This window comes from Mustela putorius, unplaced genomic scaffold (genome assembly GCF_011764305.1).
Source record: "Mustela putorius furo isolate JIRA1106 unplaced genomic scaffold, ASM1176430v1.1 tig00000127_pilon_pilon_pilon, whole genome shotgun sequence".
In the NCBI taxonomy this organism is placed as follows: domain Eukaryota; kingdom Metazoa; phylum Chordata; class Mammalia; order Carnivora; family Mustelidae; genus Mustela; species Mustela putorius.
In genome coordinates this window covers 6,359,256-6,502,171 of record NW_025421288.1, presented here as the reverse complement: position 1 = coordinate 6,502,171, position 142,916 = coordinate 6,359,256, and the positions used below count along the sequence as shown (strand labels likewise).

At 40.3% G+C, this 142,916-nt stretch overlaps 4 protein-coding genes across 8 annotated transcripts; all 4 read right to left on the bottom strand.

The window, feature by feature from the left end:
* Positions 1–23,583: 23,583 nt before the first annotated feature.
* LOC101694281 (B-lymphocyte antigen CD20) lies at positions 23,584–36,966 on the bottom strand. 4 transcript variants are annotated; one of them, XM_013044696.2, is made up of 7 exons: positions 36,782–36,966; positions 30,938–31,112; positions 30,375–30,494; positions 28,315–28,371; positions 27,344–27,580; positions 26,254–26,316; positions 23,584–25,400 (listed from the first exon to the last, which is right to left on the bottom strand). In XM_013044696.2, exons 2-7 carry the CDS (start codon positions 31,094–31,096, stop codon positions 25,182–25,184), a joined length of 855 nt encoding a protein of 284 aa, XP_012900150.1. In that variant the 5' UTR covers positions 31,097–31,112; positions 36,782–36,966; the 3' UTR covers positions 23,584–25,181. The 4 variants fall into 4 exon arrangements, with proteins under 4 accessions (XP_012900150.1, XP_004770462.1, XP_044919023.1 ...); XM_004770405.3 differs by having other exon boundaries at positions 26,254–26,355; positions 36,782–36,965; XM_045063088.1 differs by having other exon boundaries at positions 26,254–26,355; positions 27,515–27,580; positions 36,782–36,965.
* Positions 36,967–41,410: 4,444 nt separating this feature from the next.
* LOC101694579 (membrane-spanning 4-domains subfamily A member 5) lies at positions 41,411–63,024 on the bottom strand. The gene is made up of 5 exons (XM_004770406.2): positions 62,738–63,024; positions 57,344–57,472; positions 54,785–54,841; positions 53,678–53,830; positions 41,411–41,698 (listed from the first exon to the last, which is right to left on the bottom strand). The coding sequence occupies exons 1-5, from the start codon at positions 62,888–62,890 to the stop codon at positions 41,603–41,605; spliced, it is 588 nt and encodes a 195-aa protein (XP_004770463.2). The 5' UTR covers positions 62,891–63,024; the 3' UTR covers positions 41,411–41,602.
* A 9,234-nt stretch (positions 63,025–72,258) lies between these two features.
* MS4A14 (membrane spanning 4-domains A14) lies at positions 72,259–102,688 on the bottom strand. Its single transcript, XM_004770408.3, has 6 exons — positions 102,424–102,688; positions 100,453–100,581; positions 97,968–98,021; positions 95,212–95,361; positions 92,362–92,460; positions 72,259–74,497 (listed from the first exon to the last, which is right to left on the bottom strand). Exons 1-6 carry the CDS (start codon positions 102,559–102,561, stop codon positions 72,440–72,442), a joined length of 2,628 nt encoding a protein of 875 aa, XP_004770465.1. The 5' UTR covers positions 102,562–102,688; the 3' UTR covers positions 72,259–72,439.
* A 4,934-nt stretch (positions 102,689–107,622) lies between these two features.
* Positions 107,623–126,831, bottom strand: MS4A7 (membrane spanning 4-domains A7). 2 transcript variants are annotated; one of them, XM_004770410.3, is made up of 7 exons: positions 126,689–126,831; positions 122,195–122,354; positions 116,957–117,091; positions 115,297–115,353; positions 113,360–113,566; positions 110,249–110,350; positions 107,623–108,836 (listed from the first exon to the last, which is right to left on the bottom strand). In XM_004770410.3, the coding sequence occupies exons 2-7, from the start codon at positions 122,339–122,341 to the stop codon at positions 108,774–108,776; spliced, it is 711 nt and encodes a 236-aa protein (XP_004770467.1). In that variant the 5' UTR covers positions 122,342–122,354; positions 126,689–126,831; the 3' UTR covers positions 107,623–108,773. The 2 variants fall into 2 exon arrangements, with proteins under 2 accessions (XP_004770467.1, XP_004770468.1); XM_004770411.3 differs by lacking the exon at positions 110,249–110,350.
* Positions 126,832–142,916: the final 16,085 nt, after the last annotated feature.

Genomic DNA, 142,916 nt, shown 5'->3' with positions numbered 1-142,916 from the left:
CCGCAGGAGGAATGATAAGACTACAGCCCGTCAGCTTTGGTGGTGAAGAGAGACCCAGGGCTGGAACTGAAACTCTAAGTATAGTGAGGCAGAGGGGGACAGAAACACAAGTATGCAACCAGAAGGGGCGTTACTGCGTTACTTTCATTGTGGCACATGAAGAGAAGGTTGTTTTCACAGGACAGGAAGATACCTGGCGGCGGGGGGGGTTGCAGTAAAGTAGAGGAGCTGTGAAATTCTGGCAGCCCAGGTTTGGGGCCTTGGTGCAGCCAGGGAGGAAGAAAGCATGTTAGATTATTAGCTGAAAGCAGCGGGGCTAAGTTTTGTACAGGGCCAAAACTCACAGGGCTTGTATTATTGGGCAACGGCTGGTTAGGAGGGATGGGGATGCTGAAGAAAGCTGATCAAGCCAAGGGGAGACAGACCCAGCAGATGGAACCAGTAGGGGAATGGGTCAAGTTGAGCCATAAGTGGTAGGAGGTGTTTTAAGAGCTGGCAAGTATAGTTTTGATTGGTTGGCCCCGGAGTAGTGGGCTTTATAGAAGAGAACCTGGGCGGTGGAGGGTGTCTGTCCCAGCAGAGAGTGAAAAGTTGTTCCAGAGTCCTTCCTGGGAACATACAGATGCAGTCCCTGGCGTCATGGCCAGTCCCACTAGGAGCCTCCACAGTTCTGTGAGGGTAATTGTGAGTGTTTGGTTGGCCTGGGACATGTAAACCGGGGAGACTCGAAGCTTGCCTGATGTCACCCATGGGGCTATGGTCTCACCACCCCATTGGTCACAAAAGATTTTCCCGCATTTTTCTAACCCCTGGTCTGGGCAAAGGTATATCTGGTGTCCCTGTTCTTTACATGGCCTCCCTTCAAGCACTAGTTCCTTGTATGGAATTGACATAGAGATATCTGGAAGGTGGTACACTCGCCAGTGGTTTGGTTATGAAGGACTTTGTCCTGGCCTTCCAAAGTCTGGGTTAATTTTCAGTTGTATGTTGTTGGGTTAGTGGGGGTCCCTGGTTGGCCGAGGCAGAGGAAACTTAGTAGCCATAACATGAGGCTCCAGCTGGGTTGAGAAAGGAAAGGATGTACTTTAGAGTTTAGGGGCCCTTCTTTAGAGTGATCTTCAGAGGGTTTGATGGCGACAGATGTGGGATCCAGGTAGCTTGGTCTGGGTTTGCCATTTTCACTCATGAATGGTGGATCCATGGTGTGATATTGGTAACCTTGAGGACAGTGGGAGTTACGAGAATTACTGTATGTGGGCCAGTCCAGATTTGGTGAGGGGGTTCCTGTCTTTTACCCAGGCCTCATCTCCAGGGTGGAAGGAATGGACATGGAGTCCTAGGGATATAGGGGCCCTCTCTAATATGTGGGTGTGTAATTCTGCGATGATTTTTCCTAGGGATAACAGTTGGTCTTGGAGGCACATGTCTCCTAAGATGTTAAGAGTGCCTGGAAAAGAAGACAATAGGCAGGGGTGGCCTGCCATAGAATATTTCAAATGGCCCTGAGGGGTATAGCAGGAGCAGAGTACTGCTAAGGAAAGTAGATCTGTCCACCCTAAGGAGGTCTCAGCATGTAATTTGGATAGGGTTTCCTTGAGGGTATGGTTCATATGCTCTGCTTTCCCTGAGCTCTGAGGCTGGTAGGCTGTGTGGAGTTTCCAGATGTTGAGGGCTGAAGTTAGCTCTCATAGAACTTCAAAGATAAAGGCTGGGCCATTGTCACTATGTAGGGTAAGCAGATCCTGCACCAAGGCACGATCTGCCAGAGGAGTACTGTGGTGACTTCTCTGGCCTTCTCAGTATGGGTTGGATATGCCTCCACCTATCCTGAGAAGGTGCAGACCAGAACTGGCAGATATTTTATACCTCAGTAAGGAGTCATCTTTCTGAAGTCCACTTTCAGGTCTTCGAAGGGAGCTGTCGTTGTGTGCTGTACTCCAGGGGGCCGGGAAAGTCCAGTTTTGGGTTGGGTCTAGCACAAGTGACACACCGATCTGTGACCAACTTGCATAAGGTTGCAAGTCTGGTGATGTAGAAATGTTCTGCCAGCAGTTTTTCAAGCCCTGTTTTTCCCAAATGTGAAGTTGAATGTTGTTCAGTGACGGCATAGGGGGTGAAGTTTGCTGGAATGAATAAGCGCCCATCTGGGAGGATTCACCACCCTTGGGGATGGTGAATGGCTCCCTCGGTTTTGGCCCAGTCATCTTCAGCTGCTGTACAAGTAGGTTTTCGTAAGAAGGGGGTAACAGATGCTATAATGGCAGGTTGTCCATCTTGGGCAGCTTCCTTGGCTGCCTGGTCAGATAAGTGGTTCCCTATAGCTGGCATGGCATCTCCTTTTTGGTGTCCCAACAGTGGATGATGACTAAGCTCCGGGGCACCCATATGGCTTCTGACAACTGAAGGATCTCATTTTTGTTCTTGATGGTTTTTCCATCGGATGCGAGGAGTCCTCTTTGTAGATTGCCCTTGTATATGAAGAGTGATGGAGGCATATCTTGAGTCAGTATATATGTTGACATTTTTGTCCTTAGTAAGAGTGCTTGGATGAGGGCCCAGAGTTCAGCTCTCTGAGCTGACCATCCCGCAGGGAGTGCTTTAGCTTCTAGGACTTCTGTAGCCATGGTAATGATGTAACTCACTTTTCTTAGGCCATTGCTTAGGAAGCTGCTACCATCAGTGTACAGGGTAAGGTCAGCGTTTGTCAGAGGTGAGTCCTGCAGGTCCAGCTGGGTGGTGTAGACTTCAGTTATGATTTCCAGACAGTTATGTTCTGGTTCCCCTTCTGCTGTTGGGAGGTAAGTGGCTGGGTTGAGGGCCTGCACAGTCTGTAGGTTTATGTGAGGGTTTTCTAGAAGTAGCCCTTGATATTGAGTGAGCCTGGCATTTGATACCCATTTCTGACTCTGACTGCTCAGAAGAGTGATCACTGAGTGGGGAAATTTTACTGTGAGCTGTTGTCCTAAAGTGAGCTTGTCAGCCTCCTTGATGAGAAGTGTGGTGGCTGCCAAGGCCCGTAGGCAAGGGGCCTTATGGAGGCAACAGGGTCTAATTTCTTTGAAAGATATGCAGTGGGCTTTTCACAAAGGCCTATTGGTTAGGTTAGAAGTCTTAAGGCAATTTTGTTCTTTTCATGAATGCTCAGGCAGGAGGGTTTCCCAGTATCAGGTAGGCCTAGGGCTGGGGCCCTTCCAAGTAAGTCCTTGAGTTCCTTGAAAGCTTTTTCTTGTCTATCTTCCCATTGTAGAGGCTGATTATCTGGTCCCATTAGTGAATCATACAGGGGCCTGGCTATGACTGAGAACCCTGGTATCCAGATTCTACAGAATCCTGCAGCCCCCAGGAACTCACACAAAGCTCGTTTGGTGGTGGGCCGTGGAAGGTTAGTTATCACAGCCTTTTGTTCAGTGCTGAGGGCCCGTCTTCTTGAGTTATCATGCATCCTAAGTATTTGACCTCTTGTCTACATAATTGAGCCTTCTCCCAGGATGCTTGATATCCTCTTTTTGATAAGTGATGTAGGATGTTGAGTGTTGCTCGGTGGCAGGTTTCCTTAGTTGGGCTGGCGATGAGAAGGTCGTCAACATATTGGAGTACTGTGCAGCTAGTTCATTCCCTGGGGAAGTCAGCCAAGTCAGAGGCCAGGGCTTCACTAAATATTGTTGGTGAGTTTTTAAACCCCTGTGGATGTCTGGTCCAGGTGAGTTGCATCTGGCATCCCAAGCTGACATCAGTCCATTCAAAGGCAAAGAGAGGTTGACTTAAGGGGGCTAGGCAAATACAGAAAAAGCCTCGATCCTTTAGTTTGAGGCAGGTAAACCAGGCAATGTCCGGCGGTATCTGACTTACGAGGGTATAGCGGTTTGGCACCACTGGGTTGTAGAGTCTGAGCAACCTGGTGTATGGCACACAAATCCTAGATGGATTGGTAGTCACCGTCGGGCTTTTTGACTGGGAGCAAGGGAGTGTTCCAGGGAGACTGGCATTTGACTAGAATGCCTGCTTCTTTTAGTCGCTCTAGGTGGGCCTATATGCCTATTTTGGGCTTTCTGTGAGATTGGATACTGCCTTTGCTGTTGCGGCTATGTTCCAGCCTTTAGTTCTATAATGAGTGGATCTCGCCAGATGGCAAGTCTTGGGAAGGTTATCATCTGCCCATACATTGGGGACTGCAGTCTGGTAGGTCTTGGGGTTTGTCTCTAGGTATTCTTGTTCGAACAGTCTCCATTTTTTGTCTTGGGGTGTATTGAGGGACAAGATGAGTCAAGGTCCGGCGGGGTTTAGACTCCTGGTGTCCTGTCCAGAAGATTCAAAGGAGATTTGTGCTCCTAATTTTGAAAGCTGATCTCATCCCAGTAAAGGGAGTGGGCAGTCTGGAACATATAGAAATTCATGGGACACAATGTGTCTGCCTAGCTTACAAGTTCGGGATTGGCAAAAGGATTGGCTTGTGGCTCGATCCCCTGTGGCACCATGATGGTTACAGTTCGTTCTGTAAGGGGTGCCACTGGTGTAGTTACTACCGAGTGTTCTGCCCTGATGTTCACCATGAAAGTGATTTTCTGGCCCCCCACATTTACATCAACCATGGGCTCTTGGGGGCCTAATGTTAATGAGCCCAGTCCCCATCAGTCAGAGTCTTCGTTGGCTAGTCCAGTAAAGTCTGGTCGGGTGGAGGATTTGCATGGTTTTGGCCTTTAATTTGGGCATTCGTTCTTCCAGTGCCTCATTTCATTGCAATGTGTGCACTGGTCCTTTTTGAGGGTTCTACCTTGTTGAGGCTGTCCTCAACAGGGCTAGGGGTCCCCGGGTTCCTATTGTTGGTCCAGCAGGGCAGAGGTGAGCGATGGCTGTCCAGGAGAACCCAGCTTTGGGTCCACCAAGATCAGCAGGGCACGCCTAAACCCTAGGGTAGTACGCCATTGTCCTCCGAGACCCGTCTCCAGTCCCACACCAGTGGCACGATGGGCCAGTGCAGTTGGGTTTCCTGGTCGGGGACTTAATGTTGCAGAAAATCTGAAGCAACTGAGGAAACTCAAGTGCACATGGAAATTTGGGAGAACTCAGCTTTATTATTGCTGGTGGGCTCAGTGGTATGGTTCCCAAAGGCTGAGCACTGGACAGGGCTAGGGGTGAGTTTTTATGGTTATGGATGATGGGGGATAGTAATGGGATGTTTTCAAGGTCTCTCAGGGCTGATTGGCCCCCTTTATGTGGAAGTATAATCTATGCAGAGGCATCTCAAGAGAGTGCTAAATCATCCCTGGGGCCTTGTTTTTTTTCTTTTCTTAACCAAACAGGATGGTCATTTGGTCTTTTATTCCACCTCAATAGGAGTAATGGAGAGCAGGAGGCAGGAAGGGGCTGGGGCCCTGGGATGTCTATCCTCCTCGAGAACTCAACTGTATACCCAGAGACCTGTTACTATAATTTAAGTACAATGAAAACACTTCTCTAGTTAGCTTTTCTATTACTTTAGAAAATATCAAGTCTGGGGAAATTGTGAAGCTGGATTCCTAAGAAAGGAATCAACAGTCCAGTTTTAGATAAGATCCAGAGAGGCGTGGACTGAAGTTGATTTTGTGTGGGTATGAGGCTCCCATGGGTTCCGCAGGTGGGGTGGAGTAACAGGACCACTGGCCAGGGACACAGCCCTCTACCTCAGTGCTTCACAAACTAGCTCTGAAAAAAAAAACCATTAAATTTTTTTTCTTTCAATCCATTGAGAGCTAACAATTTTGGAAAATATGAAAAAAATGATTTACTAGGAAAAAACAGAAAAAGGAACAATTCAATTCAAGCACAGTTCTTTTGTTAGAGTCAGTTGGCATAAAATTATAATAAATTTAGTCTAAACATAGGAAAATTAAAAAAAGTCACAAACTTGAAAGCTTTGATTCATAGACAATTAATATTACATTGTACATAACTTTGTGTCTTTTCAAAATTGTAGCCAAGGGTTGGATGCTCAACCCACTATGCCATCCAGGTGCCCCTGGTGGGATATAGATAGGATCAGAAGGTGACTGGTTGTGGCTTTTTGCAGATATGTTAATATCAAAATCATCCACCATTTCCTTGCTAGCTGTTGTTAAATTAGATTACCTGCCATCACTGTTTGTGATCTCTGTGTTTTTCTAAATTTCTGACATTTCCTTTTGCCCTTTCATCTTTTTATTGAAAAACATCTTGCAGCCCTTTTGGCATAGAAATACTCAGATTATTCCCTGTGTTTGTCTGAGTCTCAGGTCCTTAGGAGCCAACCAGGATGAGGGCAGTTAGTCAGAGGCAGAGTGTGTTCTTGAATGGAGGCATGGGGCTTCCAGGGTTGCAGCTTATTATAAGGCTTAGAAGCTGGGTTTGGGTGGTTTCTGAGCCCAAGCGTGGCCTCAAGGGACAAGTGCAGTATGAAGTAATTTGACATAATGGTGACAGATTTCACCATCAGATATCCTTCGTGGTTATTATTATTATTTTTTTTCATTTCACTTTTAATTCTTTCTGGAATATCAGGAAATTAGTTAGCTTGGAACCTTGGGAGGCAAGAAAAAAATCTCTTTGTCATGCAGTTTTGGAGTATAGTTGAGGTTCAGTGAGGTGGAGTCGGGAGCCAAAGATCAAGAAAACTCTTGAGATGTCTTTGGTGCAAAATGGTGGTTTATTAAAGTGCAGGGAAAAGACCGGTGGGCGGGAGTGGTGGTTAATTATATACTATGGGGTTGGGGGACTAATGAAAAAGGGAGGTTTCTAAAAGAACCTTCATATGCTAACAAAGACTTACAGGATACTAGAGGCCTTGTCATTGTCAAGTTAAGGTTGTTTACCCCTCTGGCATTAACATTAAGATAGTTGGGAACTTCCTGGAGGAACTTTACACTCTGCCCCTTCAAGTATCTGTCAATGGGCTGCAGAGTATAAGGACATTTAATTGTACCTACATTTCCTTCTGGAAGCTAGGTTATTGATAGAAATGCTTTGTTCTTGTAGATTGCTAAGACATTTGTAAATTGAAGGAGACTCTTATTTTGCAGGATTGTGTTCTCTATAAGTTTAACTATTTGTTTTTCCTTTCCTTAGCTTTAGGACAGCCAGGAGTACAAGGGGAATGCCACATATGTCCCATCTGGGAGAGGGGGTCGTAGGGGTTCAGCTTCTGCTTTGTCCTCAGCTTGTTTTCTGTTCACTCATCACTTGTGCTTCTCCCCTGACATTGTGTGATCCTACAAAGTGATGAACACTTGGGAGTCTTATAGCAGTGCTTGCTCTGTATGTCTCCTTGGGTCAAATTTCTTGATCCTAAAGAAAGTATTTGTCTACTAAAGGCCTTGATTTCTACTAGGAATGGATTAATTGCTTTTGTGATGCTAGTCAACTAGGAAAGTACTGAAGAACAGAGCATGTTTTAGAATACACTAGGGGTTCACTGAGGGCCAATTCAGCACCAGATACTGCCTCATGTTCTGAGAGAACAGGACAGACAGTACTTTCACACCCTTAGGGGCTGCGTCTTTTAGGGGCTCCTCTTTCTCCTGTTCTGCATGAAATCTTCAACTGAGCTGGCAGGCCCAAGTTTCCTAGGAGAGTATCTTCTCATCAGAACCTTCTGGTTCATGGCATAAGTAAGGGCAAAGGCTACAGACATTATCAGATACTTATATCCTGTTCATGTAAGGGTGGAGGATGTTTCTGAAATATTAGTACCTTCCATTTCACCAGTGGACACTGATTTCTAACATGCCACTGACATAGTTTGTGGATGTTGCTGAGAAAGAATTCCTGAGATCTCTTTGGTGCAAAAAGGTGATTTTATTGAAGCATAGGAATGAAAGCTGGGGCTCTGGCTTGTGAGGAATGGCTGATTAGATACTTGGGAGTTGGAGGAGGTAAGGAAAAAGTGAGGTGTCCAAAAGACTTTCTTATGCTAAAAAGCCCCTTCTAGTTACTGGAGGCCTGACTATTATCAAGCTAAGGTTGTTTTTTCCTCTAGCAAAGCATTAACATTAAGGTAATTAGAAGTTTCCTGGAGGAATGTCATACAGATCCCACCAGGGAGTTGTGCTAGGAGCTTGCAGCTTTGTCAGCCCGTGCTTTGTCCCCAGCTTGCCTTCTGCTCCCTCAACACCAGTGCTATGATTTTCAAGAAAAATTATGACATTTATTGCTGTAATTAGCATAGTGTCTAATGTCAATCACTACAACTAATTGCCTCTGAAGAATGGATTTCATAATTATAAATGCCCTTTAGCTATCACCATTTCTAATTTAAATGGTAGCTACGTTGGTTTCTAGCTTAATGCAGCTAAAAAGTAACCATTATTACATCGCACTGTAGTGTTTGAGTTATGGATAATGTAATCCTAGACCTTACCCACAGACACTCAGATTGAATGGATCTGAAATGGGGTTCAGAATTTTTATTTTATTATTTATTTCTTACTTTTTTTAAGATTTTATTTATTTATTTGACAGAAAGACAGCAAGAGAGGAAACACAAGCAGGGGGAGTGGGAGAGGGAGAAGCAGGTTTCCTGCCAAGCAAGGAGCCCAATGCAGGACTGGATCCCAGGACCCTGGGATTATGACCTGGGCCGAAGGCAGACATTTAACGACTGAGCTATCCAGGCGCCCTGGGGTTCAGAATTTTTTAATAACCATTCCAGTTGAAGGGAACCACCATATTTTGAGAATCACTGGATTATTATAGAAGAAGAAGCACAGAAAACTAGAAAAAGCTATAGCATCAGGTAAGCAAAGTAAATAGTTTTCATTCCGTGAATACTATTTAGTAATAAAGAATAATAAACTGTTGGTGCATACAACTGACGAATCTCTGGGGTTTTATGTTGAGTGAAAAAAGCCAATCTCAGAAGGTTATATACTGTGTAATTCTGATGAGGGAACAGAAGGCTGGCTGAGGACAAAGCAAAAGCTGACACCCTGCAATCTTCCCCCACCCCCCTCCTGGGTGGGACAAATGCGACATTCTTTAGGAATCTCCCAACTATCTTAATAGCTTGTTAAAAAGGGAAAAACAATTTTGACAATGGCAAGGCCTCTGGTATCTGATATCTTGTAGGTCCTCTTTAGCATATGAAAGTTCTGTTGAAACCTCCCTTTTCCTTCCCCCACCCCCATGGTATATAACCTGCCACCCCTCACAACGCTGACCCAGCAGCTCTTTCTGTCCATGGGTCCTGTCCTCATGCTTTACTAAACCACCATTTTGCACCAAAGATGTCTCAAGAATTCCTTCTTGATCATCAGCTCTGGACCTCACCCCACCCAACCTCACTTCTATTCTAAAACTTCATCATTTGGCGCCCAATGTGGGGCTGAGTCTTTACATTTAGACTCTAAGCTTCAGTGCAAAATTGGTGAGTACTTTGTCTCGTCTTTTTTTAGTCTCATTTCAGGGGCTTTTCAAGGAGTATGGTCTTACTGGAACACTTGCATGTTGATTTCTCAGGCTGTAATCCTCTAGCCTGTGGCTACTCTACAGGGAGGAGAACATCTGCCTTTTGGTTGTTAGTACCCTGGCCAGAATTGCAATAAGACCCAGAAACTTGATGCCCTCTCTCTGTTCCTGTTCTTATACGGAATTGCCTGTCTTGGGCATGAGACAGCCACCTAAGTCACCAGGACAGCTGCCAATCGTAAGACTCCTGTGTGAGGTTTCCTCCTGATTGATCTATTGTGATCCCCTCCACATCCCTGGTCTAGCCACTTCTGGCTATAGGACCTCTGCAGGGAGCCGGCTGAAACCAGTACCCAATTGAATTAAAACCTAACTGGTGATCGTTTCCTAGGGAAGTTGGCTGTAAGGACCACATGTGTTGGAATGTTGCTCAGACCGTGATGGATTTCAGTCTTTATTGTTTCTGGTTAGTGTCCTCTACTAACTACTTAGAGCTACGAAATTGGGTAATTCCCCCTTGCCAAGTTTGTCTAGTATTTTCATGGGTTAAAATGGCAAAGAAGTATGCAACCTTCACGACAGACGATGGCAAGGCATGGTATTTTAGTCCATTCACCAGGCACCCATTGGCAGCTTAGGATGTGATGGGGTAGGGTAGGGGAGCCGGCACCCCTCCAGGGCCTTTTACAGCAGGTATGCCTTTATGGGGAGGCAGGATCATGATCAATAGTGATGTCTTGTTGAGGGACGCCTTTGGTCACTTTTGCACATAGCAACCTCTGCATGGGATACCACTCAGGAGTTGGGGGGGATTTGATAATGGACGTTCTTTACTTTTCTGGGAGCATGGCTCCTTCAGTTCCCAAGGACTCTACTTTGGAGTGCCTTTTAACCCACTGGAAATAATTCAGATTGCAAAACTTAGGAAAGGACTGAACTCCTGGAACACTGCATGGCCTCAGTGGGATCTGTCAGGATCTGTCAGGATCTGTTTCCTCCTCTGCAGGAAACAGGGCAAATGAACCTAGGATACCTTCATTGCTCATACCTAGGCCTTCATTGCTCTACACCAGGACCCCAACCTAAGGGCCTCTTGCAGAATGTGTTTGCCCAAATGGGTCAGCTCATTAACTCCCTCCTGACATACTGGATGATAATGAGCTAAATAAGCTGTCTCCTAGTAAACACAGGTTGCTGGAGGTTATACAGGTCATCACTAGCAAAGGGGACTCTGACTTTATCTCTGTTTCTCCTAATAGATGTGGGGGCTTCTCCCTCACTTACCTCTCATATTAATGGCTATAACTGGAGCCAACTGGGGTTCGTCTAACTTGAGACGGAGACTTTAAGGAATATTCCCAAGCAGCTGCTGCAACTCCCTTTGTTTTGGGAAAATTCCCTGTCTTCTCTGGCCCAATGTGGACTGTCTAACCCCTCCCACCCTTGTTGGAGGGAGAGCATGGGATCTGGAGCTGATGACCTCTAAAACTTCAAATCCTTTCTCTGCATTCTGGCAGCACTTTGTTTCTTCTATCTCCCCCTTCTCCTATTTCTGCACCAACTTGGGTGAGGCCTGGGCAACTGGCCTGCATACCATCCTTGGTGTCTCCTGCACTACGGATCCTTCTCTCTTCACTGTCCAGGAGCAAAAAGAGCACCCCTGGACCTAACACCTCCCATTCCAAATTTCCTCACCTGTGTCTCAGGGAAACATTGAAAGTAGGGTGGGCCCAGGTGGAGTGTGAATCAGTATTTGAACTAAGTTAAGTTTGTTGGTTTAATTAAGACGGACATGTCTTTTAATTTATCAGCAGTAGACATGAAACTTTTATTCTGTCAAGGTTTACTGATGGTCAAATATGCTCATATTATCTCTGTTGCAATTTGTTAGCAAAAAGATGACTAAACTGATGGTTAATTGTTTCAAAGTTTTCATGGGTAATTGTTAACCTTTTACAGAGTCTCTGGTAACCTGAAAGTTTAAAGTTTTGCTTGGATGACAAATGGAATTAAATTTGTTGGACTTCTAGGTCTTTTCAAATAGGATAAAATGCTAAGTCATTAATTACTTTATGTAGGTTTGTGCTTTTGACTTCTTACTGCAAAGAAACTAAGAATATTTAAATCTGTTGGTAAACATGTTTTGTACTTAACTGATTCATAAATTTGCCATCTAGAGAATTCTGGTGTAATAGTTCACAATTGGTTAATAACTGACTAGAGACAAAGGTGTTTCTAAGAGCACAAAATTCTGTTAACTGTAAGATTGATGGGAATAAGGGAAACAACTCTATGTGGAAAAGTAGGAGATATGTAAGAAAGATTCAAGGAATGGAAATGATTTTTGTTGAAGGTAAAAGGTAATTTGTCCTAAATGAGATGGTTGTTTGGAAGGAAATGGCTTGAGACAAAACCTGAATGCAAAGGAAAGTTAGTAGGAGGTTTGTGAAGGGAAAACTTCAGAAAGAGAGTTTTGGGTGTGGTCAGGACAGACTAGGTTTAAAACAAATGGGTTTTAAAGTGCATGGATATAAGATTGAAATACTCTCTGTTCAAAAAGACCAAGTTTTCTTAAATTAGTTGATCTGCTGTTAAGAAGAAAATGTAAACAGTTGTTTCCTCTTTGTCCAGAAAAACCATTTTCCACATTTTGCCTATATCAGGTTTTTAACATCCCTAATTATATTTAGTCATGTGCCTAAATGATCCTTCTCTGATTTTATAGGATACCTGCCCCCCCCCAACCTTAGCTTTTTCATTATTAATAAAATATTTTTTTGTGGGTGTAGTCTCTCACAAAATGTTCATGTTTTTTAGACAATCAAAGCAAAGGAGCTTCTGTAGAAACTGATTTCTGCCAATTATTGGAATATAGAATATTTCAGAGATAAGAGTCATCATTTAAGTGTAAAGAACATAGTCAAACAAAGAAGTCAACTCTTAGAAATTTTCTATTGCACACATTTGCATCCATCTAAGAGTGAATATCTAAATCTAAACTTTTTTTATTTTTAAAAATACCTCCAGAACCTCTGTTAAGAACCACTCATATATCTAATTTCACTGAATATGTCACATCATTGTTGGTAGGATGCACCGTTTTTTAATAAAACACTAAGGAAATAAAGTGATGTCACTTAACCTGTAACTCTGCGAGATTTCAAAGAAGTTACAATGTGAAAAAAAGGTGAATTATAGATGGATAGAAGATGGTACATCCTTAGAAGGCAGACAGATTTTCCTTTTTAGCCTTAGGACAGACAGTAGGAGAAGTTTATTGTCACACTGATTTGTGAATCCCAGAGGCTCTCTTACTAGCCCTGTGACTTTGAGAAGTGACATTTCTTTAAACTCCATTTCTTCATCTGAAAATGGAATCACACCCACTGTAGTTGGGTGGCGGCGAGGAATAAATAATTTACTGGTTGTAATGCTTCTGCCCTAATGCCTGTTACATGGTGTATATTTAACAAAAGGCAGTTTCTCTTCTCCTTATTTTAACCAATATATTTCTTGTATTAATTTAAATCCATTTCCTCCTTTCGGTCCTGTCATGTGCTGGCATAGTTCCAGCAAAGCTCTTTTTTTTTTTTTTTTTTGCCATTGCTGTTCCTTTGCTCTTTGTCCTCATTCCTGACCTGCTGGTTGAAATGTAGACTTCAGTGATTCATTACCTGACTGATTCATTATGGACTTCGATGATTCGTTACCTGACTGAATTATTACCTGAACTGCTCTGCATCTAGACATAAGCAAGATGAGCTCATTTTTTTCTGGATGTCTCATCTAGTCCTTGGTTTTACCTCCTCTTAAGATACCTTTTGCTACCATCATAATCTCTTATTGACTGTAAAATCTCTTGCAGCACCTCATTCTCTGCTGAATATCCAAAAAGAGCAATTCTCATTTCTTCTATGATGGATAGTAGCTTAGCTCAGCAAGGTTATCCCCGCCTCATTCAGCGTCTCCCTCTTTCTTAGGTAATGCTGTAGAATGCTGTTAAATATTGGCTTCCCGTTTTCTCTTTTTTCTCTGATAACATTCTACTCCTGTCTTCTTTAACTCATTGTATCTTTCCTGTCACCTGCTCTATTCTCTTTTAAAATGATTTCTTTCTTATCTCTCTTATTTCATTTATGCACATATTATAGCATCCTTTAAAGGTGCCCCCTCCAAAAAAAAAAAAAGAAAAAAGAAAAACAAAGAAGAAAAAAGAAGAAAAGAAAAAGAGAAGTGGAGAGGGGGAGAAAAAGGAATATAACTTTATTCCACACTATTTGAGTCTTGTGGTTTGTTACGTCTTGCTTTTCCACTATGCTTTAAATATTTGATATTATTAATTTACTAAAAGCATAAACAAAGGTAAAAAACATTTTAGGCAAATAAAATAAAAAGGGGAAATTCAATTAATATACTAGAATGCTATTTCATTTCACTAACAATAAGAAATTATCAAGATGACATACTGTTTTTTACTTAATGAATTAATAAGGAAGAGGGTGTGAAAGAGTGCGGTGACTCATTACAGTTATTATACATGTCTCTTTTAGGGCAGCAGTACATCTTATCTACAAACTATAGAACAAATTGTCACACATGAAAAGTATTGAAATACCTTTGATTCAATATTTCACTGACTTCTAATGCAAGTTTCTTTAATAAATGGGTAAAAGAAGAATAAAATTGAACATATTTTAGTAGTTCAGTGAGAAAACACATACCTAGATATATAGACAGCTAGGTAGAGTGTAGAGCTACAGTCATTTGTAATGCTCACCAACGGGATAGTTGGGTAAAATAATTTTGGCATTTCTTGTGATGGACTATTATGTAGCCATTAAAATAAGTATATGGAAAGATAAAAATATATACATGAAACCCATTATAGAGGTACCTGGGTGGCTCAATCTGTTAAACCTCTGCCTTCAGCTCAGGTTATAATCTCAGGGTCCTGAGATTGAGTCCTGCCCTAGGCTCCTTGCTCAGTAGGGAGTCTGCTTCCCCTTTCCCTTTGCTGCTCCCCCTGCTCATGCTCTCTCTCTCAAATAAAATCTTTTTTTTTAATAAAGAAATCCATTACAAATATTATATAGAGATAAGCATATGTCTTTTGATTGATATGAATATAAGTAACCATATAAGGAACTGCTTTTCAGCCATCATTATTTAATAGATGTTTGAGGACCTTCTCTGTAGCACACACTCTACATTCTGGAGGTTCAGTGATGAACACTGCAGTCAAGTCCCAGCTCTCAGGCATTTGTGTTCTCAGAAGGAGAAATGAACAAATAAAGGCATATCAGATTGTGGCAAACCAGTGCCAGGCAGAGAATTACAACGAAGTGGAAGTGTCTAGAGAACAAGGTGAAAGTTGGAAGGTCAGAAAAGACCTTTAGATTTTATGTTGTCTTTTTTCCCCATCATATCTTCAAAATTCTTGAAATAATGTCTTTCTGATGAAAAGGGTATTTTAGAAATGGCTTAAAGTGATAAGAAGTTACCTAAGTTCTTTTAATTACTTGGGTTCCACAGAAGGGATATAGATCAGTGGTCCTCAAACCAAAGCACCTTAAAATCACGTGAGAGTTTTTAAAATTTCAACTTTAAATAAAATGCATGTGTCTGCTTCATGTAATAAGTTTTAATAAAATTTTCTTGTGAAAATCTTGTGACTTGGATTGTTCCTGCCATAAACTTAGACTCACTGCAGCTGTTTCCTGCAAACGTAAAAGCGTAACTTTTAACAAGTTTCATTTCCCACGAAGGTGAAAGCACCGAGTGGTGGCTGGATCTCTCGGCAGCTCTTTTACTGAAGAAGCCGTCGAAATAGTGCCAGAGTTATGTACACGATGAGAGCTTCTAGGCCCCGCGACTTCTCTATTCCTTCATCTCACCTGGTTGGCCCAGAGAACGGTTGCTCTTGCCACCCCACCGATGCTGCAGCCCACGGATTTGTTTCTGACCGTGCTGCATGTTGGTTGTTCCTATCAAAGCCGAGAGCACACTGGTTTGATCAGGGACACCGTGAAAACCACCCACAAGTGTAAGTCGTCAGAACGTGAGCTGGAAGTGATACAGCGGAGCCCCGGCTGTTAAGTGAACGCAAGTGTCCACACTTGGCTACATCCTCTTCTCCACTCACTGGTGGCGGCAGGTGAATGCGTCTGAATGACGTGAACCTCACAAGCGCAGGGATTTTTGTCTGTGTTAGTCACTGCTTTCAGCCTCGTCACTTAGAACGGTACAAAGCACATAGTAGGCACGCAATAAATACTTGAATTTGTTAAATGAATGTAACCTCATACTTGTCTGTGCCTGCAGGTTTTAAGCTGCCTCGCATTCTGGGTCATTGTCTCCCTGCTTCTCTTACCACTGAATCATCTCTTTCCTTAACGACTAAAGATCCCAACGCAGATGCATTTATGATTTAAATGTTTTCCTGCCACATTCACTTTTCAGTGAATTGTAGTGTGTCTTCTTTCCTGAATACCCCTCTATGATTGTTTCTCCTAATGCTGCCAGTGACCTCCTGATTCCTGAACCTGGTGGCCTCTACTCAGTCCTCATGTTTTCAGACTTCTCAGCAACACTGCTCTGCAGCTTCTTTGCCCTTTGAGACATAAGTCCCTCCTCAGCTTCCGAGACAGGACGCTCTCTTAAGTCCCTCTCCTACTTTTCTGGACATCCTCAATTTCATCTTTTACTATTTTCACTTTCTCTGGCAGCAGCTACACATAGGCATTCCTTAAAGTGTCACCCTTCCCCTGGGAACTCCCCTTCATTAACTCTATCCGTTTTGTTTTTTTAAGATTTTATTTATTTATTTGACAGAGAGAGAGAGAGAGAGAGAGATCACAAGTAGGCAGATAGGCGGGGAAGTGGGGGAAGACTCCCCGCCGAGCAGAGAGCCTGCTGCAGGGCTCGATCCCAGGACCCTGAGATCATGACCCAAGCTGAAGGCAGAGGCTTAGCCCACTGAGCCACCCAGGCGCCCCTCAACTCTATCAGTTTTAAGTGACTCCTTCTTGCAGTTCCATGTTCAGGACTGTTCTTTCCTCTGATTTTCAAACTTGGAGTGGCAGGTGGGTGTTTGCATATCAGAAGGAATCTTTCTTTAGTCCATAGTGTAAAATTCCAGAACCAGTGCAGTCTGCGCTCATGATCCAATATCTGGGCCTGCAGTTTTTCAGCTTGCCCCCCCTCTCCGTCAGCATCAGCCCCGTCTCGTGTCCTCCCTACTCCTGTCATCCAAAGTCAAAGTTGAGAGAGATCTTTGATTTCTTCCCTTTTGTAGCTAATAAAGTCCTTCACATCCATTAAGTTCTGTATACTCCAGAATATCTTTAAATATACTCACCCCTTTTTCTAATTTTTAACTCAGATCTACTTTCTTATTTATTCCTCTGGTCTCACTTATTTTCTGAACTACTCATTGTAACTTCTTGCTTCCTGCCTCAAACATGGCCAGTGATTCCCTAATGCTTAAGAATCCAAGTCCAGATGTGGTGGGCCTTGATGATTCCGCATACTGTGGTCCCAGCCTTTCTCTATTGCCGTGGGTCTAATGACTCACTAATTTAGCCAAAACCCGTTTGAGTGATTCTGATATTGCCCCTGAGCACAAGTAGAATGTTTCTGTTTTCATCCTGTATAGGCATTGCCCCATCTACCTGGAATATTTTTTCCTTATTCTCTTACTATAGAATTTCTTCCTATGCTCAATTCAACTCAAACCCCTCCTATTCCATGAGATTTTCTTGTGATACTCTAAGCCCTCATAGAGCTCACACAGTTTGTTAACAGTGTTGAGCAACTATTTTGTGCTATGCACTATGCATTTTACATTGTTTCGTCCTTCCCAGCCATCTTCTCTTCCAAAATTATTTTTATTGGGGGGTACCTGGGTGGCTCAGTGGGCTAAAGCTGCTGCCTTCAGCTCAGGTCATGATCCAGGGTGTGGGATCAAGCCCCACATCAGGCTCTCTGCTCAGTGGGGAGCCTGCTTCCTCTTCTCTCTGCTACTTGTGATCTCTGTCTGTCAAATAAATAAAAATATTAAAAATATATTTTTATTGGAATATATTTAGACACCATAAAACCCACCCATTTTAAGTGTTTTTAAATATGTTCACAAGGTTTTGTAACCATCACACTATACATTCCAGAATATTTTTATCGCCTCCCAAGGAAACCTGAATTAGTAGTCACTGTCCCTTTTCCCCTGTTCCCAGCCTCTGGGAACAACTGACTTTGGCTCTGTTTCTGTCAGTTTTCCTGTGACAGTCATTTTGTATAACTAGAATCATAAAGTTGTGACTTTTTGTTTCTGGCTTCCTGTGCTTAAGGAGGTGTTTGCAAGGTTCATCCATGTTGTGAGATGTACCAGAATTTTTTTTTCTTTTGATGGCTGAATACTGTTTTATTATATGGATATACCACATTTTCTTTACTCATCAGTTAATAGACACTTGGGCTGTTTCTGCTTTTTGATTACAAGCGTACTTGGGTAGAAGTTTCTGTGTGATCTTATGTTTTCAGTTCTTTTGAGAATATACCTCTCAGTGGACTACTGGATTTTTTAGTAACTTTACATTTAGCTTTGTGAAGAACTGCCATATATATTTTTCAAGGAGTTACACCATTTTATATTATCACTAGTGGTATTATATGAGGGTTCCAATTTCTTCAAATACTCACCAATTCTTGTTACTTTCTTTTTGATTATAGCCATCCCCATGGGGGTGATGTAATTTCTCATTGTGGTTTCAATTTGCATTTCCCTAGTGACTAATGATGCTGGGCGTCTTTTCAGGTGCTTATTGGTAAGTTGGAGAAATATGTATTCAAATCCTTTGTCACGTTTTAAATTGGGTATTTGACTTTTTAATTGTTGAGCTGTAAGCTTTCCCTTTATATATTTTGGATACTAGACTCTTACCAGATACATGATTTACAAATATTTTCTCTCCTTTGGCAGGTTGTAGTTTCACTTTCTTTATTGTGTTGTTTGAAGCACAAAAGGCTTTCTTTTTTTTTTTGAAGCACAAAAATTTTTTATTTCTATGATGTCCAATTTATTTTTTGTTTGCTTGTGCTTCTGATGCCATTCCTAAAAAACCGTTGCTTAATCCAACATTGTGAAGTTTTCACTTATGTTTTCTTCTAAGAGTTTTCTAGTTTGAGCTCTTATGTTTAGGCCTCTGCTCCATTTTGGGCTAATTTTGTTTGTGGTGTGAAGTAGGTGTCCAATTTCATTTTCATGTTATTAGCTTTTCCACCACAACTTATTGAAAAGATTGTTCTTTTCCCATTGAATTTTCCTGAACCTCCACTGGTTTCTTTTTATTTTCCACATCAAATAAATTTTTATTGTATGTTTTTATTGAAGTAAAATTGACATACAATATCCTATTAGTTTCAGGTGTATGTATAATGATTTGGTATTTTTATGCATTATGAAATGACCTAAAATTAGTGACCATTAGTCACCACATAAAGTTATTACAATATTATTGACTGTATTCCAATTCTTATTCTATACACTACATCACCATGACTTATTTATTTTATACCTGAAAGTTTATGCCTCTTAACCCTCTTCACTGATTTTGCTCCTCCCCCTCAATGCCTCCCCTCTCTGGTAACCAACAGTTTGTTTCCTGTATCTGTGAGTCTGTTTCTGTTTTGTTTATTTGTTCATTTTGTCTTTTAGATTTCACATGTGAGTGAAACCATTTGGTATTTGTCTTTCTTAGTCTGACTTATGCATGTAGCATAATACTTTATATGTGCATCCATATTGTATCAAATGGCAAGTTTTCATTATTTTTCATGGCTGAGTAATATTACACACACACACACACACACACACACACACACACACACACACACCCCTCCCACACTTCACATCTTTCTCCATTCACATGGATATTTAGGTTGCTTCCATATCTTGGCTATTATAAATAATTGTTCATTGAACATAGAGTTGTTTATATCTCTTTGAATTGGTGTTTTTATTTTCTTTGGATACTCAAAAGTGGAATTGCTAGATTGTATTGTAGTTCTATATTTTATTTTATTTTATTTTAACAGTGTGGGGCTTGAACTCATGACCTGCAGATCAAGACCTGAGCTGAGATCAAGAGGCAGTTGCTGAACTGAGCCACCTTTGTGCCCCTGTAGTTCTGTTTTTAGTTTTTGAGGAACCCCTATACTGTTTTCCATAGTGGCTGTACCAGTTTACATTCCCACCGATAGTGTTTGAGGATTCCCTTTTCTCCACCCTCATAAACACTTTTTTCCCCCCTTTTTTGTAATAACCAGTCCAGGGGTACCTGGGTGGCTCAGTCATTAAGCAACCGCCTTTGGCTCTCATCATGACCCCAGGGTCCTGGGATGGAGCCCCACATCGGGCTCCCTGCTCAGCAGAAAGCCTGCTTCTCCCTTTCCCAACCCCCCTGCTTGTGTTCCCTCTCTCACTGTATCCCTCTCTGTCAAATAAATAAATAAAATCTTTAAAAAAGTAAGAGATAATAGCCAGTGTGACTTATGTGAAGTGATATCTCATGTGGTTTTTGCATTTGCATTTCCCTGATCATTAGTGATGCTAAGCATATTTTTGTGTGCCAATTTTTCACCTGTATGTTTTCTTCAGAAAAGCATCTGTTCAGGTCCTCTGCCCATTTTTTATTTGGGTTTTTTAAAATATGAAATTGTCTAAGTTCTTTATATACTTTGGGTATTAAACCCTTATTGGATATATGAGTTGCAGATATTTTCTCCCATTTAGTAGTCTGCCTTTCTGTTTCATTGTTGGTTTTCTTTGCTGTACAAAAGCTTCTTAGTTTCATATAATTCCATTTGTGTATTTTAAGCTTTTATTGTGTTTTCCTAGGGACACCGGTACCAAAAAAGAAAGTATTGCTAAGGTTGATATCAAAGAGCTTACTGCCAGGGTGCCGACGTGGCTCAGTGGGTTAAAGCCTCTGCCTTCGGCTCAGGTCATGATCCCGGGGCCTGGGATTGAGCCCCACATTGGGCTCTCTGCTCAGTGGGGAGCCTGTTTCCTCTTCTTTCTCTTTGCCTGCCTCTCTGCCTACTTATGATCTCTGCCTACTTATGATCTCTGTCAAATAAAATCTTTAAAAAAAAAAAAAAAGCTTATTGCCTGTGTTTTCTTGTAGTTTTGTGGTTTCAGGTCTTACACTTAAGTCTTTAATCCATTTTGAATTTATTTTTGTATATGGTGTAAGATAGTGGCCCAGTTTTATTCTTTTGAGTATTAGCTGTCCAGTTTACCCAGTTCCATTTATTGAAGGGGTTGTCTTTTCCCCATTGTACATTCTTGCCCCCGTTACCATAGATTAAGTGACTATGTAAGTGTGGGTTTATTTCTGGGCTTTCTATTCTATTCCATTGATGTTGTGTGTCTGTTTTAGTGCCAGGACCCTACTGTTTTGATTACTATAGCTTTGTATTAGACTTTGAAGTTAAGGAGTGTGATAACCTCCAGTTTTGTTTTTATTTCTCAGCATTTCTTTGGCTGTTTTGGTTTTTTGTGTGGTTCCATACAAATTTTAGGATTCTCTGTTCCAGTTCTGTGAAAAATGCTTTTGATACTTTGATGGGGATTGCATTGTATCTGTAGATTACTTTGGATAATTTGGACATTTTAACAATATTACTTCTTCCAGTTCATGAGCACAGTCTGTCTTTTCATTTATTTGTGTCACTTCAGTTTCTTTCATGTCATGAAATTTCAGCATCTTCCAGTTTTCAGAGTACAGATTTTTTATTTTCTTGCTTAAATTTATTCCTAGGTACTTTATTCTTTTGTATGCAATTACAAATGGGATTGTTTTCTTAATTTCTCTTTCTGATAGCTCATTATTAGTGTATAAAAATGCAACTGATCTTTGTATGTTAAATTTGCATCCTGTGACTTTGCTTATTTCATTTTTTAGCTCTAGAGGTTTTGGTGGAGTTTTTAGGTTTTTTTTTTTTTTTTTAAATATCTAGTATCACGTCGTCTGTAAAAAGTGATAGTTTTACTTCTTTCTTTCCAGCTTGGGTGTCTTTATTTCTTTTTCTTGCCTAATTTCTGTGGTCTGGAGTTCCAATACCATGTTGAATAAAAGTGGCTAGACAGGCATCCTTATTCCTGATCCTAGAGGAGAAGCTTTCATTTTTTCATTGTTGAGTATGATTTTAGCTGTGGGTTTGTCATATATGACCTTTATTATGTTGAGGTACATGTTTTCTTACTAACTTTTTTGCTTATCTTTTAATATGTACATTTTTAAATCACCTCTAAAATTTTTGAGGGCTGGGGGCTTCTCTTATCTTTATGTATACCCCTCTGTACTTAATAGTATACCTTACCCATTGTAGGTGCCTGGTGGATGTTTGCTAGTGTCTCTTTCTCCAACCAGACAGTAAGCTCTAAGAGGAGAGATCTCTGCTTATTTTTGCTCAGCAGTAGACTGAGATCACCAGATATTTTTGGATGTATGAATGAATGATTTCTCAGTGATGAGTTTGTGTCTTACTTTAAGATTTTTGTTCTTTCTTGCAGCAGAATGCATACTAGGTAAGAGTAATTTTCTCATAGTAAGTCACCAAGAGAAGAAGTGAGTAAAAGGTAAACATAACTCCAGAGGAAAAGTCTTAAGTTAGCTTTGATTTTGCCACCATATGTTCCTACCATATTCAGTTTATATTGCGTGGTCCTCTTCAGTTCAGAACACACAACAAGTTTTGAATTAAAGGAAACCCCTTTAAGAACTGTAGACTTGGGTTGTTGGGCTGTCTTGGTCAGAAGAGCACACAATTCTTGATATCAAGGTTGTGAGTTTGAGCTCCACATTGGTTGTAGAGATTATTTAAATAAATTTAAAAAAAGAATTTTAGATTTAGGAAAATTTCCAATTTAAACCTTCCCCATCAATGTTTTAGATTTTGCATCAAGAATTTAAAGTATATTGCATCTGTGCATGAACTCATGCTAAGTCAGTGTGAGACTGCCATTTCTATTTATTGAATTGTTGACTGTTCTCTTGTCAAAGTGTAAAATTAATTTCCTGGCTTGATGTCATTATTTCCTATGGGCAGACTTGGACAATGCTTGAAGTGTAAAGCCATATTTTGAATAATAAGAGGAAGAAATCTGTATCTTGCTCATGTCTTCTGCAGCTCCAAACATGATTTCAAAAAATAAAAAAATTTTAAAAGGCCCTTAGTACCCAATTATAGAGGAATATTCAATTATTCCATATGGACTCAATGAAGTACTAAGTTGCAACTAAAAATAACTTATGAAAATTATATAACAATAAGAAAAAATATGTATAATATAATACTAAGTATAAAAAGCAGATTTTATAGTGATTGCAACTAGGTACAATTATGTATTACTGTGAACTGGGGTGACCAGCCTGGTTTGCTCTGGGTTTTAGCACTGAGTTCTGCATCTCAGGAAGTCCTTCAGTCCCACACTGGGATGGTCAGTCATCCCATTAGGAACAAATTGCCAAAAGGGATAAATGGGGAGAAATTCTAGCAATTACTTTCATTCTTCTTTAACAATAGATGTTAGTGTTGTCTCACAAGAAGTTACAGGAAGTCAGTAAAAAATAATTATTTGGGATTATAAAAATGAATAAATAGCTATTATGTAACACAATATGCTAATAATTATACTTGAATAAAATATATATATATAACAAAATTCTTAAAGACATAATGGATTTGGAGAGGGATTCTCATATATATATTTCAGAAGTGTGGAAAATAAGATAGAGGTGAGATCTTGTCTTCTTTGAAGGTTTCCACATTAATTGTTTTCCTCTGGGCTGCCACTGCTCTTGTCCATTTCTTCTAGTTTAAGGCGAGAGTGCCTGCCTCATATGTTAGCGGCATTCTGGAGTGCTGAGTGGGAGAAATCTGTTACTCAGTTATTAAATTTTCCATGAAAATTTTCCTCAGGAATATGTGTGTGTAAAAATACCCTGGCATCAATAGTTGATGTCCTGACATCACATACTTCAAACTCAGATTGAGTTTATGTGAATATGAATTTAAAGCTATAGGAGCTTCGCTCATGGGCTGACGTCACAAGAATGGAAAAGACTGGGTAAACACCGTGTTGGAATCACCGGTTTCAGACAAGAATACTTACATAGTTTTATTTATTTAAAGCTAATTTTGAGGACTTTCCATAGACAGAGAAATGTCTCCTCTCTTTTTTTCCTAATCACAGTAAATACCTTCTAACGGTGGTCCCTAAAAAAAAAAGTAGAAATATCACAAGGAGTGGAAATTACTTTGTCTATGTATCTGCCAGAATCTGGCAGTGATTAACATACAGAAAATGCTCAAATGTAAGTGATAGATTATAGTAACATTCTTTCTATGTAGGGCACTAGTATGTCTGAATATAAACAGGAATTGAGAAGTGGGGCAGCTATTGCCCAAGATTTGGCATCATAACTGATTATATTATTTTCAAGCATGATCTTCTTTTTTGAGAATGTCCATAGCACTTAGTGTCTGCATTACGTAAGATTACTTACTAACAGCTAAGTATATATTAATGATGTAAGTAGTTTCCCAAATATTGTGAATGTCTAAGTCTTTTTATCCCCAAGGAGTAAGCCTGGATTCCTGACTCTGTATCTCTCTCAACACCTATTTCATGCTGGTTAGAGAGCAGGTGCTCATTAAAACCTGTTGACTTTGCTCAAGTAGTTTATGCAGGCAGTTTGCTTATTTCAAACATCGTAGGATTTGAGTGAGAAGATCTGAGTGTGAAAGAAGGCTCTCAAAACTAGCTGTGACCATGACAAATTACTTTTGCCTTTTTATAAATTAGCCTTTTTGAATTATTTATAAAATATGGATAGGGCCTTTTTTCCCTTGATTATGGAATATCAAATGTAATTATTTGATAACCTACTTTGTGAACTAGAAATTACTTTAGAAATACAACTGTTGATTATCATTTAAGATTGGGGTACTCGTTATGGCATTTTCTTTGATTCTTTCTTTTCTCGCCTATAGACTGAAGGTAGTGCAACCAAGAGCCTAGAACAGGTAGGTAGACAGTGCAACCATGAGCCTAGAACAGGAGTTAGGAAAAGTTAAGACAGATACAGACACGTCCATTTATAAGCTGTGTTGTTTGTACAAAGAAGGGGTTGGGTTTTGGCCACTTAGAGCTTCCCTGATGGGGTGTAGACATTCTAAGAGCAGTGGACACAGTGTCAGCCCCATAGAAAGAATAGATCCTTAATGCCCTTCATTATTACTATTTTTTACTTTCCTTAAGAGTAAAAGAGACTTCACAAAATAGGTAGATGTGGAAGGAACTAAAAATAGTTTCAGGATGGCCTGGAGCCCACATTTATCTTTCTCATTAGGGGCAGAGATGGAATTACCACACTGACCACTACTACAAAGCCTTATCCAAGGAAAAGGTTAGTGAGAAATCATGTGGTATATAACACCTAGCCTGCCTTATTCCAATGTAAGTAAGCTGCCCCAAACAGGAAATGTGCCAGCACAGTCACCTGAAATGGCTGTATTCTCTGCATGAGAGAGAGAGAGAGTACGAGTGTGAGTGAGCTGTGGTCATTCCATGCAAAGGCCAGAGAGACAGCTGGAGGATACTTGCAGAAGGCCTCAGGAAATAGGGGTGGATATGTCTCTTGGAAGCTATGAACACTAGTTTCTAATGCTAAGAAAAGCAAACAGAAAGAAAAAAAAATCATTTAAGGAATGCTGTCATTTTCTATTGGTGAAGGTTCCTGGTCCTGGGGAAATTCTTGAAAGTTTATTTCCATTTCCTCTTCTTCTTCTTGGACAGGAATAATTTCAATCTCTTCTTCATTCTTTGGCTGGGAAGATACTTCGGTCAGCTCCACCATGTCTTCTGTTGTTTCAATTGGCTGTTCTTTTTTTTCTTCAGCAGCTAACAGGACAACTACATCCTAGGACACAAAATTAAACAAATGTTTCTTGACCTTTACCATTGGCACATTTGTCAACAAACTCTAGGAACATTTATCAAATACTTCCTGGTTTTTATGCTGTTTGTGTTATTTCCTATATGCCTCCAAATACCAGGATTGACTTCCCAGGGGATCAAAGCTCATCTTCAAGGTCGGGAGATATTTGTCACTTTGTCTAGAATGATCACACAGCATTTGGGAAAGAACACTGCAGGAATGGAGAAATTTAGATTCTAGATTTGATTTGCCTTTATTAGCTATAACCTTGGGAAGGTTGTTTTCTCTAGAATCTGTTTTTCTCATCTGTAAAATGAAGGAACTGTGCTTTCTAAATTTTAATCTGATGTTCTGTGGTTCGAAGCAGTTGATCAGTCTGTCACTGGGATATTCACCTCTCCCAATTGTGGAGCCTCTTTCAACCTATTGTTTTGGAAATGGGATTTGATGAAAAGGTGCAGGTGCAGGGGAGGGAATACTGAGAAATTAAGTGGAAGAACCAGTGCTTTTATCAGCCTTCAACCTTGAGCTATCCCACTTTTACACATTAAGTGTGGAATCATTAAGTCAAGATGGGCGCGTGGAGTGAAGCCGAACTCAGGATTAGTAAGTGAACGTATTAGAGGACTGTATCCTCTGTCTAACCTTTAGACTTATTTCGAATTTCAAGACACTTCTGCCTCATCAGGTGTTTTCTACTTTCCAGAAATCTGCCAAGACCATTTTTCATGAAGCTTCTAGTCTCAAAGTTATATGAGGTTACATTCTCCATAAATCATTTTTTGTAGACATGATTTCCTAGAGAGTGTTAGTGGATGGGGTGGCTACTACTTACAGATTTAGGTTTGGAGCACAGGTTTTTCCATTCATTCTCAACAATGCCAGCTGTCACAAGTTTCTGGAAGAAGGTAAAAATCATCATCACGGCAAAAATGCCCTGAAGAATGACAGAAAAAACGAGAGCAGAAATATAATAATGAAATAAGGAATATGATTGGTGCTCAATTACTGTTTGCTAAAATTAAATGATTAAAAGGTCAGTTCGTTAGGTGAGTAATGAGCGACCTTGAGAACTACTAGTATCTTTATAACCCTAACCCATTAGCACAACAGCTGGCATGCCACAGATCGCTAATGCATGTTGCTGATAGAAAATAAGGCAGCGGTAATTAGTTGAATCCGTTTTATGTAGGAAAAATTAATCACTGAATCCCAGATTAAGTTGTATCCAGCTTTAGGTGGTATCACGGCGAAGGAAACCTGTCTATACTTGGAAAACGCATTTTCCCCCTTCAAATTCTACACTAAAAACTCATGGAGGCAAAAGATGTTCATAGTAACTTAGGTACTTCTTCAGTGTTCATCTTAATCATCTTAATAATTATTAACCAGTAATAATAATAATAATTAATGTTAGAGTAAACACATAGCACTTTCTGTGTCCCAATTTTAAGGGTTTTGTGTATGTTAACTTATTACTCAAAACTACCCTACTGTTTTACCGTTAATTTCCCCATATTACAGCTGAAGAAACTGAGGCAGAATGTGGTTAAAATTCTTGCCCAAAAGCTGTATAGACAATAAGTAGCAGATATCTTGATCCAGAGTTGACACTTGTAATAAAAAGACTAAACTTCTTCCTTGAAACCTGATTTCTGGGGCACATGGGTGGCTCAGTTGGTTAAGAACTGCCTTCTGCTCTGGTCATGATCCCAGGGTCCTGGATTGAGCCCCATGTCAGGCTCCTTGCTCAGCAAGGAGCCTGCTTCTCCCTCTCCCTCTGCCTGCTACTCTGCCTGCTAGTACTCTCTCTTTCTCTTTCTCTCTCTGTCAAATAAATAAATAAAATTAAAACAAACAAACAAAAAACCCACTTAGCACACTAAAAAAAAAAAAAAAAGAAAGAAACCCGATTTCATACTTACCAAGAAAACAGATCGTATGCTGTCACAATATTGTATAGACAGAGAATTTTTGTCAGCGGGATTAGCTGGCTCACAGTTGTGTATGTTAATATATGGCATGGAAACTTTAGCAAGATTCAAATTCTCCATTTTAAAAAAGTGGGAAATGGTAATATTAAATATATCCATTACCAAAAAGATTATTCCAGAAATAGCAGCAAAGAGGCTCAATGAGTTCATTATCATTTTCCCTTTGGCCTGAAATGGAGACATGAAAATTTGTTAATGGGGTTTGATTTCATTTGGGCTGTCAAATCTAGGAAGGAATTCTAGATCTCATCCCTCTGACTCAGAAAGGCAGTACACTTAAATCCTACTAAACCACACTTATCTCAGTGGTTTTAGTGTCCTTGTCACTGCAATGTGACAACCTTCCATCTCTAACTTGTGTTCCTTCCTTGGACTTCCCCATCTCAATTTACCCCTTCACATCCAATTAGTTTATGAGAGAAAATTCTAGGATTCATCCTAAATTCTTTTATTTTGTACCTTTGAACTTCCTTTCACTGCCACTGCCACTGCCAACATCCTGGTAGGCATTCAGTAAATATCGGTTAAGTAAGTGAATATAAGTAGTATTCAGATTATATCTGTCTGCATAGGATGGTAGAGGGAAGGAGGGAACCATCACATGAAGTGAGGTGGTTCTGTGAATGTAGGGAGGGAAGGAGCAGATAGAGCCCTCTGGGTCTGTACCAACAAGTGGAAACCAACAGTGGCAAGAACACTGCCACCAACTCCCTGCTGACACAGGTTGTGTAGGTCTCATTTCCAGGTTTATCATGAATAACATCACAGCCGCTTTCTTTTGCTTTTGGGGACTGAGAACGCAGTACTACTTTGATCCCAAAGGTCTTTAAGGGTTTTTTGTTTTCCATTGAGAAAGTAGGTATTTCTCTGATGTGGGGAAAGAAGGACATAGGATTACTTGCCAAACTCTGCCTGGAGTTTTTGTCCACTGCAGCCAGGAGTGATCCAGAAATGATATACTGTGAAAAAAGAGATGGTGGGTGGGGAAGGCATGGGCAACATGGGAGAAGAGGGAGAGAGGCAGAGAGGGAGGTCACTTTTCACAATGAGAACTGGTTGTAAAAAAGCTATCCGCATTTCCAACCACCTTCATTAAACTGTCAAGCCATTTTTGTAGTGTTCATTCATTTTTCAGCAGTCACATTTCTCCTTTATTCATGCTCAACTATGTTCATTCTATGCCTTTTATTCAACTAACTGGGGGAGCTGTGATAGGAATAAAGTAAGACCAGAGGCAAAACGCATGCTTTCAGGTCAGTGAATACTAACAACTGTGAATTTGGTAGTTTTATTTTTATTTTTAGCTCTTTTTTCCCCCCCAAATTTGTGGAATTTCTCCTTGGAGTTTACAGTGATTTAAGTGACTTTGATGCCAATGAAGAGTGAATCAGTATGGAAGGAAAGACTTGGCCTGAAGGCCATAGGCACTCCGTGAAAATGTTGGCTGCTACTGGAAGTGATGGCAATTATTTCTCATCCTTCTGTCTACCGTGCAGGCCATAAAATGGAGGAAACTCTTGTTTTAATTGATCTCTCTTTGTTCTGAAACTTTCAATTCTGGGCATATCTTTATAGTAGCAACTATGGAAGTGTAATGATGTTATAAACATGGCTGCCCCATACCACACCCAGACAAGGTTAGAAGCTTGGAAAACATGTACATGAAATGGCCATAAGAATTGCTGCTCTGGAAGATATGAATAGAAACTTCTCCAATGAAGACATACAAATGGCTATCAGACACATGAAAAAATGTTCATCATCACTAGCCATCAGGGAGATTCAAATTAAAACCGCATTGAGATACCACCTTATACCACTTAGAATGGCCAAAATTAGCAAGACAGGAAACAACATGTGTTGGAGGGGATGTGGAGAAAGGGGAACCCTCTTCCACTGTTGGTGGGAATGCAGCCACTTTGGAGAACAGTATGGAGATTCCTCAAGAAATTAAAAATAGAGCTTCCCTATGACCCTGCCATTGCACTGCTGGGTATTTACCCCAAAGATACAGATGGAGTGAAAAGAAGGGCCATCTGTACCCCAATGTTTATAGCAGCAATGGCCGCGGTCGCCAAACTGTGGAAAGAACCAAGATGCCCTTCAACGGATGAATGGATAAGGAAGATGTGGTCCATATACACTATGGAGTATTATGCCTCCATCAGAAAGGATGAATACCCAACTTTTGTAGCAACATGGACGGGACTGGAAGAGATTATGCTGAGTGAAATAAGTCAAGCAGAGAGAGTCAATTATCATATGGTTTCACTTATTTGTGGAGCATAACAAATGACATGGAGGACAAGGGGTGTTAGAGAGGAGAAGGGAGTTGAGGGAAATTGGAAGGGGAGATGAACCATGAGAGACTCTGGACTCTGAAAAACAATCTGTGGGTTTTGAAGGGGCGGGGGTGGGAGGTTGGGGGAATCAGGTGGTGGGTATTAGAGAGGGCACGTCTTGTATGGAGCACTGGGTATGGTGCAAAAACAATGAATACTGTTATGCTGAAAATAAATTAAAAAAAAAATTGCTGCTCTGCTGTTAAGCCAGAGGAGATTCATCTGGGATGGGACTAATTTTACCATCTATGATGATAACTACACAGAATTGTAGGAGGAAGGACCAGGTGGGAGGGAATGGAATGTCCCCATGTTTTCCTGCTTTCTGAAACACCCAACTGTACAGTTCAAATGTTTAGTGCCTTCTCCCCCATCTCCATATTGATTTTGGAGAGGTCCAACTTTGGACAATCTTCCTTCCCTGTGTAGATCCTGGTAGGGCATCTCTCTCTGAATTTCCTTGAAGTGTGACCACTGACTTCCAATGGGATTTATGCTCAGTTTAGTCAACCTCTCTTTCCACTAAATTACTTTAGCTTCATAACCTATTTCCCAGCCATATACTTTCCTTAACCTTTTTGTCTGCATCACTTCCTAAATGTTTTTTAGTTTTTACTCACCATAACGCCTCCCCAGAAAGGATACCACAGAGTTATACAGATAGGTGCATAGACATCTGTGTGAATCATCAGGAGACCGCCTAGGGCAAGGTGGAAGAGCCCATTCATAATCTGGACAGCCTGGAGAGAGAGAGAATGGGGGCACTGATGATGAACTGAAGTCATCACCAAGTCGGAAAACAAAGGTAAGGCAGGAAGCCCTGGCTCCTGACTTGGGGTTGCATAAAGTGTCTAAAGGAAGTGGCGAAGGTGCCAAAACCCTTTGTAGTTTAGATCCATTTTACCCACCACCTGGGTCATTTCCAAGGAGAATATGTCTGAGATGCTGGTGACACACTTGGGTGGGAAACCCCTAAATATGCAAACCACAAAGTCAAAAGGAGATAGATCACTGTGGTAACTTCTCTGCACATCCCTGATTTGGCATATTGTGTCAGATATAAAGAACACCTTGGGTTAGATCAAATACTTTTAGTTGGGTTGCATTCTCTACCTGGCCTATAGCATCTGTTTTTGTGGGCCAGAGAGTCTCTGGGATACAGAATGGAGTGCAGTTGACTTACCCCCATTGTTTTTGATTCCCTCATGAAGAAGTTTTGTGTAGGGCCCACCACTGAAGTCATCCTTTTGGGAATTATTTTTTGAATAGGATGCATGGCAGTAGGGCCTTTCATAGGATCTGCTTGAAAAATTCCACTCATTGAATTTCTGGATGTTGTCATTTCACCCTCAGAATTCCTAAAAATAAAACAAATAATAAAATGGGGGGGAGAGAGAGAGAAAATAGGATTTTTAGCGTCTTTGAACTTGTCTCATGCACCTGAATACTTTTCTCCATATTTTTTCCATGAGTCTCATGTAAAGCACACCTTCCCAGTGGCTTTGGGTCTGAGGCAAAGCCCACTATTATGTTTGAAGACAGGATCTGAAGGGCATCTCAGGCAAGGACCTGTGGGCCCAGGGATCCCTGCCAGGATTCTTGACAATGATGTTTGGGGCACACTTTGTCACTGTAGAGAAATCCATGCTCATCTGTCTGCATGTCCTGTATGTTTCACATGTCTGGAAGCTTTTCTTACACCCTCATATTGGAAAATGTGTTTCGTCAGTGACTTGTCCTTGTCCTTTTGCTTATCTGCTTTTGTCCATTGGCATCATGAAGGAGTATACTAAGGACTGTCCTTAGGGTCCGTAGAAGCTGATTCTAGTCTTCCTCTGCCACCAACTCTGAAACCTCAAGTTAATCACTTTAAGGAGGCTCTCTAAGGTTGTATATTAAGACTGTAGCCTCCTGAGATGGGTTGCTGAGGTTGAAATTGTGATTATGCTATTTGCTGTGAAACTACAGGTAAGTTCTTTGAATTCTCTGGGCCTCAGGTTTTTCAACTATAAAATGGGCATAATAATTCTTGTCTTATAGAATAGGGTTTCTGTAATACTTAGACTGATGGTCTGTGCATGAATAATGTCTTCTCTTTCAGGTGTAGCTCAAATGTCAACTCCTCAGAAGACCTTACTCGAATTCTCAGTCCATAGTGATCTTGCACAGCATCCCAGTTTTTTGCTTCTTGGCACTTACCACTATGGGGAATCCCCTCGATTGTTTGCTTGCTTGTTTATTGGCAGTCTCTCCCCACTAGAATATAAATCCCATCAAAGCAGAGACCTTATCCCTCTTGTTATGTGGATTGAATAGTTCTTAACACAGTGGAGGAAATAAATGTGTATAAAGCACCCAAGTCTGAATAATTACTACCTCTTTTGTTGCTCTGCTAGTGCTTAGTATTACTGCCTTCAGGAGCATTAGTTTCTGTTTTTCCCATTGGAAAAATGAGACCCAATACCCTTGTCACAGACACGTTGTGAGAAATAAGGAAGTCCGCATATGAAAGTGCCTCGTACAGGCGAAGAGAGTAGGAAGTGCGGTCTGTTCTTAGAATTCATTGTTATTCATTTCTGAAGTTAGTGATTATTACCAAGACTCTTTCCAGTTCTCATGTTGTAAGACTGTTCAACTTTTTTCATCTTGTGCTTCCCTTTGGCATTTATTTGTTTATGTCAATTACTTACATGAATTCTATTGGGTCTTTCCTGGGCCCTAGGAATCTCTCTTTAGGGACATATCTTTGGTGTCATCTTTGTCAGCTCTAAGTCATGTAAGGGGCCTTGGAGACCAAGGCTGTCCTTCCTGCCTGCTTATTCTGTTGAAGTCACACCCAGCTGGCTGCCTGCAGATGTGCTGTGGGACAGGGGCCTGGGAGTCGCCCAGCCCTCATGTTTGCACGCACTCTATAATGACAAAGATTTCATATCTGGAGTTCATTTAAGCCTCACAGAGTGGACAAGGAACGAATTTCTACAAAATCCTATTTTGTAGAAAAGATGACATGGACATGGAATAGTTAGGCCACTTGTTCCCAGTTACATGACTCCTGGAGACTGAGACTGAGGGCTTGGACCTATCTAACGAGGTATCTGCGGCTGCTTTGGACCCTGTGCAGAACACAGGTTCAGCCCTTCACTTAGGAGCCTCTCCCCTCTTCAGATGGATGTGTTATTTGGATGCCTAGAAAGCAATTGAAAATAGAATGTTAGTCAGGACCATGGGATGAAGGGAAGAGAGGGGTCTTTGACTGGGTGCTTTGCACTTGCTTTTGCTTCACCTCTCAATTATCAAGTGTCATGTGGTCTTGGAGGTTTGGTGCTTTGCACCACAAACCACCCAACGAGATCACTGACGAAAAGGAATGTATTAATATAGCCCATGAAGGAGTTTACAGACTGATTCTTATCACCAGGCAGAGTTTTTGGAGCTGGTTAGAACCTCAGAAACCATTCTGTTCATTTGACAAATGAGGAAGCTGCCGCCCAGGGATGGGCTGTGGTTTGTTGCCGACTTTGCACTCAGAGACAGCTGAACCAGGAGGCAGTCATCGTGGCCCTGAGGCTGTGCTCTTTCTGCTGCCTTGTGGCCAGACTGCGTAGTTCAGCAGTTGACTGAGCATGCTCTGCATACCTGGGATGTCTTGCATCTAGTGCCAGGCCACCCAACGCCTGCCTTACTCAGGAGGCATTTGTCTTTTCTGCAGATGGGGAGGTGCAGGCCCAGAGAGGTTAATTTTCCCATGGGTAGGAAGGGAATAAGCTGGAATCCCCACTCTCCTCTCCAGAGGGCTCTTTTTAAGTGATGACAACTTCAAGAGCAAAGGTCATCAATTCTCTGGACAGAAGGATATAACTGGGGGCGCCTGGGTGGCTCAGTGGGTTAAGCCGCTGCCTTCGGCTCAGGTCATGATCTCAGAGTCCTGGGATCGAGTCCCGCATCGGGCTCTCTGCTCAGCAGAGAGCCTGCTTTCCTCTCTCTCTCTGCCTGCCTCTCCATCTACTTGTGATTTCTCTCTGTCAAATAAATAAATAAAATCTTTAAAAAAAGAAAAAAGAAGTATATAACTGGATTAGTGTTGTTTTAATTTCTCCTTATTTTTCAACTGTCGGATGCTATGTCTGTATTATTGGTGAGATAAACCTCCTATAAAAGCAGGTCCTACTGGGGTGTGTCTGCAGTGGCTAGTGGCAGAAATGACCATAGGGGAGAAATATTTTATTTCGCTGTTAAAATTGATGTCTCACTACGGCAACTCTATTTCCACGAGGGCTTCGACACATATTACTGTAAAATATTTTATAAACAAAAACATACCCATTTTGATATGCTACTTCATTTTTTATGGAAATCATCTCCTAAAATATACACATATTTTTGTGCCAGGGCATTGTAGACTAGGTAATAAAATTTTTACTATATGGGAATATATAAAGTTAGAGCATGTACTCCTGAGGATATCATAGATTCCTGCAACTTTGCCCTATCATTATTTTTTACTGTTCACCATGACTTGAACAATGCCCAACACGCAGTTGAGCTTGAAGCCTAGTTGGTACCAGGCACATTGGTCAAAATGTGATCACAGTCAGGTTTTGTTTTCACTGAGCTATATTACCATCCGGGTTCCGCTGATCAGGCACTGCCCCATTTTATCACAGTGACTTCTGCAAATCTTTTTTTTTTTTTTTGGTTTTTAAAAGGCACCACTATTTCTGTGTGCATCCGCTGCTGAAAATCTCACAGCCTTTATGGGTTTTGGTTCAAATAATGACTTTTAGGTCCACTAATTACATCATTTAATGAGAAGTTCAAAGCTGCATAGATTTTGTCACCTCAACTTCCTCCTTTGTCACTCAAAATAGTTCTGCATTTTTATCCTTTCTGGCCTCATGCATGCATTCTCTCTGAGGAAGCATGTTCTGACTTCCTTTCCCTCTGCCTGTGCTCCTCAGCCCAGCTCCTTCTGCCGGGACGTCAGTCCCTCAGAGAAAGTGGTTCTTGTATCTTCAGTCTTTATTTGTGGTCCTGTACCACAGAAAGTGCTCGTCCCGGCGCTGTTGCTCGCCGCTTTTGTCATCTCACTATTCAAAGGATGCTTGAGAACATGAGATGTTTGCAATTTATAATGTACTAAACAAACAATAATGATTATTATTGGAAACCTGTGGACGATTAAAATGTGCTGCAGTGTCCCCATTCCCAAAACCTCTTCCTTCAATCTGGCGATGTCCCCAGCCCCTGCCTAGTGCCTGCCTTACCTAAGCCTGCTTCTTCCAAGCTCCTCATTCTACTCTGTTCCTCTACTTCCTCACCACCCACTTGCTCTCCGGGCTTCACTGCTGGCTGCTGCCAGAGCCACTCCCCTGAGGCCGCTCTGTCCGAGGCCTGTGCTGCAGAGTCTGTGGTCCTCCCTCTGGCATGACCGCTCAGATGACTTTACTTCTGTTCCCCTGTCCCCTAACTTAAAAAAGCAGGAGCCATGTTTCTCTCCAGCTCCTTCATCTCTGTGTTCAGTCAGTGGCCAAGTCCTGCCACTTCTTCCTCTGTAGAGTATCTTATCTTGTGTGCGGACCTTGTCTAGGTCCAACGTCACCTGATGAGTTTGAGTCTCATTTCCTTTCCCGGTTTAGCCCCCAAATCCTACTCTTCTGCCTTTGGTCTTTCTCTTGTCTGATTCATCTTCTGTAGGGATGCTAGATCCGGCCCTGAATCACCACTTGAAGGCCTGCTCATCCTGAGCTTGAACTCTTTGTCTGGGCTGTGACTGCCTCCTGGGGAAACCCATATATGGCCCCCCATGGCCTTCATAGTGCAGCTCTACAACCCTTCTGGAGCTGCCCCTCATCGCTCCCTGCTGGAACCACTGATCTGGACACATCTCCTGCTTTCTTCTTGGAACCCTGTCCACATTGAAATGATCCCCTCCAGCCCCTCCATGGCCAAACTCCCGATTAGACACATCACCTAAGACTGCCAGGCATGACTTCTGCAAAGCCCCCAGCTCTCTGCATTCTTTCCTTGTTACCAACTGTTTTCTTTCTCATGAGCTAATACTGTAACTCCTCTAATGGGGTGTACATTTCTTAACATATGTCCTGCTAGGGTTAGATAGAGAACCTGTTTCCTGTGTGTACTGTGAGCTCAATAAATGTTAAACTGAGCTTCTTCCTCAGGGAAGATTTACATATAAATCCTCAGATGCTGGACCAAAAGGTGATCATTTCATCTTACTTGATGATCTGCGAGATCAAGCCATTTTTTGGGAAATAGGAAAGGCAATCACATTATATACTGGTTTTAAGAAACAATAATGACGTGGCTAAAACTCATCTTGGTGGCCCTTCTTTAAGTCTTCCTCATCTGCCGTGCCCACTCTCACTGTAGACTTCTGTGATAGATTTGAGGTAGGATTTTTGTGTTGAGTTTGATGGCCTCCCAGTGCCCTCCAGAAAATGTTACCCTGTGGTGTTTAAGAACATCTCAGAGTATTCACATCTAGCAGGGTATCTTTGGAGACAAAGGCATTCAAAACAAGAGAAGTTGAAATATTTTCATGGTAGCCATGGCTGATTATGTTCTTCTTTAGAACCAGGTAGTTCTAAGAGCTTTAGGATTTTAGCTCATGTAATCTTATATAAAGCAGTGGGTAGTACCATTGCTCCCATCTTACAGGTGAGCAAACCAAGATAGGTAGAGGTTTGTAACTTGCTATAGGCTTATAGGTGGTGGAGCTCCGGTTTGAGCCCAGGAGCTCAGTAACCACGCTCTTGTCTACATGCTGCAATCTGCTGTTTTTGTAGACTAGTTCATTGACCAGGCTTTCTCTTGAGAGAGGGAGTGGTTAAGGGAGTGGGTGGGCAGCAAGCTCTGGTACCCCTCCTCAGATTGTGACAACCAGAAAATCCTGACCAGGGAAACCCATGAGTGAAAGCCGAGCATCTCTAGTCTCCAAAACCATCCAACGCTTTACCCATCACTCCCTCCCTTTCAGTCGCTTAAACAAAGAAAACTGGTTCCTTACCTGAGTGTCCAAGGCCTTAGGCGTGTGGCTGATTCAGATGCTTGCTGCTGAGTTCACTTCCACTGCTGGTGTCTCACGTACACAGGGGTGAGTGACATAAGGCAGGTCTGGGGCCTCTCATAGATACCAGGTGACAGGAAATCAGTGGCTTCTGCTACCTTAGCCTTTGCCCCAATCACTTTGGTTTAATGCACACTGACCAGAGCCAAAGGATATACAAAAAAGTTTCTGCCTTACCAGGAGGTTTCACTTCTTGAAAAGGACCCCCGGGGACTGCCTGGTGTACTTTACGCTACCTTAATTAGAAGAACTTTGCAGTCTCCACCCTGTAAGCAGGTGTGGATGATGGGTCCCCAAGGGCAAGAAGAGCCCTAGAAATTCTCTAAAGATGGGCTGTTAGGACTTTTACCTTTTTACTTCACTTTTAGGAGTGAGTAGGTGGGAAGAAGGCGTCTAAGCAGAGAGATTCAGGAATCACTAAGCCCGGACGTTTGGGAGCATTGTAGGTAATATTGTCCATGTTTACCCACACTTAAGGTTCTAGTGGGGACATGTATGTCTTGTGTGGGATTTACTGGAAATGACCTAAAAGTATGCCTTAGTGCTGTAGAATATATCCTCAGAAGCTCGAGGCAAGAATTCCATGTTTTGGGATGCAAACTGAAGGAGCCCTTCTACTTACAACACCTGCCCTTTCCTTCCATCTGTCTAGTTTCCTTGTGTCCCCTCTCTTTCCAGTCTGGCCTGGAGCTATGCCACTGCTAGATCAAGTGAGGGAATGGAGGAAGCCAGTAGCCAGGAAAGCGTAAATATGTGGGAAAGGAATCAAAGTAAGTTTTGCCCAGAGATATTGTTTTCCCTGCCCCCACTATATACAACTACTGTGTTCATATGTTGGATTTTTCATTGCTTTTAATTTCCTTGTCCTTTATTTCATTAGAGACCCAAGGCTGTAATTAGGTAATTGTTTGCCTGATCCAAAAAGCTGCTTTCCCATCTCCCTCCCTCCTTCTATCCCTCTCTCTTCCCAGCTTTTCTCTCCCCCACCTCCTTACTCTGCTCCTCTCTGCAGTGGTTTGGATTAGAGGGTTAGAGCCAATGACTTGCTGTCATCAAGGATCCATGGTCAAAAGGCATGCGGTCACCTCTCGTAAATTTTAAAGAAGAGTGGAAACACGAGATCTGCCATCTGTTGAAGCTTCAGTTCATCTGCTAGAGTCCTTGAATGTTGGTGCCAGGGGTCATAATTGCAGGAGATCTGAGCTCTGGGTGATTGTGAGGCTTGAAGTTGGGAGTCCAGGATGATGGGTGCTCACGGGAATGTAGTTGGCATGGAAATTTGGCACATGCCTGGCTGGCATCAGTGAGGCTTGGACTGGGCTCACACAACCTGAGTTTTCATATCCTTTTCTCTGTGTAAGCCCTGTTTTTCCAAGTCTCCCTCAGAGTATTTGCTACTCTGTTTTTTGTGCCAGTGAGATTAGTTAGATAGCTCTTGGGTGATTCCTCCTGAATAAACTTGAATTTGAATCTATATAAACAAACAAACTTTCACTCTGTCTTTGCTGGTTTGGATTGACTGTGTTGAAACCCCCATTGTAGTCTGGATTTGTCAGTTAGCACTCCCTGTGTTCCATATTTTTTTTTTCTCTGTAACATTTGAGGATATTAGGTAAAACATTTACACATTTAAAATTCCTCTCCCCTCTTGTCATTACCCTGTGGCCCTGTTGCTTGTAGACGATGATCTCTTAGAGTGTACACAAAAGTTTATTAACTGAACTTTTAGTTCATATTTACCTTCCTTTTATTCCCCTTAGCTCCTAACACTCCTTTTGTTGTTGTTGTTGTTTTGTTGTTTTGGTGTATTCATTATTTTTGCACCACACCCAGTGCTCCATGCAATACGTGCCCTCTTTAATACCCACCACCTGGTTCCCCCAACCTCCCACCGCCCCCCGCCACTTCAAACCCCTCAGATTGTTTTTCAGAGTCCATAGTCTCTCATGGTTCACCTCCCCTTCCAATTTCTCCCAACTCCCTTCTCCTCTCTAACTCCCCATGTCCTCCATGCTATTTGTTATGCTCCACAAATAAGTGAAACCATAGGCAAATAAAATGAGCCAAGCACTTACTTCTGTGCCAAGCACTTTCCATTTAATACCTATAGCATCAATTCCATTTTGTAATCGTGGGCACTAGTGATCAGGAAACGAGGGAAACTGGCTGCAGAAATGATAAAGTGATGTTTAGAAAGCAAGAAAACCTCAGCTTTACATTTATAAGAAAACATACCATTCACTGTGTGATTTTTAAGTTCCAGGCACTGATTAAGATAGTTCACGTTTCATTTAAGGTTCATGGCAAACCCATTAGGTAGGTATTATTGCATTTTAGTCTAAGAATTTAAAGCTCACAAAAGTTAAATAACTTGCAAAGCCACTAAACTTTCAGTTGCAAAACTAACATTTAGACCTAGGTCTAACTTAAAAGCCCTTACCGTTAGGTGATGGGGATTCTCACCCTTAAATATCCCCACACTTCTCAGCCTCACTCAGGTGCCAGATATTTTTCATCAGAATATAATTCCACTGGAAAAATTTTTTAAAATAGATATTTTTCATTAGAATCTCACTCCCCTGCCTCCTACCCTCACATGTGTACCCATAGGCCTTTCTCCTTCCAGCTTACGGCAGAAATGAAAACCTGATAGTTTATCTCTTTGCATATGCTAAGTGTTTTCTATGCCAAAAGAAGCACAGGATAATGAGATTTGGAGTTAAGCATGTTGACTCAAATCCTGGTTCTAAATCCCTACTTCCTTTTGTGGTCTCAGAAAGATCGACCACTTTGAGCTTGAGTTTTCATGTCTGTGACACAGGCTGGATGTACCTGCCTCAGAGGGCAGTCATGACAGCTGGGATGACAGAAGGAAGATCCCTAATACTTAGCAGGTGGTTCAGTCAGCAGAAGGAAACGTACTGTAAGGTAGCCATCTCCCTGTGCGGCCTGGGAATCTCCCAGAGTCCGTGAGGCTCTCTTAGGGTGTCTGTGACCTCAAAACAGCTCTTATAATAATACCAGAACTTTAGTTCCCCTTTCCACAAGTTTACAGCAGTCATCTCCACAGGCTACAGAACACGAGCTGTCACATCAGACTGAATGCAAAAGCAGTTACCAGAATCTTGTGGCTTCTGTTACACTAGAGAGAAGCTCTGCATTGGAATCCCCTAGAGATCTTTAAAAACTATTGATGCCAGGCTCTCACCACGTTCTTTTTTAAAATTTATTTTTATGTTTTTATTATGTTCAATTAACCAGCATATAGTAAGTACATCATAAGTTTTTTGTTGTAGTGTTTAACGATTTATTTTGCATGTAACACCCAGTGCTCATCCCAGAACGTTTCCTCCTTAATACCCATCACCCGGTTACCCCATCGCTCCACTCTTCTGTAACTCTCACCACATTCTGATTTAACTGCTGTAGGGTGGTATCTGGTACATTTGGGGGTGGGGGGGTGGGTTATTAAATTTCCTCCGGTGATTTGAATGTGCAGTAAAGTTAAATTGGCCTTTGCTTTTCAATGGGTATAAAGTTTTTGTTATGCAAGATGAGTAAGTTCTAGAGATCTACTGTACAACAGAGTACTTAGTTACTACTACAGAATTGTACACTTTAAAATATGTTAAGAAGATAGATCTCATTTAAGTGTTCTCATGAAAAAACAAAAAAGCAAAATCCCACAAAAGAGCACAAGAAAATTTTGGAGCTGATGGATATGCTCAGTTATGGTGCTGGCCATCAGGGGAGTATATATACATTAAATGTGTGCGTTTGTTTGTAAAGAAACCATAATTAAAAACAACTAAAAATAAAAAGAATGTTAAGCAAGCTACAAAAAGAGATTTATAAAACCATGTATCAGTGCCACTCTTCACACTCATATTTTTTTATTTTGGAAAATAACTGTTATGTTAATAAAAGGTTACTTGTATTAATGTGTAATGAAACTTCAATAATTTTTTTGTGTGTAAAGGGGTTCTGAGACCAAGAGTCTAAGAGACATTGGTATGCTATTGTAGGGATTAAGACCCTGGACTCTAGAGCCAGACTTGCCTGTTGACATCATGGCTCTGCCATTGTAGGCTTTGTCACCTGGGGCACTTTGCTTACCTTCTCTAGGCTTCAGCTTCCTTGTCCATGAACTGTGTATAGTAATAAAATTTACCTCTTAGACTTTTTGTGAGGTTCGGTGAGTCACACACAAAAAACACTTAACACAGTACCTGGAACGTTATAGTGGCTTTAACCAATATATGCCCTCCTTGTTACTATTTTAGTTGTTATGAGTAACTCACATTGATGATTTTGCAGTAACAGTGCAAAATCTGTAGGCCAAGCCATTCTTCCAGCCAACTGATTTTTGCCCACAACCATGGTATAGGAGCCACTGGGTAGTGTCTTGAAGAAATCAGCAGGAGATGTCACTCCACACTGTGCTCTTTGGTTCATCACTCTGTATAGTGGCAACACTGCATTGCTGCCCTTCAGTTCAGAGCATGAATGACTAAGAGAGGAGGTGACACCAAGATGACGATGTGACTTGGGGAGAGGAAGAGATGGCATTGCAAAGAGGCAGGATTTATTTTATCAGCCAAAATGTTCCCAGATTCCCCCCTCTCTTAAGTCACTCCCCTTGGCTTCCCACAGTTGCCAGCCTTAAGATTTTATGTTCCTTCTGACTTTTTCTCACAAACATAGTTCACCTCTTGATGATATTATAGCACATCTTTATTCCCACGGTGATATTCAGCACCATTAGTCACAACAATAAAAAGGTCTCCTCATAACTGAGAAAGACAGAGAGATGAATAATTCAGTAATGCTGAAGGCCATCAACATAATCAAAATTCCCTGTAACAGAAGAAGAAGGAAAAAGAAGAATCATGATATTAGCACAATAATGGTTTTTCTGAAGCCAATGAGGTAAAAATTCCCGGTTAAGAAAAGCTTTCTCCTGCATGTCTCAGGTATATCTGACTCTTGTAAAGGATCACGAGAGCATACAGCTGTTGCAGCACAGGAGAGCACAGCACAGCTCAGGACAGCACATTATTTTCTTAGAGAAAGTCAGGCAACGCAATCCACTTTCTATATCATATGCCGGAAATGCCCCATTTCATGAATATATACAATACAAAGAAATAATTCCAAAAAGTGGTCTGTTCAAACCATAAGAGACTCTTAATCTCACAAAACAAACTGAGGGTTTCTGGGGAAGGGAGGTAGGGAGAGGGTGGTGGGGTTATGGACATTGGGGAGGGTATGTGCTATGGTGAGTGCTGTGAAGTGTGTAAACCTGGTGATTCACAGACCTGTACCCCTGGGGATAAAAATATATTATATGTTAATAAAAAAAATTAAAAGATTTTTACAAATTGGTCTGTTAAAGGAGAAAGAGATTAAGAAATAGGAAAAAAAAATAGAAGCAGAACTGAAAAGGAAAGGAAAAGAGGGGAAAAACCCTACAGGTACAGGCAAAAGAGGAACATGTAGAAAAAGACACAGAAAGAAGCATAGGCGAATAGTACCATCTTCTGTTCTTTTTATCATGGCTAGAGGCCGTTTTCAAATGCTTTCAGCTTGGCAACAGGGAGTGTGAATAGGATACACACCTTGTTAGGAGCCCAGAGGCTGGACACACAAGTGTTTTGCCAGTGAATGTTTGTGAAAGTTTGTGAAGGTCCATATGGTTAATATTCTGTCCTGCAACTGTATCTATGTTTTGAGTATACATTGAAATATTGTTTATTTTAGGGTCACATTGTTTTTAATGGCCGCATAATATCTCATGGTATAGTTGCCATAGTTCATTTATTCTTTAGTGACTGGAAATTATTTCCTTTTCCTCCTCTTCTGTTGTGTTTGTTCATTAATGCTCTGAATGGTGCTGCAATAAACGTTCTTGTTCATATGCTTTTATATGTAGGTGTTTAATCGCTATGGAGACAGCTACTTGGATATCTTTCATATAAGTAAACACCTCCTTGCTTTCCAAAATGGTAGTAACATTTCAGATTTCTGCCACCGACACACAGAACATCATTGTCACAATTTCCCTACGTGTGAAAATTTTTATAGCTTTAATTTTTACCAATCTAATGAATGTATCTTTGTCCACTATTAATTTAACTGGCATTTCCCTGACTACCAGTGAATTCGAGCCTCACTCTGAGTCTATTTGGCCACCACGTTTGCATTTTTGTAAATTCCTTCCTCATAATCTCGTCCATTTTTTAAATTGTGTTCTTGACTTTTTGTCAGTTATATTCCTTCTTTGTATGTAAAAGCATCGAAACTGCTATTATCTGCTTTACAAATATTTTCCACTTTTTAAAAAATATATATGTATTTTACCCTTTTTTGATTTCCAGATCAACATATATTATACATTCCCATCACCCCAGTAAGTTTGCTTGTGTCGCTTCCCAGTCAGTGCCCCTCCCCATTCAGAGGCAACCACTATTCTGATTTCTAACACCATTTAATAACTTTCCCTGTTCATTTTTGTATCTGAATTTGTTCATTCAGTTTAGTGGACTGAGGTTCATCCATGCTCTTGCATGTATCAGTAGTCTGTTTTCTTTCTTGTTGCTCAGTAATATTCCGTTGTTTGAATAATCAGTTCCTGTAGCCACTCTGTTGTTGATAGACATTTGAATTATTCCTAGTTTTTAACTGTTACAAATAGGTTTTCTGTGAACATTTTTGTATATATTGCTAAGACATAAAATGGGCCTTTAGCTGATAAAAACTATGAAATAGTTTTCCAAGGTGGTGGAGCTATTTTACATTCCTGTCAAAAAGGTGTAAGAAGGGGCGCCTGGGTGGCTCAGTTGGTTGGACGACTGCCTTCGGCTCAGGTCATGATCCCAGAGTCCCGGGATCGAGTCCCACATCGGGCTCCCAGCTCCATGGGGAGTCTGTTTCTCCCTCTGACCTTCTCCTCGCTTATGTTCTCACTGTCTCTCTCTCAAATAAATAAAATCTTAAAAAAAAAAAAAAAGGTGTAAGAATTTCATTTGTTTCACATTCCTGCCAACGTTGGGTTTTGACAGTCCTTTTCATTGAAGCCATTCAGGTGTTCATACAAACATTGTCATTTTGAATTTGCATTCCTCTGGTAACTAATAATGTTGAGCACATTTTTACATGCTTCCTGGCTGTTGGCATATCTTTTATTGTGAAGTGTTTCTTCAAGTCCTACTAATTTTTTTGGTCTTTTTATTATTGATACTCAGGAGTGCTTAATATATTCTGGTTATGAGTCTCCAGTCAGATATATGTATTGAGGAGATTATCTCCCATTCTGTGCCTTTCCTTTTCCTTTTTTTTAAAAAAATTGAAATGTAATTGGCATGTAACATTGTGTAAGTTTAAGGCATGCAGTCTGTTGATTCAAGCATTTTATGTGGCAGTATGATTATCATCGTGGCATTAGCTAACACCTCTCTCATGTCATGTGATTATCATTCCACTTTCTATGATAGGAAAAATTTAAGATCTCATTTCTTTGTAACATTGAATAGTACAGTATCGTTAGCAACAAGCACAATGCTGTGCATTAGAGCTCTGGAACATTTTCATCTTCCAATTGGAAGTTTGTATTCTTTGACAAACATCTGTCCCAATTCTCCACCCGAAAGTCCCTAGTAACCACTATTCCACTCTGTTTTTATGAATGTGGCTTTTTAAGATTCCACATATAAGTGATAATTGTACAGTATTTGTTTTCCTCCATCTAGCCAGGTGGAGATCTCATTTAGCATAATATCTTCAAAGTTCATTCACATTGCTGCAAATGGTAGGACCTCCTTCTTTCTTGAATAGCATTCTGAATAACATTCCATTGTAAATGTACCACATATACACCCATTGATGCTTAGCTTGTTCCCATGTTTTCATTGTTATAAATAATGCTCCAATGAATATGAAGATGTTCCTATCTCTTTGAGTTAGTGTTTTCTCTTCTTTCTGATAAATACTCAGAAGCAGAATTGCTGGATTTTATAGTAGTTTTATTTTTAATTTTTTGAGGAGAGGGTCCTCAACATATGGAAGCATATTGTTTTCCATAGTGGCTGTGCCAATTCTCATTCTCAACACTAGTGCACAAGGGTTCCCTTTCCTTCACAACCTTTCCAACACTAGTTATTTCTTGTCTTTTTGATAATGGCCTTCGAACAGATGTGATATTTCATTGTGGTTGTGATTTGCATTTTCCTGATGACTCATGATACTGAGCATCTTTTCGTGTACCTGTTAACCATCTGTTACGCCTTCTTCAGAAAAAATGTATATTCAGATCCTCTGCTTATTTTTTATTCGTTTTTTTTTTTGCTCTTGAGTTGTACAAACTCTTTATGTATTTTGTTTAGTAGATATATGATTTGTAAATATTTTTTTCCTATTCTGTAGGCTGCATTTTCATTTTATTGGTGATTTCCTTTGTTGTACAGAGCTTTTTAGTTTGATGTAGCCCCACTTGTTTATTTTGCTTTTATTGCTTTTACTTTGGGTGTCAAATCCAAAAAAATAATTGCCAGGATGGATATCAAATAGTTTACTACCTGTGTTTTCTTCCAGGAGTTTTATGGTTTTAGGTCTTACATTCAAGTCTTTAATATATTTTTAATTCACTTTTGTATCCGGTGTAAGATAGTGGTCTAGTTCCCTTTCTTTGTGTGTGGCTGTTTAATTTTCCTAATACCATTTATTGAAGAGACTAAATTGTATATTGATTTTTATATCCTGCAATCTAGTTCTAATAGCTTTTTTTTTGGTAGAGTCTTTAGGGTTTTCTAGGTATAATATGTCCTCTGCAAACAGATATTTTTACTTTTTTCCATTCTGATTTGGATGCTTTTTCTTTGTTTTCTTCCCTTCCCCTTCCTTTTTTCTTTCTTTCTTCCCTCAATTGCTCTGTACTCCGTGCTCTTGTACTATGTTGAACAGAAATTAGGAGACTAGGCATCTTTGTTTTGTTCCTGATTTTAGAGGGAAATCTTTTGGCTTTACACTGTTTAGTATCGTGTTAGCTGTGGAGTTGTCATATATGTCCTTTATAATGAGGTATGCTTTTTCTCTCAGTGTGTTGAGAATTTAAATTTTTTCAGGTTGAATTTTGTTAGATTCTTTTTCTGCATCTATTGAGATGGTCATATGATTTTCATCCTTCATTGTGTTGATGTGGCATATCACATTTATTGATTTTTGTATGTTGAACCATCCTTGCATTCCTCGAATAAATACCACTTGATAAGTGTATGAGACTTTTGGGGTACCTGGGTGGCTCAGTTGTTAAGCATCTGCCTTTGGCTCAGGTCATGATCTCAGGGTCCTGTGATCAAGCCCTGCATCGGGCTCCCTGCTCAGCAGGGACCCTGCTTCTCCCTCTCCCAGTCCCCCTGATTATGTTCCCTCTCTCACTGTCTCTCTCTTTCTATCAAATAAATAAATACATTCTTTAAAGAAATAGTGTATGAGACTTTTAATATATTATTGAATTCAGTTTGCTAACAAATGTGTACAGGATTTTTGTGTATATGTTCATCAGGGATATCGTCCTACAATTTTCTTTTCTTGTAGTGTAGTTGTCTGGTTTTGGTGTGGGTAGTCCTGGGCTTATACAATGAATTTGGATCCTTCTTTTCTATTTTTTTTTTTTTTTTGAAGAGTTTAAGGATTGGAATTAATTCTTCTTTAAATTTCTCGTAGAATTCACCAGTGAAGCCATCTGGTTCTGGACTTTTCTCTTTTAGGAGGTGTTTTTTTTTTCCCCCTAAAGATTTTATTTATTTATTTGACAGAGAGCTCACAAGTAGGCAGAGAGGCAGGCAGAGAGAGAGAGGGAAGCAGGCTCCCTGCTGAGCAGAGAGCTCTATGCGGGGCTCCATCCCAGGACCCTGGGATCAGGACCTGAGCCGAAGGCAGAGGCTTAACCCACTGAGCCACCCAGGTGTCCCTAGCAGGTTTTGATTACTGATTCGGTATTCTATGTTCAGGACTAGTAATTACTGTGTTGAGGACTAATTTTCCAATACCAATTGGTTTCAGTTTTTGTTAGTCTGCTATCTTTACTTCAACTTTACTTTTAAAAAACATTTTCACTGGACATAGAATTCTGGATTGACAGTATTTTATTTCGTCAGTTTAAAATGTCATTCCACTGTTTTCTGGCCCCTGTCAGTTCACCTGTGTCCCTTTGATTGTGTTTACCCCCACCCCAGCTTCTTTTTACGTTTTGCTCTTTATATACTTTCCCCCCCAGAAATCTGAATATCGTGTGCTGTATGTAGTTTTCCTTGTATTTTCCTGTTTGTGGTTCATGTCCTGTCTTTGATTCCTTTACAAAATCATTAGCCATTCTCTCTGTGAGCATTGGCCTGTGCTACATTTTCATTTTCTCTTTTGTAGTTCTTCAGTTGCATATAGGGCACATTTTTTCCATTCTTCTCCATATGTCCCTTATGTTTGTTCTTTCTAATGTTTTATATCATTTTTTTTCTCTTTAGGGATTAGTCTTTGTATTTTATGCTGATTCTCTCCCTGTGTGTTTCTGAAGTGTCTAATACATGGTTTGCCCTATCCGCTGAGGGCTTAGTTTCAGTTCTATAAATTCCAATGACTTCTTTCTAATGGGTGTCAGTCTCCCATAATATTCTTCGACTTGTTCTCTTCTCTGTTAGAAATAACAGCCATGTTTATTGTCAAGTTTATATCTGATGACCCTATCATCTGGGTCACCTCTGAGTGGTTTCTATCACTGATTTATTTTTTTAAATATTTATTTATTTATCTTAAAATGAGAGAGAGAGTGCGGGAAGGGGCAGAGAGAGAGAGAGAATTCTGAAGCAGACTCCCCGCTGACCACAAAGCCTGAAGTGGGCCTCAATCCCAGGATCCTGAGATCATGACCTGAGCCGAAACCAAGAGTCAAACACTTAACCTACTGAGCCATCCACATGCCCTGATTATTTTGTTTTTGTTTTTCAGTTGTTCAGTCCTATTTTCTGGTATGACTAGTTTGTTATGTTTTGTTTTATACTTAATTATAAATGTAATATGCAAAAAAATGGTAGAAATCCTAAATTATGTTATCTTCCTCTGGGGATGAATTAATTTTCTTCCATTAGACAGATTAGGAGAAGGTTACCATGATCAAAATAACTCATGGATGAATTTCAGTTTCGTGAGGCTGGTCTGTTTCCTTTGTCCTTAGTTCTAGGGTGTAGTCTTTCTTCAGAAGTGAAATTTGTGGATGTTTACCAGACTCCTCTCCTCCTCTTGGTAGACTCTGGACAATGTGTGTGTATCTGCAATTCTCTTCTTGGCTGCCAAAAATCTCTTCTTGGTCTCTTAGCCTCTTAGCTTCCTATATACTTAGCGTCTGATCTTTTTATCCTGCACATCTTAGGTGTCAGCAAATAACTCGTGGAGGAGAATTTTGGGTTTAGTTCAACATGTACAATTCTTACAGGATCCTTGCACTTTAAATCCTGGCTGCCCTGGTTTCTTTTGTTTGTATTCAAACAGTTGGAAATTTTTTGTTATTTTAATAAGCTTTAAATAAAAGTGATTTTTACTAGAGAGCTGCTCTAAGTTACTCTGTCATAACCAGAAAAAAAGGATTTGTATATTTTACTATTCCTATAAATGCTCTTTGCTAGTATTTTCAGTAAACCAATCATTGGCTATTTTGAATCTTTCTAATGTGTACATGATTTATTTATTTATTTATTTATTTCTGCTCTCATTGTTATATATTCCTTTGTTCTTCTTTCTTTGGGCTAATTTTCTCTCCTTTAATCCCTGAGATTAATATTTGGGCCATTATTTTTCAAAGTATCATATTTTATAGTTTCTGCATTTTTGAACAATGAATTGCCTTAAAACTATTGCTTTACCTTCTGCCCTCAAGTTTTTGAGGGACTTTGTATTGTGATTTCTTCCCTAATTCAATAATTACTTTGAAGCCTACTTCTTAATATTCAACCACACAGGCTGAAATTATTTTTATCATTGTTTATTGTTTTATTGCATAGGATATGCACTAGGACTTCAGCCTTTGGTATTCTGGAATTGTCTTGTTTACCAATATATAGTCATCTTCTGTTGGCATGTGTTACAAAATGTGTATTCTTCATTGTTGGGTATAATAGACTAAATATCTCTCTTAGTTCTAGTTTTTTTACTTTTGATGATACCATTAATTATTAAAACATATTAGGGCGCCTGGGTGGCTCAGTGGGTTAAGCCACTGCCTTCGGCTCAGGTCATGATCTCAGGGTCCTGGGATCGAGCCCCACATCGGGCTCTTTGCTCTGCGGGGAGCCTGCTTCCTGCTCTCTCTCTGCCTGCCTCTCTGCCTGCTTGTGATCTCTCCCTGTCAAATAAATAAATAAAATCTTTAAAAAAAAAAACATATTGAAGTCTAAAATCCTTCAAACCTTCACTCTCTTCTCAGGGAAACTCAGGTCCTTAGCAAAGACAAATAACAAAAGTAAGTACCATTTGCTCCCTTCTCTACTTATAGGTATTTTAAGTACTTTATTTTTAATCTCAATATATATTATCGGTACTGCATTACACAAGCAGTATTCACTTGTATTTGTCCACATGTTTATCTCATTCTTTGTTCTTCATTCCTTGCATCTCATTGTGCTATCAGTTTCTTTCTACCTGGAGTTCATTCTTTATTCCATTAATTCTAGTCTGCAGGAGGCAAGCTCAGTATTTGTATCTCTAAAATTTCTTAATTTCACTTCATTCTTTTTTTTTAAAAGATTTTTTTATTTATTTGACAGACAGAGATCACAAGTAGGCAGAGAGGCAGGCAGAGAGAGAGATAGACGGAAGCAGGCTCCCTGCTGAGCAGAGAGCTCGATGCGGGGCTCGATCCCAGGACCCTGAGATCATGACCTGAGCCGAAGGCAGCGGCTTAACCCACTGAGCGCCCCTCACTTCATTCTTGTAAGATTTTTTTTTCTTCTCTTTTTTCTGTTTCAAGTTTTTATTTAAATTCTAGTTAACACATAGTGTAATATTGGTTTTAGCAGTAGATTCATCACTTACACATCACACCCAGTGCTCATCACAAGTGTCCTCCTTAATTCCCATCCCCCATTTAGTCCATCCCCCACCCACTTCCCTCCAGCAACCCTCAGTTTTTTCTCTGTAGTTAGAAGACTGTTTCCTGGTTTGACTCTCTCTTTATTTTCCCTCCTTCATTCATCTGTTTTGTGTCTTAAGTTCCACATATGAATGAAATCATATGGTATTTGTCTTTCTCTGACTTATTTTGCTTAGCGTAGTACACTCTAACTTCACCCATGTCATTGCAAATGACAAGATTTCGTTCTTTTTTGTGGTTGAGTAATATTCCATTGTGTGTTTGTGTGTATGTGTATATATATATACACATCGCAATAATGGGTAGTGAATAATAGAGGCTATTGGTTGGTAGTTATTTTTTTTTTTCAGGACACTGAAGATATTGTTCAGTCTTCTGGCTTTTATTATTGCTTTTGAGAAGTTAGGTATCAGTCCAGTTGCTTCTACTTTTTCTATTGGTGATTTTCATAGTTTTTGTTTGTTTGTTTGTTTGTTTCAGTTTTAGTTAAGATTACTGAGAATTGATAGTGAAAAGAAACCATGATTTGAAAAATAACTGCACTTTGAGTCAGCAAATTGGTAAAGTGTACCAAAGCATGATATGCAAAACCAAATATCTAAGTTCAAGGTTTTAACATAAGATGTTTCAGAGCTTTATGTTCAAAATAAGGCCACAGAGAGATGTTTTTATGCTAATTCCATGTGAATTCATGTTTTCAAGAAATTAGATCATTGATTCTGCAACTCATCTAGTTCACAAATCTAACCAATTTCCTTCCAGACTACTGTTACTCTCCCCCAAAGTTACCTTATGACTCCTCCAACTGAAGAAATCTTATAAATGCCCTTTTCCATTTCCCCCTATTGTGTCTGAGACCCTATGTTCACCCTTGATTGCCAATTTAATTAATTCAGCTTTTAACTGCAATGGTGGCCCACCAAAGTTCCACCATTCCTGGTGGTCTTTGAAGGTGCTAAACAGTCACAGAGGCCCCAGAGAGGTCTAGTTAGACTCCTCATAATTATGGTTCTGGTCTGTTGACTCATTTAGTGCCTATTCCATTGAATGCCTGTGAGCAACCCTGTCCAGGGTTTGCAGATCTATGTTGATGAGGCAAGTCTAGCACTTTTAGATAGGGTCATTTTATTTGTCCTAGGAATCAGGTTTCCCAGGACTTTTTCATTATCCTTTCATATCTATTCTTGTTTATTTTCCCCTTGGTAGGGTAGGGGTGAAGGAAAAGATGGTCTGCCAAAGCTTTGCCACTAACCATCCTGTCTATCTGCCTTTTCTCTATATTTTTGTGTATCTATAAAAATAAATCCTGGGAAAGGAGTTATGTCTTGTTAGCCAGCCACCAGGACTAATAAGTGTCTCTTTGACCAATATCCTTTCTAGAACCATTATCTTGGATTACTTATTAAAATCTTTTTTTAAAAACTATTGTATTTTTTATTTTTATTTTTTAAATTTTTTATTTTTTCAGCGTAACAGTATTCATTATTTTTGCACCACACCCAGTGCTTCATGCAATCTGTGCCCTCTCCAATATCCACTGCCTGGATCCCCCAACCTCCCACCCCCCGCCCCTTCAAAGCCCTCAGATTGTTTTTCAGAGTCCATAGTCTCTCATGGTTCACCTCCCCTTCCAATTTCCCTCACTAATTAAAATCTTTTAAGAAACTTTTCCAGTCTTGTCTATATGTAGGAAATTGGCTGTGGGAGAGACTTCTCTTCACATATTCTACCTGTCGGAGGCTGCTGATTTCTTGTGTCAGCAGGCAGGGGTGGGTTTTCCAAGGCCTTCACTGTCCCTGTTACCTTCTTACTTCCTGGTAATCACTGACTAAATTCTCCAAAATTCTGTATTATATCTCAGCAAATGATTTGACTTTTGTTCTGATAACTCTGATTATATAATAAATTTGGCAGTTTTTTCCACTAGCAGATGTGGATTACTTTTCCTTGCCAGCCATCTACTTAATCATTTTTTGTGACCTCAGGTAGGTGATTGGTTATTTTGGAGATGTCATCAGGGAAAGAATGCACTTGAGCCTTGCTGGAGATCTTACTAAAATCAGCACCACCATCACCACCATTACCTCACTTATTACAGACATTAAGCTGCTGTCCTCTAGAAACTTTACAAAAGTAAATGGTCCAAAATATAGGACTATCTAATACATATGTGGCCCAAACTTCTCAGAATTAGGAACTAGAACACTTCCACTCAAGGTGACTGGAACAAAACTAACTCCCTCATAATGACCAATGCCATTGATGATGATGGGCTTATACTCTTAGCTATTTTATCTCCTCTATGCTAATTCAAGGTTCTGGATTATTGGTAGACAATTCTACTAACACATCACTACAAGGACAGCCTTCTTGAAAATCTGTATTATCATTTTCCTTCATTCACTTAAGCTGACAGTAAGAGACAAAAACTCCTGAAACTGATCCAAGAATAAATAGAAAAACTAAATAAACTAATAACAGGTAATTAAAAAAAAAAAGAAGACAACTTCCCAGAAAGAAAAGCCCAGACCTAGGAGACTTTACCAGTGAAGACTTCTAGATGTTTACGGAAAATTCAACATAATTTTTCTCAAACTTTACGAAAAAGTATAAAAGGAAGCAATAATTTCCAACTCCTGCTATAATGCCGATATTAACCAGACACAAAAAACCAAAGATATCACAAGAAAAGATGAGTATAGACCAATATCCCTTATAAAGATGCAAAAATCTTTAACAAAGTACCATAAAAATGAATGCAACAACATATTAAAAGAATTATACAGCATGACTGAGTGGGATTTATCCCAGGAATGTAAGGTTTATTTAAGATAAAAAGGTCAGTCAGTGCAAATGCATCATAACAATAGAATAAGGAACAAAAATGACATGATCATCTCAGTTGATACAGAAAAAGCATTTCACTAAATTCAACACACTTGGAAAATATGTTCAACAAGCTAGAAAGAGAAAAAACTTCATCAGCCTGATCAAATCCATCTAAAAGACCCTCAGCCACCATCATACTTTATGATGAAAGACAAGATGTTTTCCTTCTAAGTACAGGAAAAAGATGAGGAAGGGATATCTGCTCTTGCAACTGGGATATTTTACTTCTACGAATACTCCCTTTTCCTTAAGTGATTGATAACATTCCAACTTTCCTGACAAATCTTGATGGATCTTGATGACTAATTTTTCTCTCCATGTAGATTTACATCTTTTACATTCCCTTAAACTAATCATAGTGGTGTTATGGAAAGAACAGAAATAAATGCCTGTTTTCAGTATATACTATGTTTTATCAGAAGCCCAGTCTAAATATTCAAGCCAAAACTAAAACCATAAAAACATTCCACTTACGACTCTAACATATATCTGGGACTATGAATTGCTACCATACTGCGGTACCTGCATTTTTCTTCCTGTATCACTCTACCTTTTATATTATACTCATTGTTGTACATGTTTTATCTTCTCTACTCATCTGTGAACTCCTGAAGTTGGGAGTTGTAAGGTGTTTATTTTTCTATTTCACAATGCCTGATACAACCTATCAGATATTATGATTTCTATAAATGTTTGTAAGCAAAAAGAAAACACGTGTGTCAGCAACAGTGTTTGTATTTTACTGATTAGATGCTAATAAATCTTTATGATTATACCCATTACTCCTCGCCATAAAATTGCAGCATACTCACAATGAATAGAGTAGCAACAGCCTCACACTGAGTAGCTGTCCCAGCATAGCCACAAAAGAAGTGTTGATCTAGAATGAGACCAAATGTGATGAGAATGACTCCAGCTAATGCTCCCAGGGCACTGAGAAAATTCATTAGTCGGCTCAGTTTCACCTGAAAGAGATGAAGACCATAACACTGAGTCTACAGACAAGAAGCAATGGTGGGGGAGGTTGGAGAGAGGATTTTAGGCACAGCATTGCAATGCCACAAAGCAACTGTGTGATCATATATGAGACACTTCACCTCTTCTGGCTTCAGGCTGTCAGCCAGAGAATGAGGGAATCCATTGAACCTTCAATAACCCTTCCATCCCCCACAATCTATACCTAAGTTAACTCCCATTTAGTTGTGGGGAGAGATGCACTCTTAGGCATAGCCACATTGCACTGCACTTTGATGCTCTGGTAAAAGTCATGACCTATTTACATTTTTGTTTTATGACTCTGTTTAACTAAACATTGTATTTCTTTGCAATTTTATTTCTTCCTTAAATTTCAAAACTGCAGGAGAACTCCTGTGTTGGAAATAATTTATTGGCTTATTAATATCTCACATTTTTGATTCCTTGAGAGAAGTAAAAATATTCTACTTATAATTTACCTGTAAGTGTACCTTCTGCATTCATTAACACTGTATTATTTATTTTGAACTTCTGCTTAAAAGGTTTATTTCATTAAATAAATTATTTTTAATGAGGTTGTCTTCACAGTGTACCCATCATGCAAGTCAAACTAGTGCTTTTCAAAGCGATTGACAACACAGAAAGAATGAATGAATGAGTTACTGGAATACTGAGACCCATTTTACCATTTGGCTTAGGAACTTGGCTTTTATTCTGTGCCTCAGTGTTTTTACATATAAAATAAGAAACTGGATGACCTGGAAAGCTCTTCTGGAACTGGTGTTTTATGATCCTATGGACAAAAGACCAATGCTGTTGATTGGTATCAGTACTTGATAGTTTGTGGAATTATAGTGAGTTAATGATATTCCAAATTCATTTCAATGCTAGAATTAATTACTTCAAAGTTAAAAATTTTTAGTGAAGGGGAAAATGTAACTCACCAGAGTTTTTGTGGTTTTTCTTTCCAATGCGACTAGGAAGGCTCCAGAATTAATGAACTATTAAAAAGAATAAACATTTTAGTAATGGGTTTAAGTGCTGTTGAAGTGTTATCAGAGAATAAACTTCTATGTGTTTCATTAACATACCTTCCTTCCTAGTTCACATGATCCTCAGAGCAGTGAGCGGGGTGACATGCCTGGTAAAATTGTCCGCAAATGAGTAGTGGACAAAACATTGAACTAGAAATTAGCTTTAGCCTTAAAGGTCTGTTTGAACATGAGATTTTTCTTTTCTTTTTTTTTTTTTTAGCTTTATTGGGCTTGTTTTCTCATCTACCTTCCTTTTATAGCTGTTATGGACTGAGCTTTGATATCATTCCACACCGGTGTCAAATCAATTCATAACCAATAAAATCAGATTCTATCATTCTTATAAGAAACATCCTTCATACCCATTTGCAATCCAGTGTGTCCTGCCAGCTAATATTCTGGGCATTCTAGAAAAAAAAAATCCCAAGAATTTTCATGGAGATGAGTCTCATGTGGTAGCATCATTATCAGGTAGAATTTCCAAACTGGACTACAGCACATGCATTTTTATGTTTCCAGTCCCACTGCCTGGTATTTCTTCAGCCTCACTCTTATAGTCCTCAGGATAGAAAGTGTTCTCCCATACCTTGAGACTTTTGTTCATGGTTCTCCGTTGGCATGCAGCAAGATATCCCTATCCCTTGTGCCCAGCCATTTCCTGCTCTCTACCATTCCCTACCACCCTTGCTCTGTGTGTGCCCTCCTCCTGATTAACTACCCATCCTTTAAAACTCAGCCAAGCTGGAGTGTCTCTGGGCATCTCCCCTCCTTTTTGTAGGTGCCTTTCCTACATTGGCAATTCCTGTGTCTGTCACTGCTCTGATCACACCCTGTGGTGATGATCTGACTCTCTACTTGAGAGACCTTGAGACCAAGAACTGCCTTTTCCCCGAATTCCCACACATAGTCCATTCTGTGGCGCTAAACCAGGTGCTTAAATAATGTTTATTGAATGAAATTAAATAAATGCCTCTGTGTAGCTCAAAGGTACATCTGAGAAGCCCTCCTTGTTTCTTTACTTCTCCAAAGAGAAAACGGATCTTTCATCTCTCCTTACACGAGCACTTTCTACACCTGTGTGAGGTCATTTATCACATTACCTTTAAATCGCCTGTTTACCTGTTTTCTTGCTGAACCTAGAGCCCTCTGAAGGAAGGGCTCATATATTATTATTTTTGTTTATTTTTTCACGAGTTTTACTGAGATGTAATTGACATACAGTACTGTATAAGCTTAGGGCAGATGCATAATAATTTGATCTACATATATTGTGAAATGATTATAACATGTTTACTTCACATCAATTATTTCATATAGCTACAACCCTCTACTCCTAAAAGAAAGAGAAAGAAAGAAAAAGAGTATTTTTCTTTGTGATGAGACTCTTTTAAAATTGACTCTCTTAAAAAATGTTCAAATATATCATACAGCAGCATTATCTGAAGTCATCCTATTGTACATTGTATCCCTAGTACTTATTTATCTTATTACTAGAAGCTTGTTCCTTTTGATCACCACCCTCCATTCCCTCTCTCCTCACTCTCCGCCCATGGTAACCTTAAATCTGAGCTTTTTTTCTTTGAATTTTTTAGAATTCTAAATATCAGTGAGATCATGCAGTATTTGTCTTTCCCTGTCTGACTTATTTCACTTGCATAATGCCCTTAAGGTCTAAGCATGTTGTTGCAAGTGGCAGGATTTCTTTGTTTTATTTTTTTTTATGACTGTGTATTACATACACACACACACACACACACACACGCATTCACATATATATATATATATATATATATAGAAAGTGTTTAATAATAAATTCTATATGTAGAATTTAACTCTTTATATATATACACATATCATGTATGTATCATATATGTATGTATACATATATGTATACACATATGTATATGTGTACGTACACATATGTGCACATGTACATATGTGTGCACACACTTCTTTATCATCCATTCATCTTTTGATGGACACTTAGTTTGTTTACATGCCTTGACTTTTGTGACTAATACTGCTATGGGCATGGTCGTCCAGATACAGGGTTTTCATTGTCTTTGGATTTATTCCGAAAGGGGAATTGCTGGATCATATGGTCATTTTAATTTTTTGAGGAAACTTCATACTGTCTTTCATAGTGAGGGTCCATGTATTATTAACCTTTGGATCCTCATTGCCTTCCTCTATGTATCTGACTTATAATAGATAGCAACTCATTTTTGAATGAATGAATGGACAAATGATATCAAGACCATGGGCATATCCCCAAAGGCACCTCAGAACCCAATGATGGAACATCAGTAACTCTGATGAACTAATGGGGAAGTGATTTCAACAAAGTTGATTTTTATTTTATCTTTTCAAAACCTATCCTAAAACTGAATGCAGCTCATTTGGTATTTAAGAATTCCCTAGTATCCCTGTTGTCATGGCTTCAAATTGAACTCAGTTGACTATACTCACCAAAACAGAGCTCCAGAATGGATATCCTGAAACAAATATAAAAGGGAACCTTGGGTACGGATTTTCAAGGGTGAAAAGGAAAACAACTCCAAAAGAAAAGTTCATCACTCCAAACAGGATCTGCATAGCCTATAAATAGAGGGATAAGTCATGGTAAGGAAAAAGCAAAGTGGTAGGTTTCCTTTTCAAAAATATACAGAATCTTCTTTGGGTTAAAAGGATTTGGTGATTACCTTCTTTTATAAATAGGGGAAGGATAGTAGAAGCCCCTTTATGATGCTCCCAAGTGTTTTCTTGATTCCTTTATCTGATATTTGGTAACAGGTAAAATGATCTAAATTAGTGCTCTGGAAAATGTAGCCCATGGATTGGCAACATTAGGATCACCTGAGAATTAGAGATACAGACTTTCAGCCTCTAAAACCTATATCCTCTGCTTACTGAATAGAATCCCCAGGTTAGACCATGTCAAACTCTCCAAGCAGCAGGGAAATGCAAAGCAAAATCACAAAACAATAGAACCTCACTTCTGTTAAAATGACTATCATCAGAAAGACAAGATAGCAAATGCTGGTGAGAATGTGGTGCATTGTTGGTGGAGATGTTTCATTATGGAAAAGAGTATGGAGATTCCTCAAAAAATTAAAAATAAAACAAATAATGAAAAAAAAAGTAGAACAGTGGTTTGACGATTGCTAGGGAAGACTGGTGAGAATGACATAGAGAAAGGAAGATACGCCATGTGTGAGTGTTTGTTCTCTGCCTCCTACTCTCCACCTGCCTTCTCTGAGTCCTCTCATTTACTCCCATAGCAACGATGACTTTTAAGTAGGTGAGTTTTGAAGAATATCCTTTTCTTCAAGTCCATTTGAGTAAGTTCAACTCAAGAGTCATTATCCATTAATCTAAACTATTAAAATTGTTTTCTAACTGGCTTTTCTGCACCAGCTTCCTTTCTCTCTATTCCAGTGTTATGTCAGTGCTGAAGTAAGATCACAAAACAGAACCAATCTGGTTACTCCTCTCAGTTTGTTTGAAATAATGCTCCCGAATCTGGTGCTTATCAAATTCAGAGAAACGTTTACAAAATACAGATTTCAACAACTCCCGCCCCGCCAACTCCCTCAAAGCTCCTATTCAGTAGCTCCGGAACAAGGCCTGGAGACTTGGTATACACATTTTATGAAGCTCCTTAGGTGTATTGTTGATTTCACAGATTGGAAGGTACTTGTCAATATTATAAAGTCTAAGTAAGGATGGATATAAGATTCTTGGCAGTTAGGGCTCCAGATTACCTTCCTGGTTGTTTCCTTTTCTACCCCAAATATTATTTTTCACATTTAAAACAAATGTTGGTAAAATATCCATAACAAAATTTACCGTACATATGTACCATTTTACTTAAATTAATAGGTTTTATTTTAATTTATTTTTTTAAAGACTTTATTTATTTATTTGACAGAGAGAGAGCACAAGCAGGGGGGCTGGAGGGGGAGAAGCAGGCTCACTGATCTTTTTGTCTTTATATTTTGGCCTTTCCAGAATGCCACATGGTTGAAATATAGTTGAAATCATAAAGTTTGTTGTCTTTACAGGCTGACTTCTTTCATTAGAAATGTGTATTTTATTAAAGCTTGAAATCAGGTAACGTGATGCCGCCAGTTTTACTTTTGTTTTTCAACATTTCCTTAGTGATTCAGGGTCTCTTCTGATTCCATACAAATTTTAGGATTATTTGCTCCAGCTCTTTGAAAAATACTGGTGGAATTTTGATTGGAATGGCATTAAAAGTATAGATTGCTCTAGGCAGTATAGTTTATATATAAACTATATATATATATACTATTTATATATATATAAACTATAGTTTATAGTTTATTCTTCTGATATATATAAACTATATATATATACTATTTATATATATATATAAACTATAGTTTATAGTTTATTCTTCCGATCCAAGAGCATGGAATGGTCTTCCATCTTTCTGTGTCTTCAATTTCTTTCATGAGTGTTCTGTAGTTCTTCGAGTACAGATCCTTTACCTCTTTGGTTAGGTTTATTCCCAGGTATCTTATGGTTCTTGGTGCTATAGTAAATGGAATCAATTCTCTAATTTCCCTTTCTGTATTTTCCTTGTTAGTATATAAGAAAGCCACTGATTTCTGTACATTGACTTTTTACCCTGCCATGTTACTGAATTGCTGTTTTCAAGCTTTACTACAAAGCTATGCTCACCAAGACAGCATGGTACTGGCATAAAAACAGACACACAGACCAGTGGGACAGATTGGAGAGTCCAAATATGGACCCTCAACTCTATGGGCAAATAATCTTCGAAAAAGCAGGAAAAAATACACAGTGGAAAAAAGACAGTCTCTTCAATAAATGGTGCTGGGAAAATTGGACAGCTATATGTAGAAGAATGAAACTCGACCATTCTCTTACACCTTACACAAAGATAAACTCAAAATGGATAAAAGACCTCAGCATGAGACAGGAATCCATCAGAATCCTAGAGGAGAACATAGGCAGTAACGTCTTCGATATCAGCCACAGCAACTTCTTTCAAGATATGTCTCCAAAGGCAAAGGAAACAAAAGCGAATATGAACTTTTGGGACTTCATCAAGATCAAAAGCTTCTGCACAGCCAAGGAAACAGTCAAGAAAATAAAGAAGCAACCCACGGAATGGGAGAAAATATTTGCAAATGACAGTACAGACAAAAGGTTGATATCCAGGATCTATAAAGAACTTCGCAAACTCAACACACACAAAACTGATAATCATATCAAAAAGTGGGCAGAAGATATGAACAGATACTTCCCCAATGAAGACATACAAATGGCTATTAGACACATGAAAAAATGTTCATCATCACTAGCCATCAGGGAGATTCAAATTAAAACCACATTGAGATACCACCTTACACCAGTTAGAATGGCCAAAATTAGCAAGACAGGAAACACCGTGTGTTGGAGAGGATGTGGAGAAAGGGGAATGCTCTTACACTGTTGGTGGGAATGCAAGTTGGTGCAGCCTCTTTGGAGAACAGTATGGAGATTCCTCAAGAAATTAAAAATCAAGCTTCCCTATGACCCTGCCATTGCACTGCTGGGTATTTACCCCAAAGATACAGATGGAGTGAAAAGAAGGGCCATCTGTACCCCAATGTTTATAGCAGCAATGGCCACGGTCACCGAACTGTGGAAAGAACCAAGATGCCCTTCAATGGATGAATGGATAAGGAAGATATGGTCCATATACACTATAGAGTATTATGCCTCCATCAGAAAGGACGAATATCCAACTTTTGTAGCAACATGGATGGGACTGGAAGAGATTATGCTGAGTGAAATAAGTCAAGCAGAGAGAGCCAATTATCATACGGTTTCATTTATTTGTGGAGCATAACAAATAACATGGAGGACATGAGGAGATGGAGAGGAGAAGGGAGTTGGAGGAAATTAGAAGGGGAGGTGAACCATGAGAGACTATGGACACTGAAAAACAACTTGAGGGTTTTGAAGGGGCAGGGTGGGGGGGGTGGGAGGTTGGGGGAACCAGGTAGTGGGTATTGGGGAGGGCACATATTGCATGGAGTACTGGGTGTGGTGCAAAAAACAATGAATACTGTTATGCTGAAAAGAAATTAAAGAAAAAAAAAGAAATGTGTATTTTAGGTTCCTCCATGTCTCTTCATGGCTTGTTGGCTTATTTATTACGGGCATTGAATAACATTCCCTTGTACAGATGTACTGCAGTGTATTTATCCATCCTGATTTTTCTTGTTTCTTTGTTTATCTTTTAATCCTCTTAAAGCTTTCAAGTCTAATTTGCTCACTCCCAGCTCTCTCTTGTCGTTCCCAAACTATGCTACCATGAGCTCTTTGCTCAGGATGCTTTCTCTGTCTAGAATACTCTGCTTTCCTCCTTCTTTTTCATTTCTACTTATTAAAATTACATCACTTCTTTAGTGTTCAGATTAAATGCCAAACTTGCCGCAAAGTTGCCCCATTGCTTTTAGATAGGAGTGACTGTTCCCTTTCTGGGTTCCCCTGTCCCTCACCCCCAACCATTTATGGCTCTTATTAGATGCTACTGTGAAATGTGGTATTTAATATTGTTATTTTATTCTTTCTAAAGTATGCATTTACTCTCCTCAATGAGAGAAACTAGGTTGTATTTATTTCTATAACCCCTGTAGTGTCTAACATAAATTTTTGGACATGGTTCAATCTATTTTTGTTAAAAGTAATTTGAACTCTTTAGCAGGAGTTTCAGTACAATTATATTTGAATAGATGCTAAAGCACTTTAGGCTGATGGCCCTTTTCTGCATGTCAATGGGCCATCTTTCTCTACTCCCCACCCCCACCCCGGGGGGTGGGGGGGATCAGTTTCTTTCTATTTTCCACTCTTGAAGGCTTGGGATTGAAACGACAAATATTTTGTAAGATATAGACACTATCACAGTCTTAAACATCTGAATGGCATTTTCTGAAAGGAGGATTGGTAAATAAAAAATAATTAACAGTCATGAAATGGAGAAGTGTGTGGAGAGATGAGCATTTACAGTATTAGGGGATTTTCCGCAAAAGCCCCACCTATAAAAATATATCATATTGTGAAACTGAATTCTGAGTCTTGATTGGGAAAATGTAAAACTGTAGAGCCATTAACCCAGGATATAATATCTGATCTGTTGACTTCTACTTGATTTTCTCTTTCTTTTCTCTGAACTTAACTAGGAAAAAACTCCTAGGTCATCAGTTTGGAGATTTTTAGTTTAATTGCAGCTTATTCATTTTTCATATTCATCTCCGTAGAACCTTGTACATAACTGGATTAGAAATGTGAGATGTACTTCCTGAATTGGATGGAAATAAAAGTTGGAATTAGCTCTTACCTTGAAACATTGTGCCACCAGACATTTCTTTCCCTCTTCTTCTTCCCCATCCCCAGTTCAACTTCTTTTGCAAAGTTATATCTATAACACCCTGTTGGGGGTGGCTGATTAAGCCCATGGTTCATAGACTGAGTGGCTTATAAAAAACAGGAATCTATTTCTCATGATTCTGGAGACTGAAAGTTTGAGATCAGGGTGCCAGCAAGGTTGGGTTCTGGTGTAGACCTCTTCTGGGTTGTAGACTGCCAACTTCTCTTTTGTAACTTCACATAGTGGAAGGAGAGCTAGCTACCTCTATGACCTCTTCTTATAAGGGCACTAATCCCATTCATGAGGACTTTATCATCATGAACAAGTATCCCCCAAAAGCCCCACCTCCAAACACCATTACTTAGGAATTATGGTTTCAACTATGAATTGTAAGGAACACAAATAGTCCATAGCACACCCTCAGTAGAGTATACATTGGGGAAAATATGACTTACCCCTAAGATTTTCATTTTTGTAGCAAGTGATTTTGGAAAAGGGCCGCTCGTATTGTAGGCTGTGGCTATAAGTTCTGTTGATCGCAAGTCAGGAACATTAATCTCTGGAGGAAATACCAGAAACACAGGGTTGTGTGCAGAGTTTGAATCCATGATGGTGCAGTTGATATTTTGAAAGGAAAAAATGTTCTTGATGGTACTTAAGTCTAGACCATGTTCTTCTTCTGTACCAAGGCTGCCTGGAGCACTGGCATTGTTGTGCTTTGTCTTGGAATTGTAGAACCATAGAGTCACAGAGTCATGGAATCTCAGGATTGGTTGAGATCTCAAGGTTATTGAGTAAAATACCCAGGACTGGAGGTCAGAGGACCTGCCCAGTAGTCCTAGTTCAGTCAGGAACTCACTGTGACCTTGGACAAGTCACATCCTCTTTCTTGGTTTCAGATTCCATATACGCACATTGATCAGACTGGGCTAGATGATCTGTGAAGACATTTTAGTTTCCAAATAAGTATTGTGAATACTTATTCTAGTTCTCTGTCTTTAGGAGGTAAGGGACAAATCCTCTCAGGCCCTCAGAATTAAGAATTTACTTCTTGAGGTAGACATAGTGTCTCTTTAGCCTATAACTTTTGTTTTTGCCACATGATTTTATTAGCTTTGGCTGTGAACAAAACACCCCAAAATTTATTGGCTTCAAACCACCAGCCTTTGATTTTGCTCAGAATTCTGTGGGTCATGTGGGTGGTTCTACCGGTCTGGTGGAGCTCAGCTCTTGTGTGCCAGGTTTTCTCTGAATCTGTGGTCATTTGGTGGAGTGGCCAAAGGTAGGTGATTTAGCATGGCCTCAGTCACCTATCTGGCAGTTGGTAGGCTCTTGGTTCTTCTCTAATTCACACATGTTTTTTAAACTTCTGCTGAATCATGTATGCTAACCTAAGCAAATTGCAGAGACAACCCATATTCGAAGGTAAGGAAACAGACTCCATTCATTCGCTGGAAGATTTGTACTGTCATATTGCAAGGACATGGATGAAGGGAGGAGAAGAATTTGTATTCATTTATACACACTACCTTGTCATTCTCTGGTGTTTCCTAATAGATCAGATCTTCCTAAATTAAAAATCATGATGTGACAGCCTCTAGCCACTTGCCAGTTAGAAATATTAAAGGATCAATCCTCTTACAGTTTTTCATCCAAATTTAGCTTCCAGTATTCAGTTTTTCATGAATATGGAATCTTTTTTTTTTCATCTAGGTAAGTAGCTTGAATTTAATAATATTAATTAATAACATTACAAAATGTACAAGATGTAACACTACAAAAATATGTATCATCACTTAAGTACGATTTTAAGTATTACTACTTTTTAAAATTTCTTTTCAGTGTAACAGAATTCACTGTTTTTGCACCACACCCAGTGCTCCATGCAATACGTGCCCTCCTTAATACCCACCACCTGGCTCCCCCACCCCCCCCACCCCTTCAAAACCCTCAGGTTGTTTTTCAGTGTCCATAGTCTCTCATGGTTCATCTCCCCCTCCAATTTCCCCCAACTCTTTTCTCCTCTCCATCTCCCCATGTCCTCAATGTTATTTGTTATGATCCACAAATAAGTGAAACCATATGATAATTGGCTCTCTCTGCTTGACTTATTTCACTCAGCATAATCTCTTCCAGTCCTGTCCATGTTGCAACAAAAGTTGGGTATTCATCCTTTCTGATGGAGGCATAATACTCCATAATGTATATGGACCACATCTTCCTTATCCATTCACATGAACATGAAATCTTAATGGTGATCTTCCCTTGTGAAAATCCTTTGATATTGGGTTAGTGTTCTCTGAGTTAAGCAAACTCTATTCCAATATACTTTATGATACCATGTCATCCTTCCTTACTCATGTTTTAACTTTCCTCTGAACCTTCTCCAGTTCCTCTTTCTCTTTCTCTTTTTCCCTAAGCATGATGACTAGAACAATGTTTTAATAGCCATCAGACAAATGGTAGAAAGATTACCTGAAGTTTTTATTATGCTTTAATTCATGTAAGCTAATTCTGGAGAGGCAGTTCTGAAAGACTCAATTCTTCGAGCATAAGAGCTTAGAATTCCAAAACCTTTTATTTACTAGGTATGAAGTCTTAGCTAAGTGATACATTAATTTACATATTCATATTACTTACTTATTTATTAAAATATTACAGCTTTTATCTAAAACTGAGAATAGTAGTTACCTTATAGGCCTATTGTAAGTGAATGATAAGGTATTTGGTATGTAGTGGATGCTAAATAAATAGTAATTACAAAAATAATAACAATCAACATTTTTTACTATTACTATTTTAGTCATAGTGGCTAAATGTTTCATTTTATGTTTGTGTTATTTCTAAAGTTTATTTCGGTTGGTTCTTGGTCAGCTAAATGTTCGATGTATTTTCGTAAGCTTAGCTATAGGAACTTTGGAAATGTCACACTGAGTTGGTCCAGAAGTTACTTTACCTCATTTCTACATTTCAGAATGGCTGTGGAACTCCATATTCCTCCTGCTAATAGGGCATCTAGGCCCACTGATACATGGGTAAGATAAATTTGTGTACTACCTTCTCCCCATGTCTTCAGGTTTTTTTATTTTCCGATCTGCCAAAATTGACTCTGGGGATTGTTCTAGCTCTAAAGTAGTTTATGGAATAATTGTATAATATCCTTGTATTCCTCAATTTTCCCAAATCAAGCTTTCATTCAAGCCTCTTACTGCTGGCTACTCCAGGGAAGTTACAATGATCCAAGTGGTTGATGTTCTCGGATTCATAGTTAATGGGATCAGGCCTCTCCTTGTCACAGCTGCCCTCACTTCCTTGTCAGAAAGCTCCAAGAAAGACCCTCTGTGCTCTTTATCTTTCTCTTCTCTTCCTGCAGCTGAAGCTCAGTTTTGTTTTTAAATTTCTTATCTTTCTCTCTGTTGTAAAATCTCTCCCATTTAAAAGATCCAGATTCATATTCTAGACAGTAGCTGTCAGTTAATGTGACCAGATGTCACCTGTGTAGGGGCTTGCAGATCCTTTAGATTTCTCTTGCTCTTTAAATTATAAATATATTATTCCATGAATGATGATAAAACCCAGTGTCCTTCCCAGATATATTTCAGAAGGGGTAATTAGATACAAGGGAAGGAGATTATTTTAACCACAGACTAAAGGGGAAATAAAATCATTGCCCAGAACATCATACAGGTAAAAACACTGACTATATCAAAACCTAAAAATAAATGAAAGCCCTTAATTAGAAAGATAGGAAGGATACTAAAGTGTAGGGTTTCTTAAATCAATGATACGGTAAGTTCATCTAACAGAAAAGCTCACTAATGGCAAACACTGTAGGCTCCAACCTTCCAATTAAGTTTTCTCACATTTTCCTTCTGTCATATGAACAACCACAAATTATTAGAAATGTGAGGGAGCATGGAATATAGAAACAGAAATAAAAGGAAAAAATCAGGGACTATATAAAAGAAGAAAACTTGACCAAAATTCCACTAATATACTCAGAAGTATAGGAAGAAATAACTGCATCTATGAAATGAGAACACTATAAAATGGGAACAGAACAAACACATCTTTTGAAAATGATAGCCAAAGAGAAAATGTCAGGAGAATCGTTGGCATATTCAGTAGAGAAAATTAAGCAGAATGTACAAAAAAAGAGCAAGTTGATAGAAAATAGAAGAGAAAATATAATAGTAGTAGTAGTTGTAGTAGTAGTAATCATAATAATAATAATAAAATGGCTAATTCAGGAGGTTTAACAGCAGTTACAGAGAAAGAGAAAAAGCAGGGGAGAAAATAATTTAAAAATTTATATTTAAATACTTAGAAGAATTGATAAAAACAGATCCATAAGAATAAATTTCAGAGCAGTTGGTATAAAAAAAATCCTTTAAGATTCCAAGGGGGAAAAAAACTGAGTCACACACATAAAGGACTAGAAACCAGAATGGCTTTGGACTTTCCAACATCAATACTAGAACTGAGAAGAGTGTGAAGCCTTAAATACTCAGAAGAAAAAGTTGTTCTAATCTATAATTAAAAAAAAAATTTTAAGGATTTTATTTATTTGTTTGACAGAGACAGACACAGAGAGGGAACACAAGCAGGAGGAGGGGGAGAGGGAGAAGCAGGCTCTCCACTTAGCAGGGAGCCAGACATGGGTCTCGATCCCAGACCTTGAGATCATGCATGACCTGAGCCAAAAGCAGAGGCTCAAACCACTGAGCCACCTAGAAGCCCCCTAATCTAGAATTTTATAGCCAAGACCAACCATCAAACTTTTGAAGATATATAAACCAAAAAATTTTCAGGCATACACAATTTCCAAATTTTATCTTCCACGTGCTTTTTCCTCAAAGGGCTACTGGAAACATAAAAGGAGGTTCAAACTCATTAGCCATTAAGGAAAATGTAAGTCAAAGCCACAGTAATATATCTCTACAAACATATTAGAGCGGTTGAAACAGAAAAGTGATAATACCAAATGCTAGTGTGGATGCGGAAAATTGGATCTCTCATACATTGCTAATGGTAATATAAAAATGGTCATGTACCTTTGGAAAATAGTCTGGCAGGCTCTTATAACTTAGCAGTTGTACTCTGAGACATTTATCCCAAGGAAATGAAATTTTATATTTACACAAAAGCCTATACGTGAATGTTTCTAACAGCTTTATTCATAATCGAAAAATACACGGAACAGTCATCTAATGTCCTACCGTAGATGAATGCTTAAACGAAGCTTAGTGAAAAAAAAAATCTCAAGAGTTTAAGTATAGTTGATTTTACTTATGGAACATTCTTGAAATTACAAAACAATGGAAAAGGAGAATAGTGGTTGCCAGGAGATAGAGAAATGTTGGCAGTGAGATACAAGGAAGTATTGAGAAGGAGTTGTTTTGTGGATGTGAAACAGTTCTGTATCTTGATTATTGTGAGAGTTCCAGAAATATATACGCAGGATAAAATTATATAGAACTAAACACAATTAAACACACAAACATATACACATGCAAATGTAGGACAAAAAATGTTAGAGGGGCGCCTGGGTGGCTCATTTGGTTGAGCGACTGCTTTTGGCTCAGGTCATGATCCTGGAGTTGTGGGATCGAGTCCCGCATGGGGCTCCCAGCTCCACGGGGAGTCTGCTTCTCTCTCTGACCTTCTCCTTGCTCATACTCTCTCTCACTGTCTCTCTCGCAAATAAATAAATAAAATATTTAAAAAAATGTTAGAAACTAAATAAGGTTTGTAGTTTAATTAACTGTAAATGTACCAGTGTCAGTTTCCTTGCTTTGCTATTGTGTTACAACTATATAGGATGTAGCCACTGCGGGAAGTTAGGTGAAGAAAAATCACACACTTATCTTTGCAGCTTCAAAGAATTTTAAGTCTGTAAGTACCTCAAAATATATGATTAAAAAAAACTTTATAGAGCTTGAAAAGTAAAAACACTGAGGTATGAAAGTAAAGTGTATATGTGTATTTGTTTTTTATTGTTATGTTGGAAAATTATCTAGAGATAGTTCTTAGGAACATTAAAATCAATAAATGTGCTTCCATGTTTTGGCTATTATGAATAATGCTTCAGTAAACATAGGGGTGCATCTATCTTTTTGAATTAGTGTTTTTCTTTTCTTTGGGTAAATAACCAGTAGTTGAATTATTGGATTATATGGTAGTTCTGTTTTTGTTTTGAGGGACATCCATAGTGCTTTCCACAGGGGCTGTACCAATTCCTGCCAGTAGTGCAAAGGGTTCCTTTTGCTCCACATCCTTGCCAACAGTTGTTATTTCTCGTCTTTTTTATTTTATCCATTCTGACAAGTGTAAGAGGATATCTCATTGTGGGTTTGATTTTCATCTTCCTGGTGATTGTAAGGGCCTACTTAATCAGAGGGAGCCATTTTGTTGCAGTAAACTTAGATTGACCCTGCCCCTCCCAGAGGAACTTACTTGCAAAGCCTAGATACAAGGGCGGGTCAGGCCAGGTGAAGACATCCAATCAGTGGGATGCGCATATATTTACTGAGGTGAGTTTAAATCCCATTGGCCAACTGTGTATGGGCGGGGCTCAACCACCCCTATAAAGGTTCGTTTGCGAAGGTGAGGAGTAGGAGGAGTAGGAGAGTCCTCAGAGCTGTCAGAGCCGCCAGCAGCCTCACCATTACCCAGCCCCACTGCCAGTGGCCTCGCCGCCGGAAAGCGTGGCCCTCGGCAGCAGTGCCAGGGGGAATGGCCTAGCTGCCAGCGGTCCCGGCGCCAGCGGCCTCACCGCCCCCAGCTGCAGCCTCACCGCCAGCAGCCTTGCCACCACTGAGCCATGGCCCCACCGCGAACGGCCTCGCCACCCCCAGCGGCCTTGTAGCCCCAAGCCGGGAGCAGCCTTGTTGCCCCGAGTGGCAGCCCCACCACGAGGGGCCTCGCCGGAGCTGCGTCATTCTGGGGAGCGGCTTCCTCCACGTGAGGCCGCCTCCGTGAGCGGCCTAGTCAGGAGCAGCATCGTCTGGGGAGAGGCCTCGCCTGGAGCAGCCCCGTCAGGAAATGGCCTCGTCCAGAGCGTCCTTTGCCGGGGAGTGGCGCTGTTGGCCTGCAGCCTCCACCCGAGCAGCCTCATCCAGACAGGCCTCGTCTGGGGAGGAGCCTTGTCAGGGAGCGGCCTTGTCCGGTGTGGGGGCCTCTTCTTGGGAGCGGCCTTGTCCGGGGAGTGGTCTCGCTGGAGTAGCCCCTGTCCGGGGAGCGGCCCTGTCTGGGGAGCAGCCTTGTCCTGGGAGTGGCCTCATCTGCGGAGCAGCCTCATCCAGAGCAGCCTCAACTGGAACGACCTTCTTGGGAGTAACCTTGTTGGGATCATCATTGTTGTCTCTTCGTAAGAGATGGCCCCTACCAGTCAGTTTGATTTTTGATGCTTGGCACGAAATAAAGCTTTGTTTGATTTTTGCTTTGTGTCAGTTCTTGTTCCTTTGATCATGGACCCTAACAGTGATTAGTGATGTTGAGCATCTTCTCATGTTGGCCATCTGTATGTCTTCTTGGGGAAATGTCTATTGAGGTCCTAGGCCCATTTTTTAAATCAGATTGTTTGGGCCTTTTTTGTGTTGAGTTGTATGAATTCTTTATATATATCAGATATTAACACCTTATTGGATATATCACTTGTAAATGTCTTCTCCCTTCCAACCAGTTCTTGGGACCTGTAGGTGTAAGATAGCATCTGAAAAATCAATTCTTCTAGTTTTACCAAAACAAACCTAACCTAAAATAGGAGTAAGTTAGTTTCAGAAAGAAAAATAGGTTGCCTTTAAGTAAATCATAAATGCTCTGGCTCCCTATATCCCTTTTCACCTTGTTTTATAAACAGCTATTTTACACATTTACATTCCTTTATCAGCTCCTAAACACATCTGATTTTGTCAGGTCTAGACCCAAATTTATTGATGGGACAGTACAAGGTATTTCAAAAAAAGAAAGAAAGGGGTGGGGGCAAAAATGCCTTTGAAAAGCAGAGAAAAGTGGAATTCTTGCAGATTGGAAAGTTGCCTGTGGGCCCGGGGGGGCATTGAGGACTTCTGACTTGCTCCCTAGCATTTTCAGTAGAATGAAAAAACCTCAGAGAGGATGGTTTTCAACTTTCTCACGTTTTCACATTTTAAGTCCAGCCCTAGGCACTGCATTTTTGCAATTTGGGGAAAAAATTCCAAGTGCGTTATATAAGCATCAAATTCAGAGGACACTTTGGATCTAATAGGAATTGAGACAATGAGTTTCTCAGTGTAAGAGGTGTGGACTAGTCACTAATGACAGGAATCACCCCTACAATGACTTACATTGTTTTAAGACCACAAGACCCTGTGCTTGGGTGTATCTCTCTCTCTCTCTCTGTGTGTGTGTGTGTGTGTGTGTGTGTGTTGGATGGGTGTGGAGAAAAATAGGCAGAACTGACTGCATGCATTGGATTCTCAAAGAATATGATTTAGAGTTGTAAATATCTATTTACTGAACACCAGCATTTGTGGACTAAAAGTTAAACATAACAAACACCACATAAATATGTGCTAATCTAGCTGAAGCAAAAGGGGGAATTATTAGTATTATTCGGAGTGAGTTGAATACAAAGTGGCAACCATGTAGGAATGGGTAAGGTAAGGACCCTACCAAGGTTGAACCTAACTCGGGATTCAGGTGACTCATCCTTACTACAGAGGCAAAAGTGGCAAGGAGCGGATTGTCAGTCTCTCCAGCTCCATGCCTCATTATTCTACCATTCACCTCTAGTTGGAGAGCTTAGGTTTTTAAAAATGATTGAATGCCTTCTTAAAGCAAGCCTTTTTGTGGAATTCTGCTGAAGACACAGCTGGGGTTATTCACAAGGATATGAGAGAATTATGAGAGTGTATGTGATTTCAAAAAAGGAGAAAGATGGAGAGAAATCCCTGGAAACACTAATTTTAGACTTTTTGAAATGGGAAGAAAAATGCAGAATCCAACAAGTGATGAACACCGCAGAGAGAAGGGGTGGTTAGCAACTCCAATTTCAACTTAAGAAATTGAAGAAATGTTGATAGCCTTGGAGGATGCAGAGTAACTCAACGTTTTTGAACACAAAACAGACAACCAAAGGTCAATTTCCTTTGTCCTTTGATGTTATAAGTGTTGATAAATTAGAAATGAGTGCAGGCATGCAGAAGTGAGCAGATCTTCAGTATGTGACAGTTTATTACAACATCTGCATCTCTGCCATTCCCTGCCTCCTACTTTTCCTATCCCTAGGTATGTTTTATCCTCTCCCTGTACACTACAGTCTGTATCCATTGCCACATTACATCTCATTAACAATTGGACAAACTTAGAGCATATATCCTCAACACAGATTTGTGGAGTGAGGAGTTGGGTGGGTGATTGGAAACAGCAAAGCAAGGGAATGGTGTTATTGATTTTTCTCACTGCCTCTTGGCTCTTGTGCTCTTCGAAAGCCTACCTGGACTTCTTCCTGGTTGACTTACTGAGCCCCTGTAATACACAGGGGAGGAGGCAAGGAATTGTGGCACCATGGAAAAGTAAGTTCGTTAAATATTAAATTGTAAAACAGAAATAGACTCACAAATAGAGAACAAACTGGTGGTTTGGTGGAGGGTGGGTGAAATAGGTGAAGGGAATTAAGAGGTACAAGTTTCCAGTTTTAAAATAAATCATGAGGATGAAAAGCACAGCATAGGGAATATAGTCAATAATATTGCAATCCCTTTGTATGGTGACAGATGGTAACTACAGGTACTGTGGTGAGCATTTTATAATGTATACAATTGTCAGATCACTATGTTGTATACCTGCAATTAATTTTGTATGTGAACTATTCAATAAAAATGTATTTGGTTGTAAAATGAATTGGTGATAATAAATTGAAACACTCACACTAGTAAGAGTGTTTAAATGTGAATTACTCCTTCAAACACAGAAAGTACTGATATAGCATTAATATTCGTTGCCATTTTATTTTAAGGACAAATCCTTTGCATGTTCTGCATGCCCTTTGTTTTCTGCTGAGTGAATAAGGTAGCAACTATACTTGAGAACATAGGTTGGAGGAGACTATATTGTTTTTCCTTATTTTGGTTCCATAATTAGGAGCAGTGTGGCATTTGGGTAGATTTTGCCCGTTAGTCAGAGTCTTCAGATTGCTGTTGGTCTTTTGTGTAACATGAGGTGGAAATTAAAGGAATATCTTCTTGGTATGAAGCTGAGCAAATTGAAATGTCTTTCTGCACATCTTGTTCTGAATTTATATCAGATGCAGAAGTGAACTGTGTGTCTTGCACTGAGCTTTGGCGGGAGGAACTACACTTAAAATCTGGCTTTTTGTCTTCCCACTGCAGGTTGTATAGGTTTTGGCTCTCAAGCTTCATGCTTGTTGGTTTGTTGTCTCTTGTTTGCATGGTATCTATCTGCATATCTTCTTTTTGGGTATCTGTGGATTTACGGTCTTGTTGGTTCTTATCTTGATCCTGACTGTCTTGAAACGGAATGCTTTGTAATTGTTGTCGAGTTATGGCATGCACAGCTTGGACTTCTTGTTGTAGAGCGGTCTGCTTTAGGGATCCTTCCTCTACTAGATCTTGGGTTTGCCGAATTTGAGATTCCCACTTTAGGGAACGTGGCATTTCTAATTGCGCTTCCTGCACTTTCCAATCTTTGCTTCTCCAGCCTTGAACTCTTGAACTCCAATCTTGGGACCTTTGGTCTAAAAATTGCCGGCCTTGGTATTCCTGGATTTGGAATTGTCCATCTTGATGTAGCTGCTCTTTGACTTGCAGGTCTTCAGCTTGCTGCATGTGTTTCACAAGGGATTGTCCCTTATAAACCTGTAGAGCTCTTTCTTGTCTTTCTTTGTATTGTTTTTTCAGGGATTGCTTCTCTTTGTCCTGTTGATCTTCTTCTTGTCCATATGGGGATAGTTGCTTTTGGGGTTGTTCCCATAGGACCAGCTGGCCTTCAGATTGCTGATCTGGGTATTGTTTGTCTTGCTTAACTTGGATTTGCTTATCTGTGGACTGCCTCTTTGGGGATAACCAGCCCTTGATGTGATCATCTAGGGATTTCCTTTTTGGGGATTCTTGGCCTTGAATTTGTAGGTCTGGGGATTTCTGTTTTGCATATTGCAAGGCTTTGTCTTGCTGCTCTAAATTCTGTGACTTTGGAGGTTGTGAATTTTTGTTTTGCCAGTCTAAGGCTTGCCACTTTGAGGATTTCCTGCTGTGGAATTCCTCCTTGGATTTCCATTCTTGGGTCAATAACTTGACTTCTGATTGCATGTCTTGATATGCTACCTGCATAAATTGCTGATTTTGTTGTTGAAGGGACTGCTGATCTAAGCGTTGAATATTAGAGGACTGTACAGCATGGAATGTTGGAGCTTCAAATAGCACGACTTGTGCTGGCAGAGCTGGTACTTGGGAAATCAGATCTTGGTTAGTTATGCCTTGGCCTGGTGCATATGGGGATAGCATGTCTTGGGGTGCCATGTTTTTAGATGGTGTATCTTGGTATGGTGGATTCCGGTATGATATGTCTTGGTATGCTGCCTTCTGAGATGGGAGGTCTAGGGATTGTACATCTTGGTATGGTATGTCTTGGTATGGCATGTCTTCCGATGTCAGGCCATGAGGCTGTGTGACATAGGGTTTTGGGGCTTGTACTGGCAGAGCTTGGGGTAGCAAGTCTTTGGGTGGTAACGCCTGGAGTTTTTTAGAGTGGGATGGAAAAACTTGGATTGGTGAAGCTGAGGACTGCAGCAATTGGGTTTGCTTTTTGGGGGGTTGTGTGACAGCAGATTTTAGGTCTTCATCTTTCAGTTGTTCAGTGTATGGAATATTTTTGGTGGGCTTCTTCTCCTCTGTGAGAGGCAAAACTTTCAGTTTAGTTTGTTCTTCTTGAAGTTGTGAAGGTGGAGGGTTATTTTTATGTTGTTCGTCTAGCATAGATACAGAAGATGTATAGTAAATATTGCTGCCTCCCCTCCTTGAATGTCGAAAGACTAAAGGATTTCTTGAGATTCTTAACTTGAAGAAAGCATAGCCTCCAATGAAAACAGGTTGCTTGTTTGTTGTTGCTATATCAGTAGAAGACTGTTCTTGAAGCTCAAATTGTATTGTAGCATTTTCTTCAGGGGCAGATGTTTCACTATCTTGAGTAATATCCGAAGGCAAGAAAAATACAATCTATAAAACCAAGGGATAGGGAAAACATTAATGTAACAACCAACTTTTGATGTTCTTTTCTTCTTGTATTCACAAATGATTTTTCATCTCTGCCTTAAGATAGCACACAGAATATAACATCTACACAAGGAGTCAGAAAACAAATACCATTACCAGCACTGCCTTTGTCATCAACTCATTGGTTTTATTTTGAACAAGTCATCACCCACCACTATATCAAATATTGAAAAGAGGGAATTTGATTAAGATTTTCTGAAATATTCTTCCCATACTTAATATTATAAAGCATCTCAAAAATTTAAAATTATCTACTTGGTATTCATATAATCAGTTAAAAAAAAAGATTATTTCTTTCAGTGAGAGAAAGAGCAGTAGGGAGGGGCAGAGGATAAAGGAGAGAGAAACTCAAGCAGACTCTGCACTGAATGTGGGCTCAGTCTCAAGGTCTGACCTTGAGATCAGACCTGAACTGAAACCAAGAGTCCAATGCTTAACTGAATGTGCCACTCATACATTCAGTTTTATAATGATTTACTGTCCACCTACTAGATGAATGAGATTCTGGAGATAAAAATAATTAGATGTAGGTTTTTTCTATTAGGTGCTCACAATGGATAGATATACTAAGATATAAATAGATAGCAATACAATTTAGCAAATGTTATTATAGAAATCAGTATTAAGTGCTTTATGGGAATGAAGAAGGTGACCTAAATTTGAGTTCCAGGAAATGCTTCATTAAGGAGTGGTATTTGATCCATGTCTTGATGGATGAGTAGGAAATTCCTTAGGCAAAAAGGTCAGATGAAGCAAAATAAAAATAGAAATCCAGGTAGAAAGAAATAGTGAGTAATAAAACAGCAGGTTATGATGCAGCATTGTGTCATGGCAGATGGTAAGCAGTTAGATATTGTTAGATAGTATGCTAGGCGCTGTAAATTGAATGTTTGTGTGTCTCCAGATTTGTATGTTGAAACCTAATCTCCAATGTGATGGTATTTAGAGGTAGGCTCTTTGGGAGGGAGATTAGATTATGGGGCTGGAGCCCTTGTACCATGGAGTTAGTGCCCTTGTAAGAGGACCCCAAAGAGCCCCCTTGCCCCGTACTCTATTCAAAGACACAGTGAGATTACCAGCTATGAACCAGGACTCTGAATATACCAGTTTTGATCTTTGACTTCGCAGGTTTCAGAACTATGAGTAGTATATATTTGTTGTTCAAGGCCCTCTATCTTTGGTATAGCAGCCTGAATGAACTAAGGCATAAATAGATACCAAGAAGTGGGAGTGCTTCTGTAACAAATATCTAAAAATGTAGAAGCAGATTTGGAACTGGATAATGTTTGGAGACTGGAAGAGTTTGGAGGTGCATACCAGAAAAAGCTTATATTGCTGTGAATGGACCATTAAGGACAATTATGGTGAGGGCCCAGGAAGAAAAAAGGAGAGCCAGAGAGATAAAATCTATTTTCTTAGAGAATATCTAAGTAATCCTGAACGAGATGTTGGTGGAAATATGAAAGATAAAGGTCATTCTGATGAGATCTCAGACACCAATGAAGACTATGTTATTAGAAACTAGAAGAAAAGCGATCTTGGCTGTAAAGTGGCAAAGAACTTGGCCGAATTATATTTGTGTTCTAGTGTTTTATGGAAGGTAAAACTTGTAATAGTGAATAAAGTGATGAAATTTCATGTAGTAAATGATATTATTAATAATGAATAATAAGTATTTTATGAAATAAATAATGAAATTTAGCTGAAGCTATTTCTTTTTTTTTAATAAAATTTTTTATTTTTTATAAACATATATTTTTATCCCCAGGGGTACAGGTCTGTGAATCACCAAGCTGAAGCTATTTCTAAACAGTGCTGAATGTGAGACTTATCTCCTTTGGACAGCTAATAATAAAATGTGAGAAGAGAGAAATTACTTAAAAATGGAATTGTTAAGCAAAAAGGAAACAGGACTTAATTGTTTGGAAGATTCCCAGTTTAACCATACTGCAGAAAATGAGAACACTAAGAATCTGACCAAGTGACTTGTTCGATGAAGAAACTGGTATGGATCAGCCATCTCAACAATAGCCAGAACATGTTCTCCAAAACAATGCAAGAATGACATTCAGAGAGCATCAGGGCCGCCACTCCTATCATGCGCCCAGAGTAAAGGGCCCTGGGAGAAGAATGGTTTTGAAGGATAAGACCACCTCTCTGGTTTCAAGCTAATCCAGGATGCCCCTTCTCAGTGTCTCCGAGTTGGGCCACTGCAGAGTCCTGCTGCATGACTGCAACCAGCTGAGCCATGGGATCATGACCACTTCCACTGAGATTTCAAAAGACAGTGCTTCTCCGACAGAGCCATGGGTTTGGGACCCCAACCCAGAAGAGCTACAGGCATGGGACTCCTGCCCAGGAGAGCCACAGGGCCCAGGCAGAGAGCAGCTGCAGGGGTAGACCTCAGGTGAAGAGTTACTGTGGTGCCTTAATGCTAAGCCACAGTGAAGATGTCACTCCCCAGTGAGCTTGGAAGGCAGAGCATTGAGTCAAAGAGGATTATTCTTGCCTTAAGGTTTGTTCTGCCCTGTTAGGCTTTAGCCATAAGTGGGACTTGAACTTCTTATATTTGTTAAATTAAAAAAAAAATTTTTTTTTTGCGATTTCTCCCTTTTAGAAGAATATACCATTGTATTTTGGAAGTTCAGTGTCATAACATGTTTGGTTTCATAGGTTCACAGCTAGAGGGAAATTTGCTTCAGGATGGATCGTATGTTCAGTCTTACCCCTATCTGATTTAGATGATACTTATATGAGACTTTGGACTTGACTTTAAAGTTAGTGCTGAAAAAAGATAAAACTTGTGGGCCTATTGGGATGGAAATAATATATAAATAATATATGAAAAGGACATGAATTTGGGGAGTGGGAAGGGATGGAATACTATGGATTGAATGTGTTCCCCCTAAATTTGTAACTTAAACTTAATCCCCAGTGTGATGGTATTTGGAGGTGGGGCCTTTGGGACATGATTAGATTATGAGTTTTTATAAAAAGAAACCCAGATAGTGACCTTTCCCTTCCCTTCATGTGAAGACACAGTGAGAACATGGCATCTATGAACCAAGAAGTGGGCACCCACCAGGCTCTGAATCTACTAGCACTCTGATCTTGCACTTCCAGCCTCCAGAACTCGGAGAAGTTTTTGTTATTCAAGCTACCTAGTCCGTGGTATTTTTGTTATAGCAACATGAATGTACCAAGACCCTGTGCCAGGAAATTTGAGCTTTCCTCTACAGACAAGTGAGATCTATGGAAATTTTTTAAACAACTAAATGACAGCAGCCGATACAATCTTTAGCCAATGCTGCTCATTCTTCCCATTTTCTCGTTTTCCCTTTTTTTTTTTTTTTTTTTTTTTTTTTTGAGAGTGGTTGACATTACAGACCAATCTACTGAGTCCTGTCAGCCTGTGTCCTTTCTAAGGTCAACCACAGAGTCAGAATAGACTACTTGTTCTATTTGATGAAGTGATTGGAATTCTGAGTGATTAAATGACCTAATTATGGTTGCCTATTTGATTGATGGCTGGTCTAAAATGAATCTTCATGTTCTCTTATATTACACATTGTCATTCCCAACTTCTAATTGGTTTTCACATCTATATTTTATCACCATTGGAAGGGTATTTATGTGATACATTTTTACTCATCCTCAAACCTTTGTTTCATTTGAAGAGTAATTTTTTTTCACTTGTTAAAAGATTTAGAAGCATGAATTATAAGTTCTTTAACTTTATTCAAGATTTTAAGTGTATAACTTTAAATGTACTCATCAGTGATTACCAGGTGCTGGATAAGTTTCCAAAGTCGTCTCAAGTAATACATATAATATTCCTATGAGGTTATTTGAGAGAACTGAGTTCAGCCAGTGTCTAGGAGTCATATACTGCAGTTGAATTCTGGATTCTGTGCTTTTCTCTCCATCTAATCTATCCTAATTTCTAATACATGCTTCTTTATGATAAGCACTTCACGACCTTATTCCAGGGTGGCTGAAGACTATATAAAATAATGCTTTAGGCATGGTGATTGGCACAGAGAACTTAATTCATAAATACTAAGAGTTCCCATTCCCTTTCCTCTTTTTGAGTTCAGAGTGCATATTACATAGTACCTTTGTATTCTCTGCTGTACTTTGCAGATTGCTATGCCATTAAAAAGCCCTTTTTGTGGAATTAAATTGAGTAGTTATTCAGTGTGAGTAATTTGTTTTAATATTGCTCCTAAAGGGTTTTGTATTCTCCTGTGGTTGTATCAAGAAAAGAACAACACATCAAATACCTGGGCTGAGATAATATTATAAAAACGCAAGCTTGACATGAAAAATGATAAAAGTTGATGCTCCTTCATGATAAAAAAAAAGTTGCCTACAAATGAGGATAAATTTAGTTTATGAAAACCCTATAGGTAACATCATATTTAAAGGTAAAATGTAAAACTTTCAATCTATGGTTTTGAACACGAGAAGATTGGCTATACTCAGCATTAAAAAAAAATTGTGCTGGAGGCTCTACACGGTGCAAAAATCAAGAAAAATAAGGAATAAAATTTGCAGATAAAAATGTTTTTATTTACTAGTATAACCATTGTCTACTTAGAAAATTCTAGGAAATCTATATAAATGCTACTAGAATTAATAAGTTTATTAAAGTCTTAGTATGCTGGTATATAAAAATAAATTGCATTTCTATATGTAGGAATAGATACTAGGAAAATAAAGTTTTAAAATACATGTACAATAACAAGAAAAAACATGAAATACTTAGGGATAAATTTAACAAAATATGAAAACTACAATATATTGCTGAGAGAAATCAAATGAAATGTAAGAAAATGTAGATGCATTCTATGACATGGGCAAGGAGACTAAATATTACTAATAAATAAATGTTTCCTAAATCATTTATAAGTCTAGTGAAACTCCAGTCAAAAGCCTAACAACATTTTTTAAGGAATTGATAAACTAATTCTAAAACTTATATGGAAATCTATAGGATGTAGGCTAGCCAAAAATGATTTTGAAAACAACAAATTTAGAAGATTGACACTATGTGATTTTAAGAATTATTCTAGGGGAACCTCAGAGAAGAAAACAGAATAGGAAGCTCCTAGAATCTGCCTGTTCAGAGACAACAGTTGTACTGGTAGAAGCACTCTGAAATAACTATTTTGCAACTCTGGATTCTATGTGAACACTTGCAGCATCCAGATGAAAGCTTGGCTGGTAGATTCATGGCTTTTTGTCTGTCAATATAAACCTTTAGCAAGGTAGTGACTACTTATCTCTCACTCCAAGTCCCTGACAGGCAGCTGGGAGGTGGCAACCCATGCTGCTGGAGCCAGGGTAGGCAATTAGGGTCATGTTTTCCAAATATCAAGTTTTCTGTATTCTTACTGTGGATTGCTGCTTCTGATCACTGATATGTAGGCACAGAGGCTAGGTGCCATTATTTTGACCCATATTGGCTGCAACAGTTTGTAGAGGAAATTATTCAACTTCCAACTATTTTTGCTTGGGTTTTGGGTTAATTTTGTTTTCTTGATATTTAAAAACAATGGTATTTATGGGAGAATGTAGAAACCCACCATGCATCCCCAGAAAATGAGAAGACCTGAAGCTTTCCTCTCAGGCTTATCTCTGGCACAGAGATGTTTTACAACAATAAAAACAAACAAGCAAAACCACCCAGCAAAACCCTAAGGCAGATGGATAATCTGATTTCCAGAGTTAACACATTATAAGATTCAAATAATGACTTTTCAATAAAAGAAGGTATACAAAGAATCAGGAAAGTATGGTCTATTCAGTGGAACAAAACTAATGAACACAAACATACCCAAGAAAGCCCAGACTTCGTGTTTATGAGACAAAGACTTTCAAACAACTATAATAAGGATGCTAAAAGGGCTAAAGAAAGTCATAGGAAAATGATGTATGAACAAAATGAGAATATCAATAAGGAGATATAAATTATAAAACAGAACTCAAAGGAGTTTCTGGAGCCAAAAAGTACAATAAAATATACACTAAGGGGTTCCAAAACAGATTTGAGGAAGCAGAAGAAATAACCAATGAACTTGAAGATAGAACAATTGAAATTATTGAGGAATTATTGAGGAACAGAATAAGAATTTACAAAAGTGAACAGAGTCCAAGTGTCTTGCTATAAGGTATATAGGAAACCCAAAATGGTAGTTCTTCTTCTTTGCTAGTATTTACTTTAAATGTGAAAGGTTTAAACTCTCCAGTCAAGAGACAGGGATTGACTAAATGGATTAAAACAAAACAAAACAGTTCAGTTATATACTGTGTACAAGAGACTCACTGTAGCTCCAAAGGCACAAAGAGATTGAAAGTGAAATTATTGAAAAATTATTCGATGCAAATAGCAACCAAAGGAAAGCTTGGGGAGGGGCTACACTAATATCAGATAAACTTTAAACCAAAAAAATTGTAGGAGACAATGAAGGACTTTATATATTAATAAAAGTTTCAATAGAAGATGAGGATATAACAATTAAAAACGTTTACACATCTGATAACAGACCCTCGAAATATATGAAGCAAAATTGGTAAAGTGCAAGAGAGAGATAGACTATTTGACCAGAATAGTTGGAAGCTTCTACACTCCACTTTCAAAATTCGTAGAATGACCAGACAGATGATAAGTACAGAAACAGAGGGTTAAACAACACAGTAAACCAATTAGACTTGACAGACGTGAACTGAACATTCCAACCAACAACAGCAAAAAGCACATTCACGTGGGACATTCTTCAGGATAGACTACATAGTATGTCACAGAACAAGTCTTGATAGATTTAAAAGATACTATACAAAGTACCTTTTCTGTCCATACCTGGATGAAGACAGAAACTAATAATATAAGGAAAACTGAAAAATTCACAAATATTAAAGAAGAATTAATACTACTCCTTCTCTTAATGCTTCTAAAAAACTGAAGAGAAGGGGAAAATTTCCAATTCATGCTATGAGGCTGACTTTACTCTGATACCAAAGCCAGATAAAGACATTGCAAGGATAGAAAATTGTCAGTGTTCCTATTAAAATTCCAACAGCCTTTTTCTCAAAAATGGCAAAATCATTTCTCAGATTCATATGGAATTCCAGAGGGCCCAAGTGGTCAAAAAACATCTTGGAAAAAAATAATGTTGAAAGAATCACACTTCCCAACTTTGAAACTTAATCCCAACTACAGTAAATAAGACAGTATGGTTCTGGCATAAAGGCAGACATATAGACAAATGGAGTCAAACACAGAGTCAAGAAATAAACTCTTATGTATGGTAGATGGATTTTTTAAAAAAGATTTATTTGAGGGAGAGAGAGAGTGTATGGGAAGGGGCAGAGGGCGAGGGAGAGAGAATCCCAAGCAGATTCTGCCCTGAGCATGGATCCTGACACAGAGCTCAGTCCCATGACCCCAAGATCATGACCTGAGCTGAAACCAAGAGTCAGATGCTCAACTGACTGTGCCACCTCATAGACAGATTTTTGACAAGAGTGCTAAGACCATTCAGTAGGGGACAGGATAGTCTCAACAAACAGTGCTGGAAAACCATATATCCACATTCAAAAAATGAATTTAGAACCTTTCCTTACACCATATATAAAATTGAACCCAAAATGGATAAAAAAAATCTAGTGCTAAAAGTAGCCAAATCTACAAAACTCATAGAAAATATTGAGGGAATTCTTCATGACATTGGATTTGGCAGTGATTTCATGGATATGACACTAAAAGCACAGACAACAAAAGAAACAAGTAGTAATTGAACCTCATCAGAATTAAGAACGGTTGTGCATCAGAAAATGCTGCCAAGAAGAGAAAAAGACCACTTAGAGAATGACAGAGGATATTTACAAATCATATACCAACTAAGGGGTTAATATCTAGAATATAAAAAAGAACTCCTACAGTTCAACAACAACATCAAAATAATCCAATTAAAAACGTGCAAAGGAGGGGCACTTGGGTGGCTCAGTGGGTTAAAGCCTCTGCCTTCGGCTTGGGTCATGATCTCAGGGTCCTAGGATTGAGCCCCACATCAGGCTCTCTGCTCATCAGGGAGCCTGCTTCTCCCTTTCTCTCTCTGTCTGCCTCTCTGCCTACTTGTGATCTCATCTGTCAAATAAATAAATAAAATCTTTTAAAAAATGTGGAAAGGAATATAATAAACATTTCTCCAAAGAAGATATACAATCAATAGGTACATGAGCAGGTGCTCAACATCACTAATTGCTGGGAAGTTCAAATCAAAATCATGATGAGCTGTCTACCACAACATACCCATTAAGATGGTTATTATAATGAAAAGATAGGAAATAGCGGGGGAGGAGTCAAGATGGCGGAGAAGTAGCAAGCTGAGACTGCTTCAGCTAGCCGGAGATCAGCTAGATAGCTTATCTAAAGATTGCAAACACCTGAAAATCCATCGGCAGATCGAAGAGAAGAAGAATAGCAATTCTGGAAACAGAAAAACAACCACTTTCTGAAAGGTAGGACCGGCGGAGAAGTGAATCCAAAGCGACGGGAAGATAGACCCCGGGGGGAGGGGCCGGCTCCCGGCAAGCGGCGGAGCAACCGCGCACAAAATCAGGACTTTTAAAAGTCTGTTCCGCTGAGGGACATCGCTCCAGAGGCTAAACCGGGGCGAAGCCCACGCGGGGTCAGCGTGGCCTCAGGTCCCGCAGGGTCACAGAAGGATCGGGGGTGTCTGAGTGTCGCAGAGCTTGCGGGTATTGGAACGGGAAAGCCGGCTACAGAGACAGAGCTGACAGTGAGCTCGCAGCTCCGTGTTACCTTGAACCGGTCGCAGGCTCGGTGAGCTCGGAGCGCGGCCGGAGGTCAGGCAGACGGGAGTAACTGGGCGCTGTTCTCTGAGGGCGCACTGAGGAGTGGGGCCCCGGGCTCTCGGCTCCTCCGGGCCGGAGACCAGGAGGCCGCCATTTGTATTCCCGTCCTCCGGAACTCTACGAAAAGCGCTCAGGGAACAAAAGCTCCTGAAAGCAAACCCGAGCGGATTACTCACCCCGGCCCCGGGTAAGGGCGGTGTAATTCCGCCTGGAGCAAAGACATTTGGGAATCACTACAACAGGCCCCTCCCCCAGAAGATCAACAAGAAATCCAGCCGAGACCAAGTTCACCTACCAAGGAGTGCGGTTTCAATACCAAGGAGAGCAGCAGAATTCCAGAGGAGGAGAAAGCCAAGCACGGAACTCATGGCTTTTTTCCTGTGATTTTTTTTAGTCTTGCAGTTAATTTAATTTTTTCTTTTTCATTTTTTTTTTTTCTCGCCTTCGCCTTAAAATTTTTTTTTTTTTTAACTGTTACCTTTTTCTTTTTAACGATTTTTTACTAGTTTATCTAATATATATATATATATTTTTTACATTTTTCTTAGGTGTTTTCTTTTTTAAAAATTCTTTTCTTTTCTTTTCTTTTTTTTTTTTTTTTTTTTTTTTTTTTTTTTTTTCTCTCTTCCTTTTTGAACCTCTTTTTATCCCCTTTCTCCCCACTCACGATTTTGGATCTCTTCTAATTTGGTTAAAGCATATTTTCCTGGGGTTGTTGCCACCCTTTTAGTATTTTACTTGCCCCTTCATTTACTCTTATCTGGACAAAATGACAAGACGTAAAAATTCAACACAAAAAAAAGAACAAGAGGCAGTACCGAAGGCTAGGGACCTAATCAATACAGACATCGGTAATATGTCAGATCTAGAGTTCAGAATGACAATTCTCAAGGTTCTAGCCGGGCTCGAAAAAGGCATGGAAGATATTAGAGAAACCCTCTCGAGAGATATAAAAGCCCTCTCTGGAGAAATAAAAGAACTAAAATCTAACCAAGTTGAAATCAAAAAAGCTATTAATGAGGTGCAATCAAAAATGGAGGCTCTCGCTGCTAGGATAAATGAGGCAGAAGAAAGAATTAGTGATATAGAAGACCAAATGACAGAGAATAAAGAAGCTGATCAAAAGAGGGACAAACAGCTACTGGACCACGAGGGGAGAATTCGAGAGATAAGTGACACCATAAGACGAAACAACATTAGAATAATTGGGATTCCAGAAGAAGAAGAAAGTGAGAGGGGAGCAGAAGGTATACTGGAGAGAATTATTGGGGAGAATTTCCCCAATATGGCAAAGGGAACGAGCATCAAAATTCAGGAGGTTCAGAGAATGCCCCTCAAAATCAATAAGAATAGGCCCACACCCCGTCACCTAATAGTAAAATTTACAAGTCTCAATGACAAAGAGAAAATCCTGAAAGCAGCCCGGGAAAAGAAGTCTGTAACATACAATGGTAAAAATATTAGATTGGCAGCTGACTTATCCACAGAGACCTGGCAGGCCAGAAAGAGCTGGCATGATATTTTCAGAGCACTAAACGAGAAAAACATGCAGCCAAGAATACTATATCCAGCTAGGCTATCATTGAAAATAGAAGGAGAGATTAAAAGCTTCCAGGACAAACAACAACTGAAAGAATTTGCAAATACCAAACCAGCTCTACAGGAAATCTTGAAAGGGGTCCTCTAAGCAAAGAGAGAGCCTACAAGTGGTAGATCAGAAAGGAACAGAGACCATATACAGTAACAGTCACCTTACAGGCAATACAATGGCACTAAATTCATATCTCTCAATAGTTACCCTGAATGTGAATGGGCTAAATGCCCCTGTCAAAAGACACAGGGTATCAGAATGGATAAAAAAACAAAAACCCATCTATATGTTGCCTCCAAGAAACACATTTTAAGCCCGAAGACACCTCCAGATTTAAAGTGAGGGGGTGGAAAAGAATTTACCATGCTAATGCTTTGACATCACATCAGAAGAAAGCAGGAGTGGCAATCCTTATATCAGATCAATTAGATTTTAAGCCAAAGACTATAATAAGAGATGAGGAAGGACACTATATCATACTCAAAGGGTCTGTCCAACAAGAATATTTAACAATTTTAAATATCTATGCCCCCAATGTGGGAGCAGCCAACTATATAAACCAATTAATAACAAAATCAAAGAAACACATCAACAATAATACAATGATAGTAGGGGACTTTAACACTCCCCTCACTGAAATGGACAGGTCATCCAAGCAAAAGATCAGCAAGGATATAAAGGCCTTAAATGACACACTGGACCAGATGGACATCACAGATATATTCAGAATATTTCATCCCAAAGCAACAGAATACACATTCTTCTCTAGTGCACATGGAACATTCTCCAGAATAGATCACATCCTCGGGTCCTAAATCAGGACTCAACCGGTATCAAAAAGATTGGGATCATTCCCTGCATATTTTCAGACCACAATGCTCTAAAGCTAGAACTCAACCACAAAAGGAAGTTTGGAAAGAACCCAAATACATGGAGACTAAACAGTATCCTTCTAAAGAATGAATGGGTCAACCGGGAAATTAAAGAAGAATTGAAAAAAATCATGGAAACAAATGATAATGAAAATACAACGGTTCAAAATCTGTGGGACACAACAAAGGCAGTCCTGAGAGGAAAATATATAGCGGTACAAGCCTTTCTCAAGAAACAAGAAAGGTCTCAGGTACACAACCTAACCCTACACCTAAAGGAGCTGGAGAAAGAACAAGAAAGAAACCCTAAGCCCAGCAGGAGAAGAGAAATCATAAAGATCAGAGCAGAAATCAATGAAATAGAAACCAAAAAAACAATAGAACAAATCAACGAAACTAGGAGCTGGTTCTTTGAAAGAATTAATAAAAAATTGATAAACCCCTGGCCCGACTTATCAAAAAGAAAAGAGAAAGGACCCAAATAAATAAAATCATGAATGAAAGAGGAGAGATCACAACTAACACCAAAGAAATACAAACTATTATAAGAACATACTATGAGCAACTCTACGGCAATAAATTTGACAATCTGGAAGAAATGGATGCATTCCTAGAAACATATAAACTACCACAACTGAACCAGGAAGAAATAGAAAGCCTGAACAGACCCATAACCAGTAAGGAGATTGAAACAGTCATTAAAAATCTCCAAACAAACAAAAGCCCAGGGCCAGACGGCTTCCCGGGGGAATTCTACCAAACATTTAAAGAAGAACTAATTCCTATTCTCCTGAAACTGTTCCAAAAAAATAGAAATGGAAGGAAAACTTCCAAACTCATTTTATGAGGCCAGCATCACCTTGATCCCAAAACCAGACAAGGATCCCACCAAAAAAGAGAGCTATAGACCGATATCCTTGATGAACACAGATGCGAAAATACTCAACAAAATACTAGCCAATAGGATTCAACAGTACATTAAAAAGATTATTCACCACGACCAAGTGGGATTTATTCCAGGGCTGCAAGGTTGGTTCAACATCCGCAAATCAGTCAATGTGATACAACACATCAATAAAAGTAAGAACAAGAACCATATGATACTCTCAATAGATGCTGAAAAAGCATTTGACAAAGTACAACATCCCTTCCTGATCAAAACTCTTCAAAGTGTAGGGATAGAGGGCACATACCTCAATATCATCAAAGCCATCTATGAAAAACCCACCGCAAATATCATTCTCAATGGAGAAAAACTGAAAGCTTTTCCGCTAAGGTCAGGAACACGGCAGGGATGTCCATTATCACCACTGCTATTCAACATCGTACTAGAGGTCCTAGCCTCAGCAATCAGACAACAAAAGGAAATTAAAGGCATCCAAATCGGCAAAGAAGAAGTCAAATTATCACTCTTCGCAGATGATATGATACTATATGTGGAAAACCCAAAAGAATGCACTCCAAAACTGCTAGAACTTATACAGGAATTCAGTAAAGTGTCAGGATATAAAATCAATGCACAGAAATCAGTTGCATTTCTCTACACCAACAGCAAGACAGAAGAAAGAGATATTAAGGAGTCAATCCCATTTACAATTGCATCCAAAACCATAAGATACCTAGGAATAAACCTAACCAAAGAGACACAGAATCTATACTCAGAAAACTATAAAGTACTCATGAAAGAAATTGAGGAAGACACAAAGAAATGGAAAAATGTTCCATGCTCCTGGATTGGAAGAATAAATATTGTGAAAATGTCTATGCTACCTAAAGCAATCTACACATTTAATGCAATTCCTATCAAAGTACCATCCATCTTTTTCAAAGAAATGGAACAAATAATTCTAAAATTTATATGGAACCAGAAAAGACCTCGAATAGCCAAAGGGATATTGAAAAAGAAAGCCAACGTTGGTGGCATCACAATTCCGGACTTCAAGCTCTATTACAAAGCTGTCATCATCAAGACAGCATGGTACTGGCACAAAAACAGACACATAGATCAATGGAACAGAATAGAGAGCCCAGAAATAGACCCTCAAATCTATGGTCAACTAATCTTCGACAAAGCAGGAAAGAATGTCCAATGGAAAAAAAGACAGCCTTTTCAATAAATGGTGCTGGGAAAATTGGACAGCCACATGCAGAAAAATGAAATTGGACCATTTCCTTACACCACACACAAAAATAGACTCAAAATGGATGAAGGACCTCAATGTACGAAAGGAATCCATCAAAATCCTTGAGAACACGGGCAGCAACCTCTTCGACCTCTGCCGCAGCAACATCTTCCTAGGAACAACGCAAAAGGCAAGGGAAGCAAGGGAAAAAATGAACTACTGGGATTTCATCAAGATCAAAAGCTTTTGCACAGCAAAGGAAACAGTTAACAAAATCAAAAGACAACTGACAGAATGGGAGAAGATATTTGCAAACGACATATCAGATAAAGGACTAGTGTCCAGAATCTATAAAGAACTTAGCAAACTCAACACCCAAAGAACAAATAATCCAATCAAGAAATGGGCAGAAGACATGAACAGACATTTCTGCAAAGAAGACATCCAGATGGCCAACAGACACATGAAAAAGTGCTCCATATCACTCGGCATCAGGGAAATACAAATCAAAACCACAATGAGATATCACCTCACACCAGTCAGAATGGCTAAAATCAACAAGTCAGGAAATGACAGATGCTGGCGAGGATGCGGAGAAAGGGGAACCCTCCTACACTGTTGGTGGGAATGCAAGCTGGTGCAGCCACTCTGGAAAACAGCATGGAGGTTCCTCAAAATGTTGAAAATAGAACTGCCCTATGACCCAGCAATTGCACTACTGGGTATTTACCCTAAAGATACAAATGTAGTGATCCAAAGGGACACATGCACCCGAATGTTTATAGCAGCAATGTCCACAATAGCCAAACTATGGAAAGAACCTAGATGTCCATCAACAGATGAATGGATCAAGAAGATGTGGTATATATACACAATGGAATACTATGCAGCCATCAAAAGAAATGAAATCTTGCCATTTGCAACAACATGGATGGAACTAGAGCGTATCATGCTTAGCGAAATAAGTCAAGCAGAGAAAGACAACTATCATATGATCTCCCTGATATGAGGAAGTGGTGATGCAACATGGAGGCTTAAGTGGGTAGAAGAATAAATGAAACAAGATGGGATTGGGAGGGAGACAAACCATAAGTGACTCTTAATCTCACAAAACAAACTGAGGGTTGCCGGGGGGAGGGGGTTTGGGAGAAGGGGGTGGGATTATGGACATTGGGGAGGGTATGTGATTTGGTGAGTGCTGTGAAGTGTGTAAACCTGGTGATTCACAGACCTGTACCCCTGGGGATAAAAATATATGTTTATAAAAATAAAAAATTATTAAAAAAAAAAAAAAAAAAAAAAAAAAAAAAGATAGGAAATAGCAAATGTTCATGAGGATGTGGAGAAATTGGAACCCTTGTGCACTCCTGATGGGAATGTAAAATGATGCAGCCATTGTCAAAACATTTTTGCAGTTTCTCCAAAAGTTAAATACAGAACTACCACATGACTCAGGAATTACACTCTTAGATATGTATCCAAAATAATTGACTAGAACAGATATTTGTACACCAATATTCCCACAGACATTTTTCACAATAGCCAAATGGTACAAAAAAGTGGTGTCCATCAATAATTGAAGCTAGACAAAATGTGAAATATACACAAAATGGACCACTGTTCATCCATAAAAGGAATGAAATTTTGATAGATGAATATTAATGAACCTGAAAAACATTATTAGTAGAGTAAAACAGATACAGAAGGAAAAGTATTATATGATTCCACTTTTATGAATTATTTGAATAATCAGTAGATAATGGAAAGTAGATGGAGAAACATAAAATAGACTAGAAGCTACCAGGGGCTGGAAGAAGGAGGAAAGGGGCATAGTGTTTATGGGCACAGAGATCGTACTGGGATAATGGAAAAGTTTGGGCATAGGTAGTGGTGACGGTTTCACATCATTCTGAATATATTTAATGCCACTGGATGTATATTTAACAAATGACTAAAATGATAACTAGTATGTTATGTATATTTTACCACGATAAAAAAAGGTTACTATACTAAAGCTGCAGGAATTAGGACAGTGTGGAATATGTGGAAGAATAGACATATAGATCAATTGGGACAAGGTAGCATGCACAAGAGACCTATAAATAAGAGGTCAGTTGATTTTCAGCCAATGTACCAAGGTAATGGGGGAAACCAATGCATTTTCCAACAAATAGCATTGGCACAGCTGGGTATCTCTATGGTGGGGGGGTTGCATGAACGTCTTACCTTACTGCTGCATAGCATGTAAAAGTTAACTTGAAATCTGTTATAGACCTAAATACAAAAGCTAATTCTACAAGAAAATAGAGAAGAAAATCTTCACAATCTTGGTATAGGGAAAGCTTTGTTAAAACACAAAAAGGACTAACCATAAAAGAAAATAAGTCATAAATTGGACTTCAACAAATTTGTTATTTGAAAGAAACAATTAAGAAAATAAAAAGGCAAACCAAGCCTGGGAAAAATGTTAGCAATACACCTATTTCAAAAAAGGACTTTTATTAAGAATCATTTAAGTTCTTATAACTCAATAAGATAATGTAATAAAAGTTGGCTAACGATTTGAACACACATCTCAAAAAAAAAAAAAAGATATACAAATGGACAATAAACACAAAAATAGTCATTGACATAATGTCATCAGGGAAATGCAAATTAAAACTACAATGAGATTCCACTATATGCCCACTAGAAAAGCAAAGTTATTAATATAACTGGCAATTCCAAGTGTCGGTATTTATATGGAGCAGCCTGGCAGGGAGAAAAGGAGCTATATCTGAACAGAGATGACTGGATAGCAGAGAAGACAGGAAAAAGAAACATAGTTATCTCAAAAGGTAGAGTGAACCATCAATGTTATATACCTCTCATATATTGCTGATAAGAGTGCAAAATGATACAGCCGCTTTGGAGAACTGTTTGACATTTTCTTACAAAGTTAAACGTCCCCTTGCCATCTGACCTAGCAACCAAATCCAAGATATGATGCTCCAAGAGAAATGAAACCACATGTCTACACAAAGACATGAACTCAAATGTTCCTGGCAATCAAGTGCCCGTCAGGAAGTACATGGATAAGCAAATTGTGGCGTGCCCTCACGTAAAAGGAACACAGTATTGATACATGCAACATCATGGGTGAAGCTCATGAAAGTGTTGCTTGGAGAAAGGAGCCCAGACACACACAAAAAAGAGGACTTATTTATAATCCATGTACATGAATTTGAAAAAGTAAAAACTAATCAAGACAGAGATAACTGGGGCGCCTGGGTGGCTCAGTGGGTTAAAGCCTCTGCTTTCGGCTCAGGTCATGGTCTCAGGGTCCTAGGATTGAGCCCCGCATCGGGCTCTCTGCTCAGCAGGGAGCCTGCTTCCTCCTCTCTCTCTGCCTGCCTCTCTGCCTACTTGTGGTCTCTGTCTGTCAAATAAATAAATAAAATCTTTAAAAAAAAAAAAGAGAGAGAGATACTGACTGTGAAGAGGTTCCAGAGAATCTTTTGGAGTGATAGGAATGCACTAAATATTTTTTTAAGATTTATTTATTTATTGGAAAGAGAGAGAGCGAGCGAGCACAAACAAGGGAACAGCAGAGGGAGAGGGAGAAGGAAGCTCCCCAATGACCAGAGAGCCTGATGTGGGGATGGATCCCAGGACCCTGAGATCATGACCTGAGCCGAAGGCAGAGGCTTTAACCCACTAAGCCACCCAGGCGCCCCTTGGATTAGGTATTCTTAAAATGGGTAAATTAGACTGTTAATAAACTATACTTCTATAAAATTAATATAAAAAAGAAAAAAAAAACCCACCTAACACAGGGTGTGGAACTGTTTTTTGGGATTTAGAGAACAGGTTCTGGACTCTCTTTATTTTAGTCAAAACCCTGATGTTCTGTGACACCGGAGAGGGTGCTCTTTGTGCTTTAGTTCTTTCATAGGTCAAATAGGGAGTCTTGATAGGTTTGATAAGTATCACTGTTAAATATTTTTCTTCTCTGCTTCCACTCTGATGAGGGGATTGTCTCACACACCCTTATGGCCTAAGAATAAGCTCCCCATGACATAATAATATAGGTTCCCATTAAGTCTGTTTCTCTTCATTTATTTTGTCAGGGAGATAAGGAGCTGTGTCTGAACAGAGTCAACCGGATATCGTAGAGAGCAGGAAAAAGAAGCATCATTATCTCCCAGTGCGGAATGAGCCATCAATGTTAAGCTTTTCTCTCCTTGACCCTCTATAATTTCTAGTTCAGCATCTGAGAATAGTGCTCTGGCAACTAATAGGCCAGAGGTCATCTTGCAGCATCCCAGCTGGAACCCATTCTTCTAACAACACTGAACGCACCTCATCAGAGTTTGTCCAGCACTTGCTTCTGAAGGAGGCGATAGTCACCGCGATGCTGAGCTCCACTATGCTGATGATCAGTAAGACCGACAAGATTCCCTGCAAGTAATGAGGATGGCGTTTGGAATGAAAGCTGTATCATTTTAAAGATATAAGCCAAAGACTATTTATACTGTATGACCAGCTAGGGGAAAACTCACATTTTATATGCTCCCATAGCCATCAATGATTGAACAATTTTCATCTTATGTCTTTTTGATAAGCAGAGGTAACAAACTCCAGTGCTTATAGGAGCCAGGCAACCATCCCAACTGAGTGGAACAGTTAGGAGGCAAGACAGTAGAGAATAAGGGTATTCCTAGAATGTTTCCATTAATCAGTTCTGAGCAATAGTTAACTATGTGGGAACATGGGCCCCATGATGTTTTTTTTTCTTTCCTAACGAAGCTGGATATGCATATTTTTAATGTGAAATTTTCCAGCTATTCATTGACTTGTGTGTACCAAATAGAACATATCTGCAGGCTGGATATAGCCCACAGATTGCTGTTTTGCACACTCTGCTTTAAGTTAAGAGCTAGATCAAAAATCAGGGTAAGAAGTAGCATGGTGTCCAGAAAGCTTGGGCTGAGGGCACTGTAAGAACTGGGTGCAGTCAGGCCACACTTAACCTGGTCAAAGAACTGGGTTTGTCTGAACCTTGGTCTCGCTGCAGTACATTCAGAGGCTTGGGTATTCTCCCATTTGTTGGTAAAACTGAAATGTATGAAGTGTCTACTATAAATTTGCTGTTGGGGAAGATAGACCACCCCTGGTCATTGTGGAACTTAGATCATAATAAGGGAGGCAGACAGTGGAAAATAATTAGACAATTATTTACTTAACTAAGTTGTGATAAGCGTCATAAGTAAGTATTGGGAACTACACCCTACTATAATGGGAGATCCCAACAAGCCTGTACTGGGAGGGGTAGAGGGCAATCAGGAAGGACTTCTGAGGTTCAAGAACAAGGAGGAGTTTTAATTGGGGGAGGTGTGGAAAAGGGTTGGAACCAGGCCAGAAAACACTGGAAGCAAGAGAAAGCTGGTCTTATGGTCCTGGGACAGTGAGTATTTAACACATTAAGGAATTTGAGAAGTACCGGATGTGAGGAGTAAGAAAGATAAAGACCTGGAACAGTGTTGGAAAGGTAGGCTAGGTAGGTGTTACAGGGTCTTGTAAGCCTTTTAAGATTTGGATTTTAATTCTGTGTTTCACAAAAAGTCACTTATTCCTAGGCCATCAGACTTGCATTTTTAAATGATGGCTTTGGTCATGGTGTAGACAGTGGATTGGTCTTGGAGACAGAGGTCCATTCAGGAGATGTCTAGAGCCCACTGATCCGGCTTTTTTTTTTTTTTAAAGTTTATTTGTGACATTTAAATTACACCAAGGAATAGCAGCATCATACACCTGAGATTTTGGAACAGATTCTCCCTGATTATATATACAGAAACTAATCCTGCAGTTGCCATCTGAGCAGAGTCAAAAATCTGGACATTTAGCACTTTCAGTGTACAGTTTCTTCCTGATACTTACTAACTTCCTGATACTTACATTACTAACATAATGTACAGTAGTGGTCTCCTGTCCACTAGATAAAAGAGTAAGGGATTATAATGCTCTATGTCTTGGCCCAATTAGGACAATATTATGTTCCTCATATAGTTTTCTGGCTTTCCTTAGTAACTTTTTTTGAGTCTTATTCTGGAATTTATCTCAGAATATATGAGCATTCTTTAGGCTCGCTTTTATGGATGATTATAAGGATAAATAAGATCTTGTATCCAGGAACAGGTAGCTCTTCTCTCTTTCCTTCTTTTTGGGGGGAGACATTTCCTGTGATTCTTTTTCACTTCCATCCAAGCAGGTCAAATCTCATTAACATTTTAGGAACAAATCCTTCAAGATGTGGCTGACAGAAATAAAATGAAAGCCAGGATTTTATTGGGGAAGTAAAGGGCAAGGCCTTTTGGAGTCCTTGACATAAAAATGATGTCATTGAATGCTTACTAGTTAAATACTGAAAACTACACCTACAGTTGTATTTCCTGGCAATAATGATACATCTTGTCTGCTGTAATGAATAAAATTGTTACATTTGTGTAAAATAACTTATGTTCTAAAATTATTAGAATACTTTATTAAGTAGCTCAAACACCTATTAAGTGGCTCCCACTATATTTTGTTTTTAGTATTAATTGGGTAAACTTTATTTTTTAAGGATTTTATTTATTTATTTGAGAGAGAGAGAGAGAGAGATCATGTGAGAGAGGGCACAAGCTAGGGGAGGGACCGAGGGAGAGGGAGAGGCAGACTCCCCACTGATCAGAGAGACCCATGCGATGCTGGGTTTGATAACAGTTCATTGAGATCATGACCTTAGCCAAAGGCAGCCGCTTAACCAACTAAGGCAACCAGGTGCCCCAGTTGGGTAAACTTTTTAGATCATTTTGTCCTCACTGATTCTTTAAAGGCAAAATTTAATCCAATCTATGTCAGTAATAATGGTAATAACCAAAACCTATGGACTGTTTACACTGTGACAGACGGTGTTCTAATTTAAGTAATCCTCATGACAACCCAATGCAGGACATATTTTTAACATCTTCATTTTCCACAAAAGAAAACTGGGGCTCAGAGAACTTACAAAAGTCAGATTCAGATCCTGAATCACAATATAGTTCTCAACAGTCAGCTCAAATGCTAACTCAACTTCCATTCTTGGAATCAAAATTAATGAATTGATGCATTGTGAACGTAGTTCAAATAAGATTGTACAGATTCACGTTACAGAGTAGGACCACTTACATTGAAAAGAACTCTACCTATGACACATATTCCCTCGAGGGAAGGCGTCTGACAATACTTGTGTTGATATCTGTAGCTGATAATGGTTAGAGTAATCCCAGCCACTGCAGCCAAGCAACTGATGACATTCATGACCATGATACCTTGTCTCTGAAAAATAGTTTTTGAAATAATATTAAAATAAATAAAACCCAACCCAAACCAAAAATACCTTGTAAGAAATTCTTAGTTCCTTTGTCTTTCCAGATACTCCTCAGGGATGAATTCCTTTGTCAAGTCAGTATGCCTGAAAAGCATGATGTTAAATCCTGATTCATTGAATTCAGAAGAGAAACTAAGTTTTAGAATGAGCTAGGAAGACAAGAATGAGGACAGGTAGAGAAGAAGGAATGCTCTATGGCTAATGCTAAAGAAAACATTCACTCTGTCCTATTACATGGTCTTTCATAATCTACAAGCAAAATGGTGTGTCAGGAACTATCTTCGCCTTATAATTAGACCTGATTTTCAGTCCTATTAAACTAGGACCTTGTACAAGGTAACTTAATCCCTTGGAAATCTCAATTTTTACCCTCAAAAAAATGAGAATAATGTCACTAATTTATCCACTTATTCACTTATTTTAACAAGTGTTCAGTGTGCCCCAACTATGTGTCCCAGCACTGCCTTAGGAAAAGAAAATGCCAGGAAGGGGGAACTGTCTTATTCATACCTACTCCCAGCACTGCTATTGCTTTTTTATTTATTTTTTTAAAATTTTTAAAATTATTTTTATTAACATATAATGTGTTATTTGCCCCAGGGAGTAGAGGTCTGTGAATGGTCATGCTATTGCTTTTATAAAGGAAAAACAAAGAAAAGCCCCATATCTCAATTCAGTAGATCATTACTCTTCTTGATTTATGTATGCCTGTTGTGATGGGCAAGGCAGTGGTGCATTTACAGAGCCTGTCTTGTCCAGGAGAAGCTGTGGCTTAGTGTGGCAGGACTTAGAAGCATACCTATGACTTCATGCTTAGCCCATGCCCAGGTCTTTACTACACACAGGCATTTTCGGTAGAAAATGCACAGGGACATACAAATGTTGTTTCTATCAATCCTCAGTTTTTCGCTCTTTCTGAGCTCTGTTCTGGCTCCCATAGGACGTTTAATGGACAAAAATTTCTAAGTAAGCAATCCCCCATGTGCTTTTGGCTCTATGGTCTACAAAAAATATCCCAGCCTTTGTCTTATCTGATCCTCATTATGGTTTTGTGATGTAGGCAGACCACTGCTTATCCCCACATGACAGCTGAATAAGATTCAGAGACTAAGTGATTGTGAGTAATCCTGCAGTTGGTGGAAGAGCTGGGATGGAAAACCGGACCTTCTGATGCCCAAAATTCAGGGTTCTTGCACCATGTTTTCTTGCCTGCCTTCATCTGTGCAGCTCTCAGTGAGTGGGGGATGGGTCTGCCTACCCTTAGTTTATTCCTGAGCTCTGAAGGGAATCGATATGGTGGGAAGAACAGCATCTGGACCTATCTGCATTGTCTGTATTTATTTCTACAGGTAGAGAGAGATGGTGGCTTTCATGCTCTCAGAACTTTCCTATGGTCTGTCACTATCTTTAGAGGAAAGTGGCAAAGGATCATAAAAACACAGTTAAAATGGCTTTAAAAGAACCCTTACATCTCCAGAGCCTTAAAAAAATGAGTTGGCTGTATCAAATTTAATCAGCATAGTAACAGGACTCTCATTGGCTCTCCCCATTGCTAAGGAAGTTGATTAAATAAACGGAAATGAAGCATTAACACTAAAAAAAAAAAAATGAGTTGTTAGAAAGGAGTACAAATGTCAAGTATCTTTTATACATAATATCTTTTTTAAAAAAGATTTTGTTTATTTGAGAGAGAGAGCAGAGTGAGAGAGAGCACGAGCAGGGGTGAGGAACAGAGGGAGAGGGAAACGCAGACTCCCTACTGAGCAGGAAAACCAATGCAGGGCTTGATCCCAGGACCCTGAAATCATGACCTGAGCCAAAGGCAGACCCTGAAGCCCCTGAGCCACCCAGGCACTCCTATATGTAATATCTTATTAACCCTTTGAAGTAGGTACTTTAGGTACTTTTCCCTCTAAGTTGACACAGGAATGAGTGTTAGCCTTGATTCTATCCCAGAATGATCTGGCATCAATGTCAGACTCTTTCCTTCAGACTTTGGGCAGGTCCCAAAGAAAATCTGTAGGTAGGGGTGAGGGGCAGGGAGATTACAGCGATCCTGGGACTGTTTTTGGTTAGAATCGAGTTTCCCAAACTTGGCACTACAGACATTTTTGGCTAGATCATTTATTTTTTGTAATGATGGACTTTATTGTGCACTTTAGGATGTTTAGGCACATTCCTGACTTCTACGCCTGGGTAACAATAGTACCCTGCAACCCAGTTGTGACAACTAAAAATGTCTTCAGATACTGTCAGATATTTCTGGGGGAGGAGGCAAAATTATTCCCAGTTAAGAACCATTGAGTTAGAGGAATGTAGACTGGTTTCCAACAAATAACTCTCTCACAATACTTGACCCTAGGGAAATGGGAACCAGTAGAAGGGTGAAGGCTGATGGCCTTCACCTTGACACAAATATCAGTGTCCTGAACTGCAGATTTGGTGTCTAAAGATTTTCCTGGGAGATCCTTTCTTACGAAAGACTTTATATACAAAGATGATGTAAAGCAAGTAGAAGGTCATAAATTACAAAGAAGTCACAAAAGTAACTTACCTGGCATTTTCCCTTTTCATGTGCTCCTGTGATAAGGCATCCTGTAACAACATACTGTTAAGAAGAAAAGATATAAAAGTTAACAGGTGATGTCCTTGACTCCCTTACAATATAATCTCCAAAGTAAATTATATTGTAATATCGCATATTGTAATTTCCTTTGGAGATTCTATTGTAGTCTATATGTCTGTGACTCTCCTCGACCGTATAGTCTTTCGACCTGAGCATCAAGGAGGAAGAATAGTAGACACTGATATAAGATGAAATATTGTGTTGGGCATAGGCAGCACTGAGCAACATCCCTTTTGCCAGGGGCAGCGGAAGAGTCAGCCTCCTCCTTAACGTCCCAGACATACCACCCAGATGTTTTGCCTGGCTGGGCTCTAAACAGGAAGATAATTCTGGGCTCTGGGCCTGGTGGAGAGAAGGGACAGGTGAGCTGTGTCTGCTCTAGCTGATGGAGGGAGAATTTCTCATGCCACTTATTTATCTGGAATGTAAAGAGTCTACCTATTTATGGACCCTCAGGGTGCTCTTATATCTTGGCCATGGTAATCCTCATCAAAATATCCAACATTTTTCACAGAACTAGAACAAATAATACAGAAGTACTGAATTTGTTTGGAACCACAAAAGACCCTGAACAGCCAAAGCAATCTTGAGAAAGAAAAACAAGCTGGAGGTATCACAGTTCCAGATTTCAAGATATCATACAAAGTTGCAGTAATTAAAACAGTATGGTACCGGCACAAAAATAGACATAGAGATCATAGAGAGCTCAGAAAGAAACCTATGATTATAGGTTCAGTTAATCTGTGACAAAAGAGGGAAGAATAAATAATGGGTAAAAGACAGCCTCTTCAATGAATGATGCTGGGAAAACTGGGCAGCTACATGTAAAAAAGAATGAAACTGGACCACTTTCTTTAGCACCATATACAAAAATAAACTCAAAATGGATTAAACACCTAAACCTGAAACTATAAAAATCTTAGAAGGGAACATAGGCAGTAATTCTTCTGACACTGGCCATAGAAACATTTTTCTGGACGTGTCTCCTAAGGCAAGGGTTTAACAAAAGCAAAAATAAAATTATTGGGATTACCTCAAAATAAAAGCTTTCGCACAGTGAAGGAAACCATCAACAAAATTTTAAAAGATAACCTACTGAATGGGAGAAGATTTTTGCAAATGATATATCCAATAAGGGATTAATATCCAAAATATAAAAAGAATTTACACAACTCAACACACACACACACAAAAAGCAAACAATGTGATTAAAAAATGGGCAGAGGAACTGAATAGACATTTTCCCAAAGAAGACATATACATGGCCAACAGACACATGAAAAGAGCAAATCAAAACCATAATTGGGATATCATCTTATACCTGTTAAGATGACTAAAATAAAAAAGATAAGAAATAACAAGTCTCGATGAGAATGTGGAGAAAAAGGAACTCTCATGTAATGCCACTGTGGAAAATAGTGTGGAGGTTCTCTAAAAAATTAAAAATAGAAAAACTGTATGATATAGTAATTCCACCATTATTTATCAAGAAAACAAGAAAACGCTAATTCAAAAAATATATATATGCACCCTTATGTTTATTGCAGCATTATTTACAACCACCAAGATATGGAAGCAACCTAAGTGTCTACTGATAGACAAATTGATAAGGAAGATGTGGTATATACAGTGGAATATTACACAGTATTGAAAAGGATGAGTTTGTGCCATTTGAGACAACATGGATGGGACTAGAAAGTATGAGTGAAATAAGTCACACGGAAAAAGAGATATAATGTGACTTCACTCATATGTGGAATCTAAAAAAAATTGAATGAACAAACAAAAAGCAGATTCAGACCTATAAATACAGAGAACAAAACAGTTGCCAGAGGGGAGGGGGTGGGGGAATGGAGAAAATGGGTGAAAAGGAGAGGGAAAAACAGACTTCCAGTTATGGAATGAATAAGTCATAGGAGTAAATGACACAGCATAAGTCATATAGTCAATGGTACTGAGTTAGAGATGTATGGTGATGGATGGCAGCTACACTTATGGTGAGCATAGCATAATGTATAAACTTGTCAAATTACCCTGTTGTACACCTGAAACTAACGTAATATTGTGTGTCAACTACACTCAAGTAAGAATTATTATCTACTCTCAAACTCCAATTCTGTATTTGCAAAAGAGAAAGTTGGATATTTGCCCATCTGATCTCCCATTGGTAGTAAGGAGCAGATGACTTATCCTACACACAGGGCTTTGGAAACTTTTAAACACTGTACACCTAGAAGCGCACTGTTGTGATGCTGGTAGTGCAATGACCAGATGGAGTGACTTCTCTTGCCAAGAAGGGACTGGCTATCTGGTCTCCTTGGGGACCATATTCATAGGATTCATTATTCCAGGACCTGAGGTAGCTTAAACCAGTCTTGATTGTAATTTGTCAAAACCTCCTGAGAATACTCACAACAAGTGCTCCCCAGAACGGATATCCTGTGAGGAAAACAAGGGGGAATTTCTGGGAGAAACTGATGTAATTAAATGCAAATATAGTTCCGACGCCCAAAATGATCAGTGCCAGGAGGATCTGGATAGCCTGTGAGGAAAGAAATGGGTCCATGAGATCACAAGTGCCCCAGCCTCTTTGGACTCTTCTAGGTTCCTGAGGCATCCTGCTATTTTTATGTCACACCTCCCTCCACATGAACGCCTTCCTCTTCCGTGTGCCAACGCCCTTGAGATTTGCAAAAAGTCCTCTGTCTCTTTCCTCATCATGCTTACCTGGGTCCTTCACATTCCTCACTCTCATCCTTCCCTACCTATTATATCCCCTCTATTGCCAATTTACCTTGCACCAGATTTAACTATAAACCTGACCTACTTGCAAGCTTCTTCAGGGTGGCCCTTCTGTAGCTCCAGCATCCTATCATCCCCACCCCCCACCGCACATATTTTCCACATTCAGTATATGCTTTTGGAGTTAAGGCTCAAGTCCACTTCTCTTAAAGTCTGAAGTTTGCTGATCTAGAGTGTAGAAGCTGGGGTGAGCTCTCTGTCTCATCTGCTCTTTGGGCAAGGGCTTGTCTAGAGGTGAGACTAATCCGGTGGGTTCATCAGCCTGTTAGGAGTCTGCACCATGGTGGTCTTGGGGTTGGCAGTTCTTCTCAGGACAGAGTTTCTCCTCAAGCATTCTGGGTTTTCCCCAGGCCACAGCTGTGGAGCACTGTACCACAGGTTGTGTATTTTCCTTTTGTACCAGGGATGGAGGCTCTGTGTACAGCCCTCCTCTGGGTACATTTATGATTGAAAATTTTTTTTTTCTACCTCGTGGCTCACTATGGAGCTTTGAATATAATTTTCAAAGAACTCCCAATGCCAATGACAGCACAAAGGGGAAGTTTAACCTCTCCATGGGTGGCTTTTAGCTCCACGGAAGGTGTTACACCCTGAGGTCACTGCCTCAGTAAAATATTTGGAAAAATTATACCAGTTTCCTGCATCCTCTCTGCTAGGATTCAGGGAGCAGTACTAACTCCTCATGAAACACGCCCAGGATTTCCTCAGTATTAGGAAGTTATAGCCAAACTGTGAAAGGAGCCCAGATGTCCATCAACAGCTGAATGGGTAAAGAAGATGTGGTCTATATCTACAATAGAATATTACTCGGCCATAAAAAGGATGAAATTTACATTGATTGCTTATGCTAAGCGAAATAAGTCAATCAGAGAAAGACAATTATATGGTTTCAATTATATGTGGAGCATAAGAAACAGAGCAGAGGATCATAGAGGAAGGGAGGGAAAAGTCAATGGGAAGAAATCAAAGAGGGGGAAAAACCATAAGAAACTCTTAAGTACAGGAAACAAACAGGGTTGTTGGAGGGGAGGTAGGTGGGGGGACGGCATAACTGGGTGGTGGGCATTAAGGAGAGCAGGTGATGAGAAGAGCACTGAGTGTTATGTGCAGCTGATGATTAACTTAATTCTACATCTAAAACTAATGATGTACTATATGTTGGCTAATTGAATTTAAATGGAAGAAAAATAAAGATGCTTTCTAAATAAATAAATAAATACTCTATTTCCCAGAGTTCCATAAGCCCCCAGAAGCATCTCCAAGGCATGCTTATAAATAAGACATTTCTAAGGCAAACTGTGGGCATTTTCTAAGCAGAATATTTATTTCTCTTGTTTATCAAAATCTAGGGAAATGGTATTATTGGCTACATATTGGCTCTTCTACTGAAGATCGAGTTATTTGTACAAGCAAGTGACTTAGAGGTTTTTATGATTAATCAAGAAGGAAACATTACAGACAAAAGGTGAGAGAAAAGAAGGGGAATCAAATCCCTCCCTGAAAAAGCATCCATATGGTCACACCTGGAAAAATAGCTTCTTTTCACCCTTCCAGGAAAACCAATGGATGGGAGAGGACTTACCCCTAAGACTTTTGGTTCTCCCTTCAGAAAATCCAACAGTGAGGCATGAGGTCTGTAGGGAAATGCAGTTAGTACTTTATCATTTGGTTGTACAGTGATGACATGGGTCGATCTTTTGACCTCGGATGATGACTCCATGTTTCAATGGTAGAACTCTATTAAAAGAGTGAGTGATTGAACATTGCAGCAAAAATCATGGTCTTCCATCAGTTTCACATGGAGTCCTTAGCAATGAGCCTGCTCTTCTCACTCCTAGAACCACAGAATCACAGTCATTGAGTCATAGAGTCTCAGAATTCTAGAGCATATCCTGGCCCTAGATCCCGGTGAAGGATAGTCCAGTTTTCCAGAAGGCCAACTTCCTTGTCAGTTTGATTACAAGTGGAATCTACAAAAATAAATAGATGATGTATATGAAAACAAATCCCAGTACCTGTGTTCAAGAGTGCTTTGTTTTAATATCTATTAAACAGTTCTATCCTTTCAACAATTCTGTAGTCCCAAAACTGAGGTACAGAAAGACTACATTGCCCAAGGTAACATACTAAGGGATTGGGAAAGGAGCCAAACTCCACCTGTTTTATCTCTCAAATTTGTGTTTCTTCCACCCTCTTTCAAAAGGAGTTTTCCACTCGTAGTTGATGAGTTGTCTCATTTGCTGTTTGATCCTATTCCTTCATAGTGTAAAAATCCATATTTAAAGAGGTATAGGGCTGGATGTAATTGCCACTTTATGAGAGCATATTTTAGCTTTCAGAAGGACAAGTAAAGCTAATCCTGCTCAAAGCCTTCCTGATTTCAAACTACACAAGTACAGTAAAAAAAACAAAAAGTGCCTTTTGGAATTTTGCTTCCCACATTTAATCATTTATAATCCTGTATTTGTTATGATTTTAACTATTAAACCACAAAGGTAAATGGTTTCACAAATCCAAAAAAATTATATGCACAAATGTTCTCTTGAGTAATTCCTAGTTTGTGGCAACCATGCCTAGCAGGGTTTCTCAGCCTCAGCCCTGCTGGCATTTGGAGTCTGCTAATTCTTTGCCATAAGGAGTTGTTCTATGCATTGTAGGATATTTGGCAAGATGCTACTACCATATCCCCAGTTGTGACAGCCAAAATTGTCTGCAGACATTGCCAAATGTCCCTTGGGGGTTGGGGTGGGGTAAAATCATTTCAGGTTGAGAACCACTTCTGGAGAGAAATAATTGCAGACTCTTCTCTCTTATTTATTTATTTTTTTTCCTGACAGAATGACTCTTCGTTTTCACAACAAGGGGGCATATTTCTCAGTACAACATTTTCCTACCAACATTTATTCAAGTAAATTTTAATTCATGTACCCAAAGCACAAGGCAATCTTTCAAACAAAACCGAGTGTGGGACCAGTCTGTATTTAAATTGTAAGCAGAACTGATAGATCATCAGAATCATGTGAAGTTATGAAAAGCATGCTGGTCCAAAAAGGGGAAGTGCCCCCAGGATGGCTCTGACTCAGATTACACCCATGCACTGCCAAAAAAAAGCCAACCGTTGTGATTATGTGGCATTGAAGGAATCATAGGATTTTAAGCATTTTTATAGCCTGACATGTAATTTACTATTCACACGTAGATATTTTATTGCCTTCTACTTATATTTTGGGAAATTGATGGGAGTTTGGGTTGACTGAAAGCATATGATTTTTCCCTTAGAATGCTGGGAAAGAGCTGTCTTCATGCAGCATACCTGGTTTTTAGGAAGGAATAAGGGATATGCAGCAGGAGACACTTCAAATTTCATTGTCTTGTTTTTTTCAAAAATGCATCTCATTTTATTATTTCAACTTAGTTATAGTTGTCAGTTTCAGCTCTCTGCCCCTGCTTCTGACTTTCAAGCTTCTTAAAGATGGGTTGTCTCACATCAGCCCACAGACTCAGACCAGAAGGAACTAGGCTATTCCATGGAAAGGCGAAATGACAGGATCTCTGTGGGACAGCTACAAGCAGGGAGATACACTTTGGGTCAAAATGGCATTCCCTCTTGCTTTCCACCAGCAGAAGGCCACTCAGCATGTGACAGGTAACACTTAGCATGTGCCGATGCTGCTTTAAATAAAATGAGGTATTTACTCTCTCACTAAATTCCTCCTTCTTCTTATACTATCACATCCATTTTATTTTAATTTTTTAAATAATTTTTTAAATTTATTTTCAGCATAACAGTATTCATTATTTTTTTACCACACCCAGTGCTCCATACAATCCGTGCCCTCTGTAATACCCACCACCTGTTACCCCAACCTCCCACCCTCCCGCCACTTCAAACCCCTCAGATTGCTTTTCAGAGTCCATAGTCTCTCATGGTTCACCTCCCCTTCCAATTTCCCCCAACTCCCTTCTGCTCTCTATCTCCCATGCCCTCCGTGCTATTTATTATGCTCCACAAATAAGTGAAACCATATGATAATTGACTCTCTCTGCTTGACTTATTTCACTCAGCATAATCTCTTCCAGTCCAGTCCATGTTGCTACAAAAGTTGGGTATTCATCCTTTCTGATGGAGGCATCATACTCCATAGTGTATATGGACCACATCTTCCTTATCCATTCATCTGTTGAAAGACATCTTGGTTCTTTCCACAGTTTGGCGACCATGGCCATTGCTGCTATAAACATTGGAGTACAGATATCCCTTCTTTTCACGACATCTGTATCTTTGGGGTAAATACCCAGTAGTGCAATGGCATGGTCATAGGGAAGCTTTATTTTTAATTTATTGAGGAATCTCCACACTGTTCTCCAAAGAGGCTGCACCAACTTGCATTCCCACCAACAGTGTAAGAGGGTTCCCCTTTCTCCACATCCCCTCCAACACATGTTGTTTCCTGTCTTGCTAATTTTGGCCATTCTAAGTGGTGTAAGGTGGTATCTCAATGTGGTTTTAATTTGAATCTCCCTGGTGGCTGGTGATGATGAACATTTTTTCATGTGTCTGATACCATTTGTATGTCTTCATTGGAGAAGTGTCTGTTCATATCTTCTGCCCATTTTTTGATATGATTGTCTGTTTTTTAAAAAGATTTTATTTATTTGATGGAGAGAGAGAGATCACAAGTAGGCAGAGGCAGGCAGAGAGAGAGGAGGAAGCAGTCTCCCCACCTAGCAGAGAGCCCAGTGTGGGACTCAATCCCAGAACCCTGGGATCATGACCTGAGCTGAAGGCAGAGGCTTAACCCACTGAGCCATCCATGCGCCCCTATCACATCCACTTTAAAGAAGAGGAAACTGAGGTCCGATGTTACTGCTGGTAAGGGTTGAAACCAAAATCTGAGCTTGGCCTTCCCCCCTTTCATTTTCTATGCAACGATCTCGTGTCTATTAGTTTTTTTTTTTTTTTAATTGCTATTATCTACCATAAATTTTTAGGAGCTCAGAACAACACACATTTATCATCTTACAATTTTCATAGATTGGGAGTTGAGGCATAGCCTGGTTGGGTACCTCTGTCAGGGTCTCACAGGGATGCCTACAGTCAAAGTGTCAGACAGCATGTATTTTCATCTAGAAGCTCAAGTGGGGAAAAACCCACTTGCAAGGGCAGTCAGATAATTGACAGAATCTATTTCCTTGTGCTTGTATGACTCAGGGCCCTGGGTTTTGCCAGCTGAATGCCCTGTTCCTCTTTTTCTCAACATGACTGCTTACATCAGGCCAACAGGGAGAATCCTTCACCCCCATTGGTTAAGATAGAGGAAGGATGGAGAGTTTGTAATAAGGATTTGGGTATGTGCGGCTCAGCCACAAATTTGGGGTTCCTTTTGGGGAACCTGCAATTTTTTTCCAAAATATTGAAAGAACACAGAATTGTATTATGTATGTTCAGTATCTGCAGTGTCTGTTTGGAATTGGTTGAAACTGTTAACTCTTTTTCTTTCCATTAATTGATTCGACGTTCATGCTAATGGTTTTTTGCCTAATTGGGTTCCCAAAGTGAATAAGGTAGTGAGGCAAAAGATGGAGTCAAAAATGACTCCCAAATTTCTGACTTTAGAAATTGAGTGGATGGACATATCATTTGGCCATCAGGCTGAGGGAGTGGAGGGAAGTTGCAAATGAAATATACATTGTCTTTACTGTACCTAGTATCAGTTTGGAATATTATTCCAGATAATTCTGGATACATTCCAGATAGCATTATCTAAAATATTATTCCAGATAATTCTAAATATAATTCTTCAAATATTCTGAAGAGCTTTCCTATTAACAGAGAAACAAAAAATAAGAAATAGGTCTTGGATTAAATATTTTATTACATTTTTGGCTTATAGAATGAGGAGGAATCTCCAAGGCCCCCCGCCCCCTATGTAAAATACTAACACACACACACACACGCATAAACACACACACACAGATTTGAAAACACATAAACAGGAGCTGAAAGCCTCAGTAGAGAGTAGTAAGGGAGTGTCATAGCTTACAGACTGGTGGGGGTAGACATAAAATTAACAAACCAAGAAAATACATAGCCCGTCAGATGGCCATAAGTGCTTTGGGGAAACAAATAAGGAAGTGAATGGGAGAGAGGCCCATAATTTTGTGTGTGTCGGTGGGGAGAATTTTACTGCAATTAAGAGATTTGAAGAAAGACCTGAAAGAAGTGAGAAAGGAAGCAATGGAAGTAATTACAGGAAAAGTACTCCAGGTAGAGGGCCTGCCAGTGTAAAATTTCTAAAGAAAGAATGTGTTAAGGGACAGCAAAAGGCCCATGTGCCTGGAATAGAGGAGCCAGGGGGGATTGTCAGAAGGTCAGAGCAGATATGACAGTTCAGATCCTGTAAAGAAATTTAGGGACTCTGGCTTTTCTTTGGAATGGCATAGAATGGGTTTGAACAGAGGAATGACATGGTCTGATTTTAGATGGGGAAAAAAGTCTGTTATTCTCTATATGGAGAACAAACCACCTGGTGTGGGTGCCCAGCTAGTTGCCTATTGCAGTAATGTCCGTGGGAGATGATGAGCCAGAGGACTCATGAGATGGTGAGAATTAATCAGACTCAGTATATTTTGAAGTCTTAATGATAGACTGGATATAGTGTATGAAAAAAATAGAAGAGCCAGAGACAACTCCTTGGTTTTTGGAAGATGATGTTTCAAAGGAAATTGACTCTGGAGAAGTGAGGGGGCTTAATAACTAGACAGGCCAAGGGGTCAAAAGCAACTTTTTCAAAAACATTTTTATTCAATTATAACAGAAGCAAGAGAACCCAAGTCACCTACGTATGACACCAGCACCCAGATCAAGGAGAAGAACGTTTCTGCAAGCCCATAGACCCCCTGGGTTCCCTTCCTATAACTATCTACCCCCAAGGGCAACCACCGTCCTGCTTCTAACACCACCTGATAATTCAGCTTGTGTTTAAACTTTATACACATAATATAGTATTTACTCTTTTATAAAAGGCCCTTCCCCCCCCCCGAACATTATGTTTGTGGGATCTATCTACATGGCTGCATGTAATTATAGTCTGCCCATTCACATTACTGTTTAGTACTCCATTGTATGACTATACTACAATTTTTATTTCTCTCCTTTATTATTTATAGTCATTTGGATAGTTTCCTTTTGGAGGCAACTATGTGTATTGGCTCTATGACCATTTTTGTACATGTCATTTGGAAAACACGTGTATGCCTTTCTGCTGCATCCTTGTCTTGGGATAGGACCCAAGGCCTAGATCCAGGGGACAATAGTGGGACCCTCTTTATTGGGTAGGTCATGTTATTTATTGTTTATTCCAATATAGTAACAGGGTGGATATTCATTCTATATGGCTAATTTCTTATTTGGTCTAGAGCTTAGATCGGGAAGAGCGTTATGATAAATTATAATCTCTGAAGCCACATATTTAAGAATAAAGTCATAAAATGAGACAGAATACGGAGCCACATTTAGTTGGCAGAAATGCACTTCAATTGGCAGAAATGGAGCAATATATTTTTAAAGTACTTCTAATTTAAAAGTTCTTGCAGTCCCTAATATCCAGTGTTTAAGCAACATAGTGTGAAACTAATACAGGCTCAGAGCCTGCAAAGCCACGTGACTTGGCCACTTCACACTAGCACAAGAGTGCACATTTTCTCTTCTTATTCATGGGTAGGTGAATCACTTTCTGTTCAGCTTACCCACCTGGGCTTTTGAGAGATTATTTTCAAGAGCAATGAAATCGCTCACACTGAGCAAGTGCAACACCAAAGCTGTTTTCTGAAAGTTTCTTTCAGCGTCTGTAGTAGCTGAAATTTCAGGAAATTCTAATCACACTTTGCCAGGAGTGCTGGATTTCTCCTTTTTTTTCTGAAGCGTTACTTTCATACATGACCTTGAAGAGCTTTTTGACATGCTGAATATGACCTTGGCAAGGAAGATGTGCTCTAGAAAAGAGAAAGTGTATTATTTTATTATTTTTTAAATTATTACTGTTATTTTAATTAACATATAATGTATTATTTGCTTCAGGGGTACATGTCTGTGAATAATAATAATATTAGTATTATTTTAATTAACATATAATATATTATTTGTTTCAGGGGTACAGGTCTGTGAATCATCAGTCTAGTAGTAGTCGTTACTAAAACCTGATTTTGGAGGCTTTCTTTGATCCATATTTAGAATGCATTCTCCCCACATGTTGTACAGTAGTAGCCTTTCCAACTTTACCAAAATATATGATTGATTCAGTATTAGTTTCAAATAGATTCCATTCTTTAATCTGCTAACCATGTTAACATTTAAGACCATAATTGAATCATTATTCTGTCCCTTTAAATAATTTCCTTTAAAAAAAAAAATATATATATATATATATATATATATATATATATATATATATGGCTTTGGGAACCTGGGTGGCTCAGTGGGTTAAGTCTCTGCCTTTGGCTCAGGTCATGATCCCAGGGTCCTGGGATTGAGCCCCACATCAGGCTTTCTGCTCAGCAGGGAGCCTGATTCCTCCTCTCTGCCTGCCTCTCTGCCTACTTGTGATCTCTGTCAAATAAATAAATAAAATCTTAAAAAAAAAAATCATGGCTTTTAGAGAAAAAGCGAAGATTTTTAAATTGTAATGTCACGCCCTAAGAAGGGATAAGGAAGAACACAGAAAGTATCAACAGAACAGAGATGCCCAATAAGATCTCATCACATAGCAGGAGAATGGAGCCCTGGAGACTCTACCAAGGCAGGTGGCTGTGTCTGTGACAAGAAGGAGGAGATGTCAGTTTTCATTCTCAGCCGGTTTGTCTGTGTCACTCATTGTCCATGTGATTTTATCCAACCCTCAGTTCTTTCATAAGGGCTGGGGGCCCGTGATTTCTGTTTGTTTGTTTAACATTTTATTTATTCATTTGAGAGAGAAAAAGAGAGCGTAAGTTGGGGGGAAGTGCACGGGAGAGGAGAGGGAGAAACAGACTCCCTGCTGAGCAGGGAGCCCGATGAGGGGCTCAATTCCAGGACCCCAATATCATGATCTGAGCCTAAAATAGACACTTAACTGACTGAGCCACCCAGCCATCCTGAGGCAGATGATTTCTAAACCCATTCCAACCTCATATTAAGTGGTTCTCTAACTGACTTGCTGGCCAGAAGTCAGCCACTAATAATCTCAGATACCAGTGTCATCATGAAGGGGAACCCGTTCTTAGAACTTTCTCCTCACTATGAAAGTCGCCTTCTCCACGAACCACAGGACCAACAACTGACTCCTCTTTCTGACACTTTCTCAACCTGGATCATCACAGCTCAGATGCTGGGACCCAGCAAGCTTCGTGTGACATACCAGAGTACTCACCCCAGGGTTGCTGGAGTACACCTCTTTCCACCAAAGGATGGAAGCATATGCAGCCAGTGAGAGCTCCAGCACAGTGAAGACCAACATCACCACCAGCACCCCCTGTGAATCAAGCCAGGGATGGTTGGTGCCTGACCGCAGAGGGGAGCCTGGGGCTTAAAAGTTCCAGCAGTGGACAGAAAGGGAAGCGGCAGGAAGAGTAACCTTTCCTTTATCTCTAGTTTTTTAATGTTTATCTTTGTTATGATATTTCTAGTGCGGATTTGTTTTTATTTATCCAGGAACAGTCTCCGTTCATACCTTCCATCTGAAATCTCATTTTTTTAAAAAAAATTCTGAAATTTTGCCGGTAATTTATCTTTGTATATTTCTTCTCTCCTTGGCCAACCTCCTGGAGCTCATGTTAGATGTGACCCTTTGTGCTTCACTGTGTCCTTCCTGTTAGCCTGTCACTCGTATTTTTCAGATTTCTATTGCAATGCGGTATGCTCTGTGTGATTTAATTAGACCTATATTCCATCTCGCAATTTCTTTGGGTATATTGAGTTACAGTTTAACTGATACGCTGAATTTTTAATTTCAAAGATTATAATTTGCCCTTCTAATCATACTGTTCAGTTCTTTTTCAAATCTGCTTGTTCCTTTTTCTTACCATCATGTTCTTTTATTTTGATTTTTGCTCCTTTTTTATGCCTTTAATCATTTAAGACATTTTCATTATAGTCTTCCAAATTAGTATATAACCTCCAATTCTTGAGCTAACTTGATCTAACTTTCATATTTGTTCAATTTCCTGCTGTTCCCCATTTATTCTATGTTTTTCAAAACATTTTCACTCTTAGGTGATTTAGCATATGGGTGGGGAGGGGGAATTTTTTAATATATAGGAGACCCAGTGGTTGGGTTTATGGATGACTCCCCAGTGGGAATTTTATGTTTGATTTTGATAGAACCTCAGGAGTTCCACAGACCCAGGAAGTTTTTAAGTTAATCCTTGTATTCGAGATTCCTTTATATTATATGTAATTTTCAATTTGGATGCCGTCCATCCCTGCCCATGGCTTGGTGAGGTGAATTCACCCTAGCATCCTTTATGGCAAAGTTTCTTAATGCTTCCTGGGATGTTGGGCAGGGATTTCCTTGTCCTATTTTCAAAAATACAGTAAATATTCAGTCTCTGCTTTTAACGTTTTTGCAGGACACTCAGTGTGGTCCTGAAGAACTTCAGATTTGTCATGGGCATTAAAATGCCATTACCCCAGCTGGTAACCCCTGTGTTCCCGTCCAGACTTCTCTGGTTTTCTGGTCCCAGCTCTTGTTTGATTACCTGGCTGCAGCATCCTTCTTAGTTCCTGGAACACAAGATGCTTTTCTTCCTTGATTTTTTCTTCCTTCTTTCAATCCTCCCTTCCTTCCTTCTTCCAACCTCAGGTATATATTTTAAATGTTTTGATGTATCACTTTGCTTAGGTTATCTTTGTGTTCATAAAGAAAGAATGGGTGTTCGGGGTCAGTCCTGTTGCAACTTCTCTGATTTTGCAGGAAGTTATCTGGTTGTCTGAGAGCAGGAGACAGTTTGATGTATTGAGAGTAGTTTTCATCGAGTTAAACCTTCAGCATCCTGGCAGGAAGGATGTCTCCTTCACTCTCCCAGATTTGCCTGATGTCTGCCCTGCACCAGGGTAATGCTGTCTCCCAGGCTTCCTTGCACTGATTTCTAACCTGATGCATTTCTGTGCCCTTTCACTTCCTCAAGCTACAAGCCCTTCTACTTCCTCAGAAGGGTTGCTTTTGACAGCCTCTGGGTCACACGGGCAGGAACTTGCACACATTTTCTGGGATCCGTGAGACAGATCCAAGGGAAGAAGAGATTTGTCTCCCTGGCTTCTTGCTAGAGGAGTCACAAAGGAAGAAATTTTTCTCCTTAAAAGACCAGAGCTTATGGTTTTAAAACTATGAACCTATGGATAAAGGATTGACTACGCCAGGATTTTTACCAAACAGGTGATGACCATCCAGCTTGGGGGGAATTTAGGCAAGAAAATGCTGCCCAGAGATGTTGGCATTTTTGCTAGGAGTGGAATCCACTAGTGGGCCATCTTCCTTCCCTTCTCCTTCTGCCAGCCTTCCTGGACCAAAGTATAGTAGTTATGTGCTTGGGCTTAAGTCCAAGTTCCATAGCTAACTTACTGTGGCTACATTAATCGCAAATCAAGTAAAATTCAAATAAAGAGGGATATTTCTGCCTGTGTTGAGGGGGAAAGATGCCTGCTCAACAAAGGGGGCACCTCAAGAGCTAAACCTACTGAGAAAGGAATATTTTTTAATGTAAGAAGGACTGCTGACCACCTCTTCTTTGTCCATTTGTCTATGGATGGGCTCTTAGGTTGCTTCCATATCTTGGCTATCGTCAGTAATGCAGCAGTAAACACAAGGGTGCATGTGTCTTTTCAAACCAGCGTTTTTGTTTTCTTCGAGTCAATGCCCAGTAGTGCCAACACTTGTTCCTTGTCTTTCTGATACTAGCCATTCTGACACACATGGAGTGATACCTCACTACAGTTTTGAATTGCATTTCCTTGATGATTAGTGATGTTGAACGTCTTTTCATGTGTCTCTCTGCCATCTGGTGTGTCTTCTTTGGGAAAATAGCTATTCATGTCTTCTGCCCATTTTTAAAGTTGGGTTATTTGTTTTTCCAATGTTGAGTTGTGTAAGTTTTTATGTATTTTAGATATTAACCCCATATAGGATGCAAATATCTTCTCCCATTTAGTAGGTTGCCTTTTCTTTTTGTTGATGTTTTCCCTTGCTGTCTAAAAGCTTTTTTGTTTTGGGTGGAGTCTCAGTAATTTATTTCTGCTTATTTTCCTTGCCAGACCAGACATATCTTGAACCCACAGCCCTTCTTGATTTCCTATTTTGACATGGCACAATACATCCCCTAGATTTCGCAGTCTGATGATAGGACTTTTTCAACCACATTTTTTTTTCCTGTCTGCTTCCAGGAGTTCAGATCAACAAGATACAGACTACTGAAAAAGCAGAAATCATGCAAAAGAGAGAAGCTGAGATTTCACATGACAGGATATTGAGTCTGAAGCTACTTACTGTTAGACTGACGCTATCCAGAAGACAGCCTTTGAATTCATATATCGAATAATAGTATATCGAATAAGGCAGTGTGGATAGATACTCCCTTTCTGAGTCACACCGTCGAGAAGCAGTCTCTAGGGCTGCCAGACCATCAGCAAGGAGGAAGAGGCCTGCTCCAGCGGTGAGAGAACTCACTGCACTTGAGGTCAGGCTGCTCACGGCCTGAAAAAGATAAATCTGTATTGGGATCTCACGGTAGAAGCAGTGTGTGATGCTGTTATCTTTCCATCCATTACACTACAGTGGCGCTTCCCTGAGTCTGTTTCCTCTCTAATCTGTGTACTCCTGGGGGCGCGGACTGTGTTTTATTCACCTCTGTATCCCTCTTCACTATCTAATTTATCACCTGATATAATTAACACGTTTGTTGAGTGCAGTGCATGAACGCAGGAATGATTTCTTCGGGGTAGGGATTCTGGCTCCTTGGCTCTCTGCAGACAGAGGTGGCCCTGCTCAAACCACTACTAGTCTATTCCTTGACTTCCTCAACAGCCTTTGAATCATTCTGTTGCTTTAAGATGTTCTAGAATATGGTCTTTAGTGGTCTCTGTGCCTTTTCTTTCCATAACACTGGAGAAGCTGGAATACTTACCTATAGGTGGGTCAGGCCTGAGAACCACATGGACCACACTCTCTCCTGAGTTGTGTTCTACATTTTAGAGTAAAGGTTTCTCACACAATATGGTTCCTCTGCAAAGAAACTGAAGTGCTAGATTCTGTGCTAGGTTCCCAGTATATGTTCTTTTCTAATTAAACATCATTATAGGATACTATGGGGTGGGAGAATGGTTGCTCTTCCGTCTTCTCCCTGGACCTGGTAGCTATGTGGCTTCAAGTGCTGAGTTACCGAAGGAAGAGCAGAAGTGGGTAGTGCCTTTGCCCAGAGCTGCCACATGGGTAATGGAACCCACATGTTGGCTTCTGTCTTATGTATGAAGTCCACATCATGCTCAAGTATAGTTTTCCCTTTTAGGGTGTTCAGGACACTTGGAAAGCCACCTGTGAGATCCAAATGTTCATCTTCCACATTTTATAAATGAGAATACCGAAACCCAGAGAAGGAAGGAACTTTTTTGAGCACACAGATGGGTCAGTCACAGCACTGGGACAAGAGTATAGGTTTCCTGGTTCCAAGTCCAGAACTCCATCCAATGGGGTAAACATTTCAAAATTCTGTCCACTGATTCTGGGGTTTAGATTCTAGCTTCAAGTACCAGGAACACATACCAGCTTCACACACCATCTTAGGTTCCCTCATCCATGGCTAACTACACCTTGGATCTTCCTGAATCAGGATGTGGCTTTTCCCTGAGTCATCTTTGTGAGTGTGTGGAAAGGGAAAGGGAAAGGTTGCAATGAGAGGATCAAAGACCCCACCCACACATTCCTGACTTTTGTCAGGAAAGTGGCTACAGTCTGCTAATTTCTTGTTTCTGAGGGGGTGGAGGAGCTAACCGCAGGATCTAAGCCCACACACCTGTGCCTCTGACCTTGCCATTTAGGAAATTGATTCATTATGAGACAGGTTTTTCCAGAAAAAGAAGGTCTAGGTTCTAGCTGGGATGGTCATCTACCCTATTCAGGGCCAAGATAACAAACTATAAAGACTCCATGGTGTATTTAAAAATCTCTACTGTTTAAGCAACTGAGGTAAATCTCCAGACTTGGAATATGATCCAGGAGGACATTGTGTAGGGGAAGAGCACCTGTCTAGAAGGTAGGGAATTTGATGTTACCACCTGGTTCTGCCAGTGGACCAGTGCTGAGAATTTGGGTTCTCTACCCTGCTCATAGCCATTTTCCTAACTTGTGAATGGAAACTAAACTAGGGTAATTAACTGTCAAACTCCCTTTATTCCAATGAGCTGAGATTTGATAGTTCTTATACTTACAAAGGGCTTAGTTGCTTTTTTCCCAGAAATAATTGAGAGGCATCCAGTAATGGCAAACTGCTCAGAAAAGAGAGAAATAGTCAGTTCAGTTGTCTAGTGGCAATGTGGAAATCTACTCTCAATGCTTATGTTGACTTTGAAGAAATCCAGAGGATCTGGATTTGTGTTAGCAAAAGTCGCTGTGAGCTGAGGTGGCCTAGAGAGGAGGTGTACAGGGAGGGAGGAGAGTAGTGCTGAATTACAAGGTGGGGAGAGTGGAGGTTGAGAAAGACCAATGACTTGAAGGGATAGGAAGGTGAGAGCAGCCAAAAGAAGCACTTAGGAAAGGGTCTCTTATGGCACAAGGTACAGAAACACATGGGCTTCAAGTATTAGTGTAGGGGACCTGTGTTAGACTCGCTGCTGAGGAAGGTGGGAAATTATAGGGACAGATGTGAAGAGTCATCCTGAAGCCCCAGAACTCAGTATTTGAGACCAGGGGTGCTTCAGATCCAGCTGGTGGAGGAAGAATGTTTGGAGAAGCTGAAACATTGGTTAAGCTTGTGGCTTTTAGGGGTTGGGTAGTCACAGACAAAGAGGGTCCAGCATGACCTATTTCTACCTTTCATAAGGGAATGTGGGAACCACAACTACTGATCAGATAGACATGTAGGACAAATTATGCTCTGGGGGCAGGAGCACAGCTTCCTTGCCTCACTGCATAGTTTGTGTTCACACAGAGGCTATATCCATACAGTGATGGTGCCTTTGTAGAGTTCATTTGCCCAGAATGTGTGCTTTTTTCTCATTTTGTACAAGATACTACATGGGAAATAAGTGGCCCTTTGTGGGAGGCATGACTAGGCCCTGGCTCTCTTCAAAGAAAAAGATTAACTAGGACCTTCTCCATGAGTGATTCAATGGAAGGCAGCAAAAAAGTTTTCCAAATTCTCAGGATTACTTCTGTACAGATAACAAGAGTCTTTGCTTCCTGTGAATTTTACCATTGCCAGTTTAATTCCCTGCAATCTGTGTAATCTACCAGTGGTGCTCATTCTATTTTTTTTTTTTAAAGATTTTATTTATTTATTTGACAGAGAGAAATCACAAGTAGGCAGAGAGGCAGGCAGAGAGAGAGAGAGAGGAGGAAGCAGGCTCCCCGCCGAGCAGCGAGCCCGATGCGGGACTCGATCCCAGGACCCTGAGATCACGACCCGAGCCGAAGGCAGCGGCCCAACCACTGAGCCACCCAGGCGCCCCCTCATTCTATTTTAAAAATGATCTTTTTACTCCCTACCTGGCAGGTGGATTATTCTTAAACTGGAGGAAATCCAATGGCCTTATCAAAAGCCCAAAGAAGAATGTGAAAAATCTTCCATTATTCCAAAGGTAGGCTGTGACGCCAGGTAAGAAATGCTGGACTGATATGTCCACTGTATGACCCTCTTGTGTCCTGCCCCAGGGAGCCACTCCTTGGGGTGCTGACACAGGAGGAGGCGATTAAACCCCTCTGCTGCTCTTCCTGCATTGGAGAAATGTGATGTGGCACAATGACAGAGGGAAAGTCAGAGGCCTTGGCTGCCTTGTCCTCTATCCCTACCTCTTGAGAGTCATGGAGTGACTTAGTACCTACTTAGCATTTAGAAAGCATGTCGTCTCTTGGAGACCCCACTCTACTCACACATGGTGCTCCTACAAATGGATACCAAGACATCAAAATGGTGGAAACTGTTGGCTTGAAGTGGGAAGAGTAGGGAGCAGAAACCAAAATGGCCCCCAAACTTGAAATCAACAGGCAACACAGGATTTGGATAACCTACAAGAGACAAGAAGGAAAATTTTAAGAACACATAAACAGATGAAAGTGACTGTTTGAATGTAAATTGTGTTTATAAAGAGTATAAAATATGCTATAATTGCTATAATTTGTCATATTAAAAAGGAAAAAAGGGACACCTGAGTCGCTCAGTCAATTAAGCCTGCTTAAAATTCTCTCTCTCCCTTTCTTTCTGCTCCCCCGCTCTGCTCATGTGTGCTCAATCTATCTCTTCTCTAACAATTAATTAATTTACTTATTTATTTTATTTACTAAAAGGGGGAAAATGTGTTACAAGGAGTCAGTAAACATTTTCTAAGAGAAGGAAATCCATGTATAACCAACCTCTTCTTTCTGATAGGATTATTAAATTAGCAAGTCAGGAAGTGATCATATGTACACTTTAACTTTGTTTTTGTTTTGTTTTGTTTTTTTGTTTTTTTTTTTTAAGATTTTATTTATTTATTTGACAGACAGAAGTCACAAGTAGGCAGAGAGGCAGGCAGAGAGAGAGGGAAGCAGGCACCCTGCTGAGCAGAGAGCCCGACTCAGGGCTCCATCCCAGGACCCTGGGATCACGACCTGAGCCTAAGGCAGAGGCTTTAACCCACTGAGCCACCCAGGCGCCCCTAACTTTGTTTTGAAAAAGATAACTGACAATTTGTTATTCTTTTTGTTCTAGGAAAAGCAAATGGAGAAAATTTTCCTGGACACTAGTTCAGTTAGATGGATGTAGAAAGCAAACTTATCAAGGAAGAGTTAACAAAGGACTCAATTTTTTTATTTGAATTCATTTCAGTTGAAATAAAATAAGGTAGAAAATCTTTAGTGCCATAATCCATTTTGTTCATCATTGGATTTTAATAATAATTACTATTTTCATGACATTAGTGATAATTATGAATATCTATATTTGTTGAACACTTTTTACACTCTGATTATTCTTCTCATCTTATTTATGGGTGAGAAAAATGAGGCACCAGGTTAAAAATAGTTTGTACAAAACCACATAAATGGCGAAGTGGGAGAGCTCGGTTTTAGCCCTATTACTTTGATCTGGAACCCACACTGTAACCCACTATTTAATGCACATGCAATTTAAAGTTGGTATAAACATAGGAGAAATAACCTAAAGTCAAGAGAATTCAAAAATTCATATAATTAATATATATTAAATATCTGTTTTGGGTCAGCACCAGGGAAATGAAGCAAATGAAAATCACTGCCACTGGCCACGTATTTTGTGCTTTACAGATATGTTCCTTGGAAAGTATAGAACGAATTAAGAGTAAAGTAACATGAAATGAGGTCCAAAAAGTAGTGGCAGCATGGTGCAAACCACGTAGGACTTTGTAGGCTATTTTACGAATGTTGCCTATCATTCTAAGTAAAAAGGGAAGTGAAGTGGATAATTTTAAGTGAAGAGATTACATGATCCAATTTATATTTTTAAAGGATCGTTCCACCTGCTGGGGTGAGAATAGATCATAAGGAAACAGAGTAGGGAGATCAATAAGGAGGACGTTGCATTAATTCATGTGAGATGATGTTGACTTCACAGAAGATGTTGACCATGGAGATAGCAAGATGGAGTTGGATCCTAGATGCGTGATGAAGATTAAATCTGTAGGATTTGCTGAGAGTTTGTGGATTATGAAACATAGGGATGAAGGTTGCCTCCAAGGGTTTTGGCTTGAGCATCTGAAATGATGGAACTGACAGTGATCTGATCTGGGAATGTTGTATGAGGGGTGGGTCTGGGGACAAAGATGATGATTTCAGTCTGGGGCAGGTTAGGGGAGAGATATCTAGTAGATAACCCAGGGGTTGGGTAAATAAATCTTAAGTTTAGAGGAGAGAGCCAGGTAAGGGATATAGTCCCCCCCCCCCAAAGTTGTAAGTGAAGATAATATTTAAAACTGTATTACCAGTTGGGATCACTATTGCAGCAGATACAGAAACAAAACAGAATTAAGGACTGCACTATCAAATACTGCAAATGTAGGAATGTAGGATCTGAGAAATAAATAGGAATGGTAAAGGAGTATAAAAGGACAAGCCAAGAGGGAAGGAGGGAAGCCAGAAGAACGTGGTGTGTAAGAAGCCAAGTGAGTAAAATATTTCAAGTAGGAGAGTGTAGTCAGCTGCGTAAAACACTTCTATTAGTTCAAGAACATTAACAACTGAGACTCGGAAATTAGGTTACTAATGTGGAGCAATGGGGGCAAATGACATTAGGTGTGATTCAAGAGAGAATATCGCTCTGGAGGAACTGGAAACATGGACTTCCTACCCCTTAGAGGAATGTTGCTGGGAAAGCAACTGGCCAGTGGGCAATAGTTGAAGGGAGTGTGAAATTATAATTATTTGTTTCTGCTTTTTTGTTATCAGGATGGGAGAAATTACTGTAAGATTCTGTGCTCATGGGACTGATAAAAATTTTTGCAGAGAGAATAAAGAGACTTACTGGAACAAGTAATAAGGGATAGGATCTATTGCACAAAGGGAGGGTTATCATCAGTTAGAAGATCATATTGGTAATGGAGAGGGGAGGGAGAATATATGGCACAGATGTAATTGCAGATGTGTAGCAGCTTGTGGACATTCTCTCCAAATTGCCTCAATTTTTTTTAGTATTTTAGGAAGCAAGGTAATCAGTGGAGAAGGAAGAAGCATCAGAGGTTTCAGGAGGTAGAATGTATGAAATAGTTATCTGGGGTAGTAGGTAAGTGAATAGATGAAGGAAAGATCATGTTCTTTTCAGACAACTTTTACCATCCATCTGAGGTTACGGTCATAAACCAGAAGTGGAGTCCACATTGGATTTTCAGCCAAGTTTAGTTGCATGGGTTCAGGTGTAGAATAGGCAAATGGGCAGAGCTAGAAGTAAAACAATGTTGCTGTTTTTCCTGAAGATTATGCCTTAAGTTGAGGAACACAAGGCTGTTGAGGGTGTTCACAAGTGAGAGTGAACTATGGGATCTTGGGTAGGTGAGAAAGGCTCTATGAAATAGGGATATTATCAATAAATCAGGGAGGTTAAAGAGAGAGTCAACGTAGAGTCAGAGGGAGTTAATCTGGAAAGGTCAGAGTTGGTGGAATATGGGATGCTCGAAATGTAGGTAACGGTGGCTTTATTGCTGTTAGTATTGATAAGGCCCAGGGTATGACTCATAGAATGTTTGACTAAGGAAGGATGGACAAGATACCTGGGGAGAAGAGGTCAAGGAACAGAGAGGATGTGATACTGGAGGGATCATAAACATGAAGATTGAAGCAGTTAAGTCTTAATATGGCAGGATGACAAACATTGATTTGTTTTATTTTCAAGCAACACATTCATCAAAAGATTTTTCTAAGGATGATCACTTTTCAAATTTTCCAGTACATCATTTAATGTTATTTCCTAAGCACTGATTATTTTTATGGTTTTTTTTTAAAGATTTTATTTATTTATTTGACAGACAGAAGTCACAAGTAGGCAGAGAGGCAGGCAGAAAGAGGAGGAAGCAGGCTCCCTGCTGAGCAGAGAGCCCGATGTGGGACTTGATCCCAGGACCCTGGGATCATGACCTGAGCCGAAGCCACCCAGGCGTCCCTATTTTTATGTTTTTAAACTAAACTCAGTCTTCTGAAATTTTAATTCTCCTACCAATTCTCGATTATTCCAAATACTGGAATTACCTAATAGAATCTTTTGAAGATCAAAAGATTTTAATTGTTTTAATTGTTTAAATTGCTTGAGATAATTATTTTTTCCCATGCTCAAAATATAGATAACTTTTTCAAAATACAGATAACTTTTTAAAAATATCTTTTTTGGGGTTAGAAGACTGAATTAGGATTTTTTCAAGTAATATGTAAAAAGAGTCATTATGTGGTTTTTTAAAGGAAGTGTGAGTGAGCGGTATCTGGGTTGGTTAGTGAGGGGTAGCTCAGTTGGTTATGCCTGTGCCTGAGGTTCAGGTCATGATCCCTGGGTCCTGGGCTCTAGGCCCACACTGGGGCTTCCTGCTCAGCAGGGAGCCTGCTTCTCCCTCTTCTCCTCCTCCTCCCTGCTTGTGCTCTCTCTTTCTGTCAAATAAATAAGTAAAATCTTTAGAAAGAAAAGTGGGAGTGAATTACTTAGTTGGATGACATGAGATTCTAAAGTAGGAGCTTTTAGAGATGGAGAGGGAAAGATTGATCTAGAAGTGTCCCTGAGAAACAAAGAATGGATTGCTTTCATTTCCAGGCCCAGAAGGAAGGTAGCAGTGGAAACAATGCCCAAGGGTTTCTGTTTACACAAAAGATTTGGAGGCTTTTGAGAAACACATTCAGGAATGAGGAGGATTATGAAGTTAACTGATCCTGAATTCCAGAGGCCACAACTAGGTAGGTTTCCAAAGTTGGAAATGAGTAGGAGTCAGGTCTTAAAAGGGATATTCAGAGCCAGGTGGGAATTACAGTCCTGGAGAAGGGAGTTGGGGGCAATTGGAGGGGGAGACGAACCATGAGAGACTGGACTCTGAGAAACAAACTGAGGGTTTTGGAGGGGAGAGGGGTGGGGGGTTGGCTGAGCCTGGTGGTGGTATTAGGGAGGGCAGGTATTGCATGGAGCACTGGGTGTGGTGCATAAACAATGAATTCTGGAACACTGAAAAGAAATTTAAAAAATAAATAAAAATTTAAAAACATAATAAAGTCCTGGTATGACTGGAGACACTTGGATGTCTTATAGGTAAGTGAACAGGGAGAACATGTACAGTGAGATTAATCCAGACTGTCTCATCTCAAAATGGTTAAGAAATAAGCTCAAAACAGAAAAATCTAATTTAACTTTATGGAGTAAAATCATGTGTTTAAACCCAAAATCGACTATATTAGAGACAAGTTGCAAGATACTTTTTTGGTACAAATTTCAAGTAAAGACCTAGTGGTTTTAATTTATAGAAAAGCCCGAGTTGGATAGAGTCTTCCCATAAAGCCCCATTTCGTGTCCAAGTTAGCCTGGAGTCAGACAGAAAAAAAATCAAAGACTCTCCCAGATCCACTATAGATCTGTAATCAGAAGACAGTCACCACATTTCCCCCAGGGTTCCCCTTGCAGCTACATCAACTTACTCCAAGGACTGTAGCTTCTTCCTTCAGACTGTTCTGTGGGTTATCTTCCTTTTGGTAGCTGTGCTTGGGTTTTTCTCCTTTGAGGATGATGATGCCATTTGGAGTAAAGGAGTCAAAGTCTCCTTTGGTCTTGGGCTGGAACAGCATGATGCTGGTGGTGCTGGAAGAGGCAGTGAATTCATTTAGGACCCAAGGTTCAACTTGAAGGTGTGAAACCGTTAAAGATTTTTCTCCATTGCCTAAGGGGTGACCTGTCCTTTAGGAACAAAACTGAAGGTGGGGAGCAGTGGAAGCATTGGAAGGCCAGCATGCTTGGCACAGTCCATCCATCCACGTGGACAGGAAGCATTGTGGACAGGAGGCACTGGAGGAAAACTAAGCATTTTGAGGAGTCCCACAGTTGAGAGGTAAACAATTTGTATAGAACTTACCTTGCAGCCTTGAGTGTATCCACGTCACTGTCCTTCCAACCAGCTCGGCTTCCAGCCCCCCTCTCATAGCCGGGTGCGGCTACTTCACCTGTGCTGCGTTCCCATACCCATGTCCCCGAATTGTACTTTCACGTGCACCTGTACTGCTCAGTCTTCCATCAGAGTCTTGTTTCCTTTCCATTCAGGTGCTGGTTACTCCTAGTCCACATCTCTTTCTTGTATCGGTCCTGTCCCACACGGAATGACCCCCTTGCATATAGTAGCTCAATGACTGTTAATATGAACTTTTATTTAACTCCTGCTAATTCTGGGCACTACGCCATAGTAGCTTTAATCTTTATAACAACTTGGGTGTTACTAACTCCACGTCATGCATTAGAGACTCAGGACTAATAAGTTCAAGTGATTTTTATTATATGAAATACACAAAGTGCTCAGCCTGGCACACTGAAAGTGTTTAACACATGGTAGCAAATAAAATTATTATTATTTTTAAAAGATTTTATTTATTTATTTGACAGACAGATCACAAGTAGGCAGAGCAGCAGGCAGAGAGAGAGGGAAAAGCAGGCTTCCTGCTGAGCAGAGAGCCTGAGGTGGGGCTCGATCCCAGGACCCTGAGATCATGACCTGAGCTGAAGGCAAAGGCTTAACCCACTGAGCCACCCAGGTGCCCCAGAAATAAAATTATTATTATCCTATATTTGCATGACAGTCTGAACCAAGTCGATCTGGCTCAGAAGCTTGTAACAGTTTTCTCAATACCACATTAATTCTCCTCATCTTCCCTTCTTTCCTAATATTGGAAGTTCCAGTGTAGACTCAAGAGGCATGTCGCCTGCTGCCCACCAGCTCAGCAGAATTGCTGAGCCTCTGTGGTGTGAACAGCAGAGTCCAGCCACTGGGATGCTCCTTAGATCTGTTCTCAGTACAACATTCTCCCCCTTGAAGGCCGTAGTTTGAATAAAGGCTTGTGATAATCTGATGGTGCCACAGTTCTGTTCCCTGATCCTTCTCCTCAACATCCAGGTTCTCCTGGAGGGAGTGCATAACCTATAAAGATTGAAACTGGCATCTATAATCTCATTACCAGTGAGGGAGATGGGAAGGGACATCGAGCTGGAAGTCCAATGTGTCAGTTTGCACATTTGAGCGTTATGTCTTGGAGAACAGTCCTGTGCTTGTGTTCTATACCCATCGGTTATTACTAAATATAAGCAAGTTGTTTTAGCCACTTCATAGGTTCATGGTGAGGGAGAGATGAGATGATGAATGTAATGGCTTCAACATAGAACAGAGGCACATGATATACTATCAATACATATTAGTCGTATCTAAAACTCAGTAGGATTCCAGAGATATTTATTTGCTGGCCATGGGCAGGTTATTGCCCTTCATTTATCCTTCCTGACTGGTTAATTTGAGCCATTCTGACTGGTGTGAAGTGGTATCTCATTGTGGTTTTGATTTGCATTTCCCTGAACCCAAGTGGTGTTGAGTATTTTTTCACGTGTCTATTAGCTATTTGGATATCTTCTTTGCAGAAATGTCTGTTCATGCCTTCTGCCCATTTCTTGATTGGATTATTTGTTCCTTGGGTGTTGAGTTTGATAAGTTCTTTATAGATTTCGGATATTAGCCACAGGAGCATTTCTGACCTTGGACATTTGGTCCCATATTCCTGGTAAATTGGCTTCTGCTGAGTTCCTGTGGTTTACTAACTCAAAGGGCTAAGTAGACCCCTTTCTCTTTCTAGTCTTAATTACCAGTCTCTTGGGGTTCAACCACTTTGTCATAAATTGCAGGATTTCCTCCTTTGTAAGGCAGACCATGAGGACACTGTGCTAAGTGGAACAAGCTGGTCACAGAATGACAGATACTGAGTGACTGTCATAAGGTACCTAAAATAGACTCACTCACAGAGGCAAAGACTAGAATGGTGGTTGCCAGGCTCTGGGAAAGAAGGAATGGGGAATGGCTGTACAATGGGTATAAAATTTCTGTTGTGCAAGGTAAGTTCTAGAGAACTGCTGCACAGCATTGGGCCTATAGGTAGACCAACTGTACTATACATTTAAAAATCTTTTAGAGATTTTTGAGAGTAGATATCATGTTAGGTGTTCTTACCACAATGAAAACCTAAAAAGATTTTTTAAATCCCAATTTAGGATTTTAAAAACAATAGTCTCTAGTTCTGGTTCCTTTCCTATAGGAGTTCTGTAGGATTCCTTCCTATATTTTTCAGTCCTCATACCCAAGGACTACAGGATATACTTGATTCTAGTCCTGAGGCTAGGACCTGGAAGCCTCCTTGGTACAATTACCATACTCTGGATACCATGTACATTTCTTTTCTTTTCTTTTCTTTTTAAAGATTTTATTTATTTACTTGACAGACAGAGATCACAAGCAGGCAGAGAGGCAGGCAGAGAGAGAGGAGGAAGCAGGCTCCCCGCTGAGCAGAGAGCCGGATGTGGGGCTCGATCCTAGGACCCTGGGATCATGACCTGAGCCGAAAGCAGAGGCTTTAACCCACTGAGCCACCCAGGCGCCCCCATTTATTTTCTTTTATTATTTTTTTAATTGTTCTGTTTGAAAGCGTATATAACATAGCAAATACAATGAAAAAGGAAATACATTTTGAAGAAGAAAATGAAGTTACTTAAATCCCAACTTCTGCCCAGTAACTAGCCTTGCGTACGTATCCTTTGCATTCTTGCATTTTCTCCTTCTTTCTTTTTATGTGTTTACACACCTTCAGGGTTCTGCATAAACAGAATCATTCTATCCATGCCAGTTAGAGATCTTTCTGCACTCAACATTATTCTGTGGACATCTCTGACACTAATGAATGTCGGTGATAAAAATCCTAAACTTAGGAGCCAAGTGGTACATTCTGACACACGGTACAATGTGGATAAACCTTGAAGGCAGTATGTGAAGTGAAATAACCAGTCACAAAAGAACAAATATTGTATGAAGTCACTTCCGGGAGGCAGCCGGAGTACTCTTCATCAGGACAGAAAGTAGAACAATGGATACCATGGCCGGGAGGAAAGGGAAATATGGGATAGAGCTTAATGGGCACGGAGTTTCATTCTGGGAAGATGAAAAGTTCCGGAGTTCATTGGTGGGGATGGTTGCACGAGAATAAAGATATACTAAATACCACTGAATGATACACTTAAAAATGGTTAAAAGGCTAAGTCTTGTGTTATGTATATTTTACCACAATAAAAAAGACAGTGTATCCAAATGAATGACGTTTCAAAATTCATTTAACCAGTGAAGGTTATTTGGATTGTTTTCATCTCTCTCTCTCTCTCCTCCCTCCTTCCCTCCTTTTTTTTCTCTCTCTCTCCTTACCATTATGAACAATGCTATAGTGAACGTCTTTGCACTTCTGTGGTGCCTCATCTATTCAACTATCTCCTCAGAGTAACATTTAGAAGTTGATTTGCGGAGTTTAAGGCTATGATACATGTATTGCTACTTTTTTTAGGGGGAGTTCTATAGAGCCAGCATTCTTTGTGGTTTCATAGGAGTCTCCAGACTGATGCCATCACCCACAGTCTCCAAAGTCTGAGAGGGATGCTTGGTCCCTCCACATTTGTCAAGTGGAGGCAAACTTGGGGTGGCCCACAAATTTTCCAGACAGTTCTAAAACCCCCACTTTGGAGACAAATCATAGCTTAGAAGACAACTGCTCTGCATCCAGCAACCTTCTCTATGACAGGAATAGAATGGAACCTTGGGGTCCTAATGCAGGATCCAGTCTAATCGCACAATATTTTCTGAGAGCATATTCTGTGTAAAAATGAATGACATGCCAAGAAATGCAGAGATTTGTAGAAAATCATCACCTCAATTCTTGAAGGGAATCGAGAGATTGTTTCACCCAATTCTTTTGTTTGGGAAGTAGGTAAACTAATCATCAGAGCAGGGAATTAACTCACCAGTCATGCAGGAACTCAGAAGAAAGAATAAGAATCTGATTCCTGGCTGGTTATTCTAAGGACAGTCGTCTCCCCCCAAAATTCAGGATTCAAACCAAGGTGCCCACCTGTTCTTGTAGCCGAGTCCTGCAAGTGGTGGTTGGTGGGCCAGCTCTCTGCTGGGGAGCTCTCAGCCAGAACTTCCTACTTGCTGTTCCTGCCAGAATGATCTCGCTCCTCTGCTCTCCAGCCTCTGAGACTTCCTGCCCCTTTCTCAGAGCAGTAGCTATGATTACGCAAGATAAGAGCTTCGGTGTACTTGTAGTCAATACATGAGAAGTACCTCTGCTTTCTTTTTCTAAATTTCAAGGACTGGAAACTGACACAAAAAAATACAAGTAACACATAAGAATAAATAGCTCGTGTACGGTGTAAGAGAATGGTCGAGCTTCATTCTTCTACATATAGCTGCCCAGTTTTCCCAGCACCATTTATTGAAGAGACTGTCCTTTTTCCACTGTATATTTTTTCCTGCTTTGTCGAAGATTATTTGCCCATCGAGTTGAGGAGCACTGGGTGTGGTGAAAAAATAATGAATACTGGTTATGCAGAAAATAAATTTAAAAAGAAAGAAAGAAAGAATAAATAGCTTGTGAAGACTAGTGACTTGCATGATCCCAGTTAGAATTCATTTCCCCTATTCCTGTAGGTAAGTCCACTAGTTTATCTGAGCCTGAGTTTTTGGTCTACTGAATAGGGATGGATAATAGGGATTCCACTGTTGGCTGTTGGGAGGACTAAAGAGAAAAGATGCAAAGAGCTTACAAAAAGTAGGTACTCTGTAACTAGTGATAACAGTGATATTCATTTTGGATTTGGGAGAATTTATTTATTTTCCCATTTCCCAGGCTCTTGGCAAATTGAAAGCAACCTCTGGGGACTTGCTGCCCAACTGTCATTTTTTGGGTGCTTTTTTTTTTTTCTCTGCCTCTGGCTTTGTATCTCCCTAATAACTTCGTGCTCAGGCAAGCCCAGGCACATCTTGGGGAGGATACAGTAGATGGAAGTCAGAAGCACAGCCATCTAGACTGCATACAAGCTCACATGCTGGGAAGTAGGGGTACTGAAGGGACATTGTTGCCACCTTAACATTCCTTTTAAGACTGCTTGGAGAACAGCCTCTGCTCAGAAGGACAGAGATTAAGATGGCTCTGGAAAGTGTGATCTGCACACCAAGAGCTGGTAGCAATTCACTTCCTCAATTTCCTGAAGGTGGCAAAGCTGTCCCCTGAGAGAGGAACAAAACTAAATCAGGGGTATTTAAGGAACTCATAAAATCGTGGAGAGAAATTTAGCAAATTTAGAAATTTAGTCCTTTTATCTCCAAGTGAGGTATCTACTGAAGGAGACTACCACAAATGACTCATCATGTCAGTGGAAGAAGTAGGACTAGAATCCAAGTTTCTTGGCTTCTGGGTCAGGTGTGCATCAGGGCAACAGTCTGTCACTTTGTCATCATCTCCATCCTCATGGCCAACATCATCATCATTGAGAAAAACCCTCATGGTCCAGACCTTCCTCTGGGTCTGTGACCTGCTTTGAACAAATTGTCAAAGAAAGACATAGGTCATTGGGCTTCTCTCACACCTCTTCTGAGTCTGAGAAGGAATTATTGGGGAAATCAGTTAAATAACCAGTTTTCTCATATATAAAATGATAATAAAGAGGTTTTCAGAATTTCTGTGAGAAGTTGGTTATATATTAAGTCACTTATATAAGTCTATAATGTGCCCAGCATAAATTCTCACATATATTAGAATTCATAAAAATTTGTGTTCTTTGCCCAACATCTTCTCCCACACCCTTTATAGAAAAGTATGTTTCATGTCTTGATTGATCTCTGGGCTCTATGAATAATTTTTCTACACGTACTCTAAATCAATGCTCCTGTGTATTGATTGGGTATCCTCAGCCCTTTCCAGAGTCCTAGCACTTTAGACGGCAAATGACTCATGGTGCTAAGCTTGCTTCAAGGGTGAAGTCCAAGAATTTCCCAATTTCCCCCTCCCTGGTCCAGGCTGACCCTGAAGTTAGTTAAGTATGGAAGTGCATCTCAGATCTATGAACTGGAACAGAGATGACTGAGATTTCTTTTCTCCAGAAACAGGGGATACAGACTACCCAAAAGAGGTTCCCCAGAGCACGGTTCATTGTCTTTGACATTTGAGCTCCTCCTCTCCATCTTTCTGCTCAGCTATCCTTAACTAAAATAGGGTTTCATCCTCATGGGAGCTGTATGGTGGTAGTAATTTGGGTGCTCCACTTTTGGGAGGCAGAAGAAAGATATCAAAGAGGAAGGTAGACATTGACACATTCCCATGGATCTCCAGCAAAATTCTTCTCAAGTCTCATTGTCCAGAAACATTTCATACTGCCATTTCCATCCATAAGCTAGAAAATACCAGTTTTTTAGTTGTGCGCTACACCATTCCTGAATAAAGTCACCATGATTTTGTAAGAAAGGTAAGGAGACCCTACAATGAAGAAACAAATTATCTTGCTACAATTAGTGTTGAATTTGCAAGGTAATTTCTGTTGAGGTGTGTGTATTCATCTTGGTTAGCTGGATTATTTATATAGTTCACATAAGCTGGTTAGGAACTCATTTGAAGATATAGCTGAAAATATTTGAAAAACTATGAAATGGCACATTTAAGACTTGGGAAGATTTCTTCCTATTTTCTAAAACCAGATAGTAGCAGTGTAAGGATATGAAACTATTTTACCATCACTTTGCAGATATTAAAATATATTTGGAAGAATTTTATATTTCATTTTTAAACACACACACACACCCCTATATTATATCACATTTTAATCACATTTTGAAGACCCAAATTTCTTCATTAGTTTTTTTTTTCCCTATAATCTGAGCTAGCAAATAATTTTGAGTGTGAAAGGTAAATATTTCTAGGAAATAAATCAAAACTGAGTATTGTGTCACGTAACAACTGATTCCACCCACTGAAGCCGATAAATGATTATAAATGTTGAATAGCAGGATTTGTTCTAAACAACTAATTTTCCCTATCCAGAGTGCTAGCTTTCAGTCTTCAGTTTACATAACCACCGTGAAATGTCCTTCTTACCATTTGGAAAAAGCCTTACTTTCCCCACTCAGTGATTTCTTAATGAATTTACTCCCTGTGGTGCTTCCTTACCAGGCACATATATCAACACATAAACTGAGCTTTCCTCCCTCCCCTCCCTTCCTCTTTTCCTTCCTTCCCTCTCTCCTTCTCTCTTTCTTTTCTTTTCTTTCTTTCCTTCCTTCCTTCCTTCCTTCCTTCCTTCCTTCCTTCCTTCATTGTTTCTTTCTTTCATGTTTGGTAGCTCTGATGATGTTTATCTTGCTCTTTGACACATGTCAAATCTTTTTTTTTTTTTTTTTAAAGATTGTTTTTATTTGTCAGAGGGAGAGAGAAAGAAAGCACAAGCAGGGGGAATGGTAGAGGCAGAGGGAGAAGCAGACTCCTCGTTGAGTAAGGAACCCAATCCTGGGATCATGACCTGAGCCCAAGGCAGATACTTAACTGACTGAGCCCCTCAGGCATCCCAACACACGTCAAATCTTATCAGATAAAATCTTAGCAACCTTCTGTGATTTGAGATTCTTAATATTGGTTAAATTTTGAATAAAAACTCCTTATTGATATGAAATGTCACCTTCACTTTAAGTAAGTCGTACTCAGACAAAATCCCCTCACCACTTAACCTATTATAATCATACTAACTTTTGCCATTAAATAGTCAACTAGATTTATTGCTACAGATATTTCTTATTTACTTAATATGCAATGATTGTCAATAAAATTATATTTATTCGTGGTTATTTTTATTTTAACAAATAATACTGCTCAAAAATATACAGTGATGACGTTTACTTTTTTTTTTAATATTTTTTATTTATTTGACAGAGAGAGAGAGAGAGTAGAAGTAAGCAGAGCGGCAGGCAGAGGGAGAGAGAGAAGCAGGCTCTCTGTTAAGCAGGGAGCCTGATGTGGGGCTTGATCCCAGGGCCCTGTAATCATGACCTGAGCCAAAGATGGAGGCTTAACTACTGAGCCACCCAGGCGCCCCTGACATTTACTTTTTTTTTTTTTTTTTAAAGATTTTATTTATTTATTTGACACAGAAAGAGAGAGATCACAAGTAGGCAGAGAGGCAGGCAGAGGGAGAAGGGGAAGCAGGCTCCCTGCTGAGCAGAGAGCCTGATGTGGGGCTCGATCCCAGGACCCTGAGATCATGACCTGAGCCGAAAGGCAGAGGCTTAACCCACTGAGCCACCCAGGTGCCCCATGACATTTACTTTTTAAAATGCATTTATTTAAGTTGAAAAAGTGAGTTAGTTAAAATTGCTAAATTTCTACCCACTTAAGCCCCCATGTTGCATCACCACTTCCTCATATCAGGGAGATCATATGATAGTTGTTTTTCTCCGCTTGAAACAAGATGGAATTGGGAGGGAGACAAACCATAAGCGACTCTTAATCTCACAAAACAAACTGAGGGTTGCTGGGGGGAGGGGGGTTGGGAGAAGGGGGTGGGATTATGGACATTGGGGAGGGTATGTGCTTTGGTGAGTGCTGTGAAGTGTGTAAACCTGGTGATTCACAGACCTGTACCCCTGGGGATAAAAAATAAAAAATTTAAAAAAAATTGCTAAATTTCAACTGGTTTACAGTCATGGTTCTTTAATTAGAATTTGGGGATAGGTCACATTTTCTAATATGGGCACTTAAGAAATCCCAGTTCTTCTCTAAGGAGCATACCATGGTGTTAGGAATCTAATGGCTCAATTTCTCAAGCATGAGTGTGTGCAACGTGGAGAGCACAAAAATAATATATCACTGGGGCACCTGGGTGACTCGGTTAAGCATCTGCCTGCAGCTCAGGTCATGATCCCAGTGTCCTGGGACTAAGCCCCACATCCAGCTTCCTACTCAGTGGGGAGCCTGCTTCTCCCTTTACCTCTGCAGCTCCCCCTGCTTGTGCTCTCTCACATGCTCTTTCTCTCTTGAATAAATTAAGAAAATCTAAAAATAATAATAATAATAATAACATAGCACTTTTTTTTTTTGGATTTTCAAAATCTTTGTAACTTGTATTTGAATAAGCAGGACTTACAGAATTCAAAGAAAACAACCTCATTCTTCCCCCACAACTGTCCTATGCAGATGATCTCAGTAGGACTACATGTCCCCAGCTTATTATTTAAAATCTTAGGTAGGTTGCTTTCAGGGAGTAGAGAATTCTAGCCACTTGAATATTTAAAATGTACTGTTTTACATAAGAATCAAAGTTCAGCTGTCATTTACTGTGAAAGCTTCTCTCTCAGTTCTGGTCTGCTCTAGACAGGACATCTATTGTGGTAAGGAAGAAAGAGTACTCTCTTTTTCTCTCTAACAGCCCTCCCCAGCTTGCTGACAGGATTTCTGTTCCTTGCAATCAGGGGCAGGAGTGAGGAATGCTGAGGGACAGAGAACATCAACTGGTACTTTCCCACCGTGATGTCAGGGGGCTAGGGGCTGAGTGCACCAGAGCTGCACCACTGGGATTCCTTGGCTTGGCCCTTGCAGTACTCTAATTCACTTCCTCTGCCAGTGGTTCATGATTCCGCCTAGGTCCCACTCCTGGGTGTCCATCGAAAATCTCCAGCCTCTTTCTTTAAGTTCTCCTTGCCTCTTTTTGTATCCTTTTGGAGCAAGTCTAAGACCACTCAGGTGGAGTTCACTTTCACATGGCTGACTTATGGAAGGACAGGCCATCCCAATACAACCTGCTTCTCCTGCTAGCTGTGGCAGACCGACTCTAGGGTGCTCTAATGCTTCCTGCCTCCTTGTGATGAAGTCCCAGAACCTAAGTCAGGTTCGGTGGGGTGAGGTTCGGAGCTGACGACTAAAGAAAGAATTCTTAAGACATCTTTGGTGCAAAATGGTGGTTTATTAAAGCACGGGGACAGGGCCCGTGGGCAGGAAGAGCTGCTGCACCGGGTTGTGAGGAGTGGCTGGTTATATACACAGGAGTTGGGTAGGTGAGGACAAAGGGGTGTCCAGAAGGGCTATTGGGGCAAAGAATACTATCAGGATATTGAAGGCTTGGTTACTATCAAGTAAAGACAATTGAGAGTCTCCTGGTGGAATGTTACATTCCTGCTATCAAGCATCCTTGTTAATGAGATTTAGGTTTAGAAGAAATTTAACTTTATTTACTTTTCCTTCTACTTCCACCTCCTTCGGTTTTTTTATGGAGGGGAGGGTGACATTAGGCTTGAGGAACTGAGTTCTGTATCCCTGGAAATTGGGCTATTGATAAGGTAACTTCTTTGTTGTAATCTCAAGGACATTTGCAAACCAAGGGAGACTCCTGTCTTGCAGGATTGTGATCTCCAGCAAGTTAACTATTTATCATTTTATGGCAGTCAGGGGTGCCTGAGGAATGCTACACATATGGGGGGAGCGGGCGGAGGGGGGGTGCAAGGCGCCAGCTTTTGCTTTGTCCTCAGCCAGCCTCCTGCTCCCTCATCACTCGTGTTCATGCCCTTTGTGATTGCTTCCCCTTGAGTAGAGGTGAGACCTATGACTTGCTTTGAATAAATAGAACACAGCAAGGTGACAGAATGCTTGCATGATCCCAATGCAGAGATGGTAGCATGCCTTACTGGTGTCTCTTTCTCCTTCTTGCTTGCTTGGAGGAAGCAGGCAGCCGTGTTGTGGAGTTCCACGTGGCCAGGGACTGTGAGTAGCTGTTAGGAATTTAGAGTAGACTCTAACCAACAGCCTACAAAGACTTCCAGGCAATACCCAGCCAAAAAAAAAAAAAAAAGAAAAGAAAGAAAGAAAGAAAAAGAAAGGGTGGGGGCCCTTTTGTTCTACAGCTGCAAGGAATTGGATTCTGTCACCAACTCTGGAAGCTTGGAAGTGGATCCTTCCCCAGACAAGCCTCAGTTGAGACCAAAACCCTGCCAACACCTTGACTGCAGCCTTGTGAGACCCCGAAGTGAAGAGCCTAGTTAAGCCATGCCCAGCCCTGACCTGTAGAAACTGTGAGATAATAATGTTGTGTTGTATTAAACCTGTAAGGTTGTGGTCATTTGGTGTGCAGTGATAGACAATACTCCAGCCATCAGAGTCGAAAGCCCAAACCTTAGCCTCTTTTGGTTCCTCGGAGTGTGTTAGATTCCAGTCTACCGTCTTCCCCAAATTGTGAGCCTCCACATTAAGTTCCCCCCATTGCAACTCCCACTGCAGCATCTGTTTCTGAGCCTAGAGGTGAGAGAGAGAAGTCCTCCTTCCTTCTCCTACAGTGGGAAGAGGGGACAAAACCCATAGAACCTCAAGTTTCTTCCAGTGAAATTCTCAGTAAAGTTTTCAAGTACTATCCTGTGGATAATTAAATTCTCTGAGTTCCAACTCAGTATTTAAGTTTCTTTCTTTCTTTCTTTCTTTCTTTCTTTCTTTCTTTTTTTTTTTTTAAGATTTTATTTATTTGTTTGACAGACAGAGATCACAAGTAGGCAGAGAGAGAGGAGGAAGCAGGCTCCCTGCTAAAGTAGAAAGCCCGGTGCAGGGCTCGATCCCAGGACCCTGGGATCATGACCTGAGCTGAAGGCAGAGGCTTTAACCCACTGAGCTACCCAGGTACCCATATTTAAGTTTCTTTTATAGGCTGGTTGAGAAAACCGTTTTTGGCTATTTCTTCTGCAATTTCTGTTTGGGTGAATGGCATTTCAGCTCCACTGGCAAATCACGAAGGGGTGGGGGTGGTGATCGGCATAGTCACTCCCAGGGCAGGCAGTAAAACTGCCTTCTGCCTTATGTCATCCATGTGCAAGCATCCTAAACAATACTGATAATAAAATACTCTCTGGGGAAAAAAATCTTTCATTGATCAAAATTCTAATATAAAAGTGGCCTATCCCTGGGACAGATCCCTCCCATGGTACTGTCATCTGTTGTCTTTGGGCCTCGGATGAAACGGAACACAGTCTCCTATGTGAGTCCCGTTAAGGTCCAGAGGGACAGTTTAGCCTCTAGTCTTTACAGTGTCTTCTGCCCTTCTCCTGGACACTTGGCTGCCATCTGCTGGTGTTACGGGATCGCAGGGTTCTTGTCTCACGGAGTAAAAGAATGAATGTTGTGGGCAAAGGAAAGTGAGCGCAGGAGATAGAGTTTTATGAAGCAAGGATACAGAAAGGGCTCTCTCCAGTGACAGGGGTCCCAAATGGGTTGCCACTGAGGGCTTTTGGTGGCCGTCTTTTACTGAGAACTGCCTGGGAAGCTTGTGGCCTTGAGATTCTTGTGCCCTCTTGGTTTGAGCAAGGACTATCGATAACACCCTTAATGACTTAATTCTTTGAGGTTTGGTTACTTTCTATGATGACACTGTAGCCACCAAGGAAAAATACTCCCTAACATCCAGGGCCAGGAGGTCTGTTTCCTTATCTTTTGTTAACTAACTGCCTTAGCACTTCTGCCTGCCAGGAATAGATTTAGAGCAGGACCCCTTCACTCCCCCACTGTCTGTACCTTAACCCTTTCCCTATTCACCGGGAAGCTGTAAGAAGCTCATAAATCCATGGTGGTTCCAAAAGTGAAGAGCTTCTCAGTTTTGTGTTCCACCTGCACACTCACAAGTGGTGGCCCTGGGCACGTGTGCAGGTGCACCTGTGTACACACGACTTCAGAAAGCAGATGGACCATTTGGCCCTATCCAATATGTAAAGAATTTGATACAAATTTTCCACCACACATTGCTTTTCTTTTTTGTCTGGGCCAACAGGAATGGTACTGGAGAGTCACTTGAGTGGGTCTCGGGATAAGTGTGTGGCGGGAAGTGGGGACAGCGGAAGTCGGACTCTCTGGAGACAGGCTGTGCATGGGTGGACTAGCTTTACTGTCTAAGAAGCCAAAGCCAGGAAAGAAAGGAAGAGAAGGAAACCCATGAATGTTGGATCATTATTTCTTACCCTGTGAGTCCACAAGGCTAGTATCCTGTGTTCCACTCTTCCTGTTGCCCAGAGAGAGGAGAACACTGAGGAGTGAAGGTGCTCACTCAAGGCCATATTTTTTTGTTTGAGGAAGTAAGTAGAGAGGCTTCTAGAGGGAAGGTTCTCAGGCACCTGATCTGCAGGGTTAGATGTGCACTCTGTGTCCTCTCTGAGCCCACCCCGACCCTGAATGAGCTCTGGGGGCAGACCCTTAGCAAAGGGACTCACAGCAGTGCCTGGGTCAGTGGCCCTCAACTCCAGGAGAGGACCCACCCCCCTGGCAGCCTCTATGCTGAGGCTCCCACTGAAACAAATGTAGATGGGCAGTTTCTGTTTTCTGCCAGGGCATGAGGAAGGGGGTTTCCTTTGCTTCAGCCTTTGAAAATAAAAATAAATCTTTCAAGGCAGCTGCAACTCTGCCATTAGCGCTCACCCTGGTGGTCACCATAGAATGTCACCTCCTAGTCACTGCTTGAGTCTGAGACAGGGGTCTTGGCCTCCTGCGTTTGCAAAAACATTTGTGGCGCCTCAGCGTGGGGTGAGGAGGGAAAGGAAGGCATGGTTGTGTGTAACTGCTGGGAATTGGAAGCTTGGTATGTTTTCCTGAGAATTGCCTTTAAACTACTTTCAGATTTTTGAGAAGAATTCTATTGCTTGATTAATATTCTCAGGCCTTTGGATTCCGACTGAATTACACCACCTGCTTTCCCAGCTGGGTTCTCCAGCTTGCAGGCAGGACTGCGAGACTTCCCTGCCTCCATAACCACGTGAGCCAACTGCTTCTCCTCTCTCCCTCTCCTCCCCTACCTGCTTCCCCTCCCCCTCTCCCTGCCCTCCCCCTCCCCCTCCTCCTCTTCTTCCCCCTCCAACTGGGTCTGTTTCTCTAGAGAAATCTAACTATTAAAGTACCACAGTTTCTCAAAGCCCACCCTCTGAAAGAGAAAGCAGCCTCCCCCCACCCGGTGCAGACAGCATTAAAAGGTGCCCAAATTCGATTTTAAGTTATTTTAAATTCATCCATCGTGTAGAATTGACTGGCATCCTTGAGGACGGAAGCCGAAGCTGCTTTTCCTCCACCCAGCTCCTTCCTTCGGACACTTCCGAGCTACCACGGTGGCGCGGGGAAACAGTGTCGTGGGTCTAGGTTAACTGCCGGGCTCCAGAAACATAGCTTTTCGCGGGATAACTGCTCAGAAGGTTCGTTCCGCTCTCGTTTTCTAAATATTGTGAATGTGGACCTGAGGAACGTTGGAATGCTGCTAAAAGACCTCTATAGAGAAGCTAAGGGAAGCATCTCTGGGTGCATTAGAGCAGAAAATGCGGCAGCATGAAAATGGGGCCTCATACAGCCCCTCAAATCCATTCCCCACCGCGGGCTTCCCGAGAGCCCATGATTGTGCCTGGAGGTCGCTGTGGTTTTGAGGAACTGACTCCACCCCCTCTCCTGCGTGCTCTGGTTCCAGGCTGTCAATCAGCGCTCTTGGCCCCGCCCACCGCAGTGATTGGTTCAGCCAGGGCATGGGACCCAGCACGGTCCAATCGGGATGATTCTCAGTAGTCTGGCTTGAAGCTCAGGCCAAAACCAATGTTTAAGAAGAACCCTTGGTATAAAATCCTAATGTCTAGGGTGCAATCAGTCAGGAGCACAGAATATCACTTTTTGCTTCCTTCAGTTATTGGTGTGTGGCACAAGGAAAACGGGCTGCGAGGTCCTCCTGTAGCCAATGAAACAAAGACCTCACGAAGGGGAAGAGACCCAGCCCTCTGCAAAAGCCAAAACCCTCTCTGAATTTCTCTTAGTGCGAACGGGCACTCATGGAGGTCTTTCACAAAAGCCAAGTGGTGTAATGCAAACGTTTGTAACATGGGAGACACCTGTATCCCATTGGATCTGGAATATTTTAATCTAATTATTCTGCCTCATACGTGTGTATGAAGCTTTTCTTTTCTTTTCTTTTCTTTTTTAACTATAACTAATGTAGTTTCTCTCCTTCGCTTTTAGGAACACAAAAGTGATTTGTTTACTGTCACAAAAACCACCGTCTCTCCAATTCAGATTTAATTCAGGTTGATAAATTATCTAAATTATTTACTCTGGGCCCTAGAAATGAAGGATAGAAAATAAGAAGAGGAAACCAAGCTGTTCTTGAGGTAAGACATGGGAAAAGGAGCTGGAAAGAAACAATGTTTTCTTCTCCAGTACAACCAAGGGAAAAACGGGCTTCCTTCCCACCAGGAATTTTGGCTTCCCCTATCGGGACTTCAGGTGGTAAGTTTTTCTAGGCTGTAGAAAATTGATATTAAGCTGAGAAATCCATTACAGGCTGTGACATATAATTGTTATTTATTAATTTGCACTTTAGTGTGCAAAAGAAATATGTTAAGAGGATGTCTAGTACTGATACCAAGTAGGCACACTGCCTGCGATTGCTACCTTGCCTTACTTTGCTCTTGCTCTGAATTCAGATCATCCTCCCGTCACTTCTTTACTGTCTCAATGTGACGGCATTCTGTTCCATGAGTGAAGACCTTTCTGAAAACAGGTCTGTGGAAGCTCGTCTTCCCTGCTTCACACAGGTGGTCACACCATTGTCCATCCGTTCAACATTCATCCAGCAAATATTAATTGTGGGATGCCCCGATGCCAGCGGCAGTCTATGTGAGCAGAATCATACATGTTTGCCCTCCTGTGCTACCACAGCCCTGGGTTACTGTTCTACGTGAGCCGCTGTTCACAATTAATCATCTTACGCAGCCGGTATCTGTGAGGTGCCAGCCACACGCCGGCTGCACTGGAGACTAGTGATGAATGATGAATGAGATACGTGATGAGTAAGATACTGTCCTTGTCCTTAAGCATTGTACAAAAAGCATTGTGGGAGCACACCGGTGAGAGAAGCCGGTTAAACAAGGGGAAGAACAGGCTTTTCCGGGTGACATGTAGATGGCAATTTCAAAGAAGAGCAGATGCTTGTGGAGGTATGGTTTCTAGGTGGGCAGACCATTGTAGCCAAAGGTCAGGATGCTGAAAAAAGAAGCAATGTTGTGATTCTGTCACAGAGTTAGCAGTGAGAGACCCAGCTGGGAGGGGTGCAAGGTCTTGGATGCCCAGAGCATTGAATGCCTCCTGGAGGCACCCGAGATTAGTCCCAGGGGTGATAAGCAGCCATAGGATTTAAGCAGTGTGGTGATAAAGTCACATTTGTATTTCCAGAGGTCCCTAGTACAGTAGCGCTAACATGGGTAAGGAGAGGCAAAGATAGGTCACAAAATGCAACATAGAAGGTCAAAGGATGCCATATTAATATTAGGCAACAAAAAGTCCTTATGACCAAGTCACATAATATACAAATAATAAAAAATAATTTAAAGATTTTCCTAGAGATAGGAGAAACTAACAAAAACACAATAGTCATGAGAGTTTTTAACGTGCAAGTTTTGAGAAATACAAGCAAAAAACATTATTTGAGTCATAAAATGCTTGAATAAACCGATATAAAAGAAACATGCCTTTTAAGCTCATTTGGTACGTTGATGAAAATTCACCATAAATTCATCCCAAAGAAAACCTCATTAAATTACAAAAACAAAAAGATCATCACACTCACTAATCATGTTGTAATAAAAGAGGAAATATATAATACAAAAATTTGTTACCAAATAAAAAGATTCAAGCCCAATGAAAATTTATAGGTTCTCAAAACTTCAATAACCAGATTTAAAGTATGAAGTGAATATATTTTGTCCACATTCAACAAAAGTGTAAAGTAATCAGGAATTCACTGAAAGCATGAAGAATTTATATGAGGAAAGATACACATTTTTTATTACAGGACATCAAACAAGCCTTGGTTACATTAACATATTTCTGGATGTCAGTTATCCCAAAATTTAATTCAAATGTAATATACTTCCAAAAAAAAGTTTCTTGTAGAACTTGACAAAGATTTGAAGTTCATCTGGAATAAATTTATCTAGCCAGAAGCACTTCAGAAAGAGAAAAGCGGCAGGAAGGATTGTATTATCAGAAATTAAAGTAGAATACATGTTAAAAGATACAAATTGTGGGGCACCTGGGTGGCTCAGTTGGTTAAGCCTCTACCTTCAGCTCAGGTCATGGTCTCAGGGTGGTAGGATAGAGCCTCAAGTTAGGCTGTCTGCTCAGCAGGGAGCCTGCTTCCCCCTCTCCCTCTGCCTGCCTCTCTGTCTACTTGTGATCTCTCTCTCTATGTGTGTCAAATAAATAAATAAAATCTTTAAAAAAATATACAAATTGTGCAAATTGTGTGTTGCTGGTGCTGAAGTGAACTGAATGGTAAGATAGAGTAGAAATCCCCGATAGGGGCGCCTGGATGGCTTAGTCGTTTACTGTCTACATTTGGCCCAGGTCATGATCCCAGGATCCTGGGTTCGAGCCTCACATCAGGCCCCCTGCTCGGCCAGGAGCCTGCTTCTCCCTCTCCCACTGCCCCTGCTTGTGTTCCCTCTCTTGCTGAGTCTCTCTCTGTCAAATAAATAAAATCTTTAAAAAAAGAAAGAAATATCAGACAGCAGCCCTGTCTCTATACAAAAATAGTATATAAAAAATGTTAGTAAATGTCTATTGAAAGTACTCAATAAATTACTTTCAAACCATGGGAAAAAATATAGCTAGGCCTCAAGAAAACTGGTCCAGTTCTCAGAATCCAGCCCAGCTGCCAAACAAAGAAAACCCTATAACCTGATAGAGGACCGTATCCAAGCTTAAAGTTAGAGACCTTCCTGCGGCTGGTTGTTTCAGGAACATAAGCCAGGATGCACTTTTCACTCTTTCTCCATTGAAAGGAAAAGGAATTCCTAGTTTGGGGGATGAATTAGGATGGAGCATCCGGGGAAGCCTCAAACACTGGCATTAGGCATAGCTGTTCTTCATTGATTACAAACACGTGTGGAAAACACCGCACCATCTTAAGAAGTCCAGAAATACAAAGACACACCACTCTGCTAGTCCCTGCCCTGTAGCGCTGATTGTTGTCATCTCCCTGCCTCTCCTCATCACCCTCCATCCCTGAATATCCCCTCACGAAACTTCTGCTATGGGCTTAGCCTATTCCTATATGCCAGGCCTCTGCACCCAGTTCTGCTGTCCTGAATTCTGTCTGTCTGTCTGTTTGTTTGTTTGTTTTCTTCCTACACATGGGCCTTCCTAATCCGTTTCCTTTGGGTAGCTTTTCTCTAAGCTTAGGAAAACACTCATCTTTATTGCCACTTGCCAAGCACCTTCTTATGACATGCATCAGCCCTTAAACAACTCGGCAATTTAGTGACTGTTAAGTCAACTTTGCATATGTGGCAGAACAGTGTATATGACTCACCTCTAGGGAGTGTTTAACGCATTGGATGACACCAAGGAGGAATTCACATAAATGCTTGTGTTTTCAACTACGGTGAACCTGCTCTGACACAGCAGGTGATCTGTTTTACCGCGCCCTTGTGGTTCTTTTGGGGCCCTCTTCCTGTCTGCGACCTCATCATTACCAAGTTTATTCAGTCTAGCACAGAGATGCATGGAAGGAAGAAACTTGAGCTTGGAGCCAGAAAACCTGGGTTCTCATCCAGAATCTTGCATTTACCAGCCGTTTTGACCAAGTTCCCTGAGGTTAGGCAGTGCCCTGAATGGCCCTGGGTTGCCTGCCCCCTTGTGTGATAAACTGGGTGAATTCAGAGCCCTGCACACTCCAGTTCCTTCTTTTGTCCTAGAGCACTGCTAATGTCATGGAGACCCTCCCTGAGGAGTTGCTTAAATGAAACACACACACACACACACACACACACACACACACACACACACACAGTTCTTACAGAGTAAAGGTGAGGAGTGGGCTCAACCTGAGAAGCCAATGTGCATCTTAGAAATACAGAAATCAGAGCTAGCAGAGACTTGGAGATCTCCCTACACTGAAATAGGAAGAAACTGTGACCCCGAGAAAGAAAGTGACTTGTATCATGAAGGTAATGGATTTACAACCAGTTTCCCCAACTCTCCTCCTGAATAACTTGACTCCTTTCTTTAACATTGAGTTGACATACTTAATGGAGCCACAAGAGGGAGACTGAGGGCAAGGAAAGGTGCTTGGCAGGCCCATATTAGCCCCAGGGTCTTGGGGAGGCTCCCAGGGGCTCTCTGGGAAGGCAGACCTACAGCTGTGGTACCTGTGCGAGATCTGGTTGGATCCCATTTCTATCCCATATTACCTGTGGGAATAGTGGATAAACTAATTCATCTGAGCCTCTGTTTTCTCATTTGCTAAGAGGAGACACTGTTCTATAGAAAGATGTTTGTAAGGATAATTGAGGTTGAAGACAAAAAACGCAGCACAAAGTTGAATCTTGAGATGAGTGTTAATGACGCTGACCGGTGGAGTGATAACGCTCTCATTTCAAAGAGTGCTTTTGTCCCTCGGTCCCATCTCATCCCCTGCACTGTGGGTAACTTGAAAGCCATCATTCAGACTTGGTGTAATTGTTATGTGCTCTCGCCTCCTCTTTTCTCCATCTTCACAGTCTGGGAAGTCTGAGCACCTGCCAGATGGAGGAGGTCATGGATTAAGGTAGAGGGAGAGACTAAGATGAAAAACTCACCTGGTCTCCTATTCTGTATGGTTTAGGTTGTGGGTGGGACCCCTGAGCCATTGTCATGTCCTGTTTTCTGTTTGGTGGAAAGGGGACCTTGCTGTAGAAGGTGAGGGTTGGGGAAGGCTCCAGGATGAGTGGCCCGGTGGCGCCACCAACGTCTGTCTTCCTTCCGTTCCTGGTGGTGGCCACTGGCCTCTGGAGCAGATAACAGCCTGACCCTGACCTGGAGGCTCCTGCATACCAGGACTTGAGGATCTGGAACACATATCATGGAAATAAGTCAAGGGCGGACATTGGAATAACTCATGATCTCTGGGGCTAGGCATGTCTCTGGGGGGGAACAAGCCAACCTGGTCGTTTCCAGTGAAGCCGACAGATGAGAACAGATGCTCGATGCCATAGAGTGGATCAGTGGGAGAACTGAGAGGAACATTAAAAAGGTGAAATGAAACCAGGACTCAGGTCCGTCACAACTGGGCCATTTACCACTATTAGAGATTTTGGTTTGGTTTTAATTCTCTCACTGTGTCACACAGGACAGAGCTTCACTGGTTTGTTCTAACACTTCTCCAGCCCTGTCTCCCCCACAAGAATTTTAAATTACACCCCATCCTAGGCCAGCAATTAAATAACCACCTTGGGTCCCTGTGTACCCCTTAGGGTTCTCACTCTCTATTCAATATGGCTAATAA

Coding starts and splice junctions, on each gene's coding strand:
- LOC101694281 (XM_004770405.3), bottom strand. CDS start 31,096: ATGACAACATCCAGAAATTCAATGAGTGGAATTTTTCAAGCAGATCCT. Junction 30,495..30,937: donor GGGAATCAAAAACAATGGGG/GTAAGTCAACTG, acceptor CTCTCTCTCCAG/GCTGTCCAGATTATGAATGG. Junction 25,401..26,253: donor TGTGCTCCAAACCTAAATCT/GTAAGTAGTAGC, acceptor TTTGTGTCCTAG/GATGTAGTTGTCCTGTTAGC.
- LOC101694579 (XM_004770406.2), bottom strand. CDS start 62,890: ATGGATTCAAACTCTGCACACAACCCTGTGTTTCTGGTATTTCCTCCA. Junction 57,473..62,737: donor CAAAAATGAAAATCTTAGGG/GTAAGTCATATT, acceptor CTCTATTTATAG/GCTATGCAGATCCTGTTTGG. Junction 54,842..57,343: donor CATTCTGGAGCTCTGTTTTG/GTGAGTATAGTC, acceptor TCTTTTTAATAG/TTCATTAATTCTGGAGCCTT.
- MS4A14 (XM_004770408.3), bottom strand. CDS start 102,561: ATGGAGTCATCATCCGAGGTCAAAAGATCGACCCATGTCATCACTGTA. Junction 100,582..102,423: donor GAGAACCAAAAGTCTTAGGG/GTAAGTCCTCTC, acceptor CTTTCCTCACAG/GCTATCCAGATCCTCCTGGC. Junction 74,498..92,361: donor GCTGGACAAACTCTGATGAG/GTGCGTTCAGTG, acceptor TTGGTTTTATAG/ATTGTATTTTTCTTGCCTTC.
- MS4A7 (XM_004770410.3), bottom strand. CDS start 122,341: ATGCTGTTCCAGCCCAAGACCAAAGGAGACTTTGACTCCTTTACTCCA. Junction 115,354..116,956: donor CATTTGTAGGAGCACCATGT/GTGAGTAGAGTG, acceptor TTTTCTGAGCAG/TTTGCCATTACTGGATGCCT. Junction 110,351..113,359: donor TGGATAGCGTCAGTCTAACA/GTAAGTAGCTTC, acceptor CTTGATTCACAG/GGGGTGCTGGTGGTGATGTT.